This window comes from Delphinapterus leucas, chromosome 14 (assembly GCF_059928025.1).
Source record: "Delphinapterus leucas isolate spDelLeu-1000000601 "Yukka" chromosome 14, BTC_Dleu_Yukka2, whole genome shotgun sequence".
In the NCBI taxonomy this organism is placed as follows: Eukaryota; Metazoa; Chordata; class Mammalia; order Artiodactyla; family Monodontidae; genus Delphinapterus; species Delphinapterus leucas.
Genome location: NC_143142.1, coordinates 66,798,581 through 66,920,476, shown reverse-complemented (window position 1 = coordinate 66,920,476; position 121,896 = coordinate 66,798,581). Strand labels below are relative to the sequence as shown.

Genomic DNA, 121,896 nt, shown 5'->3' with positions numbered 1-121,896 from the left:
GGGAGGGGAAGTGTGTGCATCAGAATCACCTGGGGACCTACTGAAAGTACACCTGCCACAGCCCTGCTCCAGGTGGTCCAGGGGGCCTTAAAGGAGGGGGCAGAGGTATCTGCATTTTAAAGCTTCACAGTGACTTGGTGGCAACTTCCTGGTTAAGAATCCATCCCTTAAGAAGGTTTTAACCAAAATATTTAACACTTTTCCCATTATAGTCAATAAACCTTACCCTCATTAGTTATCCAATTTATTTCACAGTACAGGTGGGTGGTCTCAGATTAGAAAAATATGTATTCTCACTTTTCCCACTAAATAATATGACAGACTAATCTACAGAATTTCTTCTTTTTTCAAAAGAATAAAAATGACTGTCCATTGCTATTTTTCAAAATAATTACCTTTTCGCTGGGTAAAAGTTTCCATAGAGGGTCCATTTCTTTTCCAATTTGCTGCCATTATGCCACCTCCCTTCCCACCATGCTGTTAGCTCCTGCCTGTATTCTTAGCTTATATACTAAAACATTTTAATTTGTATCCAAAAAACTGTTACTTCTTAAAATACTGGTTGGTAAATAACATATAATAAGTAGCTTCTAAATAAATATGATTTCTGTCTTATTTAAGCAAGCAGGCTATATGCCATTTGGCCTTGTTTTTTCCTTAAAATATTTTTAATTTCCATGTATACTGTATTAGGCATATTTAATAAGCAAACATCTTAGTAAAATTATTTAATTCTACATTTTCCCGTCTTCAATAAGCATTAGGTGAAAAACAGGTCTGTAAATTATTTTACTTGTAATGTTAAACTAAAATCAAGATTTCACAGAAAATATTTTTGTGGATGACTTTGTTTTGACAAAGGTAATATGAAAAACATAAACCTTTCATCCTTAATTGAAAAAAACAAATTGTGAGCTGATTGCTTTTTTTACAAAACAGATTGATGATATAACATACCTCTGACTTTATTCATCTGTTAAGTGGATTTAACCAACTGCATTTTCCCATACTCCAAATGGCAATGCTATTTTGAGCATTCTTAAAAACACTGAATTATATTCAAAATTATTGTGAATCAACCTCTACCTATAGGTAAAAGGAGGCAGGAACATAAAAATGAAGCCTTTTTATCTCCCTGCAGAATATCACATCTAACATATCAAGGACTGTGGAGGGAAATATCAAATAATGTGCACACCGATATGTAGCTATGAATAACTTTTCGTAGTTAATATTCTAGAATGGGCATTTAAGCTTTGTTTGTTCCCCCAAAGCAAACTATGTTAGGCTCATATATAGCAATACTACTTCTCAAAATGTTTGGGATTGTTCTGTAGGAACTCTCCAATGTGTAAGCCACATAAGAAAACTGGTCTCACTAGCCAGTTATTCCCCGTTTTACTGGGATTAAAAATGACATTTACTGGTCTGAACACCTACTTTATTCATTCCCACTTAGCTCTAAATTAATGTTGGTGGTTTCAAACAATTAAATCCACCTTCAATGGAGAAAGAGTTGTCACTACTAATGATAGTTAAAGGAATGTATCATATGAACATTCCAAAATTATATCAAGTAATAAAGAGCATCACTACTGGAATAAGGGTATAGACTCATAGATGAGTCTAAATATGACTCATTTAGATGTGAAACATATGGCTAATCTGTTAGGTCACACGCTGTCAAAAATCATAATTTATGCATCAGGTATCCTATACCCCCTTCTTTAGAATCATCTAGAAGAAAATGAAAATATGTGTTTTTCATAATAAGCAAACCTGAATTTCTCGTTGGGCAATAAAATAGCAAAATTGAAGCAATTTAAGATATTTATTTTAAAAAGTTACACTGAGATTTTTATACACTGTTGAAAACAATGACTAGTTTATTTGTATAAAGGCGGCAGTACTTCACATTTCTCCCACGTTATAGTTAAGCCTCAGTTTAGTCCCAGAAAATACATAATAGAGTACATTTTTCCTGATCTATCTACTGAAAAGGAATTTCAGAGCATGAAGGTAAAATGAAGCGGAAATAAAAGGACATTTTTAGATACTGACAATTTGTCCTTAGAATTTGGTTAAATTTGGCTTCTTCCCAAAATTCTGTACTCACATCCACAGAAGTAAATTTCTATTTTAGTAGCCCTAAAAGAACTGGGTGAGAGAAGATGATTAGCTATAACAGTAAATAGCAAATACTTCGGCAAGAGTGAACAGGAGCACAAGTGAAGACATTCGCAAGTACCTTTTTAATATCTCTGATGTGGTATGAGCTACAAATCAGAATGAAAGCGTTATGGTCATCTGATTTCAGGGAGCAGGTGGGCATTAACAATGTAGTCAACAGGTCCATCCTGTACAGAAAGAAGTGGAGATTCATGGGAAAAAATAAGCAAAGTGGTAGGGGAGAATAAAACACAGAAAACCCCATAAATTTGAGAACGCCCTCTCTTTTTGTCTGAAGAAAGGAGTCCCTGAAGCCTGGAAAGTGTTTATCAGTGGTGTGCTTCTATTCCGTTGTTGGTGGAGGGCGTGACGCAGGCTCTGGCCAATCGTACACATCCGGCAGCAGGGAATCGTATTCACTTCGCCATATTCTTTCTCGAATGTATCTGGTCTTGTCCTCAGGTTCCGGGTATCGGAAAGCCATTTTATTAGCATATAGATATTCTGTAACCTGAAAAATAAAAAAGATTACTGTGTAGACTCTGAGTATTAACCCATTTAAGAGAAAAAGTATTATTAAAACACAAAGTAATGAATTTGGAAGAATGGCGTTTTTTTATAATAAAAAATAACATTACTTTGACTCACTTCAAGACATTCACATACTATTAAAAGGTAAAAAACATCTGCAGTCTCACCATAAGTTCAATGTGTTTTAAAGTGACTTTAAAGATCCCCCCCCGAATTATTATCAGCATTTCCTTAATACTTCAATAATTTTAAGCTCTACCGTGTGTTGGTCCAGCAGACCTACTTGGTAGCCTGCCCCACCTGTGTCCCTCCCCACCGCTCTGCTGAGACTGTGTGTAGGAGACTCTACTTCCTAGTCATAGGTGACTGGACTAGGGTGAAAATCTAACCCAAAGTGAGCCAGATGTTTTTCCTCTAGAATTTGAATTAAAAGACATAGAAATTATTATAAATCAGGTGTTGGACACTAGAACTATAAGGTCAAGTAAAGTCAGGGCTAGAACCTATACATGGCAACTCACCACCACCATCACTGAGTGCCAGGCATGTTCTATGTGCTTTACGTGGGTATCTCATTTAATCCCCCCAAGAACCCTAGGACACAAGTACTATTATTATTCTCATTTTATACATGAGAACACCAAAGTTTGAGGAGTTTAAGTAACTTGCCCAAGCTATTTAAAGTGAGAACTGTTGTTTCAAACCCAAAGCATTCTGATTCTAGGTCCCAGATCCTAAACAGTTAAGCTAGGTTACTTCCCACCTAAACTGGCTTGAATGAATTTCTGATCTTTGTGGCAAGCCACACACAATGACTGGTGGTGAAGATAAAGCCTGTGACTCTCTGTTTTGATGTAAGATGGGGTAGTATGAAGAGCTTCCTCACAGGGTAGCATGGTACCTGTCATCTAGTTAAGTTCTCAAGTTATGGTTTAATTTTAACTTTAAAACAATGCAGTGATACGTGGTAAAAAAAAAAAATCAAACAATTATGTCTTTCTCCTCCTCTAATTCCCATTCCAAGGGAATTAGATAGTTCCCTTGGAACTAATTCCAAGGGAATTAGATAGACCAAGATAGTCCTTGGTCTTAGGAGTTCAACCTCACTCTATTTTGAGACAGAATTCCCTTGAACAACACGGGTTTGAACTGTGCAGGTCCACTTATATGTGAATTTCTTTCACTAAGTATGTACTACGTGATCCCCAGTTGGTTGAATCTGTGGATGCAGAACCTTGGAAAACTGAGGGCCAACAGTAAAGCTATATGTAGATTTTCGACTGCGCAGAGGGTTGGCCATTAACTTCTGCATTGTTCAAGGGTCAACTGTATTGCCCAGTCTGTTGTAGGAAACATATCTGTACCCACAGAGAAGGCTGGGGGCAAGGCCTGAGATGGGAGGGAGTCCTCCTTGATCAAGCAGGCATGTGGCAGGTGACCGGTGACTATATGGGGCTGCCCAGTGGCTGTGGGTGGTGCTGGGCGACAGATACACAGCACTGTCTGCTCACCTGATCCCGTGGCTCCTAAAAAGGAAAGCCTCAGGACACCGGAGAGGGAGGGGGAAGAGAGACGATCCTGGGGGCTCTGCTCCTATACCAACCCCAGCACAGATCTCCGTCTATTTCCCCATGTACTACCTTTCATGTGGACACACCAGTAATCTAACCAACTGATACATCCCAAAATCTGTCCCACCTGTAATATCCTGTAATTCTCAAGTTGAACTCTATTCATCCTAATTCTGGGCTCTAAATTCTTCAGCTGTTTTACAATAGTAAGGTATTCTGGGGCTTCCCCGGTGGCGCAGTGGTTGAGAGTCCGCCTGCTGATGCAGGGGACGCAGGTTTGTGCCCCGGTCTGGGAAGATCCCACATGCCGCGGAGCGGCTAGGCCTGTGAGCCAAGGCTGCTGAGCCTGTGCGTCCGGAGCCTGTGCTCCGCAACGGGAGAGGCCACAACGGTGAAAGGCCCGCGTACCGCAAAAAAAAAATCATTTGGCAATGTATATCAGAGGCCTTAGCATGTTAATCCTTTTGTTCTTAGGATTAGAAATTATTTTAAGAAAAAAAGATCACAAATGCACATAAAGACTTATCTAAGGATGTTCACTACAATGTTATTTCTAACAAAACGAAAGATGCTTAAATGTCCCCCAAAATAGAGAAATGGTTAAGCAAACTATGATATAACAAAGAGAATTCCATGAAGCATTAGTGATCATGAGAATTATTATTGATTTACCTGGGGGAAGGCTTACAATATATTAAGTGGAAAAAACCGCAGTGAGAAACCAATTTTAAAAACAGGCACAGGTGACTGCATGTGTGTGCGTTTTTATTATGTGTTTGGGAAGAAAAAACAATAGAAGGCAACAAATGTGAGTTATATTCTGTAGTAAGAATATGAGCAACCTAAAATTTCTTTGCACCCTCTAAATGTTTCTGATTTTTCTCTAATGAACTTGTGTTACTTGCATGAAGAAAACACCATTAAAATTTATGTGAAGAGGTATAAATTATTACTTACTTTAATAGCAATGTTAATAGAAACTTCCTGAATATTAGCAAGTGGCGGGTAAAGTCTCCCCTGAGCTAGCTCTTTATCCATCAATTGATTTGTCAGAGCCTGAAGAGAAAAAAAGAGAACTTTACTTTTGTTTGCTTAAATAACAGAATAATAAGGACTAATAAAATGGGGAAAGGGTTGGGGGAGCAGAGAATAATACAGGTAACATGTTTTCCTTATTTCTAGCAGGAATGCACTTAAACCACTGCAGAAGTTAAAACCGTTTACCACTAAACAGCAAAGAAATAACCGGATTTAAAGACTTTTAAAAAAATCAGATTTAAAGACATTTTATCTATGCTGTCACAATTATTTTACTTTCAGATATGTGTAATACTGGTACAGTATTTATGAAAGGATTCATAGCTTACAATCCAACACTGGAAAAATGATAAATTAATTTTATGCAAAAGTAGAAGGTAAATCAAAAAAGCAACGGATGAGTAACTTCCTTTCCACTCATAAGGCAGATTTAACCCATTCTCTCTCTGTTTTTAAGATCCATTCAGCTTTATAATTCATCCTTTATAAAATAACCAAACAATATTTAAAACATTTACCTTTGCAGCCTCTAGGAAAACATGGTCACTAATATGCCGGGTGTTACAGAGAATAACAGCTAAAGCCACACCTGGAATACATTTTAAATAGTTTACTTAGTAAGGTCACTTCCAATTATGAAAGTAGCCAAATAAATTCTTAGATTTAAAGCAAATTAATGGTAACCCACCCCTACCCCAAACAGCCCCTTCAAACAATGAAGCAGGCAAGATAAAAGAGAAATCTGAGCACTAAAATTAAGTGATCTTTAACTGTTATAATTCTTACTTATTAGAAGAAACAATTTTAGAAATATCAAATGGCTTTTCTCAATTTAGTTTTCACATTTATCAAAATTACAAATGCATACAATTCATCAACAGTTGTTACAAAAACATAAACTCCCGGGACTTCACTGGTGGTCCAGTGGTTAAGAATCCGCCTTACAATGCAGGGGATGGGGGTTTGATCCCTGGTTGGGGAACTAAGATCCCACAATCTGCGGGGCAACTAGGCCCATGCACCGCAACTACTAAGCCCACGCGCCACAACTAGAGAAAGCCATTCGCCACAAGGAAGAGCCCGTGCGCTGCAACTAAGACCCAACGCAGCCCAAAATACATAAATATTAAAAAAAAAATGTTGATACTGACTTAAAAAAAATCAATTCCCAGTCCATCTCTAATCCTCCACTTCTTGCTCTACAGAAGTAACTACTTTTAATTCTTTTAGCTGATTATTTTAGTAATTCTCTCTCTCACAGCTTGCTTCTATTTCTTCTGATTGACTTTGAGTTTTGGAGATCACCGACTCCTTCCTGTTGGAAATAAGTATTTAGCTTTCTTGCACATTTCCAGCCCTCTTACCAATATAGTTAGAGCATAATTTTGGTTGAATCAGTGTTTATATTATTATGACTTCATAAGTGCTCTTCACAGCTGAGCCATATATTAACATTATATCCTAACTTTTCCTCTTCTGCCTTTTTGTTTTCCCTAAGGTTATTGTCCTGCTTTTTCCTTTGATTTTTCGGTACTCAAAATTATTTCATGCTGAGACGCTTATTCATTTAGTTGTCTAAATCATCTAGTAATTTCAGCTATTTCACATTTCTCTAATTTCATCCTCGAGAATAAATCTCTGCTGAAACTCCAATCTGGCTTGGTTGCTCTCCATTCCAGATATGGAGCTATCATCCTAGAAACTCTCTTCATCTTCATGGGGATTCCCTTTGCTTCTAAGTTGAGTCCATTTCCTAAAGCTCACTTCTTCCTAGTATTTTTGTTACTCCCTTTTTTGGGTAGGATATATTCTCCAGTAGTTTTCTGAAAAACAGTGCATAGGAGATACATTTCTGGAAATCTTGCATTTTTGAAGAGCCCCCGCCAGCACCCCAACACACACACACACACTCACGTTTTTACTACCTTCCACTTTATTTGATAGTTTGTCTGGGTTTAAAATTCTAATTTGGAAATAATTTTCCTTCAGAATTGTAAGGCATTATTTCAATACCTCACAGCTTCCAGCATTGTTGGTGAGAAGTCTGGTGCCAATTTGACTCCAGATCCTTTTTCAACGATTATCTTTTTGTTGCATCTCTGGAAGTATGTAGGATCTTTTTTTGTACCTAATGTTCTGTAATTTCACAATGTGTGCCTTGAGGTGCATTACTTTCGCCCACCATATTTGGCACTTGGTAGGTGGGCCCTTCCTATCTGGAAACTGGGTCTTGCAATTTGGGGAAATGTTCATGAAGTCGTCGATAATTTCCTTCCCTCCACTTTTCTGTTCTCTCTCCCTGAAATTTCTACTTTCTGATATTGCACCTCCTGGACTAGTCCTCTAATTTTCTTTTCTTTATTTTCCATCCTCTGATCTTTGCTCTATTTCCAGATGACTTCTTCAACTTTTTCTTATAATCCTCCTACCAAACTTTTCATTTTCCAGAGCTCATTTTTGTTTTCGAATTTTTTTTAAAATAAAATTCTGTCTTGTGTCTGGAATATTTGTCTCCATGAGGATACTGATAGTTTGTTTTTTTTTTTAACATTCCATTTCCCCACATAATCTGTTTTTTCCTAAACTGCTTTTTTCTGTTTGTCTATTTAGTTTTTTTTATGAAATAAACTGTTCATATAAGGGATTTTCCTTAAAATCCCTTCCTTTGAGTGTTTCTCATATGTAAGAGTTAGGAACTTAAAAAATTGATTGCTATGAGCACGAATACGGCAAACCCTATTCGGGGTTTCACACTATTCAAAGAGTATCCCAGCAGTCTTTGGCCAGAGTGGGGAAGTATGGTAACTCAGTTACTCAGGGATGGGAAGAGGATCACGGTGGTTAATAGCTTCATTATTTTAACCTAGCCTCTAGATAATTTTTTTTTAAGTTGAATATTCGTCCCATCTACGTTTAATGTAGTTAATTAAATGTTTGGGGCAAAATCTATTGTCTTCTTACGTTTGTCTATTCCATATTCCCTTTCCTATTCTTTCTTGCCTTTTGGATTAAAAAAAAAAATCATTTCATTTCCTCCCCTAATATTCTCTTATCATAGTTTGGAAGTTCTTCTAGTCTTCTAGTGGTTATCTTAAAATTTATAACATGCATTCTGATCAAAGTTTCATGTTAATTTTTAGTTTGCCCTCCTGCCAGACAATGGATCTCCTAACAGTTTAACTCTATGTAACCGATAAGCTATTATTATTGCGCCTTTTAATTTTGTCTCTATATCTTTCAAAATCCCACGTCATTATTGTTTTGCCCTACACATAAAACGTTCCTTTTGTTTAACTCAAATATTCACAACTTCCTTTGCTCTTCATTCTTTCCTACATCTCTGAGCTTCTAGCTGGGATTACTTGTCTTTTGCCTAAGGAATACTCTTTAGAATTTACTTTCCTTTCTTACATGTCCGCAGATGGTGAATCCTCTTTTTTTCCTCTTCTGAAAATATCTTCATTTTGTTTTAATCCTTGAAGGGGCTTTTCACTGTGTAATGAGCTCTAGCTTCACAAGTATTTTGTAGAAGCCACTCACACAGGTCACTCCATTGTCTTTTGGCCTCTTGTTGCTGTTGAGAAGTCAGTTGGCCTGACAATTATTCCTTTGAAGGAAATCTGTTTGCTCTGGCTGAATTCACAGTCTTTGTTGTTGTTTTCTGAAGCCTCACAAGGATGTTACTGGATGTAGATTTCTTTTTACTTATCCCGTGTGGATTTCACTGAGCTTCCTGAATATTGTGTAGTGATGTCATCTGTCAGTTCTCAGCCATGAGGCCTGTAAATATTGCCTCTGCTTTACTTACTCTCATCTTTCTCTGGGACCTCAATTAAATGTATATCAATTAACGGTATATATCTGTTTTTCTATATATATTTCCCCCCTTTTTTGGTCTCTGGATCGTTTCTTCTGGCCTATCTTCCAGTTTATTAATCTCCTTTGGTCTAATCTGTTGTAAGCCTCATTCACTGAGTTCTTAGTTTATTGTATTTTTCAATTGTAGAATTTAGTGTTACTTGGCTGAATTTTTCAAGCTTGGCTTTTATCCCATACACATAATAAGCGTATTTGTTTCACAGCACTTGTCTGATACTTAGAGTTCCAGAGTTTTCTTTTTGTTGTATCTGCTACTTTTGGCTTGTGTTGGCTTGTCTCTTTATGTGCTTCATTATCTTATTTCTTAACTAGGGTTGTATTTGAAAATTTATTTGTAAAAGTAACTTGAGGAATAGGATAGTGTTATCTTGGACCAGAGAAGACTTCTGCTTGCTTCTGCCAGGCACTTGTGGGCACTGGTAGGCCAAAACAAAGGCTTGAGGTTTTCCAGATCACCTCAAGTGCAAACTATACCCACACTCCAAGGTACAGTCCTTTAAGGTTTCAGCCCAAAGTGGGAGGTGGCTCACTAGCATCCCATCCTTTACAGGCACCAGACTCCCAACTCTTGACCTCTCTCCATGAAAAGCACAGCTTTACCTCTAAGTCACTTCTTCCTGATTAGGAAGGCTCTGGCCCTTTTAGGTTTTAATTGTGTTGTTCATCCAGGTATAATTGCTGGAGTAGGTAATTCAAACATTTCCAAAGCCTTGAGTTTTTAACTGCTTTTTGATCGTTCTTTTGGCCAATCCTGTTTTTAAGCCCATTTTGACCTCTGCTACCAAGTCATTCTTTTGTCTATATTTATAGTCCTAATAACTGTTATTAATAAAGTTAGAACATTGAAACGTTATATAAAAGTAATCAACTGCCAAATTCTCCGTTAGTCAAATACGATATTAAAAGTGGCTTTGTTAAAATCAGCAGAGAAGTATTATTTTCACGGTCTTTATGCCAGAGAAATACTGTCGGATGGAACAGACTGATTTTGAACATTATCAAGTTCTACAAGGGGATCATCAGTGATGGCAGAGTTTCTGTTACAGATGCTAGATTTCAAGAGACAAGCAGAGCAGAACTCTACACAACCACTCTGCTGGGGGGAAAAGGAGGAAAGTGCACTAGAAAAAGGACGAAAGTGCACTAGGATATTCACAGGCCCCAAATCTTTATTTTAACAACAGTTATAATAACGTGCTTCCTTGATGCCAGCCTATGTGTGCTATAAATATGTCCTAAAATCTTAGAGCCTGTGGTCAGTTATTCAGGGAGAGGCCCACAAGGAGAAAGACACAAGTACAAAGGAAATTCATGCCAAATCACTATTTTACTCAACATAATTCTTTCATTAAAATGAATAAACTAAGGATTACCAGAAACTTCTGGAAAATAAACAGCACAAAGGAAAAAATATTTAAAAGAATCTTAATAACTCTCAGGAGAGATCCGAAAGGATGCTGCAAGCTTAAAAAAAGTGGCTATTAAAAAGTTATTCTATGACAAGAAAAGGTATTGACAGTAAAAAATAATATTTGAACCTACTGAGTTGATGATATGATATTAAGCAATTATTATTTATTTCCTTTGGTGTGATACCACTATTATGGTTATGTGTAATTTTTTAAAAATTATTTTTTTTAGTGACACATACTGAAGCACTTATTAATGAAATTATATGATGTCTCTGATTTGCTTTAAAATAACCCAGTGAAGGTGGAGTGGGTGGGAGTATAGATTAAATAACACTGGTTACAAATTGATAACTGCCAAAAAGTGGGAGAATGGAACGTGGGATTTCATTCTTCCCTCTACTTTTGTATATGTTTGAAATTTTCAATAAAAAAAGACTGTTGAAACAAAACATACACTAGAAGTGCTAAAAAAAAAAAGGAAAAAGGAAACCAAAACAGATACAGATAAATTAACAAACACCACAGAAATCCCCCATATTAAAGAACAAAAAAGGTAAGAGGCGAAAATATGAATAAAAGTTACAAGTCAGGGCAACAGAGGGATTTGACCATGGTCTAACACAAGTTCCATAAGGGAAAAACAGAAATAATGAAAGGAAAGAAATAAGGGGGGGAAAAGACAGAACAAAAAATCCTTTGGAAAAGAAAATATAGTGAATTGGCCCACCTGCAGACATGCATGATGGAAATAAAGCCCAAACCTGGATGCATCCCACTAATATTTCAGAGATCTAAAGATAAAGAAAACACTGAAACATTTTTAGGGAGACAAAGCTAGTAGGTATAAAGGAATGAGAATCTCATTGACACCAGATTTCTCATCAGCAACCCTGGCCACTGAAAGTGATGGAGAAATGTTTCCAAAGGTCTGACAAAATGACTTTGAATCTACAAATCTCTACCCAACCAAACCATCAAGCGAGAGAACAAAATAAAGACATTTTCAGATACATAAAAACTCAGTTTTCATCCATGCTTCATAAAAAAACTTATTCAAAGATGTATTCCAGAAAAATGAGACCAACACAAAGAGGAAGAGTGTACATGGGCAAGAGAGAAGCACCACAGAAATGATTTGCTGTGGGGCAGGATCAGGATGAAATGAAGGAAGCTGGCAAGAAATTAGAGGAGGATTCATTATACTTGACACTTAAAAGACTTTGAGTGTCAAAAATTTTGTTGATCTAGAATTGCAGGTTCTACTGTATTTATCAAACCACACTCTTGTTTAGACATGAGTAACATATAATCATGAAATTTCAGAATCAATCCAGAGACAAAACATGGAAAACAACAGAACACAATGTAAGTTTCAAAAATTTCTCTGCAATGTAGAAATACCAACCATAGTTGAGAGATAAAATAAGAAGAGATAAGAAAGCTAAATACCAGATTTTTTTTTTCATTTTTACTGTGGCAAGCTAATAAAAACTGTCTTAAATTGCTTACAAAAGCTCTTTATTATATAGATAAAGGTAACGACCAGGAAAACTAAAAGTAGTAATAGAAATTGACAGGTAGAGAGAGAAAGCAAGGTATTAGGAGGTATCAGGTATTACGTGTGGACTATTACTTAGATTTCACAGTTGGAAGTTCACACATACAGTCTAGAGTTGGAAGAATGAAGATAAGGGAGAAGTGTGCCAGTCATGATGGTAACCATCAGAAAAACTCAAAGGAAGCCACAGTGATTATAGCTGATAAGTATGATAAGGAGGTACCAAGGGGAGATAGAGAGGTTAAATAATTTTTTAACATTCTGCTCCTTTTGCATTTTTATGAACCATGTACTACTTTATTTCTATAATAAAAACAAATTTAATGAACGGTATGAATAAATAAATTTTTAGGGGAAATAGAGCAAGTTGGATTTGCTGAATTCCTTGAGTTTTCCTGTACATTCATAGCAAAATCCTGTAAATACCATTGTTTTTTAAATCTTAAATTCTAAAGAATTTCATAAGGAATTTTAATGTAATTATTAATGATTACTCTATAACATAAATAATGGTGGCATTTACCTGGAAAAATATATACATTGTTTCCTTGACCTGGTATAAAGACTTGCCCATCACTGAGTTTCACTGGCTCAAATGGACTGCCACTGGCAAACAAACACCTTCCCTGTTGAGAAATGAAATAACCTCAATTTTGTTACTTTATGTGGACTAGAAAATTGAGGTGAATTAAAACAAAATTAAACCCTGTAGTAGACCAATATACTACTTGCAAAACAGGCATAATTTACTATAAAACATAATCCTCTCATTCAAATCCTTATTAGAATAAGGTTTCTTTTATGCATAGCAAGCATTCAAAGTTGAAAAAGTCCATTAATAAATTCTTTAAAACCTGACACTTCTATTTCCTTTAAAACTTAACAAATGTAGACGGCAAAAAAATATCATCCCTAATAATAAAGACTGCTATAAACATCTGTGAATGAGGGGAAAACATCAAAAATTAAACTGCTACCATTTACTGTGCATCTGCTGTTTTCTGGCTCTGTACCAGGTGCTTTATACGTGTTAACTCAGTTAATTTAGCCCACATAGAAGGCTTATGAGATTATCATCTCCATTTCACTAATATATATTTTTTAAAAATCTCAGAAAGCAAAGGCTTAACTATTTCCAAGTACTTTGTAAAAAGTCACACATCACAACTGTAGCAGTTAAACTTAAATCCAGATTTGTATAACTCTAAAACCCATGGTTTTCTATTATGCTACAATGTCCCCCAGATAGGCAGTTTATAGAACAGGCATATGGTATAACCACAGTCACTCCAGAAAAACATGGCATGTTGTCTTGTTAAAGAAAAGGAAGTCTCCAAATTTGTTGTATCCACCAATTTTAGTACTGTGCTCTATAATAGCATATAATACAATTTACTAGCACCTTCAGTATTTCTAAGAGAATTTGGTGCCCATGGAATTGAAAAGTACCTGAAGGTTAATTTATAAATCTTTTATATACAATTTTCCCCCACAAGTTCCATCTGTCGCACCCCTACCTGACCAAAAAAAGAAAGGCAAGAAAACAATAGTTTTCAAACAGGATAACTTATCTTGGAATACTTGAGGTATAACTAAAGGAAGTCATGTTTAAACAGCTACTTAGATGAAGTTAAAAGGTGATTCACAGAAAGCTGAACTATCTCCACACAGTAGGATGCACAAAATGACATGACACCTAAACATTTGACAGAGTTATTTTAAGTGTTTAGATAATGCTTTATCTTTTCCCTACATCTACAGATGTGTATTATAGCAAGAGTGATTATTCTTTGAAATATAGTAGACCCTTGGCATTAGTGGATTTAGCACTCAAGAATTTCACCCTTTGGACAACCTGAAGATCTACCATGTGTAGTAATTATTACTTTTACAAGACATACTTTCAATTTCAAAATGATCTCAGGTTTATGTGTAGAAGCAAGTCAACTGTGCCAGTGGTGGGCCCAGGTGAGTATCTTGGACCTACAACTCCAGAAAGCTATAGAATTTTCTACAGATAGCTATTACCATTCTCTACCTGTTCTCAGCCTAGCTTTATTTGTGACAAAAATTTTGTTTCTTTGAAGATCATGGTTAATGCCATACGAGTTACCACAATGTATATAATAATATAGATTATTTTTGTGCCACCATTAATTTTAATAGATTTATAAAGTGGATTATACAATATAGCTCTTTATGGGGAAAATGTTATATCCTCATGATATCAGTAAATTTGGAGATTTAGAAAGATCTTGGGCATCTTCTCTAGAATGGCAAGATTCAACAGCAGTTCATCTTCTCCAGCCCATTTTTTTTTTAACATCTTTATTGGAGTATAATTGCTTTACAATGTTGTATTAGTTTCTGCTGTATAACAAAGTGAATCATCTATATGTATGTATACATATATCCCCATATCCTCCCCCTCTTGTGTCCCCCTCCCTAATCCACCCCTCTAGGTGGTCACAACAGGCCATCTTTTTTTTTTTTTAATTCTTCCTCTTTCATAATCAACCTATAGCTTAAATGTGGCAAGACCTTAATGATAACAGTATTCTCATTCTGAAGTCCAGGTTAGCCTATTCTTTGTTCTGTGAGCAGCTGGCCATTAAAATATAAAAACACTTTTTTTTAAACGCATTTTTCTCCCTAAGCAGCAGAGGGTGTTAGACTAGCACTGAGACATCCCTCCACCAAAAACAACAAAAGGACACTTAAAATTTTAGCAGTAACTACAAATACATACATTTATGCTATTATTTTATGTAACACTAAGAAAAAAATTACGTAAAATTAAACTATGACAATGCTTTTTTACCATTTTTAAGAGATAACACAATTTCAAAGTTATAAAAATTGTGAGAAAATTTGCATCTCAGAACTGATACAGTGTGTCAAACTGGTTTCCTTGAGGAATTTTTATTCATTCAAACGGTGTACATCTATTACAATAACATTTATTCAAAAAATAAAATTCTTAAATGTTTGAAGTCTTCTACTGATATACTACTACTGCCCAAAACATTTCAATTTTTTATATTTTGGAAATGCCAAGACCCATAATACATGGAGTATATTTATCAACTAGTCTTTGTGTAAGACTAAAATTTAATTTGGGGGGCAATAACCATTAGTTTTAAGTAGTAAAGACAGGTGAAGAGGATGAGCAATCAAGCTAATAGTAATACAACTCTTTGGTAAAGAAGTAAGATAGTATACTAAAGAGACTGATTTTTTTTTTTTAATATATCTGTATGCTGACTTTGTGGATGAGTTCAAAAGAAAAGATTTCAATAATTATTAGAAGTTTCAGTAATTATTATAACTGTTGGAAGCCACTAGTCAAGCAAATTTATTTTGACTAACACAAAGTGGCAATATAGAAACAAAAGGAATTTTGAGAGAATATATGTGTCAAAATAAAATTTGTAACAATGAGAAAAAAACAATGCTAAATATATCAAGAGCGTGAATATTAAGTTCAGAAAGTTCTGAGAGTTCTACTTTGGCAATAGTCTTCTAGGTTGTTTCACACCAATTCTCCCTCTGGTAACAATGAGAAAAACTGGATAAAATATATTAAAAATATGTTTTAAGGAAGTGGGAGTGCTACCAAGATAGGGAGAGCATGGAGGTGGAGACAGTCAATATCCAAAAAAAGAGGAAAGCAAGGTATTTGGGCCCAGCATTTGAAGCTTTCCTCCTTCAGGTGAGTGATTTCAAAAGGGAAATCTGTGGCTGAGTGCCTGAGCACTGAAGTTATCAGGAGTCTCGTGATGACAGAGAGAGAAAAAGTATACTTCAGAGACCACTACGGGTGAGGGGTGCTGATAAATACCCCAGGGTTGGGCTTCCCTGATGGCGCAGTGGTTGAGAGTCCGCCTGCCAATGCAGGGGACACGGGTTCATGCCCCGGCCCGGGAAGATCCCACATGCCGCGGAGCGGCTGGCCCGTGAGCCACGGCCGCTGAGCCTGCGCGTCCAGAGCCTGTGCTCCGCAACGGGAGAGGCCACAACAGTGAGAGGCCCATGTACCGCAGAAAAAAAAAAAAAAAAAAAATACCCCAAGGTTTTTGATTCATACCCAAGAGAAAACGTAAACTGTGGAAACAGATGAGGCCTCCCATGGACCACATCCTGCTGAATTACATGGAGCTGCCCCAGACTAACAGCCTCCAAAAGGAAAGGCAAAGCTTCTATGGAGGAAGGTAACTTCATTCCGAGCCTCAAATTATTGCTACTATCCTTCATCCACACTACCTAGCACTCAATAAGGAAGTGAAAGAAGTAAAACTAGGTTTACAAAAAGACAAGAACTGGATAACCAAGAAGAAAGACAGATAATAGAAGTGGACTCACAGAGAGTGAGATATTTGTTACTATCAGACATTAACCTTAATTATGATTCATATGTTCAAGAAATTAAATGACAAGACAAAATTTTAGCAGAGAACTGAAAGCTATACAAAAGAATCAAATAAGTAATTAAAAAATACTGTTAAAATTGTGAGGTGTGATAATACTGTGATTGTATTTTTAAAAGAATCCTTAACTTTTGAGAGATACACTGTAACATTTATAATAAAATGATATGTCTGAGACTGGCTTCAAAATCTAAGGTGAGTAGGATGTAGAAGAAACAAGATTGGCAATAAGTTGATCACTTTTGAAGCAGGGTATTGGTACATGGGAGTTAATTATACTGTTCTTTCTACTTTTGTATATGCTTGAAATTTTCCATAATAAAATATTTTTAATAGAGACAAAAACATTTATAAAATTTATTAATTTTTCTCAAGGGTATGACCTAACAATTACTACTCCTATATATCACTGTAAACAAGGCTTTAAAAATCACTTCCTAAACAGCAAAGATTTACTGTATAGCACAGGGAACTATATTCTACATCTTGTAATAACCTATAATGGAAACAAATACAAAAAAATGAAAAAGTATATAACCGAATCACTTTGCTATATACCTGAAACTTAACACAACATTGTAACCAACTTAAAAGAAAAAATCACTTCCTAGAGTCACTTAAAGATCACTTGCAAGAACAATACAGGAATTGATTACATTGTGGAGATTACAAATATATCTCTATAGAACAGTAAGGGAAAAAGAACTGTCCTAACGGTATACAAGCAGATACTTTTACCTGGGATATAACCCAGTGGCAGTGTCAAAGAATTCAAAAGAGCTAAATTTTAAACAATTTAGATGAAAGTAAAAATTTGTTCTGGAGAGCTGTCACATGACTCAAAAGAATGGCCCTATGATGGTGAAGATACATGTGAAGAGGGTAAAAACAATTATTTCATGACATGTGAGGGCAAGAAAGTAGTATTTATAAATTGATTATTTCTATAATACGTGATTTTAAGTCTGTGACGCTAAATTAATGAATTATGGAAAGAATGAAATAAAATTCCACAAGTGAAAAGTACAATAAAATTAAGAACCTAACAACAGATTTAGCACAGCTGAAAAGAGAATATGCAAACTGGAAGATAAGTCCAAAGAAAATCACAGGATTGAAACACAGAGAACAAACAGGATGGTATACATAGAAAATAGTGTAAGAGACATATTAGATATGGTGAAAAAGTCTTGACATTCACATAACTGGAGTCCTACAAGAGAAGAGACAGAATGTGTCCAAAAAGACATTAAGCCACAGATTCAGGAGCTCTACAGTCCTCAGGTGGAATAAATACAAAGAAAACCACACCTAAGTCCATAGTAGAAAAACTGCTTAAAACCGAAGACAAAATGGTCTATCAAAAAAAAAACAGAAGTCAGAAAACAAAAGAACGATACATTCAAAGTTCTGAAATAAAGTATCTACCAACTCTGACTTACATGCAGAGTGAAACAATATCCTTCAAAATGAAGGCAAAATAAAGAAATTATCAAGAGAATTCATCAGACCCACACTTAAAGTAAGTTCTTCTGGTAGAAGAAATAATCCTAGATAGAAGCACAGGTATGCATGAAGGACACAATGGCAATAGAAAATATTAAAATGTAGGTAAATCTAAATGAATAATTTTTGTTTAAAACAAAAAGAATGTCTTTGGGGATTTAAAATATGGAGAGAATTAAAATGCACAACAATAGCACAAAAGGCCTGAGGGTGTTAAAATGGATATATAAAGTAACTGCTTTCCAGAATTGATACAAGCAATAATTTACATCAGAATTTGATGATCCATGGATACATGCTGTAATCTCTAGAGCAACCATAAAAAGAATTATTCAGGAATGTATAACTAATAGGCTAATAGAGGGAAAATAATAGACATAACCAATTCATACTATTATTAATACCTCTGTAAGTGTATATGCTTCTTCAGCTGTGCACTCAGCTTGTGCTGTAGGATTACTTAATGCAAATATTATAGGCCTCTCATTGATATCAGCCATGGCTTTGATTACACCAGGAGTGAAAAGTCGGCCAGCTCCTGCAACTCCTGTAATAAAATAAGGGGGGGAAAAAAAGGAACTTCATTACAAGTAAAACATAGCCTTCTCATCAATAGCATTTCTATAATAACACAACAAAAGCACAGGTAAAGATAAGACCTGTGCTTATCCCATTACAAAGATAAGATTTCGCATTGCTGAGATAATTCCAATCTTAAATCTGAAAAGAGAAACAATAAAATGTTAAAAATTTTCACTTAAATATTTATTGTCTACCCCAGATATAGTAAATTGTGGGCAATAAAAAGAGTATAAGACTACCTCCATCATGTAGTTGTTGTCTAACACAGGGGTCCCCAACCCCGGGGCCACGGACTGGTACCAGTCTGTGGCCTGTTAGGAACCGGGCCGCACATCAGGAGGTGAGCGGCGGGTGAGGGAGCAAAGCTTCATCTGCATTTACAGCCGTTCCCCACTGCTCGCATTACCACCTGAGCTTTGCCTCCTGTCAGCATTACGGTGAGCTGTATAATTATTTCATTATATATTACAATGTAATATAATAGAAATAAAGTGCACAATAAATGTAATACGCTTGAATCATCCCAAAACCATCCCCCTCCCTGGTCTGTGGAAAAATTATCTTCCATGACACCGGTTCCTAGTGCTAAAAAGGTTGGGGACCACTGGTCTAACAGGCATAGGGCTTCAGCTTTTTTTTTTCCCTTTAACTTTTTATTTTATATTGGAGTAGAGCTGATTAGCAATGTTGCGATAGTTTCAGGTGCACAGAGAGCTTCAGTTTTACAAGGTAAAAAGAGTTCTGGAGATTGGTTGCACAACAATGTGAATGCACTTAACACTACCTCACTGTACACTTAGAAATGGTTATGGCAAATTTTATGTTATGTGTATTTTACCACAATTTAAAAAATTGTTTTAATTAAAAACTTGCACCTCAAATGTTAACTTGTTAAACTCTGTGGTATTCATTATAAAATAACAGGAGTTCAGAAGTGATAAAAGATCTTCTTGACTAAAGCAATCCACTTTTTTTTTTTTTTTTTTTGTGGTACGCGGGCCTCTCACTGTTGTGGCCTCTCCCGTTGCGGAGCACAGGCTCCGGACGCGCAGGCTCAGCGGCCATGGCTCACGGGCCCAGCCGCTCCACGGCGTGTGGGATCTTCCCGGACCGGGGCACGAACCCGTGTCCCCTGCATCAGCAGGCGGACTCTCAACTACTGCGCCACCAGGGAAGCCCCACAATCCACTTTCTTGATAGAGTTCAGTTTAATGACCTTTTAATAAGCCCCTACAATGTCTGAGACACTGTATTAGGCCATTAGGATATAAAAATGAACATAATGCAGGCAGCTTATAGTTGAGAGAAAAAACAACAGAGTGAACAGAAAATCAGAAAACCTGTAACAGGTGCTAAGCATGCAGTGCATAGAAGCACAGCATGAAGGAAGAATACTTAGCCCATGGTGGGAATCCGGGGATGACCAAGCAATGCCTCGGCTGAGTGCTTACACAGTTCATCCAATAAGACTTACATTCAACAGTCAAAGAAATTTAAAATTCCATTTTATAAACTGATATGTAATAGAGAAAAATACTGATCTGGAGACCAAAGTTTTAGCGCTTGCTCGGTCACTACTGGCTATATGAAATATTCACAAATCTTGGGCAAGTTGCCTAACATCTCTGTGCTTGTTTTTCTCATGTAAAAAAGGAACTTCCACTCAGTGTTTCCCCATGTGGAGGTATGTGGACATAGTCTTAGGAATCCATGAGTTCTAAAAGAATTAAACATTTTTTTCTTTTTGTTTCCTTGACCCTCCAGGGACTGAGTCAATGGACAGATTCTTAGGTTTCCATACTGAGTTTTGAGAGAGACACACTTGCAATCTTTAAGATTACTTCTCACTCTAAAAAATTATGAGTTCTAATCAGTGAAGAAGCTAATACAGGCATACTTTTCCTAACCATAAAGACTGTTTGAGACTTAAAACAGTAAGTTTACTATTTAACATTTCACAGAGCTCCTCCAAGAAATTGGCAAAATTACAAGAAAAATTATAGCTTCAAGTCTTACAGCTATATAGGAAATGAAATAGTCCCTCTTTTAAAGACTTTTACATTTTCTGCTCTGAACTTAATGCCATGTTGCATAGTCTGATGTCAGCTATGCAACGCCTGACTCTTAAAACATACCAAAGGCTTACAGCTTTGTTGCCAGTGAAAATCTTTAACTCTGCATAGGATTTTCTTGGTCTGTCAAATAACCTTGGTCTTTTTCAGGTTTTGAGCCCACCAGTCATACCAACTCTAAAAGCAAAGCATGATCAATCACACAGCTTCTGGAAGTTAGAAGTACAAGCAACATCCATTAACAAAACTTTACACACTGTATCTAAAAGCTACCACCTACAACACAGGGAACATAGCCAATATTTTATAATAACCATAAACAGAGTATAACCTTTAAAAATTGTGAATCACTACATTTACACCTGTCACTTATATGATATTGCACATCAGATATACTTCAATTTAAAAAAGCTATCATAGAAAACATTATATATGCTGAAAGCTAGGTAAAATCTGTCATTTCACTTTGAGTAATCCTGCATGGAAGTTATGACTGGCATTACACAGGTAAGTAACAGAATGACTTGACAACAACTTTACTTACCAATTATAGCTGAAGGCTTAAGTATATTTACTGCATCTTCAAAAGTATCAGGTACACTCTCTGGGGCTAAGTGAGCAAATGGTTCCTGATGACTGTCTATTGTAGCTTTCCGCCCCTGAATTTTTAGATAAAATACAGTTTTTTAGTAATTGCTTATTAAGGATTAATTGAAAAGACATCATTATAAGTCACATATTGTTTCTACAATAAGAATATCTTTTCATTTTCATGTACCTTTCTTTTTTTTTTTTGCGGGCCTCTCACTGCTGTGGCCTCTCCCGTTGCGGAGCGCAAGCTCCGAACGCGCAGGCTCAGCGGCCATGGCTCACAGGCCCAGCCGCTCCGCGGCATGTGGGACATGAACCCGTGTCCCCTGCATCGGCAGGTGGACTCTCAACCACTGCACCACCAGGGAAGTCCAATGTACCTTTCTTTTTAACCCATATCTTCCAATTCTATCTTCATATTGCTCATAAACCCAAATATAAAACACAAATCAAATTCCATTATAACCAGAAACTTACTAATCCCTCTCAGAAACTCATTTACTCTGTGAAGTCCTCCTAAATCCAATAGGGCACAAAGGCCCACAATCCCTTATCTGGGCTAGCTGTGTTTTAAAATTCGGAATTTCATATTTTAGAACTGTCTTATGATAATATATCACAAATACCCTCGCAATGGGCACTCCACAACTGAACAGAACTTATGAATAGTCACACCAGGTACAAAAGGTGAAGATTAGAAATACCCTCTTTGGTCTTGCTACCAAAGTTAGTAGGTAAGTTCAGGTCTGTCAGATTTATAACCAAATGAATTTGAAGAAAAACTCAGGGATTTCAGAGTTCTTAGGATTTCAGAATTTCAGATAGACATCATGGACTTACACTACCAAAAGTTCAGAAACAAGAGGAAAGGGGAATTTTGGTTCAAGATAGCTGAATGAAGGAACATACTTTCCTCACCAAATCCCAGGTCAAAAACTGTAAAAATTAACTCCTTAGTAGTGTCACAAGGGCAGGAGATATACCACACTAGAACAATGAAGAATTTCTCAACAATGTAAAGCAGACAAAAACATGTGGAATGCAAAAACCAACCAGGCTGAGAAATCCTTATTTTGTTAAGAGAGAAGACCTCCCATGCAACGGTGACTTTTTCCATCAGAACTTCAGAATAACCCCAGGTAAGGACCAGCAGGGGCTGGGAAAAGTAGCACACCGTCATCACTTGGTTGGGAAGTAATTAAATGAGTGAAATACAGCCTCAACAGATCCAAGTTCTCAGAACAGTGGTTTCACATGCCTGCTCCCAGGAAGACCACAGCTCTTCCATGAGGGCTTCAACAGGAAACTCTCAAAGTCTCAGAAAGGAGGGCAGTGTTTTGGGTCCTCAGGAGAGATATGAAGCCTAAAGCTCATCTTAAAAGAAAAATATACCCTGAACTTGCAGATGCACAGGGTTTCTTCTCACTTGTATTCATTCTAAACTCGACTCATTACAAATATGATAAAGAATCACAAAACATTTATAAAAACCAACATCACAAAAAGAAACACCAACATAACTGCGTACTAGTAAAAACAGATACACCTCCCAATAGCCTTCCAAGTACAATGTCTTGTAATCCTTGTATCTTACATACAAGCAAATATGGCAGTTACAGCTTTGGGAGGCGGCACAGTTGAATGATTAAGAGCATAGGATTCACAGTCAGGCTACCTGGGTGTGAATCCTACCTCCATCACTTATAAGGTGATGATCTTGGAAAAGTGAGCTGACCTTTTTAAACCTCTTTCCCTCATTTGTAAAATTTCACTGAATTTTTGATAAGATCAAATGAGACTTTTTTAAAAAACTTTAAATGAGATAATACCTGTAAAGTCTTATCACAATGTCTGGTACATTTTTAAACACTTAAAAAAATTAGTTATAATTTAAGCATTCAAGATTTTTCATTCACATACTTTAATTTTTCATTTCATTTTTTGTACTAATAGAATACTGGTACTAATTAAGAAAAGATTTCAGAACTGGAGCAAAGTACACTAACATAAGCTTGCCCAAAGATGTAGATGACAAGTAACCGCTATATCAATATATATGGCAAAAATACAACAGCATTGTGTACTGGATAAGTTCAACTATGAGACATTTTACCTACATTTCAATGTGTTACACAGTGTAAGATATAAGGCATTTCTTAAGCTACTAAAAATGGCAATCAATGATAGGAAGGCAGGTAGGTCCAAAGGATACGAAGTTGATCTGGGATAAAACTCTTTATTATCCATCATTTGACCTTAGGAATATGTGCCTTTTTCTGGGGAAAAGGTCCTTAGATTTCCATGAGATTGCTACAAGAGATTATGATCTCCAAAGGGTTAAAGAATTTCTGCTCAAATATCAGATGTCCTGCTAATGATTTAATTAGAAACTTCTGAATTCCTATGAAAAACCACTAGGTTTTAGACGGGTCAAGAGTCACAGAATAAAGCAAGAAAGAATAAGTCTGGTGCCAACACAGAGATTATGATTTGAATATGAAAAAAACCTAAACATATCACTATAACAACATTCTTTTGCTTCTCCAAATTTTAAATACCTTACCTTAAATAATAAACCGAATTTGTCAACCATCCAAATTTTCTTTTGCGCCTCTTCTTCTGAGAGGCCATTTTCCACCATAGCCATAACTATAAGATTTGCAATTCCAAGAGCAGCCTGTGCAACAAAACATAAATTTTAAAAAACAAGGACTAGAGTATGACGCAATACTAAATTACTTTATTTATGAGAATTATATGTTATGAGGAATACTGGGTCTATTCTTCCCTTACAAAGCACACAAAGCTTGATTCTTTGTGATATTCTTTCCAAACATTTAAAATTACCTATTCACAACACTGATCTTGAATTCACACCCTCTATCTCAACAAAATTGTAAGTTCATTATACCCCATTTTCCAATTCTAAAGGAGAGTGTTGGTTTTCAATCCTAAAAGCTTATAGGAACTTTACCTCTCCTGCTCCAAGAAATAAGATTCTGTGTTCTGAGATCGGTTTACCAATGACTTTTTGGGCTGCAAGCAGACCAGCTAGAGCAACTGCAGCCGTCCCTGTAAGACAAGTAAAACATTGTGATGTAAAAAGTAGGCACATTAAAAAAAATTTTAAGTAGGAATCAAAAACCTAAGGTTTTCTTTTGCTTTACCTTGAATATCATCATTGAAGGTACAGTATTTTTCTCGATATTTTCTCAAGAACCTGAATGCATTATGATTTCCAAAGTCTTCAAACTGAATAAGTGTGTTCTGTCCATATCTAAAAACAGCAAAGCCCATAATAGTTGTGTTGAAAATACCACTTTTAAACAGCTTTCCTGTCTAATAGTCCTTATGATCACATTTTAAAGTAATGTACCAAGTTAGTTCATTTAAGGCCATCTGGCAATTTTCAGAGTCTGTGAAAGACTAGAACTCAAAATGTAGAAAAATCTATTACTCATTCAGAAAAATGTATGAGGTTCTTAAAATGAATGTAGCACTATGATGGACCTATGGGATATTAATCTGCATAAACTATTACCAAGTGCCTAGGAGGGTGTCCAGCACATGTAAGCACAAGTAACTTCCTGAAAAGCAAGAGATTTTGTCTCTGAGTCTCAAAAAGTATATATTTGATATGTGAATTTTCATTACGTTCACAGTTAAACAGCAACACAGGCAAGTATATATTAAATAAGAGGTTAAAGAATAATTGCTGTATGAGTTGACTGGCATTCAGAAAAAGATATCAATCATCTTGGTGGGGTGGAGTAAGGGAAGGCTTGAAAAGGAGGTGGGACTTTATCTGGGTCCTGAAAGAACAACAAAAAGTAAAGCGGTAGAAAGAAAAACAAGGTGTATTTTGCTGACCCTGAATTTTCAACAGTCTGGCTATATATTTCAGGGTCTATATGAAAGTATAAGGGAGAAGTTGGTTAAGGTAGGTTGGAGCCAGATAACGGAGAACGTTGAATGCAAAATTAGGGATTGGGGACTTTATTCCGTATCTGATCTAGAATCACTGAAGGCTAGAGAAGGGAAGAATTCATCTGAGACTCCCTTTAGGAAGGATAAACCTGCCAGTGATACACAGCATATAACAACCTGGGGAGAGATGAGAAAGAAGGAAAAATAGCTAGACAGCTAGTATGAGAGGACGACAAGAAGATCTGAAGCAGAAGCCACAGGAAGTGAAAGGGACAATTAGGAGACATCAGAATGAACAAAAAGAAGTTGACAATGAGGACCACCTGAGAAGTGAGAGAGATGCTGGATGACTAAGAGGTACTATCTGATTGTCCAAGGTAAGGAAATGAGGGGAAGGGGAGGAGATGGCAATTTTGGGGAAGATAAAAAGTTTAGTTTTAGATATGTCAACTTTGATTCTGAAAAGAAGTTAATTTTTGCGGTACACGGGCCTCTCACTGTTGTGGCCTCTCCCGTTGCGGAGCACAGGCTCCGGACGCGCAGGCTCAGCGGCCATGGCTCACGGGCCCAGCCGCTTGGTGGCATGTGGGATCTTCCCAGACCGGGGCATGAATCCGTGTCCCCTGCATCGGCAGGTGGACTCTCAACCACTGCGCCACCAGGGAAGCCCAGGAGTTAATTTTTTACTATCTTCCATGTACCAATAATCTACAAGGTAGGGCAGGGCTAGATCATAAAGAGTTTGGACTTTACCCTATGGCAACATGAAACCACTGATAGATTTCAAACAAAAGAATGATATAACAAAGTGCATGTTTTTAAAAGACTAATCTGGTGGTAAGGTGGAGAGGAAATGGAGAGAAGTTGGAGGAAGGTTCTAAAGAATCCAAAAGAGAGATGAAGATCTGAAGAAAGGCTGTGGCAATGGAAAAGAGGAGATATATTTCTGAGGCATTTAAGGGATAGTACCAACTGGATGTGAGGATTGAGTGACACTATACGGGGTTGATGGAGGAGGAGAAAGAGTCAAAGATTAGACCAAGATCAAAGGTCTGGCGACAACGCTGTCAACCATGTTAATGCCATTATTAGAGGCTGGATTTACAGAAGACAGGCAATTTAGAAAGGGAAGGAGTTGTTCTGGACATGAATATGAAGGAGCAACAAAATGTCTGGATGGAGGATTCCAACTGTTGGGAACTCAAGCCTCAGAGGGATGTGGGAGTACAGAGATGGGTATTCATGGACTTAGGAGTCACGTGCATAAAGGTCATAGCTTACAAGACTACGACAAGAGAAGAGAACTATGTATTCACACACATTTAATAAGAGAGGAAGAAAAACCAGTGGAGATGACAAAGGAAAGAAAAAAGGTGGGAGAAAGACCAAGTTAGGAAAGTCTTTTAGTGGTCAAGAGAAAACAATTCCAAGGATGTAGGAGTGGAAAACCTGGTCAGATGCTGCAAGGAGGAGGAGAGAGAAGAAGACCAAATGGTCAGAATTTAAAACACGAAAGCTGCACAAGGGTTTCACTGGAATGGTGGAGTCAGCCTGGATGCCAAGGGCTGGAAGAACCGCACAGTGAGGGGATTTTAGGAGCAGTGAGTGCAGACTTCAAGATTTCAGTGTGCTCAAGATGTCAGATAACTCAGGAAGGCAAGGCAGAGGGTATCACCACACATCAGCACATCGAATCAGGCAGGAAAGAACCTAATTTCTCCAAAATTTAATCTCCTTCTACCTATCTTCACAAAAGATAAAGGAAAACAAAACTGTGGTTCCTTTTTTTTTTTTTTTAAGAGATGCTTTCATATACTCAAACTTTTAAAAAATACCTGTCAGTAATGGCCTTCATAAACTCATCAATCAGATCATCGTAACGTTGTGATCGATCTCTTTTCTGATATAAACCCATGTAAAATGGATCTTTTAAGAGTGCCTATAAAAGAGAACAAACGTAAAAATAAAAGCATTCTGTTATATAACCAGTTTAAACACATTCTATAAAACGAAAATTGTAAAATAAAGAAGTTAATAATTTTTAAAACTTTATTGCCCTTCTTCAAAAAACTTAATAGTATTAATTTACTATTATTTGCATAAATATTAAAAGGCGTTTAAGACAAAGGCTAATATCTAATCACAGAATTTTCTCTTCTTATATTTCTTCAAAAGAGGAATGTAATAAAGCAGTTTTTTTTTTTTAATATGGGAGAAGGGTCAAAGGGGGAAAATGATTTTACTCACTGGATTATCAGTTCCTACATCAATACACACAGGCAGGCATCTATCAGGCCGTATTCCAGCACAAGCTGTATACAAACAAAGTTTTCCTACTGGGATTCCCATTCCATAGACACCCAGATCTCCAAGACCCAGAATTCTCTCTCCATCAGTCACCACAACAGCCTTAATTACAAATAAGATAAAGTAAAATAAATTATAAGTTGTCCAAAATGGAGCACTTAAGAAACACATTCACAAAAAGATTCTCTTCATCACAAAATAGCACGTATTAGATTATTCCATTCACATGAACATGTAAAGCTACAGAGAGAGAAGTGCATTAGTGGTTGTCTAGGGCTGAGTGGGGAGTGACACTAATGGGTACAGGGCTTTTCTGGCAGGGTGGGGATGAGGGAGCTGTGATGAAAATGTTCTCAATGACGATGGCTGCACAACTCCGTGAATATACTACAAATTACTGAATTTACATTTTAAGCCAGTGAATTGCATTGTATGTGAATTTTATCTCAGAAAAGCTACTGTTAAAAACAAAACAGAAAACCTCAAAAAAAGATTCTCTTTACATAGTTTCACTCTCACTTTTAAAAAGAAAATTGTTTCTTAACTAACTTTCAAAGTTCACCAACCAAGAATACTTAAAATTCTAGGGTTTCTAGAATATAGATGTAAAGAGGAGAATTAACTAGATTTGATTTCCCTGTGTCTTTGGTTTAGGAGTAGAATGCTTCTGACTAGAGGATCAACTTGAATACGTTCACAATGACTAAAAAGGGGAGAGGGGAACTTCTGATAAAGATTAACCCTAAGAGAAAAAAAGAGTTTAGAAATAACATGTTACTCCAAATAATAACTGAAGCCAAACAAGAAAAACCTTAGCAATGGAGAAAAAAATCTAGAATAAAAAATACACCTACAAGGTTTTAAGAGGATACTATGAATTTAATTATCTGACCAAATTTTTTTTAGGTTATTAGAACAAATGATAATTCATCAAAGATTATTTTGGTGAGGAAAACACACAATAAAGGCAACTAAGATTACTGCCTTAATAAACACTAAAGCCTACCAAAAGATCTTAAATAAGTCATTAGTTTTTGTTTTATGAAAGACAGCCAGATTGACAGCTGTTTATATTTGCTAAATTTGAAATGCTAAGAGTGTTATATTTGCTTAAGGATCTAAATCTATCTTAGAATTAGAAGAAAAAAGACATAATGAATCCTCCCCATTGCCCACCAGAATAAAAGTTTTTATGGCATTTTAATGTATTTTCTTTACCTAGAATAATATTAACTGAAAAAGTAAAGGAATATAGAGAAGGCAAGAGATACCAGTGGTACTGAAGTGAACAGGCTCACCTTACTAGGCCCAGTTGCTTTCCCAGGGCAAACTCTATACCAGTAACCCATTTTATAATTACTATCATGATTTCCTCAGAGCACTAAATCTACATGTATGCAAGTACAAAATAAATCAGAGCAACAATGAAAAAAAACTGTTCTTGAAAATTTTGCCTTGTAAGAGGTAACTTACATAGAAAGAAAAAACATTGTGAAAGGAAGGTTGTGCTATTAGTACCTTAACATGATTTTCTGGCCAGTTATCCACAATTGATCTAACATGACCTCTGTCTGAGATTGAAATAAATAATCCCCTGCAACAGAACAAAAACACTTTTGCATTTCACAACAGTTTTTGGTTTTTTCTAAGTTTTTGTTCATAATTGGAATATTTAGATATTTTAGTAAAACATCAAGACACTGTCATTTCCAAGCAGATTTACCTAAGTCACACAGGTTTATTTTCAACCACTTCAAACTGTAATTGCATTGTTCACATAGTAGCTGCAACAAAGGTTATTATTAAATGATGTGATCATTTTTACCCAAGAAGAAATGTATCCACATCTCCTATTCAAATAAACTCAATATACCTCCAGTAAAAAGCAATATAAAGACAACCCACCAATGCAGGAAAGCACGATAAAGCTAAGTAAAGTACTGTCAAAAGTCACTGAGACTGAAAATTTGAAATCTGAAGGAGCAGGAAGGGAGAGAAGAAAACTATAGTAATTTCACATAAAAAATCCATCCTTGAAGCATTAGGAAAAAGTAAAAAGTTATTTTAAACACTGTATATTGTTATCCAATTGAGATAATCCAGATTTCAATAAAGGAAGAGAGGAAGGCAGGAAGAGAGACAGAAAAAAGAAACATAGGTTCTAGAAAACAGGCCAAGTAAAGACGAGGGCCAATGGGCTCCCAGTGCCTTCAGACTGATTCTTAACTTTCTCACTGATATCCTTTTTAAAAAATTTATTTTACTGAAGTATAGTTGATGTACAATGTTGTGTTAATTTCTACTGTACGGCACAGTGATACAGTTATACATACATATACACATTCTTTATCATATTCTTTTCCATTACGGTTTGTCAAAGGCTATTGAATACAGTGCCCTGTGCTATACAGTAGGAACTTGATGCTTATCCATTCTTCTCATCGACATCTTAACTTTGGCATTACTATCCCAGCTTAAATCAGTTTAAACGGTGTCTCAACCAGAGCTTCATAGTAGAATCATCTGAAGAGCTTTTTATTTTATTTATTTATTGATTCTTTTTGCAGTACGCGGGCCTCTCACTGTTGTGGCCTCTCCCGTTGCGGAGCACAGGCTCCGGACGCGCAGGCTCAGCGGCCATGGCTCACGGGCCCAGCTGCTCCGCGGCATGTGGGATCTTCCCGGACCGGGGAACGAACCTGTGTCCCCTGCATCGGCAGGCGGACTCTCAACCACTGCGCCACCAGGGAAGCCCATCTGATGAGCTTTTTAAAATGCCAGGGTTCTACCCCCAGAGATTCTGATTTAACTAGCTTGGACTTAAACAACCAAGACCTACTGACCATCTTCTATGTAAAAAACAAAACAAACAAAAAACCACTGCCGCTGCACAAATGATACACAGTATCTGCCCTCACCCAAAAGCTCTTTATGTTTCATGTGAGTTCTCAACTCTCGGTGCACATCAAAATCACACCAGGAGATTTTATGAAACAGCAACACCTGGGCCCAACTCTAGACAAACTGAATCAGAATCTCTGTGGTTGGGGCCCAGGCATCAGTATCTTTTTGTTTTCCTTTGTCCTTTAATCTGGATTGGGAAGTACTATTATAAGTGAAAATGAAACTATAAAAGAGCTCAACAGCTGGGTTATACCACAGAAATGCTTAGACATATTAATTGATGGCAGCACATAGGACAGAACAGACAGTGTTCTCAAAGTGTCTTCCGGGGAATACCTGCAACACCATCACCGACGGTGTTCATTACAATCCGGACCTCCAGACCTTTCTCTTTTTCATCAGAATCTTGGGAATAGGAAGGAGAGGAAAGTTGGCAAGGATGAACATTTTAAGTAAGCCCCACAGATGTTTCATACGCACATTAAAGTTTGAAAGCCACTAGAGTACATGAGAGGAGACTAAAGATAAATGCTATCACACAGTGTTTGCATTTCTACATTTGTATCAATATGTAAGCAGGACATGGGAAAAACATAAGGATTGTGGAAAATGATTACACGTTAGAGGAACAGAGAAGAAAACTCAAATTAAGTAAAAATAGCATTTATACAACGCTTATAAGTTTACAGAACACTGTCACATCAGTTCCCTCATCTGACCTTCTCAGCAGCTCTTTGAAAGATACTCTGGCACTCCTACCTTATGATAAACAGATTCGGAGGAATAAGGTAACTTATTCAAAGACTTGAGCCAATGCTCATTCCAGTACCCTTTCCACTTAAAATATTTGGAGGTACTTGAACTATCTGAAAGTAAAATTTGTGTAAATTCATAAAAAAGGACAAACAATAGAAATAAAGCTGATAAAAAAATGAGAATCTCTCTCTTAAGTGGCCAGATTGTCAAAAACTTTTATGATTATTCTGCAGAATACGCCACCAAAATTAAGAATACTGTGGGTTTTTTTTTTTTTTGGTACAAAAATGCACATTTCCTCTAACAATCATAAATACTTAAAGAAGGTTAGGAATAAATGATGGTATTTCCACAAAATAAAAGATATGACATGTTAGATTTTTATTAATCCCTTTTGGTCCAAATTAAGCTTTTGTGAGGTGGGAAATGTGGTTGGATAAGACTGCAATACATAAAATAGAAATGTAATAGGGGCTATGAAGTGATGTTTTTTCTACGCAATAGTCATTTGCAAATATATTTTTAAAAATAAGCCTTACCTAGGTCTTCTAAAGATGTGTCCATACTGGGAGCAGGCAAGACCAACTGTTGGTGTATATACAATTGGCATTAGACTTTCGATATCATCTTGGAGTATTCTGTAAAACAACTTCTCATTTCTTTCTTGTATTCCCATTATATAGATGTATCTGAAATTAAGCACAGCAAATAATGTCTACATCAGCCAGCATTAGGCTAAAGACTTTGGCCTTTGAAGTCAAATCTAAACATCTAAAATTGAGGACTCCCTCCCCCTGGAAAACAAAACCCTATATTATCATTACATAATACCCAGGACTAAAAATCAACAAAAATAAAAATGTGCTTAAATGGTAGATGGTGATGATGAAAAGAGTAATAACAGAACCAACAGGTAACATTTATTGAGCTCTAACTGTGAGTCAGGCTCTGTATCAGGCACTGGAAACACAAAAATTACCATGAGGCCCCACCTTCAAGGACCTAATCTTCAAGGTGACTGACACGTAAATAAGGAAATAAAGTGGCATTCATTCAAATATTTACAAAATACTATGTGCCAGGTACTATTCTGAACTCCAGGGATGTAAGAAGTGCCCCTGTCCTCGTGGAGTGAGTTTGTTTGTTTATTTATTTACCCATCCATCCATCCATCCATCCATCCATCCATCTGTCCGCAGCACATGGCATGCAGGATCTTAGTTCCCTGGCCAGGGATCAAACCCTTGCTGCCCTGCAGTAGAAGCAAGGAATCCTAACCACTGGACCACCAGGGAATTTCCCTCATGGAGCTTATAATCCAGGAGGCTTATAGGCATTTTAAGTTCTATACAGGGCACACAGGTAGCACAAAAGGAGGCAATGGTCAATTCACATAAATATATAAATAACAGCTTTTAAAGAATAAAGGTTAGAAAACAGGGAGATGTTGGCCTGAAAAACCAGTAATCACACTGAATTAAATATGTCTAAAACAGACTCATTGTCTTTTCCCCACATTTGTTTCTCCTCTTGTTATCATCTGATCAAATGGGAATCCATCCAGAGTCCATTCTTGATTTCTTCCTCTCCCACCCTCCCCCACCCCAACCTAATAAATCAGTATGTCCCACAGAGACTACCTGTGAAATATCTTTCAAATATTTATTTCCTCCCTCCATCCCCACCCAGCCCAAGCCACCGTCACTTCTCCCCTGGGCTACCTCAAGAACCTTTTTTTTTCAAACCTTATTAACACCACAGATATCAAAGCAACAGCCTTTATTTTATTTTTTTATTTTAGGATTAAAGCTTCTATGTTTGTTTAGTAAACAAACCATTAAGCTAAAAACTAGAGAATAAGTAACCAAAGATTAAAAGAGCACAGAGGTATTGTTGAAAAAAATTAAAAATAAATATAGTAAAGTTAGTTTTTTTTTTAATTGGAGTATAGATGTTTTACAGTGTTGTAGTCTCTATTCTCACAATTTTGTTCCCCTGCTCCAATCCTATTCTTCTCTTAAAAACATACCTCTGATCATTTCTATTCTCCCTGAATGGCTTCCAAATGCCAGTTTAATAGGCTTAAGCTCCTAAAATAGTTAACTAGACCTCAATGACTACTTTCCAGCCTCATCTTCATACTGAATTACTTCACCTCCTCAAATGCACCACAATTCTGACCTTGGAGTTGCAGCACACGCCGACACACCCTTTGCCTGGAACACCCTCTGACCAGGCACAGTCCTCTACTCATGCTCTCCAAATGCAGCTCAGTTGGCACACTCTCTGGGGTCCTTTTCTGTCATTCCCTGCCCCCCACCACACATATATACACTTCAGATTTTCCTGTCTTCAGGTCCCGTTAACACTCTCCTCCCTCTTCTTTAACTCTCATGCCACTTCTTGACTTTGTCTTCCCTCCATGGTACCATGAGTTCGAGACTATATATATTTTCATGTATATATATATGCCCCATAATGTAAAGAAACCACTCTCACTAGTCACCAATATCCAATAATCCCCTATATTTTATAAACCCAATAAATATTTTTAGTTCTACAGTCAGACTGATCCCTCTACCAGAATACCCTGCCCTTCTTTCTCATTTTGCCTGCTCCCTGTAACATATTGTTTCAAATTCAGCTCAGGCATCACTTCCTCCAGGAAGTGACTCCCCAAGCTCGGCTGGCACCCCTCTTCACATTTTCAGAATGTACTCTACAGGTCCCTTTTTCTCACTGTGCTATACAATGACAGTCATAGTATAGCCATCTATTGATGAGCTCCTAGAAGGCAGGCTAGGCTGTGAGTTACTGCGGTAGCCATACATTCTAATTTGCCCGGGACAGTTTCAGTTACTTCTTTTTTACTCCCCAAAGTGTCTGGGATTGGACGATATATTACATGGCCACCCTACCTATCACCCAGTTTATATCCTCAGTGGCTAGCAATGGCACACACAAAGTAGGTGATCAATAAAAGTTATTGAATAGAATGGGTGCAAATTAGGTGATAGCCTCTGCTTCTAACATTCCATTCAAACCTGAAATGCTCTGTGATTTTAACCATAAAATATTGATTTCTGCTAAATTTTACAATAGTGAAAATAAGTGAAGGAAACAATCATTATAAACCAACTGACTAAAACAAAAGTTTCATTGAGACTGTATATTTCTCATGCGATAATAATCATAATACTCCCAATTTTTCTGATCAGAACACCAATAAAAAAACTAAACATCTAATCAACTCTTACTTTTCCAAAGGGCCATTCAACTTTTTCACATTTCTGTGGAATCGTAAGGCTTGAATATCTTGTGTCTCTATTTTGGGAGGTAGAAGTCCTTGAAGACCAAGCATTTGTCGTTCCTGTAATGTAAATGCCATCCCCTAAAAAGGAAAAAACAAAAGGATTAAAAATTATTACTTACAGGGGTAGCAATGGTGCGTCCTACCAAACATAATTTAAACATAAACTTAAAAAGATCAACAAGATATCATTTTTGCCCGGACTTTCATAAATTTATAAGACTGATCATATCTAGTACTGGGGAGGGTATGGTAAAAGAATTACTCTCACATACCATTGCTGGAATATAAACTGGTTTAGGCTTTTTGAAAGCCAATTTCAAAGTACTCTTAGATTTTTTTAAAATGCGCATACTTTATTATTTTTTTAACTGAAGTATAGTTGACTTACAATATTAGTTTCAGGTGTACAACATAGTGATTCAATGTTTTTATAGATTAAACTCCATTTAAAATTATTATAAAATAATGACTATATTTCCCTGTGCCGTACAATATATCCTTGTAGCTTATTTATTTTATACAAAGTAGTTTGTACCTCTTAATCCTCTACCCCTATCTTGCCCCTCTCCCCTTGCCTCTCCTCTCCTCCTAACCACTAGTTTGTTCTCTATATCTGTGAGTCTGTTTCTGTTTTGTTATATCCATTCACTTGTTTTGTTTTTTAGATTCCACATACAAGTGACATCACACAGTATTTGCCTTTGTCTGACTTATTTCATTGAGCATAATACTCCAGGTCCACCCATATTGTTGCAAATGGCAGAATTTCATTCTTCTTTATGGCTGAATGATATTCCATTGTGTGTACATATATCTTCTTTACCCATTCATCTTTTGATGGACACTTAGGTCGCTTCCATATCTTGAATGCACACAAAGCAATTCTACTTCTAGTTAGTTATCCTAGAGATATATTCATATATAGAGACGCGTATATGAAGAGATTAGTTGTAGCACTGTTTCCAGTTCTCTTGCCTACTACAAACTAACTAAAAGTCCATCAATTATGGAAGAGTTAGCAACCTATGGTATTTCCATAAAAACACTTAAACATGTATCTCTAAGTGTGCAGTAGAAAGATCTCCCAGATACACAGTTAGGAGAAAAAGTCAAGTTGAAAATCAAAACAAATTCACTGTTAATTATTATGTTTAGAAAACCCCCATAAAGTACATATTATATACAGATGCATGCATACGTTAAAAATGAAATCAACAGAATACAGTTTGAAAGAACACAAACCAAATTAAGAGGCTACCGTGACTGGAAAGGAGTGAGGCTGAACAGAGGGAGGGGGAAGGAAGAATGCTACTTAAGAAAAATTAACCTATGTAATAAATTCTTTTTCAGTTTCTGGTATTCAGCTATGGGTTAAATTTTTTTTTTTTTAATCAATGATGTCAGTAAAAATGCCAGAGAAAGGACTTCTAAAAATCTTTTCCTCCATAAAAGCAACAAGAACCCTGGCCAAATGATCAGAATTCTGGAAATTAACCAAAGCTTTCAGCAGTTGGAGAGCATTTATTCAAGAAAAACTGCTGAATATCAGTGAGAACAGCAAGCTTCATGGCATTTTAACTTGCCTTGTTCCTATCTCCCCTCCCCAGCTCCACAGTAACCTTGAAAACGCAATCACTGTGAAACAATCGCTTTGAAAATCAGAGCCTGGAAGTCACTGGAGAAGGCAGGAGGGTTTGGAGATTCTTCTAAAGCCCCATGTCCAGGAAACTGTTATTATCTGACCTGGAAGACCCTATCTGCAAGGCTGTCTTTATTTGACCTGACTTGGAGCTCAGGCAGTGTGAACAGCCTTTCCCGCCAGAAGGGTCTGTTGAAAACAATCAGAGGCAATTATTTAACATAGCAGCTCCCCAAGGCAGTAGGTAACAGTTGGGGCAAAGAACAGGCTAACCAAAAAGCTGAAAAGGAAAAGCTGAGAAATGAGATGTCCATGGGGAACTTTGAAATGCTGAGACATATTCCTGAGAACCTAGAAGGTCATATGCACAGCTGTACGCATGTCCAGGAAAGACCTGAGAAAGCCCTGAGAAAGCCCTAAGCTCCCACCTCTGGCTAACCTTGAGGCTCTGTGTAAACAGGAAGTGAAGGCTGATGCGTAGCTGTAAACTGCCTGGCTGAGTCCTGAAGGCACACCCCAGCAGGTACACAAAGCCCCCTGGCAAAGAATGGGAGATTTAATGGTTCTAGGTATTTCAGTTACTGTTTAATCATTGGCTGATCACTAAGTTAACAAAGCAGAGACTTCAGTAGGCATACATAACAAGAAGAAGGAATTAGTTCAGAAACGACTGGGAGGAATGAATATCTGGTTTCCAGGGCAGCCACATTATTTTAAAAGCCCAGTTTTCAACCAAAAATCATAAGGCAAGCAAAAAACAAACAAACAAACAACAACAGCAACAAAACACATAAAGTCTGACTCATATACAGGAAATAAGGGCAGTTAATTGAAATTGCCCCTGGGGAAGCCCAAACATTGTACTTACTAGACAAAGACTTTAGTTATTCTAGGGGAGGGATAAATTGGGAATTTGGGATTAACACACTACTATATAAAAAACAGATAAACAATAAGGACCTACTGTACAGCACAGGGAACTATATTCAATATCTTGTAATAATCTATAATGGAAAAGAATCTGAAAAAGAATATACTTTGCTGTATACCTGAAACATTGTAAATCAACTATACTTCAATTTAAAAAAAGAAAAAAGTTAGTTATTTTAAATATATCAAAAAAACTAAAAAAAAAACCATTGTCTAATGAACTAAAAAGAAGTATGAGAATGACATCCTACTAAATAGAGAATACTGATAAACAGAGAAGATAAAAAAGGAACTAAATAGAAATTCTGGAATTGAAACTACAACAACTGAAATAAAAAATTCACTAAAGGGGCTCAACAAGCAGACTTGAGTGGTGGAAGGAAAAAACCATCAGATTTAAAGATTGGTCAGCTGAGATAATCCAGTCTGAGAAATAGAAAGGAAAAATTAAAAAAAACAAAAAACAAAAAAAACAAACAAAAAGAAAAATAAGGAATAAATGTGAACAGACCTGAGAGACCAGCAAGAGTACCAACACATACATAACAGGAGGCCCAGAGGTGAGGAGAGAAAAGGCTAAAGAATATTTGAAAACATAATGGCTAAAAACCTCCCAAATTTGATGAGAAGCATTAATCCACACATCCAAGAAGCTCAACAGCTCCAATCAAGAAAAACTCAAAGAACTCTACCCCGAGACACATCATATTCAAACTGTCAAAAGCCAAAGACAGCAGAAATCTGAGAGCAAAGTGACTCATCACGTGCAGGGGATCCTCAAAAAGCGTAACAGCTGATTTCTTATCAGAAACCACGGAGGCCATAGACAGTGCTGAAAGAAAAATAACCTGTCAACCACGAATTTCTAAATCCTACAAATCCATCCTTCAAAAATGGAGAAATTGGGCTTCCCTGGTGGAGCAGTGGTTGGGAATCTGCCTGCCAATGCAGGGGACACGGGTTTGAGCCCTGGTCTGGGAAGATCCCACATGCCGCGGAGCAACTAGCCCCGTGAGCCACAATTACTGAGCCTGTGCATCTGGAGCCTGTGCTCCGCAACAGGAGGGGCTGCGATAGTGAGAGGCCCGCGCACCGCGATGAAGAGTGGCCCTCACTCGCCGCAACTACAGAAAGCCCTCGCACAAAAACGAAGACCCAACACAGCCATAAATAAATAAATAAATAAATGGAGAAATTAAGACATTCCAGATAAACAAAAACAGAGAATTCATTGCTAACAGACTCGTCTCACAAGAAATACTAAAGGGAGTCCTTCAGGCCTAAATTAAAGACATTAGACAATAATTCAAATCCACACAAAGAAATAAAGAACACGGATAAAATGACTACATAATATAAAAGACAGTATAAATGTACTTTTTGTTTGTAGATCTTTTTCTCTCCTACCCAATTTAAAAGACAATTACATAAAGCAGTAATTATAAATCTGTGTTGACCGTCATGCAACGTATAAAATGTAATTTGTACTTTGTATGACGAAGCAGCACAAAAGAAGGAGATGGACCTCTACAGGAGCAAAATTTTGCTGTACTGTTTAAATTAAATTGGTATCAAACTGAACTAGACTGTATTAAAGATGGTAATTGTAATCCTCAGGGCAAACCACTAAGAAAATAACTCAGAAATAGGCAGGAAAAGAAAAGACAAGGGAATTTAAATGGCATCATAGAAAATTTAATACAAATGAAGGGAACAATGGAGTAAAGAGGAACAAAAGGCACATAAGACATTTAAAACAAATAGCAAAATAGCAGACATAAATCATACCTTATTAGTTATTACACTAACATAGATGGATTAAACTCTATAATTAAAAGGATTGGCAGAATGGATAAAAAAACATGATCCAATCATATGCTGACTACAACACACACACTTTGATTCAAAGATACAAATAGGTGGAAAGTAAAAGAATGGAAAAAGATACACCATGTCAATAGTAACCAAAAGAGAGTTGGAGTAGCTATGTTAGTAACAGACAAAATAGACTTTGAAACAAACATGTTACTAGAGGAGGGCATTTTGCTGAAAGCATCAATCCATTAAGAAGATACAACAATTATAAACATATTTTGTTAGATAACAAAATACATGAAGCAAAAACTGACAGAATTCGGGAGTAAGACAATTCAACAAGCTGAAAATTTCAATATCTCATTTTCAATAATGGAAAAAACAACTAGACAGAAAATCAACATGGAAAAAGAAGACTTGAACAACACCATAAAGCAACTAGACCTAGCAGACACTCCCCTCAAAAGAAGCAGGATACACATTCTTTTCAAGTGCACAAGGAATATTCCCCAGGACAGACCATTCATCAGGCCATAAAACGAGTCTCAATAAATCTGAAAGGATTTAAGTCACCCAAAGTATGATCTTCAACCACAATGCAATGAGATTAGAAATTAACAATGGGGGACTTCCCTGGTGGCACAGTGGTTAAGAATCTGCCTGCCAACACAGGGGACACTGGTTCGAGCCCTAGTCCAGGAAGATCCCACATGCCACGGAGCAACTAAGCCTGTGAGCCACAACTACTGAGCCTGCGCTCTAGAGCCTGCGAGCCACAACTACTGAGCCTGTGTGCCACAACTACTGAAGCCCGTGCACCTAGAGCCCGTGCTCCACAACAAGAGAAGCCACCGCATTGAGAAGCCCGCACACCATGACAAAGAGTAGCCCTCACTCACCGCAACTAGAGAAAGCCCGCGCATGGCAACGAAGACCCAACGCAGCCATAAGTAAATAAGTTAATTAAATAAGTTTTAAAAATAAAAGAAATTAATAATGGACATTTGGGAAATTCACAAATACTTTGATCTTAAACAACACACTCCTAAAAACCAATTGGTCAGAGAAGAAAGCACAGGGAAATTAGAAGATACTTCCAGATGAATTAAAACACACATACCAAAACTTATAGGATACAGTGAAAATAATGCTAAGGGAAATTTGTAGCTGTAAATGTAACTTAAAAAGGCAGAATGATTTCAAATCAATTGCCTAACCTTCCATCTTAAGAAACTAGGGGGAAAAAGGAACAAACTAAACCTGAAGCAAGAAGGAAGGAAATAATAAAGATTACAGTGAAAATAAATAAATAAAATAGAAAAAAACAATTGGAAAAATTAAAAGATTAAACCAAAAGTTGGTTCTTTGTAAAGACCTACAAAATTGATGAACTTTTATAATGAAAAAAGGGGGAGAAGACTCAAATCACTAAATCCTTTGTGCCTCATGTCGCTCCTTACAAGATTTTATCTAAGGTTGGAAAATATAAAGGGGTTAAAACCCCTGTATTTTTATATAGTTTTAAATGAACTGTGTTCATTTAAAAGTGCTTTACCTATCCTATTGCCAAAGATAAATGAGTAGCTACACATGGTTTCACTGCCTATCTCCCATTTAGATTTAAGAAACACTCAAAAGTGTTTTATTTATAATGTACAGTAGAAATTAAAATGATTATTAAAGAAATAATTTTATGTATTAAGTATTTATGTTAATAGTTGATCAAATTCTTAAATTTGCTGGCCTGGTGTAAGTGAAGACAACATAGTTTAAAATAGATGTCTTGATTAGCTCTTTAACAGTCAGCAGAAACAACCTTCCTCTCACCTGCCCTTCTCCTACTCTTTTCTGTCTTCCAATGCCACTTGTTCCACCAAACCTCTTTTGCTCATCTACACAACCGCAATGCCCTCCCAATTTACACAGAAGTGTACCTCCCTCTGCAACAGAGCAGGACCCTATGGTCTTTGCCCACCCCCATGTCCTCAGTCAAAGGAGACCACATAATAATTGTTTAGTCGTTAAGCATAGTCAAGGCCCTTTAGTCCCTCCTTAAGGGCTACAGATAACATTCTGAGCTGTATCCTGGGAGCTGTCTTATAGATACTGAAACACTCACCAGGTGGAAGAAGTTAACTATGTGATGACCAGGCTGTAGCCATGACATAAGCTGCCACAATTGCGAGAACTGGCCTCAAAGAAATGAGAACCAACCCTGGAACTGAAGATTAACTGTACCTAAAACAATCAAGGTGACACTGGTCGGACCACCAATGACCAATGTCAAGATGACTGTCAGAGCTGACTGTGCTGCTTCTGCACGTAGGCGCCTCCCTCAACCTATGAAAGCTCTTGCCCACTGGCTGTGGGGGGCATGTATGCCTCTGGACGGGCATCTGCCCTCCCCCCTCGTTGCTGGCATCCAAAATAAAGCAAACTTAACTTTCCATCAATCTTGCCTCTTTAATGGCTTTTGAGCAGTGAGCAGCTGGACCCTACTTTCAGTTACACTTTGGCTGATCTTGAGCTATTTTCCTTTAGATACATGCCATTTCTCCACATGAGTCAATATTGATAAAAATCCCTTAACTAGACTCTTCAGTGTGCAGGTAAGCATACTAGGGGGGGAAATAAAAGGCCCCTTCTATTTCTTTCCCTCCAAGGGCAGTTAGAATAATCCATCAGGGATTAGGAAATTACCAAACATTTATAAAAATGACAATATGACTAAACGGGATAAATCTAAATATACTGCATCTGGCCAACAGTTCTGGCCAATATGCTACTCTTGGGTTTTTGTTTTGTTTTGCTTTTGAGCTAGAACTAGGAAATAAACTCAATCCTTCTTGGGTGGTAGAAACTGTGAGGGTGAAATTTGGGAGGTATAAAGCAGCCATAATTGTCACAATGCGGAGAAAAGAGAAAATTCATGCACACTTCCGAACAGTTTTAGTATAAAGCTACAGAATACAAAAATTTCATACTTTATCAGTCTAAAATATATCAAACCTTTACCAGGAAGAGAGAAAATGTGTGTTAGAATTAATGTTACTAACCTTGTTTGTTCTTGGGTTCAACATAAGTGGCTTGCCTTTCTCTTTTATGTGCAAATGACGACATGCCAGAGTACAAGAAGTGGCAACTATTTTAAACCTGGACAACATCGTTTCTCTCACCTGGGAAAAACAAAGCAAATAAAGATGATGAGAAACATATTATAGAACTGCATGAATATCAGGGATCAGTTTTCAAAAGCAGATTTAGAAAGCTTCACTTCCCACAAGTGAAAAAATTTTTTCAAAATACATTTATGTTGGCAGAACCTTCAAGTTAGCAGAGGAGTAAGACGTGGAAATCACCTTCCTCCCCACAAATACATCAAAAATACATCTACATGTGGAACAACTCCTACAGAACACCTACTGAACGCTGGCAGAAGACCTCAGACTTCCCCAAAGGCAAGAAACTCCCCACTTACCTGGGTAGGGCAAAAGAAAAAAGGAAACACCGAGACAAAAGAATAGGGACGGGACCTGCACCTCTGGGAGGCAGCTGTGGAGGAGGAAAAGTTTCTACACACTAGGAAGCCCCTTCACTGGTGGAGACGGGCAGTGGGTTGGGGGGAAGCTTGGGAGCCAGGGAGGAGAGTGCAGCAACAGGGGTGCAGAGGGCAAAGTGGAGAGATTCCTGCACAGAGGATTGGTGCCGACCGGCACTCACCAGCCCGAGAGGCTCCTTTGCTCTCCCGCCGGGGCGGACGGTGGCTGGGAGCCTCATGGGAGCTGAGGCTCGGGCTTCAGAGATCAGATCCCAGGGAGAGGACTGGGGTTGGCTGCGTGAACACAGCCTGAAGGGGGCTAGTGAGCCACAGCTAGCAGGGAGGGAGTCCGGGAAAAGTCTGGAACTGCCTAAGAGGCAAGAGACCATTGTTTCCGGGTGCGTGAGGAGAGGGGATACAGAGCACTGCCTAAATGAGCTCCAAAAGAGGGCACGAGCCGCAGCTATCAGCGCAGACCCCAGAGACGGGCATGAAACGCTAAGGCTGCTACTGCAGCCACCAAGGAAGTCTGTGTGCAAGCATAGGTCCACACCTCCCCTCCCGGGAACCTGTGCAGCCTACCACAACCAGGGTCCCGTGATCCAGGGACATCTTCCCTGGGAGAACACACAGCATGCCTCAGGCTGTTGCAATGTCACTCTGGCCTCTGCCGTTGCAGGCTCGCCCCGCATTCCGTACCCCTCCCTCCGCCCAGCCTGAGTGAGCCAGAGCCCCCGAATCAGCGGCTCCTTTAACCCCGTCCAGTCTGGGCGGGGAACAGACGCCCTCAGGCGACCTACACCCAAAGCTGAACCCCAGGAGCTGTGTGAACAAAGAAGAGAAAGGGAAATTTCTCCCAGCAGCCTCAGGAGCAGCGGACCAAATCTCCACCATCAACTTGATGTGCGTTGCATCTGTGGAATACCTGAATAGACAACAAACCATCCCAAAATTGAGGCAGTGGACTTTGGGATCAACTGTAGACTTGCGTTTGCTTTCTGCATCTAATTTGTTACTGGTTTTATGTTTATCTTAGTTTAGTATTTAGAGCGTATTATCAGTGGTAGATTTGTTAACTGATTTGATTGCTCTCTTCCTTTTTTCTTAAATATATATATATATTTTCCTTTTTCTCGTTTTGTGAGTGTGTATGTGTATGCTTTTTTGTGTGATTTTGTCTGTATAGCTTTGCTTTTACCATCTGTCTTAGGGTTCTGTCTGTCCTTTTTTTTTTTTTGTATAGTTTTTAGCGCTTGTTACCATTGGTGGATTAGTTTTTCAGTTTGGTTGTTCTTTCTTTCTTTTTTTTTTTGCGGTACGCGGGCCTCTCACTGTTGTGGCCTCTCCCGTTGTGGAGCACAGGCTCCGGACGCGCAGGCTCAGCGGCCATGGCTCACGGGCCCAGCCGCTCTGCGGCATGTGGGATCCTCCCAGACCGGGGCATGAACCTGTGTCCCCTGCATTGGCAGGCGGACTCTCAACCACTGTGCCACCAGGGAAGCCCTCTTTCTTGTTTTTATTACTTTTTAATTTTAAGATTTTTTTTATTTTTTATTTTAATAATGTTATTTTACTTTATCCTTTCTTTTTTTTTTCTCCCTTTTCTTCTGAGCTGAGTGGCTGACAGGCTCTTGGTGCTCCAGCAGGGTGTCAGGCCTGAGACTCTGACGTGGGAGAGCCGAGTTCAGGACACTATGCCACCAGAGACTTCCCAGCTCCACATAATATCAAACGGCAAAAGCTATTCCAGAGATCTCCATCTCAACGCTAAGACCCAGCTTCACTCAACAACCATCAAGCTACAGTGCTGGACATCCTATGCCAAACAGCTAGCAAGACAGGAACACAACCCCACCCACTGGTAGACAGGCTGCCTAAAATCATAATAAGTCCACAGACACCCCAAAACACACCACCAGACGTGGTCCTGGCCACCAGAAAGACTAGATCCAGTCTCATCCACCAGAACATAGGCACCAGCTCCCTCCACCAGGAAGCCTACATAACCCACTGAACCAACCTTACCCACTGGGGGCAGACACCAAAAACAATGGGAACTACAAACCTGCAGCCTGAGAAAAGGAGACCCCAAACACAGTAAGTTAAGCAAAATGAGAAGAGAGAGAAAGACACAGATGAAGGAGCAAGGGAAAAACCCACTAGACCAAACAAATGAAGAGGAAATAGACAGCCTACCTGAAAAGGTATTCAGAGTAATGTTAGTAAAGATGATCCACAATCTTGGAAATAGAATGGAGAAAATAAAAGACAGGTTTAACAAGGACCTAGAAGAACTAAAGAGCAAACAAACAATGATGAACAACACAATAAATGAAATTAAAAATTCCCTAGAAGGAATCAATAGCAGAATAACTGAGGCAGAAGAACAGATAAGTGACCTGGAAGATAAAATAGTGGAAATAACTACTGCAGAGCAGAATAAAGAAAAAAGAATGAAAAGAACTGAGGACAGTCTCAGAGACCTCTGGGACAACATTAAACACACCAACATTCGAATTATAGGGGTCCCAGAAAAAGAAGAGAAAAAGAAAGGGACTGAGAAAATATTTGAAGAGATTACAGTTGTAAACTTCCCTAATACGGGAAAGGAAATAGTCAATCAAGTCCAGGAAGCACAGAGAGTTCCATACAGTACAAATCCAAGGAGAAACATGCCAAGACACATATTAATCATACTATCAAAAATTAAATACAAAGGAAAAATATTAAAAGCAGCAAAGGAAAAGCAACAAATAACATACAAGGGAATGCCCATAAGGTTAATAGCTGATCTTTCAGCAGAAACTCTGCAAGCCAGAGGGGAGTGGCAGGACATATTTAAAGTGATGAAAGGGAAAAACCTACAACCAAGATTACTGTAGCCAGCAAGGATCTCATTTACATTCGATGGAGAAATTAAAACCTTTACAGACAAGCGAAAGCTAAGAGAATTCAGCACCACCAAACCAGCTTCACAACAAATGCTAAAGGAACTTCTCTAGGCAGGAAACACGAGAGAAGGTTAAAGACCTACAATAACAAACCCAAAACAATTAAGAAAATGGTAACAGTAACATACATATCGATAACTACCTTAAATGTAAGTGGATTAAATGCTCCAACCAAAAGACAGAGACTGGCTGAATGGATACAAAAACAAGACCTGTGTATATACGCTGCCTATAAGAGACCCACATCGGACCTAGGGACACATACAGACTGAAAGAGAGGGGATGGAAAAAGAGGCTAAACAATACATTACTAAATAACCAAGAGATCACTGAAGAAATCAAAGAGGAAATAAAAAAATACCTAGAAACAAATGACAGTCAAAACATGATGACCCAAAACCTATGGGATGCAGCAAAAGCAGTTCTCAGAGGGAAGTTTATAGCAATACAATCCTACCTCAAGACACAAGAAACATCTCAAATAAACAACCTAACATTATACCTAAAGCAATTAGAGAAAGAAGAACAAAAAAACCCCTAAAGTTAGCAAAAGGAAAGAAATCATAAAGATCAGATCAGAAATAAATAAAAAAGAAATGAAGGGAACAATAGCAAAGATCAATAAAACTAAAAGCTGGTTCTTTAAGAAGATAAACAAAATTGTTAAACCATTAGCCAGTAGCACCAAGAAAAAAAGGGAGAAGACTCAAATCAGTAGAATTAGAAATGAAAAAGGAGAAGTAAAAACTGACACTGCATAAATACAAATGATCATGAGAGATTACTACAAGCAAATCTGTGCCAATAAAGTGGACAACCTGGAAGAAGTTGACAAATTCTTAAAAAAGCAAAACCTTCCGGGACTGAACTAGGAAGAAATAGAAAATATAGACAGACCAATCACAAGCACTGAAATTGAAACTGTGATTAAAAATCTTCCAACAAACAAAAGCTCAGGACCAGATGGCTTCACAGGCGAATCCTATTAAACATTTAGAGAAGAGCTAACACCGATTCTTCTCAAACTCTTCCAAAATATAGCAGAGGGAGGAACACTCCCAAACTCATTCTATGAGGCCACCATCACACTGATACCAAAACCAGAAAAAGATGTCACAAAAAAAGAAAACTACAGGCCAATATCCCTGATGAACATAGATGCAAAAATCCTCAACAAAATACTAGCAAACAGAATCCAACAACACGTTAAAGGGATCATACACCGTGATCAAGTGGGGTTTATCCCAGGAATGCAAGGATTCTTCAATATACACAAATCAATCAATGTGATACACCATATTAACAAACTGAAGGATAAAACCCATATGATCTTCTCAATAGATGCAGAAAAAGCTATTGACAAAATTCAACACCCACTTATGATATAAAACCTCCAGAAAGTAGGCATAGAGGGAACTTACCTCAACATAATAAAGGCCATATATGACAAACCTACAGCCAGCATTGTTCTCAATGGTGAAAAACTGAAACCACTTCCACTAAGATAAGGAACAAGACAAGGTTGCCCACTCTCACCACTATTATTCAACATACTTTCGGAATTTTTAGCCAAAGCAATCAGAGAACAAAAAGAAATAAAAGGAACCCAAATCGTAAAAGAAGTAAAACTGTCACTGTTTGCAGATGACCTGATACCATACACAGAGAATCCTAAAGATGCCACCAGAAAACTACTAGAGCTAATCAATGAATTTGGTAAAGTAGCAGGATACAAAATTAATGCACAGAAATCTCTTGCATTCCTATACACTAATGATGAAAAATCTGAAAGAGGAATTAAGGAAACACTCTCATTTACCATTGCAACAAAAAGAATAAAATACCTAGGAATAAACCTACCTAAGGAGACAAAAGACCTATATACAGAAAACTATAAGACACTGATGAAAGAAATTAAAGGTGATACAAACAGATGGAGAGATACACCATGTTCTTGTATTGGAAGAATCAACACTGTGAAATGACTACACTACCCAAAGCAATCTACAGATTCAATGTAATTGCTGTCAAACTGCCAATGGCATTTTTCACAGAACTAGAACAAAAAATTTCACAATTTGTATGGAAACACAAAAGACCCTGAACAGCCAAAGCAATCATAAGAAAAATGGAGCTGGAGGAATCAAACTCCCTGACTTCATACTATACTACAAAGCTACAGTACTGGCACAAAAACATAAATATAGATCAGTGGAACAGGATAGAAAGCCCCAAGATAAACCCACGCACATATGGTCACCTTATCTTTGATAAATGAGGTACGAATATACAATGGAGAAAAGACAGCCTCTTCAATAAGTGGTGCTGGGAAAACTGGACAGCTACACGTAAAAGAATGAAATTAGAACACTTCCTAACACCATACACAAAAATAAACTTAAAATGGATTAAAGACCTAAATGTAAGGCCAGACACTATCAAACTCTTAGAGGAAAACATAGGCAGGACACTCTATGGCATAAATCACACCGTGATCCTTTTTGACCCACCTCCTAGAGAAATGGAAATAAAAACAAAAATAAACAAATAGGACCTAATGAAACTTAGAAGCTTTTGCACAGCAAAGGAAACTATAAACAAGACGAAAAGACAACCCTTAGAATAGGAGAAAATATTTGCAAACGAAGTAACTGGCAAAGGATTAATCTCCAAAATATACAAGCAGCTCATGCAGCTCAATATCAAAAAAACAAACACCCCAATCCAAAAAAGCGCAGAAGACCTAAATAGACATTTCTCCATAGAAGATATAGAGATTGCCAACAAACACATGAAAGGATGGTCAACATCGCTAGTCATTAGAGAAATGCAAATCAAAACTACAGTGAGGTATCACCTCACACCAGTCAGAACGGCCATCATCAAAAAATCTACAATAAGTGCTGTAGAGGGTGCGGTGAAAAGGGAACCCTCCTACACTGTTGGTGGAAATGTAAATTGATACAGCCACTGTGGAGAACAGTATGGAGGTTCCTTAAAAAACTAAAAATAGAACTACCATATGACCCAGCAATCCAACTACTGGGCACATACCCTGAGAAAACCATAATTCAAAAAGAGTCATGTACCACAATGTTCATTGCAGCACTATTTACAATAGCCAGGACATGGAAGCAACCTAAGTGTCCACTGACAGATTAATGGATAAAGATGTGGCACATATGTAATGGAATATTATTCAGCCACAAAAAGAAATGAAATTGAGTTATTTGTAGTAAGGTGGATGGACCTAGAATCTGTCATACAGAGTGCAGTAAGTCAGAAAGAGAAAAACAAATACCTATGCTAACACATATATATGGAATTAAAAAAAAAAAAGGTTCTGAAGAACCTAGGGGCAGGACAGGAATAAAGACTCAGATGTAGAGAATGGACTTGAGGACATGGGGAGGGAGAAGGGTAAGCTGGGACGAAGTGAGAGAGTGGCATTGACATATATACACTATCAAATGTAAAACAGATAGCTAGTGGGAAGCAGCCGCATAGCACAGGGAGATCAGCTGGGTGCTTTGTGACCACCTAGAGGGGTGGGATAGGGAGGGTGGGAGGGAGGTTCAAGAGGGAGGGTATATGGGGATATATGTATATGTATAGCTGATTCACTTTGTTATACAGCAGCAACTAACACAACAATGTAAAGCAATTATACTCCAGTAAAGATGTTTTAAAAATACATTTATGTTTCTACAGGTTGTAAGGGATTATAAAATACATAAGGTGAAGGCAAAGATTCACTTTTCCTGACAACAGTCTAAGTCCTTGATAATAATCATTGCTACTCTTTATGCATTACCTACTACAGTTTGCCAAATATTTACCCTTTTTCTAATCCACACAAGTGTGGCAAGGTATGAAACATCTAGTAAACAGTAAGTGTTTTCATGGAAGTGATTTCAATGTAAACAGGTGTGGGAGAGTTTAGGTTGAAGGTGGAAATGTAAATAATAGAAAAGCCTGGAGCACACACTTTCAGAGGAAGTGAAGCCATCCAGATTCTTAACCTAGATGTCAAATTTTAAGGTATTAGTAATATTCAATATTTAAATTCAGTGTACTAAAATTTTTTTGTTTTTAGAAAACCTGTTATGTAATATTTAAAAATCAGGCAAATTGTATTGAAAACATGTTTTTGTCCTTTCACATCCATAGCAAACATGAGAATTTTTCAAAATGGAAAACTACATAATACATTAAATCTTAAATATTTACTGATGGGAATATAATAGATTCTTCTGCATATCAATTTTTCTACTAAATATCAATTTGCAACGCTCATTTATTTCTTTAATCATCATAAACCATTATAATTATCATGCAATAGTTTTTAAATGGAATTTCTATTTGTTGAGAAATCCATGGGTTGTGTATGGGGGTGCAGCAAAATCATCTACGTTAGGATTTTAAGTTAATTTTTATGGAGCTGAAATTCACATAACAAAATTAACTGTTTTAAAATAAACAATTCAGAGGGATTTAGAAAGTCCATAATGTTGTACAACCACCTCTATCTAGTTCCAAAACATTTTCATCATCCCAGAAGGAAATACCACACCCATTAAGCAGTTTTCCCCACTCCCCCAGTGACTGCAACCACCAGTCTGCTTTCTGTATTTTTGTATTTACCTATTCTGGATATTTCATATAAATGTGGTACCTAAATATGGGCACAAAACAAGAAATCTAAATGATCATAAGCACATCAAGAATCATGAGAGACGGGAATTGGGGAAAGGGATAGGACAGATGTTGTTTAAAGGTACAAAGTTTCATCAAGAGGCCTAAGAGATAAGTCCTAGAGATCTAATGCATAGTGAACACAGACAACAATATTGTATTATAATCATCTAACTTGCAAAGAGACTAGAACTTAATTATTCCAACCACTAAAAAGAAATTATAATTAGGTAATTATACCTATAGGTATATACCTATACCAATATATTGCAGAGGTGCTAATTATCAGTACAATGGCAATATTACAATGTATCAAATTAACCTGTTGTACACCTTAAATTTACACAATGTTTCATGTCAAATGTATTTCAATAATGATAATAAAAAAGAATCACGAGAGACACCATAAGATAACTGATTGGTTTTCTTCAAAAATGTAAATGCCATGAAAAACACTAAAGAACCAATGCAACTTAAAGAAGACCGAACAGATAGGACAACTAAATGCAAAACCTGATCCCCCAAAATGCCATCAAGGATATTACTGGGATAACTGGCAAAATTGGGAGATATACTGTAACTTACATAAAAGTCTTGTATAATTTAAAATTTTCTGAGTTCGATAACCATATGTAAGAGGTATCCTTTTCTGAAAATACACAGTGAAGTATTAAGGGGCCAAGAAGTATGATGTATACAACCACGTCTTTCAAATTATTTCAAAATAAATTTTGAAAAGACAGAAATTGAAGGTGCAGCCCTGATCATGTTTGTGTGGTTCTTCCAGGAGAGAAAGCATTATTTATCACAATTAAAACTTTGGTACCAAAAGACTGGATTAGTATTGCAGCATATTGGCGAGGTAGGAAAATCTAAAACAGTATGGAATACCTTTTACTTTATTTAAAATCAAAGACTATCTGAGAAAAATACACTTTGCAATTAGTACTTGTGGTGTAGTAAGAAATATTATTTGGTCTTGGTCCCCAGTTCTTGTACAGAGTTCCTAAAAACTGCTGGAATTTCTTGAGTGACAGGAGTATCTTTTGCTATTCATAAGCAGCCCCTTTTGATCAGACCTGAGTTTATGCTAATGAGGTGACTTAGGGTGAGGCTACTACAGAACCTCGGTCACCAGAAAGACCAAGTGATTATTAGAGAGTGGGAACTTTCAGTACCAGTCCAGTTCCCCTGGGAAAGGGGGTGGGGACGATGGCGATTAAGATCCATAAAAACTTTTGAACAAGGAGAGTTGATGAACTTTCAGGTTGGTGAACACATCTAGGTGCTGGGGGGTGGCAAGAGCAGAGGGCAAGGATGCACCGTGCCCTGCCCGACCCCACCCCCAATACCTAGTCCTATGTGTCTTTTCCATCTGTTCCTGAGTTGTATCCTTTTATAAGAAACTGGTAAATATAAGTAAAGTGTCTCCCTGAGTTCTGTGAGCTATTATAGCAAATAATCTAACCTGAGTAAGGGGTTGTGGGAAGCCCTGATTTACAGCTGGTTGGTAAGAAGGATAGGTCAAAACCTGGGGCTTGCGCTTGGCATCTGAAGTGGGGGCAGTCTTTCCGGGCTGAGTCCCTAACTTGTGGGATCCGAAGTTACCACCAGGTAGACAGTGTTAGAATTAAGTTGTAGCACACCCCGTCAGTGTCTGCCTAGAGCTGGAGAACTCCTGGATGTGGGGAGAAAACACATCTGGTGGCCAGAAGAGTTGAGTCTGTGAGTAGGAAGAAAGTTTTTCTCTTCAGTAGTTAACTTAAGATCAGCATTCTGACATATAAAATCTTCTATTTTCAGCCCCTGGCTAAAATTTTGCTTCTATCAAATACTGAATTTAGTCTGTAAAATAAAGATTACCTGTTAAATCTACCTCATAGGTAACTGTAATGATCAAATGAGAGAATAGATGCAGAAAAGTATTAAAGACTGACTTAAAGAGTAAAGTGTTACAGCACTCAAATGATTACTTTATGACTAAGTGATAGAGAGTAAAATAAAATATAAAAGTAATTTTAATAGTGTCTTTAAAACAAGTAGGCATAAGTTAAAAAACTTAAGGAGAAAAACCAACCTCTGCCAAAAACAGAACCAAGGACTAAGGAGAGAGACAGACAGACAGACAGCAGGCTTAATAGCAGCTGGAGGCAACAGGACAAAATGCGGAAAACCCACACCTAACTCCTCATGTTATACAGACAGGATGGAGGAACTGTAAAAATGAGTGAAGCAAAAACAGGAAACAAAATAAGGTGGGGCTTCCCATTGAACAAATATGAAAACTCAAGCTGCTTACTTGAGCTTCCTGGCTATTGAGGTATGCCTGTGGTTTCTCCCTCTGGTGTGTCATTCATCCTGCCTTGCCCTGGGGGTTAGTGAATTTACTCTCTGGGTGGTGTTTATAAACTGGACTGGGACTGAAACTGCTAGGCCACTGACTGCTGGAGAATACTCTCCCTGGCCCCCTAGCTGGGGGGTAGAAAGCAGAAGTTCAACGTAACAGAGACCAAAATTAGAGAGAGGTCATGACTAGGTACAGTGAGCACAAGCTCTGCAGTCAGTCTGAATCTGGACGCAGCTAATTACCAGCTTGGAATCAGTTATGTCACCCAATCATTCCCAAGTGGTCTCTGAATTGGTGTCTGTCTGAGACACGTTTTTCACTAGTCTATAACCAAATGAGAAAAACTAGCACAACATAGTATTGAAATAGGAGGGAAGGGGGCAGGGCACAACCTTTGAAAGAATGACACAGCCCAAGGACGTGACATAAACAGATTAGAACCAAATGGGTCCAAGATGGCAGACAGGTCGACTTCCACTAGACCTTGAGCCCCAGTAAAAGCTCATTGTAACGCATCAGCAAGCTAAATGACAAACCCACAGGTGCCATGACAGTTCCAAGGCTACCATAAGGATCAAAAAGTGGGCGGTGGCCCAATTCCTGGAAATCCCCACCCCTTCCTGAAACAGCTGGAATACTCCTCCCACTCATTAGCCTATGAAATTACCCACCACTATAAAAAACTGACAACCCCATACCCTTGTGCCTTTCTCACCTTCTGAGATGGCCCATGCTCTGTTTGTTGAGTGCATTTCTCCCAAGGCATCTCGCCTTCTGAGACGGCCCACACTCCCTCTGCGAAGTGTGTTTCTCTCTAAATAAATCCACTTCTTACCTATCACTTTGTCTCTCACTGAATTCTTTCTGCGATGAGACATCAGGAACCTGAGCTTCATTAAGTCCTGAAACCAGGTGTGTGATCTCAGTTGGAAGACTGTGGGTTTTCCCTGGGTTCGAGTCCTGGCCTCGTGGGTTCAAGTCCCAATCTGGGTTTTGGCCAGGTTTGAGTCCCGGACATGTGGGTTCAAGTTCCAATCTGAGGTGCATGGTTTCAGTATAGTTTTTTTTTTTTTTAAATAACTATATGACTTTTGCAATGAAATATTCAAGTAACGCATGCAGTTATTTTTATTTTATTTTATTTTATTTTTTTGCGGTACGCGGGCGTCTCACCGTTGTGGCCTCTCCCGTTGTGGGGCACTCTCAACCACTGCACCACCAGGGAAGCCCCAGTATAGTTTTTCATAATACTAAATTTATTGTCTTCGTTTTCATGTTGTAATTATCTTCCTCCCTTTTTGGTGGTAAAAAAATTTTTTTTTTTGTTTTGAAAGGATGGGGATGGTAGATTGTAGTAGGTTTTTTGTTGTTGTTGTTTGTTTGTTTGTTTGCGGTACGCGGGCCTCTCACTGCTGTGGCCTCTCCCGTTGCGGAGCACAGGCTCCGGACGCGCAGGCTCAGCGGCCATGGCTCACGGGCCCAGCGGCTCCGCGGCATGTGGGATCTTCCTAGACTGGGGCACGAACCCGTGTCCCCTGCATCGGCAGGCGGACTCTCAACCCCTGCGCCACCAGGGAAGCCCTATGCCTAACTTTTAATTAAGTCTTTATAGCTACCATAAAAGAATCAGATAACAGATTATAAATCATTGCTCACAGTTGACTAGTTAAAGGTCCACTATTAGAAGATAACGCTAAACATTTTTCCTTTATTTCTGCAAGCCATGTAACATAACTCAAATAGTTATAGTAGTTACACAATATATATTTACCTATCATTTGTGTAACTACTATAGTGTGTGTATATATATGTGTATACACACACGCGCACACACGCAGCTGTGTATGTGGGGGGGTTGTAACGTAATGACTGTTTCTTCTCTAATTTCCAGAATGCTTGGCAACTAAAAATCAAAACTTAGGAGCACAACACTGCACTTAGCTTTACAGCATGAACAGTGCTTAAGGAGCATACAAGCTTAAGAGGAGGCTGGAGCTATTAAGTTAGATTGCCTGAGTTCGACTCCAGGCTTTGCCACGCAAAACCTGTGATCTTGGGTAAGTTACTTAGCCTTTCTAATTTTCATTTGTAACCTGGAGATAATAAAGAGTACCAACTTCAGGGCATTACTTTGAGATAATTCTTGCAGGAAACAGCACTCAGCTCCTGATTAACAATTAATACATGCTTCCATGTTATCAGTTGCAACACTAAAAGAAATAACAGTGCTATCAACTGTTTTGTTTTGAAGTGACTGCCACAAACATTAAGAAGGTAAATCAAACAGATATGCGATAACACGTTTTGTAAGGAAGCACTTCTGTTGAGATCTGTTAGTTTGATTAAGCTTCTTCTCACCAAACGGCAACGGAAATTTTCTAGAATTATCTTCGGAACCAAGAAAGTCAAATCCGGGACCTCAGTGTAACACCACACAAGCAGAAATGGATATCACCAGCGTGAAAGAAACACCTGCCAATCCTGGTCCACAGATGTCATTTCACATGAATGGACAGAACCGTTCCAATTTAGAACTTTCTAGCCTGCAACAAACGTCCTTTAAAGCAAGGAACAATCACAACACACAAACAAAATGCCTAAGTCCTGCCATTAATTCACCCCTGCAGAAAAAGAGAACTATTAGATAAAAGGATTTGGAGCGACAAAATCGGTCTTTAAGGGGCGCGGGAGTAAAGGGTATACGAGATGCTCCTGTTAAGGAAGCCGCAGGGCCTTACTCCAGGTTGGGAAGGGGGGGCGCCCTGGGACGAGCGAGTCTCGACCGGGAAGTCGCGTCCCCAAACCGTGCGCCAGGGAAGAGCCGCCCACGGGCAAACAGGGGGTGGCGAGACCCCACCGTTCCCCACGGTCTCAGCCGGGACTCGACGAACCACTTCCCTTCACCCTGCCCTCCCATCCGCCAAGCTGGGACCTTGAGGGCCGCACGCGCGGAGGCCGGCGGCGGGTCCGCGCTCGGCTCCCCGGGCCGGGGTGAGGAGGCCGGCGCCCGGTCCCATCCCGGAACTCCCGCCCGGGCCCCGCCGCGGCAGGCCGCCCGCAGCTGCGAGCCGTGCGGAGCCTTACCCGACGTCTAGCCAGGCGACAGGTGGTGCTGCCGGCGGAAAGGCCGCGGCCCCGCAGCCCACCCGGACGATGCTCAGCTCCGGCCGAGTTCGGCCCTCCCCTTCTCGAGGCTTTCCGGAGCCGGCTCCAGGTCAGGATCGGAATGGCTTGGTCGGATGGATAATAGCCGAGGCAGCCAGTAAATCCGCGTACTGGGAAGAGGGAACAGGGAGTACAGCCGGCGCGGCCCCATGGGGGGAGACTGACGGGCGCGCAGGCCAATACGGAGGCAGGAACCCAGCCTTGAGGGGCGGGGCTCCGCTTTGAGGTTTCGCGACCGGCGCACCCGCGTTCCAGCCTCGCAGTACCTTCCTCTGTTTGGTGGCTAGAGGTTATCATTTAGGGCCAGGTGCATGCCCTTAAGGGCCCGACCCCAAGTAGTGAGAGAGGGGTCGTGTAGGGTGGGGGGAGTCCGGATATAAAGACGAATACCGCCGCCCCACGAAAAGACCTGGGGCTGGCTACCGCAGACTTCGCCTTCCCGCGGCTGGCGGTATGGTTTGGGGTGATGGCTGCGTTTTCGCGCGAGAAGAGGCTCTGCGCAGGCGCGGGCGAGGCCGGGAATCGGGTGGGATGGGGCGTGTCGACGGGTACCAGTCTCCGACCCCGAGAAGAGAGGAAGGCTGGGACTTTAGGTCGGTTCTGGACAGCCAGTGGAGGCAGGGAGAGGATTACAGAGATTTAAGAGCGGGATACACGCCAGGAGAATGGAGAAGCAGAAGAGGGAGGACCCAGGAAATGCGAAGCCTCCGCAGTTGAGGAACGCTTTATGTTTCTGAGCAATTTTTGTCTAAGAGTTGCTCTTCTGCCGAATTCTTTGCTACTCCCCACGGTTGCTTACACACTTTGGCCTGCAGGGAATTTACTAATGATCCCTACAATCACAGTCACCATAAATAGATATTCAATGTTCCCTCTCAGAAAAGCACTGGAACCCTAAATTGTCATCTTGAAAGCTGCAGGACCATACCTTAATACATCTATACTCACCCACGGTTATGATATTGGAGGATATTTCTTCATTCTTATTTCAGAAAATGTTATCACCCAAAATTCTTTACTGTAATCGGGTTCGTGTGATTTTAAAGTATAATAATAATAGTTTTTAACTAAAGATGTAAAGGATAAAAAAGAGGTAAGGCAGGGCTTCCCTGGTGGCGCAGTGGTTGAGAGTCTGCCTGCCAATGCAGGAGACACGGGTTCGTGCAGCGGTCCGGGAAGATTCCACATGCCGCGGAGCGGCTGGGCTCGTGAGCCATGGCCGCTGAGCCTACGCGTCCGGAGCCTGTGCTCCGCCACAAGAGAGGCCGCGATAGTGAGAGGCCCGCGCGCCGCGATAGTGAGAGGCCCGCGCACCGCGATGAAGAGTGGCCCCCACTTGCCGCAGCTAGATAAAGCCCTCGCACAGTAAACGAAGACCCAACACAGCCAAAAAATAAATTAATTAATTTTTAAAAAAGTTAAAAAAAATCAAAATGGGGTAACTGTGGTTCAGGCATTCAAAATGGAGACTAGTGGCCATTGTGGATATGGTTTCAGACACATGCCTGCATTACTGAGAACTTGAATTTTCTTTTTTTTTTTTTGCGGTTCGCGGGCCTCTCACTGTTGTGGCCTCTCCCGTTGCGGAGCACAGGCTCCGGACGCGCAAGCTCAGCGGCCATGGCTCACGGGCCCAGCCGCTTCACGGCATGTGGGATCTTCCCGGACCGGGGCACGAACCCATGTCCCCTGCATCGACAAGCGGACTCCCAACCACTGTATCACCAGGGAAGCCCTTGAATTTTCTGAACTATAATCAGACTCAAGGACACCACCAGCCCTTCTCAAAACGATGTCTGCTAGCAGCTGCCAGCTGCAACATTATGGTCTCAACGTCTCTCCTGTAACTCTGCCACCATTTCAAACCCCAACCAATCCTTGCTTAATAAGCCCCCTAACTTCTTGCCAGCTCCAATCCTAATTATTGACAAACAACTTATCAAGTTTGTGGGTTTTGCCTTTATAAGCCTCCCCCATTTTGTAGTCTGGCAGAACACAATTCAAGTCCTTCTCGAATCTGTGGCTCCGGGCTATAGTCCTCAGCTTGGCGCAAATAAAACTCTCTTCTATTCCTATTATGGATTGTTTATTGATTATTTTCATTGCCGTTACCATTATATCACCTGAAATAGACTAGATTTGAATTTTGTAATAGAGCTCTAGAGCAGGCATGAGATCTCCTCTTGCATGTCTATTCCATCCCGTGTCCATGTGATTGGACAGAGGTCATGGGTGCAGGGCTAACTTTGTGTGATGGTGGGAGAGATAGGCAGGTTGCTAGGGTGAGAAGCTTATGAGGATAACCATTGCACCCCTGCACTCAGCCTCTCTCCCCAACTGCTGACCGGTTTCCTCTATACCAGGAAATAAGTTTTCATTCAACAACCTTCAGAAATGATGAGAAAGAAAGACAATGAATTCAAAGAGTTCTTGGGTGCCATACCTGTGTTTCTCATTGTCCCCAAATGTCGGAAATTCACTTTGGAGCCCATCACTGTCTCCAATCTGTTAAAAACAAAATTTAACTGAGTAAATTTGAAGATTTAATTGGCTTTATTCATGAATCAGGCAGCATCTCATCTGGCAAATAGAGACATACTCCCAGAAGCGATTACCTCTTAAACTTGGGTTACCTAGAAAGCTCTGTGGAAGAGCACAAGAGCAAATCTTGACTTAAGTAGAAAAGTTCCTTAAATAATGTATTACCTACAAGTTCACTAACTCTTATCCATAATTCCGGAATCCAGAAGGGTTTTTTTCCCCATGATTTTGTAATTTTGGTGGAGCCAGAATTTATTTGGTGACAAATAAGAATTTGTCACAAGGCTGTCTATAGTCTTCATTTCTCCAACATAATGTAAATATTTACATGTTTCTCTTCAGTAACAAGAATGTTTTGTGGCACTACCCCAGATCCCACTGAGGATATTATAAAACATACAGTATATGCTCCTTATAATGTTTTCCCAAATCCCAAAGTTTCTAAATTCTGAAGCCCAACTGGCTCCAAGAACTTCTTCCATTTTTATGAGCCAATCCTTCTTATGGCAAAATAAATTAGGGAAAAACTACGTATAGTTCTTAATTTCAGTTTTGCTGGGATTAAGCAGAAAATTTTTTACGTAAATACTGTTTATTACAACACTTAAAAAGCTAAATTTATTGTGAGTGAGAAATGATCATGACATTTTACTTGGTGCTGTGAGCACAGAAATGACTGATCGGATGAGTTATGAGAACTTAGCTTTTAAGGAGAAATTTTTGATGACAGAAGTCAGTAAAGGTTAGCTTTAAGGGGGTTGGCTGAAAAGAGACACAAGGGAACATTCTATATCTCAGTCTGGACACTAGCTATACAAGTGTATTCATGTGTAAGAAATCATCAAGTTTGAGTGATGTAATGTACACACGTTACTGCATGAATTTTATATCCACCCCAGTAAATATATAAAATAAACCATTTGTATTGTGCACTGCTGTTTCTTTTGGAGCAAATGTTCTCCATGGAAACTGTTATGGATCTAATACCTTTCTTCTAGGCTTTCCTCTTTGGTGTCCTCCACTGGACCCTCTAAGAAAAAGGTGGGGACCATTCTTGGCTGCTCAGAATGTAGCTCACCAGGCCTTCTGGAGTTGTCAAAATAGCCATGCAGAAAATACAAAAAAGTGCTGAGCCTGGAAATAAGGCACAGGCGTTTCCTGGAAGGATGATTACAAGGCCGGTGATCTGGTAAAACAAGGTGCCAAGGCCCAAATCAACAGGAAACTAGGAGGAAGAAATACGTATTGGGGTAGGTCACTGAACAAACAGAAGCATGTGGGTGTGGAGCAGCCTGTGTGAGTCCTGTGCTGTTGGGAGTTGAGGCCACCCACCATCTCTGGGTTTGCCTTTGGTTGGGCTGGTTCACCTGTGAAGTGAGAGGAGCTATAAAGGGGCAGGCTGATGCTGCACACTTGGCTACATGACTTCCCTGTAAAACTTCATTAGGCAAAGTTTAAAGAGGTGTGTAGCCAGTTGTCTCGAGATGGGTACACATTTGCCCACTTTCTCAAAATCAAAGAAGGATGCTTGGAAAAACTTTTGTATCAATTGCCATGAAAATAGAGCAGCTTGATTTCTTTCTTTTTTTGTTTGTTTGTTTTTTTGCTTGCGGGATCTTAGTTCCCCAAACCAGGGATTGAACCCGGGCCCCGGCAGTGAAAGCACCAAGTCCTAACCACTGGACCGCCAGGTAATTCCCTAGAGCAGCTTGATTTAATCCAAACACTACAATGTATTTTCTTAAGGGAAAACCATATTATTGATGTTTCAGAGAATTATGGAAGGTCATTCTCTTTGTAATGAGAATATACGTGAGCAGGATCATTGGTTTTAGGTTGGCACATTATCTATCGCTAAAGCAGACTGTGCTAACCACATTTTTTTTTTAAGTTAATTTATTTTTGGCTGCATCGAATCTTCGTTGCTGTGCGCGGGCTTTAGTTGCAGCGAGCGGGGGCTACTCTTCGTTGCGGTGCGCGAGCTTCTCATTGCAGGGGCTTCTCTTGTTGCGGAGCACGGGCTCTAGGTAAACAGGCTTCAGTAATTGTGGCACGCGGGCTCAGTAGTTGTGGCTCACTGTCTCTAGAGTGCAGGCTCAGTAGTTGTGGCTCACGGGCTTAGTTGCTCCGCGTCATGTGGGATCTTCCCAGACCAGGGCTCGAACACCTGTCCCCTGCATTGGCAGGCTGATTCTTAGCCACTGCACCACCAGGGAAGTCATAATCACATGTTTAGATTTACACAACTCCATCTGCCTTAGAATAGGAAATATGAATAATGAATGCTGACTGCGCTGCTGGGAATTATCCCTCAGTAAATTAGGGTTATTAAAAATGTAAACTCTTTAAAAATACAAGAGAAAGTAAACAGTATATCTAAAGGCATTTGTGCTAGACACTCTGCAAAAACAAACTTGTCAGCCTAGTCTGGGGGTGAGACATAAAAACATTTGGTGAAGGTAAGTACTATCATTAAGAAACAACAATGTTTTCATTATTCCCAAAATACAATAATGTGCTAATGATGATAATTACCTCCATAAAAGTGCTAACAATTCTTTATATAATTAAAATAAATATAACTTTGCAGGCTGTCTGAAAGAGTAAACTAATAGCATAATAAACAGTGTCTTCATTAAAAAAATATTTTAAGGAAAGTTCTGGAAATTTTTGTGAAGAACAAAGAGGTTAATATCATAGGCTTGTTAATAATCAAAGAACCTTTACTCCTCAAGGAAAAATAGCATTTTGATGTTTATGGATAATATTGTATCACACTTGATTTTTCTCTAAGACTTTCAAGTATACTGGAGAGAGTAAGGCAAAAATTTACTATGTCATGTCATTGTGGAAATAACCTCTTTCTTTTAGTGATCCAAAGTGATTTGGTCTTGCTAAGGCTGCCCCTAAGATCTTCCTGAGTCAGAGGCTTCTTGGTGTTACTTATTCTAAATCCTAGTCCGGGCTCCATCATTATCTGTAAGCTCTTAAGGGAGGACTCCAGGATCAGCAACATTGGTATCACCTGTGAACTTGTTAGAAAAATGAAATCAGGATCCCCACTCCAGACCTACAGCGTCAGAATCCAACAGGTTTAGGCGGTTCCACACAAATTAGCACTTGAGAAGCACGGAGGACTCCTGAAGTCCTAGATTCCGTGAATTCATGTTGCTGTGAATGGATTTTTATTTCTAGATACAGAATAAGAAGAAGCCCATGATACTTTCTATACCTTCAAAAGGTTCCTATGCCAGGGCAAACAGTTATTCTTTCCTTCTCACACTAAGAGTATGTAATGCTTAAATCTTGAGCAGTACAATTTTATTGTTAATTCACCAGATGTGTAATCACGAACTAGGCACCAGGTGGAATGTTTGCACCGAATAGGATGCATGTAAAGTCTCTGAATAATGTCTAGGAACAAAATCTCAGGAATGTTTGCCTTGACCATCCAAGTAGTGTTCCTGGTATCTTGAGCATAATATTATATACAGGTCCTTAATAGACCCAGCAGGCTTCATGGCTCTCTGACTATGTGGGATGAAAAGCTACCTGAGATTCTATCTCTTGGGGGCAATACAGGGACATTTTTCTATAAAGTGTTCAAGATTTCTCTGGCCAAGAGAGTAGCTACAGAAGAACCTGAATTGATAACTTGAGTTTGATTATCCAATATAGTTTCCTACTGAGCAATAAATGGTGGGTTCTTGGTGCATGGAATATCAGAACCCTAGAACAGCTCTGACACTAAGTTGACTATTTCGTATTTTTTACATCAACAAGATGTGGTCTAACTACAAAGGAAACCTGGTGTGCCTCTCCACCCAGTGCTCTTTGACCTTAGATTGACTAGCACTCTGAAATGCTTCCCAAAATGAATCACCTCCTACACCAATCTGCATTCCTGGGCTGGGAATTCTAGATGTTATTTCCATGGCCATTGGTTATCTTAGGAATGTCTGGGGGACCCCGGGACCTCCCTGGAGGTTTGATTCAATTCTGATGGTTCATGTTGGGGTCTGCACCAGCTCCAGCAATTAATAGGGAGCATTCTGTTTTAACAGGCATCCAAAGGGAAGTAGAATATCTTTCCTTTCTTACACTTGAACCAAAATTAAGTTGCATAGAACAACATGGAATAAATGATTAGTCCTAAACAATGCAACCTTGAAAAAATTATATCTGGATTCTAACTTACTAAGGGCACCAAATGGTGCAAACAGAATCTGTTGTTCATATCTTTGTGCCTGCAATTAGAAATGATGAACCATAAGCTTTATTCATAAAATACCAGATTGGGGTATTTAATCTTTTGTGTGCTATGGACACCATTGACAGTCTGTTGAAGCCTACAGACTCCTCAGGATGTTTTCTTAAATGCATAAAATAAAATAATCCAATTATAATGAAATAAAGTTATCAAAATATTTTAAACCTCAAATTTCGGGTATAATAATACATATGCTACTTTATATTGCATTAAATAAAAATCTAACGATGGTTCTAATAACTAGTAAAGATGAGTATAAATGATATTACACAGTACCTGCAACAACTGGAAGGTGATACGAAAATTCATGGTTTCTATAATCGTAGCAGTTTGTTACCTACATCCATAATTGAAGAAAATGCTAAATTCCAGGTAGAGATTAGTGAGAATAAATACATTTTCCTTAGTCCAAGTTCAGATACTACCTATGGTTAAGAACTCCCCTGTACTAGGCTGTTTTGGTTCAAGTTCAGCTAAGAACCTCGTTCTACCTGTTGGCAATTTACGAGTTCAACTTTCAATACTGGAAAATAGCTTCCTGTAGCAATTTCTTTTGTCAGAGCTCCAATTTCAAGGTTATGTGGAAACATTCTCTGTCAAAAGGTCTTTTGTGACTTTCAGTAAATTTTACTCCATTTTAATTTGTTGAGCGTTGCTTGGGACAATATTACCTGGGCTTTCCTGTAGTCTGGTGACTCAGAATTATGACACAAATGCAGATTTACCTGGCTAGCATTGCAGAGGTTGCTTTCAAGTTGAAAGCTGGCCAAAGTTCCCAGTCTCCAAGGTCTGTAATTTAGGACACTTCTGCTGGTCATCATCTGTTCTTTGTTAAGACGAATTTGTTCATGTCTCTCCCTGTGCCAGAGGCACGTATTGTTTGACGTATTAAGAAAGTAATTTATTCCTGACATTCTTACTCTTGGAGTAATTGCTCTGGAATATATTTTCGAAAGCTTCCATGAAGATTTTTTTAAAAAGCATTTTCAATTCTTTTTTCTTGGTAGAAAAATATATTTTAGCACCTTTTGTGAAGAAAAATGATTTTTACTTTTTTAGATTTCATTCACATTTTCTTAATAGACATGAAAAGCAGCAGTAGTCCTTATGTAAGTTTGGGGAAGGGATAGAATGTTATTTCATGCCAACTGTGAAAATAACATTCAATAAGCATTATTTGCCAACAGTGAGAAAATGGAAATTGAACTCTCTGTCATGAATTCAGCCCATTCTGTACTTATTAGGGGAGAAAGGAGAAGTTAGAAGAAAATGTGACAAGGAACATTCTGGAGCTCACTTTTTTGTTTTTTTAACATCTTTATTGGAGTATAATTGCTTTACAATGGTGTGTTAGTTTCTGATTTATAACAAAGTGAATCAGTTATACATATACATATGTTCCCATATCTCTTCCCTCTTGCGTCTCCCTCCCTCCCACCCTCCCTATCCCACCCTTCTAGGTGGTCACAAACCACCGAGCTGATTTCCCTGTGCTATGCGGCTGCTTCCCAATAGCTATCTATTTTACATTTGGTAGTGTATATATGTCCATGCCACTTTCTCGCTTTGTCACAGCTTACCCTTCCCCCTCCCCATATCCTCAAGTCCATTCTCTAGTAGGTCTGTGTCTTTATTCCTGTCTTACTCCTAGGTTCTTCATGACATTTTTTTTTCTTAAATTCCATATATATGTGTTAGCATACGGTATTTGTCTTTCTCTTTCTGACTTACTTCACTCTGTATGACAGACTCTAGGTCTATCCACCTCACTACAAATAACTCAATTTCGTTTCTTTTTATGGCTGAGTAATATTCCATTGTATATATGTGTCACATCTTCTTTATCCATTCATCCGATGATGGACACTTAGGTTGTTTCCATCTCCTGGCTATTGTAAATAGAGCTGCAATGAACATTTTGGTACATGACTCTTTTTGGATTATGGTTTTCTCAGGGTATATGCCCAGTAGTGGGATTGCTGGGTCATATGGTAGTTCTATTTGTAGTTTTTTTAAGGAACCTCCATACTGTTCTCCACAGTGGCTGTACCAATTCACATTCCCACCAGCAGTGCAAGAGTGTTCCCTTTTCTCCACACCCTCTCCAGCATTTATTGTTTGTAGATTTTTTGATGATGGCCATTCTGACTGGTGTGAGATGATATCTCATTGTAGTTTTGATTTGCATTTCCCTAATGATTAATGATGTTGAGCATTCTTTCATGTGTTTGTTGGCAGTCTGTATATCTTGGAGCTCATTTTACTCTGTCCAAATAGGGGAGCTGGACTCGCCTCCATGCTGCCAAGCCCTTTCAACAAACAGCCTACGTCTCTGCTCTCTCCTGTGAAAACGTTCCCTTCTTCATTTCATACAATCTGGCTTCCATCTCCACAAATCTTTTTTAAAACTGTGCAAAACTTCCTTTTTTTAAGTAGAATTCAACCATATATTTTTAGTCCTCATCTTCCTTATTCTTTTTGTTTGTTTGTTCTGCGGTACACGGGCCTCTCACTGTTGTGGCCTCTCCCGCTGCGGAGCACAGGCTCCGGACGCGCAGGCTCAGCGGCCATGGCTCACGGGTGCAGCCGCTCTGTGGCATGTGGGATCTTCCTGGACTGGGGCACGAACCCGTGTCCCCTGCATCGGCAGGCGGACCCTCAACCACTGCGCCACCAGGGAAGCCCACTTCCTTATTCTTTCAGCAAAATTTGTCCCAATGGACTTGTCCTTCCTTCTTGAAACTCTCTTTGTTGTCCCTGGCACAATACTCCTCTGGATCTCTGGCCTCACCTTTGCCATCTCCTCTTCCTCCTGCTCTATAATGAAGGGTGACCCCCAAGGTTCAATCCTAAATGTAACCCATTGAGATGACCCACAAATCTGGGTCTTATGCTGAGTTTTCACCTTTGATCCTGTTCTTTTTCCCCCAAAAGGCTCCATTCATTCAGTAAACATTTTTTGAGTGCCTACTTGGTTTCAAACAAACATTTGGTTGTCCCCACCCTCAAGGAGGGTTCAGGTGACGGAGGTGTCAGGGCAGGTGAAGGACTGCAGAGTGAAGAGAGGTGGGAAGCAGACACATCTGCAGGTAATTATGTCAGTACAGTAATAGAAGGAGCATTACAATGTATAATGGGGACACAGAGAAGACACACCTAACCCATCTGGGATAGGGGTGAGTAAACTCATTAATTTAATTTAATTGTATCATATTTTTTTCTTCCAGTTTTATTGAGATATAATTGACATACAGTACTGTACAAGTTTAAGGTATTCATCATAATGTCTGGACTTACATATATCATGAAATGATTACCACAATAAGTTTAATGAACATCCATCATCTCATATAGAGACAAAAGTAAAGGAAAGCTCATTAATTTTAATTCAAACATTAATTAACATTCATTCAACAAACTGTAGCAAGGACAAATCTGTAAGTTATCAAGCCAGGCACTAAGGCTGCAAGATAAGCCTAGTTCTTGCCTTCATGGAGCTTACAATCTACTAAGTGGGAGAAACAGACATGAAATGAGTCATACAATTTTATAATTGAGATAAGTTCTCCAAAGAGATAAGCACAAGGTGCCAGAGAGTGTTTAATAGGGGGAGGTAATCTGGCTTAGGAGTCAGTGAAGGCTTTCCTGGGGAAATGACATTAAAGCTGAGGCCTGAAGCTGAGCAGAAAACGGGCAAAGTGAAGAAAGAGTATTCAGGGTGTATGATGACTCCAAAGAAGGAGACTTTAACAGAGGACTGTTTGATTGATACCAAGATGACAAGGTGAGAGGGACAGGCACAAGATGATTTGCAGGACCTTGAAGTTAAATAATTTAGCCTTTAACTTATTTAACAAAAACAAATTATTATTTAAAAAACAAAGACGAGGGCTTCACTGGTGGCGCAGTGGTTAAGAATCCACCTGCCAATGCACGGGACACGGGTTTGAGCTCTGGTCCGGGAAGATCCCACATGCTGCGGAGAAACTAAACCCGTGCACCACAACTACTGAGCCTGCACGCTGGAGCCCGTGAGCCACAACTACTGAGCCCGCGCGCCTAGAGCCCGTGCTCCGCAACAAGAGAAGCCACCGCAATGAGAAGCCCGTGCACCGCAATGAAGGGTAGCCCCCGCTAGCACAACTAGAGAAAAGCCCATGCACAACAACGAAGACACAATGCAGCCAAAAATAAATTAAAAAAAAAGGGCTTCCCTGGTGGCGCAGTGGTTGAGAGTCCGCCTGACGATGCAGGGGACACGGGTTCGTGCCCCGGTCCGGGAGGATCCCACATGCCGTGGAGCGGCTGGGCCCGTGAACCATGGCCACTGAGCATGCGTGTCCGGAGCCTGTGCTCCGCAACAGGAGAGGCCACAACAGTGAGAGGCCCGCATACCGCAAAAAAAAAAAAAAAAAAAAAAAAAGCGTCGTTGGTTAAAAAAAAATGTAAGGAAATGGAAAGTGATCATTCTTTGGTCAGATCTCAGGAACAGGAGAATGTTAGAAATGCAAACCAACTACTTGATAGCGGGCAGCTCAACTGTTCTGTGAGCATTTCCCACTCTTGGGGTGAAGGTCCGGCCAGAGCAGGTGGAGTAGTGAGCTTCGATAGGCTTTGCCTCTGGAAACAGAGTCTGGAAGCCGCCTAAGGCTGTGACCTTTTGAACACTGTAAACTATGCACTGTGTATTTATAGAGAACTACTGTTTCCTGTGCCATGGGAGTGGCTATAAAACCCTTCCTAGGAAAAGTGATTAAGTTTGGTTTTTGTTTTTTTTTTTGTGGTGTGACTAGTCCTCATTATCTTTTTTTAAAATTTTTATTGTAATATAGTTCACTTATAATGTGTTAGTTTCAGATGTACAGTAAAGTGATTCAATTATATCTATCTATCTATATTCTTTTTTCAGATTCTTTTCCATTGTAAGTTATTACAAGATACTGAGTATAGCTCCCTGTGCTATACAATAGGTTTGATTAGGGGTTTTTTGACTTAATTTTGGCTTTGGTGGCCACTTTTGGATAAGGAGGGGAACTCTGGCTTCATCCCTGGACTTTGTAGCAAAGATGGATGGAGATCCTGGCATTTAATTAGGCTAAGAGAGAAAGAGTTAAGGGTTTTGTTTTTTTTTTTTTAAATTCAAACTATTTTATGAGATACAGTCTAATGACAGTATGAAAAAAATCAGCCCACAGCAGTCTCAGTTAACAAGGAAACATTGTGATTTAGATGCTACACATAAACTCCTCCGAATAGGAGGGTATTGTACTCTCAGTGGACCACAGTATCTACATATAAAAATCTAAGGAGTTTCTCAGAGTCCAAAGCACTGTGGTCAGGGTGACGATCCATACCTGTCCATAATAAGGATCTGTTTAGTTGAGTAAATGGGAAGCATTATTCAGTCATCCAAAATGTCTTCCTCCAGGTTGATATCTGTTGTGTCAATATCTTCTAATTCCAAATTATCCAAATCTACTTCCAGTTCAAGTAAACTCTTTTCTTCTTTGTTGGCCATGGGGGGACCCACAATAACAGGAGTAAGAGAAGCACCTTTCCCATCAAGTTCCTGCTGAGCTGCAGATCTTGAGGGCTGAAAGCCTTTTGCCTCTTCCATAACATTTCTTTCCTCATTTGGCATGACGAGTGGGTATTGTTTGGCCGGCGCAGGTCAGCCTAAGCCTAAGCAACCCCAAGGGCTGCTTAGTAGAAAGGTCTGGAGGCTTCCTGACCTGGGAGAGAGATGTTTATCAAGGGTTGAGGAATCAGAAAGAAAAGCAAGCTTGATGTGTGGAAAGGCAAAGTGTTCTATTTTGAACCCTCGAGTCTGACGTGCTGGCTCTATGAAGATAGTCTAGTCGTGGGGAGCCAGACCTGGACTGACGGGGCTCAATGGTTGGAACAAAGCTAGCATCAAATGAAAATAAGCTCTGAGTTGGGAAGGATGGTCAGACAGGCAGTATATGGGTGATATGCCTCTCATCTAAGACAGAGGGTTCTGCCCCATGACCCTGCTGACTCAGGCTAATTTGCTTTATCAAGGCAATGTCCTGGGTGAGGGAGGAGCCGCCTGGCACTGTGAGAGCTGGCATAGCTTTGCCGAAGAAGAAATGATTTGGCTGAATAAGATGTTCCAGTGACTTCGCTGTAGGAACGAATCTGCTCATTTGCAGTGGAGAAAAGTTCCTGACTAAGTCAGTCAGCTGACTGCCTTCAGAGGGATAGAGCTTATATCCTAGAGAAGGAATTAACGTGCCTTCTTAGAGTGCAAGCCTGTCTGCAATTATTACATATGCACGGCTAGCTCTGACTTCTTTCCGGTAGCAGGTAAACACATTCAACAAGTGGACTTGAAATGCAACAGGAGAGAGAAGAAGGAAAGGCTATGAAGCAAAGCATCTTCCATAAAGAAAACGTTCTCATATGCATCCCTCTCCCTCCTCTATCTGCCCCTTGTTTGTTTAGACATAATCTCTTTCATTCATCAGCTGGCTTTTTAACCCAGCTCTCTTTTCTTTTCTGCTTCTTCACTTTCTCCTGAATACTCCCTTAAAGGACTTCTCCTCTAAGTCCTCTCCTTTAAGTAACACACGTCTTTTTTTTTTTTTTTTTCCTTCCCTTGCTTCATTCTTCCCTCAATTTACTGAGAATCCATCTCCTGTAGGATCCTCTGCTAAATGTGCCTGGCTACACATGAAGTCCAAAGACTTCATTCTTGACACCAAGGACTTTACAACTGAGTAGAGAAATAAGATTTTTTACATCCTTTACCATAATATTGGTGCTGGAAGGTGGAAGAAACTGGAAAGTGCAATAAAATAGGGTGAAACAAAACTGAGGAAGTTCGAAAGAGGGCAGATTGCTTCTGGCTGGAAGGGGTGGGGAAGACTTCCTGGAGGGGGGGACATTTGCATTAAGCCTTGAAAACTGGAGACAATTTAAACATGTAGAAATGGGACATTCTATCTGTATTATACCAAATGCATACACTTAACCACGTTCATGTACACTGGCCTGTGTACTCTTAAAACTAAATGCTCAAACTAATAAACTTGCTAATTTAAGAAGCAGAGGATGGTTTTCTAGAATACGGAATAAAATAATATCAGAATTTGAAGGGAACACAGAGATCATCTGGTTTGTGCAACCTCCTCATTTTACAGATAAGGAATCTGAGGTCCAGAAATGTCAAGTGACTGCCCCAGTTATGTGTCCTTTTATTTTTATATTTTCAAGTGGCTCTATTTATAGTGTATCTGCCTTGCGTGTGAGTGTATGTGATCAAACAAAACAATGTGCCTTTGTCATACAGGGTATTTATCATAACCTCAAATTATGTACAGTAAATGAAAAGGGTTCCTGGACCCAATTCCAACCTGTGTCCATGGAAGCTTCCCCACGTCCAATTCTCGGTTGCCAGCTGGGTGTCCTACAATTCAACTCAGTCTGACACTCTCTACCTGGAGATAGAATCAGATTCCACAGGTTAAGTGCTCAGTCCCACAAGACCACCCTCCAATTCAGAGGCCAAGAGCAAGTCCAGGTTGTTACCTGTGCTTCTGACTGACCCCCTCCTTGGGTTCAATTAATTTGCTAGAATGGCTTTCAAAACTCAGAGAAACATTTTACTTGCTAGATTACCAGTTTATTATAAAAGGATATTAAAGGGCATGAATCAACAGCCAGATGAGGAAATACATAGGGAGAGGTTCCCCACAAAGGAGCTTCTGTCCTTGATGCGCTTGGGGCCTGACTCAAGGGCACACAGAAGCCTTCTTCTTCCCCAACATGAAAGCTCTCCAAAAAGGACCAAGAAGCTGTCCTTTTTGGGTGCTTATGGAGGCTTCATTACATAGTCATGATTGACTAAATCATTGGCTAAAGGCAATGGATTCAACCTCAAGCCCCTCCATGCTCCCCAGAAATGAGGAATGTGAGGTGGGGGGTAGGACTGAAAGTTCCAACCCTCTAAACATGGGGCCAGTTCTCCTGGCAACCAGCCCCACCCTTGGGTGGGATCCAAAGGTCACCTTCCCTGAAGTATTTTCAGGAACAGAGGACAAGAAGCCACATCCCATTGCTCTTATCGTTCAGGAAATTCCGAGGGTTTTGGGAGCTGTGAGCCAGGAACTGTGGATAAAGACCAAATATAGATTTTTCCTATAAATCACAATATTGCAGTCAATTTTAAGAAATGTTTGACGTCAATTCCTCTGAGTCTATACTACTGTTTATAAGTAGTCATGAAATAATTGTGTTTTATTGTTCTGCACTCAAGAAGGATCTCAGGAGCTTACATGACCAGGCAAAACACTGACCTGTCAAAATGCCCTTCCTGTGCTTCCTCACCTGTACAAAAGCAAAACATCCACACCACTCATTAACTTCTCTGTTCCAGTAAATGTAATCAAATGAGTGACATGACCTGCTCCGTGGGCTTCAGGGGTTGTTGTTGGTTCATTTGGTGAATTTACTCCCTGCCTACTCTGTGTTACAATGGGGGATCATCAAGACCAGCCTTGCCATCTAGGAGTTGAAAGTCTAGTGGAGGAATCTCATTTACAAAGGACTTCAAAAACCTGGTAGGGGATTACAGACTGATGTTGGAGGTGCCAGGGGGCTGCCATTCGATGTGTTTGTGCTGAGGAATGACTCAATGAAGATGGCATTTCAGGGATATCCGGCACGGATGTATCAAGCAGATGGGATGGAGAGGAGCTTAGAGTCAGATGTGATGATCGGCGTGTGGTTACTGAGGACCTGCCCTGGCTGAGGACAGAAGAAGTGAGGATGTGAGACTTTTCAAGGAAATAATGCCTAGAAATGTAAAAAAGAAGAGTGAGTCAAAGGTGCTTCTTTTGGAATTTTAAGTGATTGAGAAATTGCTGATGTCATTAGACAAAGCTAGGGAAGTTGGGAAAGAAGACTTTTCCCTAAACTGAGAGGGAGAAACCATGGGCCCTAGTACTTCTTGCTTCTCCTTGTTGACCTGAATCTGTCTGTATTTTCAGGATTCCCATTTCAATGAGTTCATCTGAAAGCCAATTAATTCTGTTGATGGTAGCTTCCTATTTTATTCTTAATAGATAATTACATCATAGAGAATCAAGAACATAATCTGTATGTAAATTCTGGATTATCCTTTTTTGACTACCTCTCAAAAATGGACAATCTCTGTCTTTGTTTCGGCTGAGAGAGAGGTATCCAACTGGGCAGAGGTGTGTACATTTGCAGCATCCCTGTCTTTTTCTCCGTTGAGGATGGTGGACATTTCTGGTTTTATTCTTGGACCTGAAGAGCTGGAAATATGGGTGTGGACTGGCTTGTCAAGCCAGAAGGGGCATGAACTGAAACAGGAGTATAATAGCAACTTTGACCATGCTCTGACTTTTGATTCTCAAGAAGTGCTGCTGGGCCAGTTCCCGGATTTTAGGACTGGAATATCTTTGCACTGCAAAGCAAAGTCCAAGCAAGTGGCTATAAGCCTCTCTCACTGATAGGAATTTGACCCTAGCAGGAGGCTGTAGTCAGCCATTAAACCATAGGTGATTCTAGGTTTATTACGCTATTTTGCAACCCAGTATCTACCCCCACCCCACCATGCTGTGGATAGTGTTTTTGAACCCTTGTAACTTGTCTCCTACCATGCTTTCTTTTATAGAGACCCCAGCACCCCAGAATAATTTTACTTATTTGTTTTATAAAACAGTAGTGTACTGGGTGGGCATCTTCAAACTGCACAGTGATAATGTTTGAAATTTATGGTGGCTGCTAAGTGCTGTGCTTAAAGTCACTTTAGTCAGTAAAAGTAACAAAAAGTCTAAAGAAACCAGCATCCTAGGGACGTATATAATTAGAAGGGAAATTGCCCCCCTTGTGCTTTATTTTTCAACCAGAAAACTGTATAACCCATGACATAACTTATCGTGGCATTTTCCAACGTCCTTTCTAAAGAATGTAAATAAAACTAAGTGGTTTGTCTTTTCTAAGTGGGGATACTGTGGAAGCACTTCTGAACAATAAATATCATGTTGTTTTGCTGACATTCATGTTATGAGCTAAACCCTTGGTGTGTGTGGGAAAGCAAGTGCTTTTGACTTGGATAGCCCTTCACTCCCTAAGAAGGGCACTTTGTACCTACTTCCAAGGGGGAATAAACAGGATGCATAAGCAGAAGGCTGTAGCGTGCTGATGAACCAGAGTACAGGAAGCAGACATCTAGCAGCGCAGTCATACAGTTCGGATAGCCATAGGATTTATTGACAGATGGAAAAATTCTTGGGATATTAATTCTTATTTTGACACAAAAAAATTAGTATAACTGAACACGTTATACTGTCTATCAGTATCTCAAATTCCTCCCTGGAGGAAGCCCTGTGGTTTTTCTCAGCTGGATTCTGGCCCTGGACTAATCTCCAGACCTCAGTTTCCTCAAACTGGGGGTGGCAAATGCAAAGTGACTGGTAATGGGTGTGGGAAATCTTTTGGGGGTGATAAAAATGTTCTATATCTCATTGTGGTGTTGGTTGTGAAGCCAAGCAAGACCCTGCGGGGCCTTCCCAGGTACAAAAGCCCGTCTGTTTCTTGTTTGTAGCAAAAAGGCTTTAGTCTCCTAGGCCTTCCCCCTAGTTCCAAAGACACATCAGTTACTAATTAGGAAAGTGAGGGAATGCAGAAACAAAGGAAAAGCAGTTAAGCAAAAAAAGTATTTTTTAACATTTATTTATTTATTTACTTTTGGCTGCCTTGGGTCTTAGTTGCGGCATGCAGGCTTCAGTGTAGTTGTGGCTCGTGGGCTCCAGAGCACGTGGGCTCTGTAGTTGTGACACACAGCCTCTCTAGTTGTGGCATGCGGGCTCAGTAGTCGTGGCGCACAGGCTTAGTTGCCCCATGACATGTGGGATCTTAGTTCCCCGACCAGGGATTAAACCCACGTCCTCTGCATTGGAAGGCAGATTCTTAACCACTGGATCAACAGGGAAATCCCCAAGAAAGCTATTTCTGCACAGCTGTTAAAATTTTCTACTATGTTTCTGGGTACGATTATTGTCTTTTTAATTTTCTTCTGTTTTTTGAATATTATATAACGAGCATTTATTGCTAACTAAAACTATTTAATAAAAAAAAAGAAACAGGGGACACAGAAGGCTTTTGTACTGGGAGGACCCTACTCCTGCTCGGTTTCAGAATGGTACTGTTATGCACTGAATTATGTTCCCCTCAAAATCCATTTGTTGAGGTCTTAACCTCCAGTACTTCAGTATGTGACTATATTTGGAGAGAGGGTCTTTAAAGAGGCAATTCAGTTAAAATGAAGGTCATTAGGATGAACCCTAGTCGAATATGACTGGTGTCTTTTTAAGAAGAGGAGATTAAGACACAGACACACAGAGGAAAGACCATGTGGAGACACAGGGAGAAGATGGTCATCTATAAGCCAAGGAGAGAGGCCTCAGAAGAAACCAACCCTGCCAACACCTTGATCTTGGACTTGTACCTTCCAGAATTGTGAGAAAGTAATTCCTATTGTTTAAGCCACCCACTCTGTTGTATTTTGTCATGGCCACCTGCAATCGTTACTTTTAAGTGTCAACTTGGCTGGACAACCAGTGCCCGTATATTTGGTCAAACATTATTTTGGACTTTCTGAGAAAGTGTTTTTGAATGAGATTAATATTTCAGTCATGGACTTTGAGTAAAGCTGTTTACCCTGCCTAATGTGGGTGAGTCTCATCCAATCAATCAAGGCCTTAATAGAACAAAGACTGACCTCCCCTGAGCAAGAAGGAATTCTGCCGGAATCCTGCATTTGGGCTGCAATTCTTCCCTGGGTTTCCAGCCTGCTGGCCTACCCTGCAGATTTCAGACTTGCATCTCCACAATCGTGTGAGACAATTCCTTAAAATTAATCAATAAATCTCTCTCTCTCTGTCTCTTTTTTTTTCTCTCTCTCTCACATACACACACATGCACACACACACATCCCATTCTGTTTCTCTGGAGAACCCTGACTCATATCTTGTTCTAGCAAACTAATACAATATGAGAATTATAATTCAAGAAAGCTGTGTAAAAAAAATTTCAGAAGGCTCTATCCAGAATGTTAAGAATAATTATTTGGTGGTAGAATTTGGAGTGTTTTAGGTTTCTTTTTAGTTTAGCTTATCCAGACTTGCGATTTTTTTTGTGACCATGTGTTATTTGCGTAATGAAATTTAAGAAAAGATTTCCATTCGGAGGAATGTTTAGAAGCAAGGTCAGATAACAAAGAACCCAGAGGACACAGGGATATGGTGGCATGCATTATAATACCACTTGACACAGGGATATGGTGGCATGCCTTATAATACCACTTATCATGAAGATTTGGATGAAACATAGATCAAAGTACATCTACTACAGTGAGAAAATCTCAGCATACAACACAGTTAGCTTATGATATGGCTACTAAGGTTGTTCCTGGAATATGGGTAATAAACATGGGTCATTTTTCCTATCAACTCTATTTTTCTGCCATTTTCAGTAATTCATTCAGTCAGCTGGCAAGCTTTTGCTGGGCACCATCTATGTCCAAGGACCTCACTAAATACCAGAGATTGAGAGACAAACAAAATAGACTCACTCCAATCGAGACATTTACATTATAGTGGGGGAGATAATATGGTACAATGTGATACGGGCTCCCACAGGGTAAGAATTGTTTGTGCCCATGGGAGGGGCTGCCAGCCTGGGAGAGCTGGGGATGAGAGGAGGCTTTTTAAATCATCAGCATAATCCTGCAAGTTAATTATTATTACTCCATTTTGTAGATGAGTAAACTGAGACTTAGCTAGGTTAGATAATTTGCCTAAATCTCTCAGGTGGTAGAAGAAAGGGATGTGAGCACAGCCTGACTCCGAAGTCCATGTTCTTTCCACTATACTATGTGCTGTGTCTCTAATGCATTGTCATGTGGACAAGCAAACAAGTAGGTTACACTGAAATATAATCAATTTAATTTCTACCTTGACGTAAGGAGCCTGGTCTATAAACTCTCTATCATTTGTCTTAGTCTTAATTACCTTATCCTACTCTTTTACCAGTTCTCTTAATTGCTAATAATTGTAACAACAATAATTAACATTTATTGTTTCCTATGTGCCAGATACTATACTCTATACTTAAGATAGTTTCTCTCGGGTATTCCCTGGCAGGCCAGTGGTTAGAACTCTGTGCTTCCACTGCAGGGGGCACAGGTTCGATTCCTGGTCCAGGAACTAAGATCCCGTGTGCTGTGAGGCCAAAAAAAAAAGACAGGTTCTCTCAATCAATCCTCATAACAACCTAATGTGGTAAGCTGTAGAATTATCCTCATTTTATAGACAGAGAAACTGAGACTTAGAGGGTTAAGTGATTTTAAGTGTCAAAGCTGGGATTTGATCCCAGATCTAGATTTTTTTTTTAAAGTAGTATAGTATTTATTATTTTTTAATTTTTGAAAAACTTTTATTGGGGTATAATTGATTCAGATCTAGATTTAGCCATTTTGCTGCAGTGCCAAAAACTAGACAACTGACAGCCTAAAAAGTCTTTGCTGGTTGCTGGCTTTTTTTTTTTTTTTTGCAGTACGCGTGCCCTCACTGCTGTGGCCTCTCCCGTTGCGGAGCACGGGCTCCAGACGCGCAGGCTCAGCGGCCATGGCTCACGGGCCCAGCCACTCTGCAGCACGTGGGATCTTCCCGGACTGGGGCACGAATCCGCGTCTCCTGCATCCTCAGGCGGACTCTCAACCACTGTGCCAACAGGGAAGCCCACTGGCTTTTTTTAATTAGAAGAAGATTCTGGAATGTAATTGATCTTCCAGATCACACAGGAATGATAGTGAATTTCTCTTCAGTTTCTGAGGAGAAGCTCCTTAAGGGAGTTTCAGAGAGTCTATTTCATTTTTTGTGTTGCTCTATTCATTAGTTGTCCTCCTTGGGATGCTGGGACTCTGGGTTGTACTAAGAGACAGACAAGGCTGCTGGGACGTTTGGATTTGGGACCAAGGGCACAGAAATGGACCCCACTGCAGATTCTGTCTGGGTAGCGAGCTTTGGTGTTCCGTCCCCCTGGAGCCACATATGTGCTCCCCACAGAAATCTAGAGGGCTCTGGACTCTCTGCACAGAACAAACTAGGGAGTGTCCACAATGACGAGACACTGGGAGAATTTGTAAGACAAGACAGTTCAGCCCTGGCTGCCTGTTGACCGGGATGCTCTTTTCCTGACTCAGGATAGGAATGGCCTCACATGAGAGGCAGGCAACAGAGGCAACAGATGTCCCTGGCGTCCCAGGGCCTGGGGAAGTCTTGGCAGAGAGGAAGGGGAACCAGCCCACAGCCAAGGGTTTGATTGGGAACAAGGCTGAGACACACCTGCAAACCCACTCACCTTCAGCATAAGGTACATCTGGTTCAGGTCAGAGGCAAAGAGGACTCTCAGAATGTTGATTGCTTACTGTGAAAACATTCACACTTTGCCTGTTTGCCAGGGAGTTTCAGAAAGCTCAGAAAAGCAGCAAAGGTTGTTCAGAGCCTAACTGACCCAGGGTGGACTTTCATAAGTGTTGCCCAAGCTTTGGAGCTTAGTTGATAGGAACGTGCCTGACCTTCAGGGGTGGGGCCTGGGGAGGTGATAAGCCCCTGCTCCAGGAAGCACTCGCACACATGTCGTGGCGGCAGCTGTGAAACCTTAGAGCCCTGGTCCCTGCTACTGGGGCACAGGTGGTACGCTCTACTTTGGAGTAGGGAGGGTGAGGGAGGAGGGGATCTCTGAGAGTCTTGCCCAATACCCTGGTTGCTCAGGTTATCTGTGGACCATCATGGTACCCTGCCCTCCACCAGGCTGCAAGCGGTCGGAGGCTGAGTCTTAGTCACCAACTGCATTCTTCACCGGATGCCTCTGCCACGACTCCTCACCCCGCAGCCCGCTCCCAGCACTCCCTCCACCCACTGTGCACCCGCAGGCAGAGAACTTGAGAATTCGTAGGACAATCTACCCAACGCAGGCAGGGAGATGGAAGAACAGAAGAGTCGTTGGGATGGTGCAGGCGCCTTTTAGCTTGGCCCAGATCTGGCAAGCTGGGTACAGCACGTGACCCTCATGGGTGCTGAGAATCGTGATAGTCCTGGACAGTGAGAATGTGGCTTCCAGGAAGAGCCCAACCTCTGGTGGCAGTGCCGGTGGGGTGGGGTCCGCCATAGCCAGGAAAGATCAGCACTCAGCATCCAAGGCCTGATAAAGGAACACTAGGGACAGGCACCTGTGACAACCTCTATGCTGGGGGCAAGGACACTTGTGCCCACCTGCTCGGGTTGACTGTGAGGGAGGGGTTTGGACCAGCAGTAGACAGATAAGGATCTGAAGGCTCTGTTTACTAAGGACCCATGGGCTTCACACTTTCATAAGATCTGTTTCTGAACATCGTTTAGAGACCTTAGGGTCTGTTTTATACAGCAGGTGGGGGGTTAAGCCAGATTAAAGGTTATAAAGCAGTCCTGGTAAATGGATTGATTTTTCCGTAAAAAAGGAGCATTTACTGAATCTGATTAACCTTTGAAAACCTGCTCTTGTCCTTCATTTTTACAAAATTTAAATAAAGGGTTGCAATGGTCAGTATCATACTGACACATGCAGACTTAATATTTGTTGAGTAAATCTACAAACACACATACAAATTCGGTCAATTCGACAAATATTTGCTAGATGGCTAATAAGTGCCTTTATGAGGATTAGAATCTAGTTCAGTGGCTTAACTTTCTCCCTGTGACACGGTAAGAAATACATTTTACGTTGTGACTACACACACGCAAAACCGGAAAAAAAGTTTCACCGAATGATTTTTATCTTACTGGGTGAAATGAATTCTGATTTTTCTATTCTGTTTTCTTTTTCTATTCTACTTCTTGTTTAAAAAGCTGATAAAGACCCACTGAATTGATTTCATAACCTATTAATGAGTCACAGTCTGCAGTTCGGAAACACTAGTTGATATAAGAAGTCACTGAATTTTAAATTTCATCCATATTTAGCTAAAAGTTGAGGGAGTGAATTCAGAAGCTGGTGATCACGAGTAGATGCCTGCTTACCTGCTAGTGTTGTGTACAAAAGTGTGTCAGGGGAGCCACGTGGCCAAAAGGCAGAAAAGTGAGTGATCTCCCATTGACCCTGAAGGAAACTGGGAAATTAAATTTCCTCTTTGGCTATCTTCCCATAAACCAGAGATCATCATGATAGGCAATGACTAACATATCTGTCATCACTGAAAACACAGAGACTCTCCCCAGCTAACAAATCTTTAACTGAAGAGTTTATGACATATGCAGTTAACTAAGGGCAGACACATCTGAATGAGTCCCTCAAAGATACACTCAAACCAGAAATTGCTAGTTCTGGAGAAGCTGTCTGATGTTAACGACTCAGATTCTTAGAATTCTGACTCTTATCTGCTCAAGAAGTGACCACTCCTGCCTTTCTCTCCCCTTCACCTTTATAATTCTCTGGTAGCGCCCATGACACCCTATTTCTTATACGTTATTGACTTATAAATCTGTCTCTCTCCTAGATTATAAACTGCTTGTAGACAAAAAAATGGTTTCTTCTCCATCTTTATATTCCCAGAATGAGGCACACAATAAGAGCTTTGTCAGTGTTTGTAAAACAATTGAATGATATTGGTTCAAATAGGTGGGAAAGGTATTAATAGGAAAAGTAAAGACAGTTAACTTATTGAGGAAAAATAAGTTGCAAAAAAGAAAACTGGACTTTATGAAAAAGATTTTATTTATTTATTTATTTAAAATTTTATTGAAGTATAGTTGATTTACAATGTGTTAATCTCTGTGAAGCAAAATTTCTTCTACAGCAAAGTGATTCAGTTATACATATATATATTCTTTTTCATATTCTTTTCCATTATGGTTTATCACACGATACTGAATATAGTTCCCTGTGCTATACAGTAGGATCTTGTTTATCCATCCTATATATAACAGTTTGCATCTACTAATCCCAAACTCCCAATCCATCCCTCCTTCACCCCGCCTCCCCCTTGACAACCACAAGTCTGTTCTCTGAGTCTGTTTCTGCTTCATAGATAGGTTTGGCAGATATATTTTTAATTTTTTGAGGAAGCTCCATACTTTTAGGAAGCCCTAAAGTCAAAACTTGTAAGCAGATAAAATCGATGATTCTTCATTCCTATCTCCTTTCAAACAACCAACTTCCAATTAACTAATTTAAAAATCTCATTGATCTTACATAAGTTCAGAAGCATATATACTGAACAGCGTGAATTTCCCTTTATTTACCCTCTGGTAATAATGTTGCTACATTTCAAGGCACATCTCCTGAATGTGCTCTGGGACTTCCAAATTTGGAACCATTCAGGGTTGACAAGACCTATTTTGATTGCAGTTGTAAAGTCATCATGGACTAGAAAAACGCTGTTCTGTCCTACATTCAGCATGTGGTGCTTATTTTGATTTTTACACATTTTAGGTAGAAGAGGAGTGATGCCTGTATGTGCAGGGAGGAGGGAGGAAAAACAAAGAGCTTTATTTAAGACCTTCCAAAAAAGATACAGGGTTTCCATTCAGTATTTTGAATTTGCTTGCCTAAACTATTTTGGCAAAATTACTCTGCATCATCAAGTCACACCATGAAGACAAACATCTCATCCAGCACGTCCTTATTGTAAGGAAACAGCAAGAAGAGGGAAGGGTGACTCCTGAGTTCCAATGATTGGGCAGATTCAAGCTTTGGCCATTAAGTTAATTCCAGGATGGATTGCACAAAAGCTCAGGTGGGATCAATACCAAAATAATTGTGATAGATCAAATGTCATTGTATAGAGCAAATGCCATTAGTAGAGCTATGCTAAGGGTCCCAGGCCACTAACTCCTCCAGAACACCAGCTCGAGAAGTACTGTAACTGTACACTTAGATGGCCATTTGTGGTGCATGTGTGGTGTTTCCAACAATGAGGGAGTGGTGTGTGTTAGTAATACATAGGGAACGCTGCTTATGAAATTGGCTGCATCCAATTCTATTCCATTCAACATGATCAGCACCAGTAAAGAGAAGATCTTGCTGTTGCTTCCCAATCTGAGGAGGGTCACCAGTGTGATTCCTTATTAGGAGCCATTCAATAGTGGTGTTATCCCCGCCAGCCCCAAAGTAGCCATGGAGACCTTCACCCAGTGGCCATTTTTATACAAAAAAGAGAGAGCCTAGCTGGTCATGAACAATTTACTCTCCCCCCCAACACTGCCCATGCAAATGAAATTAGTGGTCAGCAAAAGATCCATTTACTTTATCTCTTATTGCATTTAATTAGCTGCTGGGAAATAAGAAAACACATTTTCTTTTAGCAAGCTAACTTATTACAGTTCTACCTCGCTTCTGTAGAATTAAACTCAAGTGTTGCAAATGCCTCAAACCAATGTTTGCTTTTGTTAAAGCAAAAAGAAACACTAAATATGTGCTGAAGGTTGTAAAGATTCAGATAAATGAAGGAATCATTTGCTGAAAGTCTGCTCTAATGGACCGAATATTTGCATCCTTTCCCAAATCCATATGCTGAAACTTAGTTCCCAACGTGATGGTGTTTGGAGGGTGATTGGGTCACGAGAGTGGAGCCCTCAGGAAAGGGATTAGTGCCCTTACAAAGAAGAGCTGAGAGAGAGCTTGCTTCTCTCTCTGCTGTCCGCCATGCGAGGACACAGCAAGAAGACAGCTGTCTGCAAACCAGGAAGCTAGCCCTCACAAGACACCACATCTGCTGGCTCCTTGATCTTGGATTTTACTGCCTCCAGAATTGTGAGAAATAAATGTTTGTTGTTGAGCCACCCAGTCTGCGGTAATTTGTTATAGCAGCCTGAATGGACAAAGACACACACATGTGTAAAGCACTGTGCTGAGTCCCACAGGTTTGGAGTGAGGTCTGCAAAGACTGGAACACAGGCCTTGCTTTCCGCAGCCTCCCAACTCTGGATCGGGGGATAGGTTCCGATGTAATAATTTGAATACAGGGCTTCCCTGGTCGTGCAGTGGTTGAGAGTCCGCCTGCCGATGCAGGGGACACGGGTTCGTGCCCCGGTCTGGGAAGATCCCACATGCTGCGGAGCGGCGGGGCCTGTGAGCCGTGGCCGCTGAGCCTGCGCGTCCGGAGCCTGTGCTCCACAACGGGAGAGGCCACAACAGTGAGAGGCCTGCGTACTGCAAAAAAATAAAAATAAAAATAATAATTTGAATACAAGTTAGCTAGTGATAATCTTGTAATCACCTATAAAGGAAAAGAATCTGAAAAGGAATATTTTATACACACACACACACATACATACATACAACTGAATCACTTTGCTATACACCTGAAACATTGTAAATCAGCTATACTTCAATTAGGGAATTCTCTGGTGGTTCAGTAGTTAGGACTCCATGCTTTCACTGCCATGGCCCAGGTTCAGTCCCTGGTCAGGGAACCTAGATCATGCAAGCTGCGGCGTGGCCCAAGAAAACCCAAAAAACCAAACAACAAAACAAACAAACAAATAAACAAATGATATTTCGGGACTTCCCTTGTGGTCCAGTGGTAAAGAATCTGCCTTATGATGCAGGGGACGTGGGTTCAATCCCTGGTCAGGGAACTAAGATCCCACGTGTCGCAGGCAAATATATAAATAAATAAATAATAAACCTTAAAAAAAAAAAAGGATACTTCAATTTTAAAAATTAAAAAAAAATTTTTTTCGGGAGAAGGAAGGATTTATTACTTATAGCAAGTAAGGAGAACACCAAGGATCTCTCCCAAAGTAGTGTCTCCAAAGAAATCAAAATTATTTTTCAAAAATTGGCTAGTGATAAAGGCCATTGCAGGAGTGCAAGTGCATGGGGAGAAACTGACCAGGCTGTTAGGCCTGGGGAGGACTTTCAGGGTGGGGTTTGAACAAGACCTGGAAGAAGTGGTTAAACAAGCGGTGGTTACAGGGAGGGTAACCTGGGCATGAAAAATAGACACCGAGTGTAGACATTTTGGGGGGAAGTGACTGAGATAACAGTGAGTGTGTCAGTGAATTGGGAGAAGGGCAGCAGAAAGGAAGAGGAAGCCATGTGGGGAGGTCAGGCAGCCAGGTGGCCAGGTAATGCCGTCTGCATTTTGCACACCCTGGAGAGCGGGCGTCTCCTAGAATTCTGTCCTAGGTGTCTCACTTGCCTTACATTAGTCCTGGCCCTGATTGTACAGAACAAACAACCAGAAGAGCCCTTAGCCTCCCAGCCTGTGACCTCTCAGAGGGCAGGGATCATGTATTGATATTTTTATTTGTATATTTATCTTTATATTCCCTATGCCCTCGTGTTGGGCAGAGAGCATGGCACCAAGGAGACTCTTAATAAATGTTTATTGAATGAATAAATATTTGTTTAACGGCACAGTCAGGGCAACCAAGGCAAATACTGTCAGCAAATAAATACTGGCCTCTAAATAATCGGTCTCCAAACAGAAATTCAGCAAGGTAGAAAGAGTATTTGTTACATTAATGTGTGGAGGGAAGACCTTGCCCTGGAATGAGTTCAGTATTTAAAACTTATTTTCCAATGTGTAGAGTATGTATAACTTGGTCTGATACTCTTGACACTGGATCTGATACCCTTAACACTGGTCTGATACCCTTAACACTGGAACAAATACATGATTCACAATACAAAACTCCGAAGTAGAAAAAATGTTCTGTAAAATTTATCACATTCAGTGTGCTCTCCTCCTACATCCGTTCCTGGAGGGAATATTTTTTGAAAGAAATACAAATAGTTCTTTTTTTAAAAAAAGAAAAATGTCACTCTATTGTTAGATTTGGGGTTGCTATGTTACTTCATTATATTAAATGTCACTTCTGCTCATCCAAGAACAATCTTTCATTTCCTTCTCTCTTTTTTTTTTTTTTTGAGGAATAACGTATCTGTGGCCTAAATAAACATTCATTTGGGAAAGTGAATTCTTAGCACAAAATTTGTAATAATGAATTCAGCTTTACTTTTATTCTAATAGAGTTTTAAATTCAGGAACAAATAGAAAGGAACAATTAGAACTCTCTTTTCTCTAGGGATCAAAATCAAAGGGAGAAAGACAGCTAATGTCCTTCTTCTACACCCACTTCGTACTGTAAAGTGAAGTAACACACAATTAGTAGCTTTCTACCAGGTCTCTGGGTTTTAAATAATGGGCAACTCTGGAAGCACTGAATTTACACCCAACTAGAACTGAATTAATAGAAAAAGGTGAGTTAATGATACTCTTCATCTATGATTAAATATATTCATTGTCTAACAGATAAATGACTTCAGTATTTGTTTTCAGAAGCACGAATTGAGAGGTGAAAATGCCCTAAGATGTACAGAGGGCTCTGCCTTCCTGCTTCTCCACCAGCCTTCTCCCTCCTTCCCCTCCTCAGCCCCACTGCTACAAAAAACAAAACAAAACACTGCAGCTTATTTTTTAATGTGTTCTCTTGGGGGGATGTGCACAGTAATTAAGAAATATGTCTTAGACTTTTTTTATGCTTAAAAGTGCATGAAATAAAAAACACCTGTAACTTTCTATTCTGATAATCCATGTTGATGTTTTAAATTGAAAGCAATAAATATGTTTGGTAAGAAAAATTCAAACTACACAAAAAGGTATACATTTGAACTAAAAGCTTCCTTCTTCACCCAATTACTCTCCTCCTAGGAGACTCCTGTTAATGATTTCTTGAGTGCCCTTTTAGGAAAAAAAAATGGCTATAGCAGCACATATTTCTTTTTAAAAATTTACGTACGTTGATTTATAATATATTCTCCTCTGAACCTTGATTTTTTTACTTAATAATATACCTTGAACATCTCTTTATATCAGCACATATAGATCTACTCTATTTGTTTTATAATGCTCCCTAGTATTCCATTGTATAAAGGTACCCTAATTTATTTAAACTGTCCCCTGCTGATGGACATTGCAATAATTTATTTGATGTTACAAATAATATTTCAATGAACACCTTTTAACATATATCCTGATGTCATTCTTCATATGTATTTACAAGGTAACCAGGGTTAACGTATACAGTTGCATAGGTTGTACACTGCACAAAGTGCCTCATCTGTGTGGGCACCAATCACTTTGTAGACATCATAACTTTATTTTTAAAATATTATATATATATATATTTTAAAAATTTTTATTGGAGTAGAGTTGATTTACAATGTTGTGTCAGTTTCAGGTGGATGTCATAACTTTAAATACTTATTATGATACTTTCCTGGCAGATAGACATAAAATGTCTTGAGGAAGGGGTTCCTTTTTCTAATTTGCACAAATTCATCACTGCCCTGGGTGAACCACTATCAACAGAACTGCTGAGTCAAAGGGCATGTGCACATGGACTTTTGATAGATATTGTCAAGTTTCCTCCCAAACTTAAGAGCTACAAAAAAAAAATTCCTAGTGGGTAAAATTAGGTGATTTGCTTGTTACCTACTTTCCCTTCCTTTCAGGGGACGATCTAACGTATACTCTCTTGAAGGAACAGAGACCAGTAGGAGAGAGAAGCAGCTGTTCTAGGCCCAGAGCACCTAAAGTCTGCAGACTTGATTCCTGAACAAATATATGTTGATAAAATTGACTTCTTTTTCTCTTTTCTTTTCTTTTTCTTTTTTTTCTTTTTTGGCTGCACCGCATATGCGGCATGCAGAATCTCAGTGGAAGAGCGTAGTTTTAACGATTGGACCACCAGGGAAGCCCCTTTTTGTTCTTTTCTGGAGCAATTAAATGAACAATATTGGGAAAGGTGCAGGAACGCTGTGATGGAGCTATGGTGGGAGGTCGGTATTGTGGGATAAAGATGGAATTGTTGAAATACATCTGTTGTGGGCTATATGAAAGAGTGCTCTATTACTGTAGTTTTCTCCAATCCCTCAAGGAAGAGTCAGCTGTCCCAATCATAGCCTGGATTTCTAATCCAGTACGCATTATAGGGCACTTTTGGACATGGACGTACTGTTCTGTTGGTCAAATAGTGCCTGACGTCGTTCTTATTGTCATAAAATGCCTATACACTTGTCAGTCACTGAAATTCTATTGGATTCTAGTGTAAATGCAAAATTGAAGGAAAAGTAAGTGCAATCCTGAGACCGATTCACTGCGGAGGAAGGAACGTGTGAAGCAGTGTCCACAGCAAACTGAAAATGGAGACAAGGAAGGTGAGGGATGGGGGGAAGAAACCAAGGTGGGGAAAGGTCAAGGTTGAGAGAAAGGAAGACCATAGAGAGAGTAAGAATGGCCTGTAGAGGTGAGTGGCCGAACCCTCCAATGACTCTGGTTGGTCAAAGCAGGAGAGGAAGCCCAGCCCCATCAACCAGGTTTGAGACTTTGGGCAAGTCCCCTGCTCACTCTTCCTGTCCCTCAGTTTCCCTATTTGTCAAAGAGGCCTGAGAATGACCCCCTTCCTAGGATTGTGGGGTACAACGTGACAAAGAGCATGAGAATGCTTGGGGATGTTAAAAGCAGGGACAAGACGACACGTGGTCATGTCTGTGGTCTTGATCTGCCTCTCACGGTGCTGTCTATTGATCCAATTCTCTTCCAGGATGAAACGCGCGTAGCTTTCTCCCTGGGCCCTTGCAGAAACAGGAAACTAACATGAGAATCTTCAAAGTTTGCAAAACAGCATGGCCTGTAATGAATCTTTAGCAACTATCAGGGGCAGATAGCCTAAAAAGGTGTTATTATGTATTTCCCTCTCGTGATAAAACTCTAATCTGTTTAATGTTTCATCTTCAAGGACAAAATGCAGCTTACAGCCGGCCCCGAGCCTGTTTAAAGGACAGTGGCATTCCTGGGGGTAGTCACTTTGCCTTTCATCAGGATGAGTTCTGAGGCAGAAGCCTCAGCACCCAGCTCAGGTAAGACAGCACAGAACATTTTCTGGATTCAACCGATTCTACTAAACCTTGCAGTTCAACACAGTTCATCGATTGCTACAGATTTAACCAGATGGGCTGGAAAATGTTTATATACGTTTATGGTTAATTTTTGGAAGTAGGGGTGTTGGTGGTGGTGTGAATTAATGTCTCAGATAGGAAAGGTGTTTAAACTTGAACTTCTTCTTCTTTTTTTTACTTTTATTTGCATTTGTTTAATGCTGAATTTATTCTTGCACCATAAGTTTTTGCTTCTTCAGTTTCTTCTGGGATATCTTTTTTTCTGTGCAACAATCTGCCCTTTTTCAGTAAGGCTCACTGGATGGTGGCAGAGGGGGTTCACGCAGGGGTGAATCGGACCATGAGCTCTGTAAATCCAGAGGCACACCTTGGGGCTTTGTTCACCTGGATGAGCTCAATGCGCAGAGAGAATTAACATCAGAGCACTTAAGTTCAGCATTACTCTCTGCATGTTAAAGCATTTGCAGAAAACACTCAGCACTCTTTAGGGGCCACCAATGCTGTGCCAGCCCCAACGCCATCGTGACGATGGAGGGGCACACATTGCTTCTGCAAAGTGACATCTTTCAGAGACTTGGCGGTTTTTTTAGATATGCACACTTTGGTGGTCTGGGCAGTGAACATGGAGATTTGAACCTCTTGATTTGCATGATTCTGTCAGCTTCCTGGGTCAAGTGAGTAGCGAAGCATTTTCAGAGATCATTGCAGGCTATTTACAGAAGAGTTTGAAATATATTCTCGCATCCCGGTACTAATAACGACTGCCAAGCAATATAGTCAGGAAAACAGAAGGCAAGACAGCTGGACGGTGGGCTGGATAAGGAAACGGCTGAGAGCGGCTTTCTGTTCATAGTTTGTAGAACTGGAGAGACTTCACAGGCTCCTGCTTCTCTGTGCCTGAGGGTATTTGAAGAAGAGGGATAAAGCCAGTGCTTCTCCCTGTGGCATCTACTATACTCAAAGATTTGAAACAAAAGACTGTTGCTTTTATATTAAAATAAACCAGATATGTAGTAGAGTGGGAAGCAAACAGGGGGCGGGGTGGCGGGTGACGTTTGAGAAGAGCTTCCCAAGGGGTGTCCGCCTGCCATGGGCAGCTCTGGGCTCCCATCAGTGCTGGGGGCTCGTGGAAGAGTCTGGGGAGCACGAGGTCCCCTGGCTCATCCAGGGTCCTCCATCTGGGGCCCCGCACCCGCGCTCCTCCTGTCTCCCGGAATGCCTTTGCCTTTCCTCTCTGCCTCTCCCTGCTAAACCAGTAAGCCCAGGTGCTGATGCACCTTCTTTTACGAAGGATATCCCGAGGGACTGCTCTTCGTCACCTCCTCTCTATGGCCCTTACTGAGACCATATCTCACCTGCGTTCCCAGTGGTCTCCAGAGGGCACAGTGCCACCTGATGCACGCTCTGCCTTGTTGAAAGTAGGATCTCCATAAGCATTTGGAGAACAAGGAATGAATGAATGAGAAGTTGGCCTTCCCAATTAGTGGCTCAGCAGACAGCCAATTTGATTTCTTTTTAGAAGTGAAAATCAAGACAGACTTTGGCCTGACCTGGGGGTAGCTTCTGAAAGAAGATGAGAGGGAAGAAATTAAAACCCATTCCTTTTAACAGAGTTTACTGGTGAGACTATGCACAAGGAGGGGCTTCTGAAAATCCTGACACTAGAGATCAAGCCATGTTGATTGCTGCTGTCATTTGTCTTCACTTCCCAAGTCTAAATCAAAAGTGAATTGCTGATTGATTCATTCTGCCTGTTGCCCTTTTCATCAGTAATGCAGACTCAATAATTACTCTTTTGATTTTTTCCGGTGGCATCAGCCCCTGCACTTCTGACGATAAGGAAATATTAATTGAGAGTGAAAACCGAGTTGTTAAACAATAAAATTAAATAATTATGGTATGTGAAGGACATCATATCATCAGCCCATCAATTTGTTGCAATCGAATTATCAGAGAGACTTCCCTTCTCATTCCCAGAAGAACTGTGCTGTGTCCTAAGGCCATGTTAGGAGAACCTTTGCTCTTTTGGCATCTTGTCCTGGTCTGGATGCTTCCCAAGTCTGTGCTGTGTCTGGGACTCTTTGGGGCTGTTAGCTGTGTCCTTCGTGGGAAGTGTTTAATAGAGCTGAATTTGGATCAGTAAGTCTCCTGGGTACCAATTCTGGTTGTGCCCTGATTTTCTCTGTGACCTTAAGCCAACCAGGAAAACTTGTCTGCCCTTTTGTTTTCCCATTTGGCAAGTGAGGAAGACATTATTTCTCTGCAAAATGTCTCAACACCTGAACACAAAGAAACTTTAGACGCGAGGGCTTATTAAGAGTCTATCTCTGTGACAAAGTGAGAGAGTGGCATGGACATATAGACACTACCAAACGTAAAATAGATAGCTGGTGGGAAGCAGCCGCATAGCACGGGGAGATCAGCTCGGTGCTTTGTGACCACCTAGAGGGGTGGGATAGGGAGGGTGGGAGGAAGATGCAAGAGGGAAGAGATATGGGGATATATGTATATGTATAGCTGATTCACTTTGTTATAAAGCAGAAACTAACACACCATTGTAAAGCAATGATACTCCAATAAAGATGTTAAAACAAAAAAAAAAAGAGTCTATCTGTTGTATTTCTGTCCATGGTGTGTGTGGGGGGATTTCAGTCCTGAGTCACCAGTGAGACTTGGCAGAGAATCCTTATACTTGCAGCACAGATTTTATTTCTCCAGCTGCTTCTGTGGCCTGGTTTAATTTTATCTGCTTTTTGGTCATCCTAAGCACTGCACGGATTAGTTCAATGCCAGGATACGACCTCCTCGATCTTATTCTCACTCTTGGCAGATAACCCAACTCTGGTCTTACTGAGAAGACGGAGGCTGATTTGGATGAATTGAACTTGCTCATCCTCATTTTCACGCTGATGGATCTCCATCTCTGCGGTTGTCTCCCAGTCTCAGATAAAAAGAGGAGGCATCTCTCTCCCTCCTCCCCAGAGCTAACCCTGTCCCCTGTCCCCTTGATCCCTCCCTTCAGCTCTTCCTATTTTGCTTTTCACTGCTTGCATTACCCACCTCTTAGGCCTCCCTTGCAACTGTTTTCAAACATGCCCAAGCTTTATTCTATTTTAAAATCACACAACAAAACCGGAATGCCTTTCTTGACCTTGCTGTCTCTTCTAGTCTATTTATTGCCTTCCTTTTGCAGCAAGATGCCTCCATTTCCTCTTTCCACATAGCCCCTGAGCTCTGCAGTCTAGCTTCTTTGTTGAAATTGCATTCTCAATAGTCACTTGGGTGCCCTTGTGCACCCAAAGAGGGCTTTGTTTTAGCCTCATTCTTATTTTCTCAGGGCATTGTTTTTCTGTCCCTCTGCTTTTTTCTTCCAACCTTCCACTCTGATGTACTTCTCTGGTTTATGCCCATCTGACTCCTAGTTAGATTTCCCAAACTTGCCTAGCATTGTGGCTAAGGGTCTAGGCTCTGACATAAGCCTGCCTGTGGGTGAATTCTAACTCTGACACTAATTAACTGTGTGACCTTGGGCAAGGTTATCTCTGTGCCTCAATTTCCCCATTATGAAAATGAGGATCATAAGAGTCCTAACATAAGAATCAAACAAGATAGTCTATGCAGTATTCACCCCAATGTTTGGCACATAGAAATAGTCAATGAACATTGCTTATTAGCATAACAATAAGCTCCTAGAGCTTTGAAAATATAACTTTTTCCTTTTAGGACACATTGCCCACGTCACCCAACACAGAGCCAGACAATAAATAATTATTGGTAAATAGATTCTCGCACTTGGATGGAGAGTCCAGGGAAGGATGGGGGAAAGGAAGCTCCCCAAATCTGCAAGTACCCAGGTTTTTTTGGTTTGGTTTTCCCAATAAATCATTTAAATTGTTGAGAGTTTAAATCAGTCGTTTCAGGTCCTGTGGTGTTTGTTGGGCTGGAAGGGGCATCAACGGTAAAGCTTTGGCTGGTGGTACACCAATCAGTCACAATGAAGCTACTTGGCCTGGAGCACAGTGTCCTGTCCTGAGATTAAAAGCCGCTCCAACAGGGATTAGGGAGGGAAGCGCTGCAGCGGCTGCTGGGTACGGAGGCTGCCTGGAACCGGTCCATTGAGTGATGCCGCCATCTAGTGGTCTCACGGGGAACGGTGCTGGACAGAGCCCTTTCATTCGGTGCAGGGGAAGGACCCTAGAATTGCAGTCTTTTCTTTAGAAACTGTGGGTGGGACTCGGAATGAGGGACGAATAAGGGGCAAACACAGCATAGGAAAGGAGGAAAAACACCTCAGCACAGTTTGGCGAAGTAAAGGGCCCAAGGGATGCTTATTCCCACCTAGAACAACCTTGTGGGTATCAGAGGACAGTTCCCTCCCCCAGTTCAATTCCATCTAAACTTTGATTTTTTTTTTTTCCTCATATAAGTCTCTCTTTCCAACACTCTGCGTTGACCCGTTATCCTGAACAGACCCTGCTTCACCTTCTCATTTCCCTTCTTCTATGTTAGGAGCTCAGGGCTGGGAAAACTGACCCGACTCATCCCATCTGGCTGCTTCCCCGGGAACAGCCGCTCTCCGCGCCGCCCAGGACCTGAGCTTCGGCCAAACCGCGCTTCTTCACCACGTGGCCGCCGCAGGTAAGGGCCGGCTGCTGGCTGGAGCGGCCCGGGCGGCGGGAAGAGGCTAAGGTCCACTTGGGTTCCCCAGTCCCTTCTGGAATGTCACTCAGGTCGTTGTATCAGAGAGCTGACGTTCTCTTTGTAAAAATGTACTAGGCAATGTTGATGAAGCCGTTTTTTCTTTTCACAAACTATTTCAATCCATCTATGATCAATAGATGGGGTTATAGATCGTTATATTAAGATCACTGTATTAAGAGCTTTAGATGGGAGGGGACTGAAGGGAAGGTATGGATGCTTCAAACTGAAGTGTCTCTGCCGTGTGTCCTTACCTGGTCAGCGCGCAAGACACCGTCTAGGAGCTGGATATAGGCTTAGAACATAGTGATGGAAAGTATAGATTTTGGAGTCTGGAGCTCTGCTCTGCCACTACTAGCTATTTTTCTTTGGGTGAGTTGTTTGTATTACTCTAAGCCCCAGTTTCTCCTCTAAAATGGGCGTAAGTAAACCTGCCTCTCAAGATTGTAAAGGTTAAGTGAAGTACAGAAAAGACCTCATATTTGAGATATTGGGACTGGATTTTAGAGAGCTTATGGAAGAAGTTGGTTAAAGCAGTGAATTATAAAAAATGATACGTAATCAAATATTTTACCTTAAAATATAGAATTTCCCAATCTTTAATGTAGGGCCATGGCCTTTTCTTTGAACATGGATCCTCTAGTGGGCATTTTTTGATATGTCTCTCTTGCACAAGCCACACGCATAATACTTCATCTATGAGTTCTAGTTTTGGTTTCTGTCAATGTAGTGAGACTTTAAAGGCTTCTGGGAAGATGCGTGTAAAATCACTTTCTGTAAGATCATCCCAATTCCAGTAAATCATTCCAGATTATTAAGACTATTTCCAAACTTCTGTCCACATGAATCCTAATTGGACAGCAGTTATTTTTAGCAGCTTCCCATTGTTGAATCCTTCCAAAATATTCAATTTTGCTTTCACAGAAACAACTTCCTTTCTTTGTATACTCCTATTTCATCAGTTTCTATAATATTTAAATTTCACAATTACAGTAACAAGTACAGCAGTCATAAACTGATTCTTGGTAAGCCTATGAGGACTAGTGGAGCAGAAGTTAGCAGTGGGTACTGTCAGCCACAAGCGTTGGTTGGTACCGTTCGTGGAGGGCCTGCAGAATACGGTTAACCAGTAGAGGTCAGCTAAACAGGCTCTCCTGCAGTGTATACAAAATGCTAAGTATAGTGCCTAGTATATACGTGTCCAGTAATAGTAGCTACTAATATTGTTATCATTAATACCTTCAGTGTTGGAAGGATTGTTACAAATCTAACAGTTTCTTCCCCTCATTTTACAGATAAGATCAAAGTATTATGTAATTTTAGCCTTCATAATATAGATTTTGGCTTTAATAAGTTAAAGGATTATTGACGATAAACGTAATATTTTGAGTCAGAAGGATTTAAATTTGCAAAGGCAGCTGGGAGTCAGCATAAAGCACAAAACTCATCTAAGTCACCCCAAATCCATGTCTGTTCAGGAAGACCAGGTAGGACCACAACATGGCAATGAAGACAAGCTGCAGGGTCACGGTGACGGTGAAACTGTCCCCATCGGGGACAGGGCATTAGCACAGAGGGAAGGACTTCCTAGAGGGGGCAGAATTCGTTGAAGAACGTACACAGGGATGAATGAAACTACAAGCAGAGCCTTGCCTTAGGTGTCCAGGTGTCCTCCCGGACTCAGTCACACTAGATGAGGCACCTGGGAAACCCAGAGCAACATGCCAGAAGGAGGACCCAACACTCCCAGCAAAGAACAACTGTTCAGGGGCAAGTGGGTTTGTAGGTGGAGTTATGAACACCTAAGAATTCTTTGAATCCATATACTCTGTTTCTTCATAGTTTATTTACAACATTCCTCTGAGAGCTCCTGTATTGCAACAGGTTTGTTTGATTGGGTTGGGTCAAAAGGACTTAATTTGCCAGAGAGGAGGAGGGAAGCCGGCAGCAGGGCACTTGGGTGGAGGGAGGCCTTTAAGAAGCTGCAAGCTCAGGAGACACAAAGCTCAGGTAAGGGGCTCTGCAGCCCCGAATGAACTTTTCTTCTGTGTTATTCTTTTTTTTTTTGCGGTACGCGGGCCTCTCACTGTTGTGGCCTCTCCCATTGCGGAGCATAGTCTCCAGACGCGCAGGCTCAGCGGCCATGGCTCACGGGCCCAGCCGCTCCGCGGCATGTGGGATCTTCCCGGACCGGGGCACGAACCTGTGTCCCCTGCATCGGCAGGTGGGCTCTCAACCACTGCGCCACCAGGGAAGCCTTGTGTTATTATTTAAGCAAACTTTTAATTTAAGAATAGAATCCAACAGGTGTGTACAAATCATAGCCTGTGCAGCTCGATGTGATTTTAATTTTATTTCGAAAGTGAAGTTCAATGTGCTTCACACACGTGTGCCCTCCCTCCCCAGTTCTCTGCAAAGACACTGACCTCTCCCCTCTTGTGCCCTCTGGCCCCAGCTCTTCCTCCCACTTCCGGGATCTCTTGTGCCAGTGGCCTCAGGTGAGTGGAGTATGCCACTTCTGGAGGTAGTTAATTTCCTCTGGAGTATTCCGGGGGTTCTTCTACACCAGTGTGTGTGTACCGTCACAAGGCACCTTGTAAAAACGGGCAGCGCTCAGGCCCTCCACTCCCTGAGACTGATCCTGTAATTATGGAGCAGGCCTGGGGCTTATAACAAGCACCCTGGGGGATTCTGATGTAGGAGGCCCAGCCAAAGAATTCTTTGCTTTCTCTGCGCCAAACATGGAGATGAGCCCTGACGACCCGAGACTGACCTAGATCACAGTTTTTATCTTGTGCTGGGGAGGCAGGAGGTGGGAGGTGGTGAGCCCTGTGTTTTTCTTTCTTTTTTTTATTAAAACTATTCTTATTTATTTATTTATTTGGCTGCGCCGGGTCTTAGTTGTGGCATGCGTATGGGATCTAGTTCCCTGACCAGGAATCGCGAACCCCAGCCCCCGGCATTGGGAGTGTGGAGTCTCAAACACTGCGCCACCAGGGAAGTCCCACCCTGTGTTTTTCTGACCACACGCTGAATCTCCCAAGCAGGGCGCTCAACCCTCGTGCACTTTGCTCTGCTTGAGAGCCTTCCATGACCTTAAATTCTAGACGTGTCTTTTAAGAAGTGACAAGGCAGGATGCTTGGCTTCTGAGGCCTGGGGAAGTGGCCTTGGGTGGCTAAAGCCCTCAGCTGCTGTGCTAATGCTGCAAGAGAAGGCCAGTGTGAGGAACAGGAAACCACGTTTGCTTTCCTTCCCAATGGAGAGAAGCTTCAGGCATGATTTTCTTATGCCTCAGAACAGGGCCACCAGCTGTTTTTTAATGAGGCCTGTGCCCCCCTTGGTGAGTGACTATCACCTTGAGAGAACTTTGCTTCTTCTAAGCTCCCCATACCCACTGTCTGGCGCCCATCGGCTCTGATCCAGAGCATTCAACCTGAGGAGTGGCAGGTTCCATTGATACAGAAGGTCGTGTCCAGAAATTCCCCAGAAAGAAACAACCAAGCATGTTTTTTGCCTGTGTGAATTTTTAAATCCTCTTGTTCTGGAGAGGAATCACATAGTAATACTGGTTTCTTTCTGTTAATGCACTGGTTCTCAAAGTGTGGTCCCCAGACCAGGAGCATCCCAGCATCACCTGGGAGCTTGTTACAAATGCAAATTATTGGGTCCTGCTTCAGATGTACAGAATCAGAAACTCTGGGGACTGGGTGTGGGAATCTGTGTTTTAACGAGTCCTCCAGGTGATTCTGATGCGGACTCAGGTGTGTGAACCACTGGCTTAATGTAAAGTGTATGGGAACACCTTTTCACTCAAAGAAAATCTTGCTAGTTAGTGGGAGTGCAACTTTCTGGAGGGTGGGTGGGTTGGGCTCCCTCATTTCCATGGTGAGGGGAGGTCTGCTGGCCAGAGATGGAGAAGAAATAGAGAATGCGGCTCTGGGGTAAAGAGGTGTATTCATGGTCTCTTGAGTGTCTTCTGACCAAGAGAGCATGACCTAAACCTGCTGGCAGGGGAGGTGCACAGAGATGATGGAAAAACCAAATCCCCATGTATCTCCAGGTCAAACAGAATCAAATGTTCTAAAGCATAGCTGTTTAACGGGACTGGGCTCTATCCGTAACTTGCATTAAATAAGTTCTAAACTCCAGTAAAATCAGCGTGGCCAGCTTACCCTTGTTTGCCCAGGACTTTCCTGGTCTTAGCACTGAAAGTCCCATGTCCCAGGAAAGCCTTCAGGGCCAAGCTCCAATGTGTGTTTTTTGCACACCACCAATCAGTTCTCTAGTTCTCGGTGGATACCGACTGGGTGTCCTACCTTTCAGTTCAATTCACTTCAATTCAACTCAGACACTATCTACTTGAAAATAGCGTCAGATCCCACAGGTTAAGGGCTCAGTCCCCATACTTTAGAGGCCAATCACAAGTCCATGTTGTCACCTGTGCTTGTGACCAACATGCTAAAGATTGAAGGTTCCCACAACCCTGTCCCTGGGTTCGATTAATTTGCTAGAGCAGCTCATAAAACTCAGAGGAACATTTTACTTCCGGAATCACTGGTTTATTATAAAAGGATGTAACTCAGCAACAGCTAGGTGGAAGAGATGCATAGGGCAAGACATGGGGAAAGGGCAAGGAGCCTCCATGCCCTCTCCAAGTGCACAACTCTCCCTAAATCTCTTATTATAAATCACAATATCACAGGGACAAAACAAGATGATTGGTCACTGGTCACCCTATTCAGTGACTGCCCATTGGAATTACCTGGTGAGTTTTAAAAATTACTGATGCTCATGCCCACCTCCAGATATGATGGTAGACTTGGTCTGGGGTATAGACAGGGCATTAAAATGTTTAAAAGTTCCTTAGGGGATTCTAATGCAGCTAGGGTTGAGAACCACTGTTATTTCTCCTACTAAAAAAAAATTTAAAAACCAAAACAAATAAAGGTCAATGGTTCTGATGAAGTTGAACCCCTACTGCACACCATACACAAAAATTGACTCAAAATGGATCAACAGCCTAAGAGATAAAACTATAAAAATTTTAGAAAACGTAAGGGTAAATCTTCATGACTGGAGTTGGCAGTGAATTCTTTTTTTTTTTTTTTTAAAGATAGGTACTTTAATTAATTAATTAATTTATTTATTTTTGGCTGTGTTGGGTCTTCGTTTTTGTGCGAGGGCTTTCTCTAGTTGCGGCAAGCGGGGGCCACTCTTCATTGCGGTGCGCGGGCCTCTCACTATGGCGGCCTCTCTTGTTGCGGAGCACAGAATCCAGACGTGCAGGCTCAGTAGTTGTGGCTCACGGGCCTAGTTGCTCCGCGGCATGTGGGATCTTCCCAGACCAGGGCTCGAATCCGTGTCCCCTGCATTAGCAGGCAGATTCTCAACCACTGCGCCACCAGGGAAGGCCGGCAGTGAATTCTTAGATATAGCATGAAAAGCCTAAGCAACAATGACAACAACGAAGATAGATAAATTAGACTTTGTCAAAATGAAAAACTATTGTGCATAAAAAACATTATCAAGAAAATGAAAAACTTTTGTGCATAAAAAACATTATCAAGAAAATGAAAAGCCAACATACAGAATAGGAAAATATATTTGTGAATCATATATCTGATAAGGGTCTAGTATCCAGAATATATAAAGAACTCTACAACTAAAAAAACCCAAAATGATAGACAACCTAATTAAAAATGGGCAAAGGATTTGAATAGACATTTCTCTGAAAAAGGTACACAAATCACAAACAAACATACAAAAAGACACCAGTAGTCATTAAAAAAGTGCTAATCAAACCCATAATGGCATACCACTGTACACCCACTAGGCTGAATGTAATAATAATAATTTAAAAAACTGGAAAATAACAACAGTTGGTGATGTGGGGAAACTGGAACCCTTGCACGTTGCAGCCACTGTGGAAAAGTTTGGCGGTTCCTCAAAAAGTTAAACGTAGAATCACCATATGTCTCAGCAATTCCATTCCTGGGTATGTACCCAAAGAATTGAAAGCAGATACCAAACACTTGCACACCATTGTTCATAGAAGCTCTATTCACAATACCCAGAAGGTGAAAACGACCCAGGTGTCTAACAACAGATGAATGGATAAACATATGTGGCCTATCCATATGATGAAATATTGTCCAGACCTGAAAAGGAATGAAGTACCCGTACATGCTACAACAGGGATGAACCTCAAAAACGTCATGCCAAGAGAAACAAGCCAGACACAAAAGTCATAATATTATTTGATTTCCATTTATATTAAATATTCAGAATAGGTAATCCATAGAGACAGAGAGCCAGTTAATGGGACTGGGGAGAGGGCAGAATGGGGAGTGATTTCTTAATGGGTATGGGGTGTTCTTTTGGGGTAATGAAAAAGTTTTAGGACCAGATAAACGTGGTGGTTGCACCATGTTGTTAAATTAGCTAATTGTATGTTACATGGATTTCATCTCAAAAAAAAAAATAATCAGTGGTTCACTCTTGTCTACAAAATACAATTAAAACTAAACTCTTTAGCAGTCAGTCCTTCACAGCTGGCCTTTAATTACTTCCTGTAGCCTTATCTTTTACCACTCTCCTATTTTAACTGTTATTACTACCACTACCATGATACTACATAGAATCCCAATGTGTGAAATACGCCCTGCCTCTCCATTAAAGCTCACCCACGTGCAGTGGAACATCTCTACCAGTTCTTCCAGCCCACAGTCCTCTCTTATCTCTTGGAGCTCCTAACTTTTCATCCTTCAAAGCATGGTACTTGGGACCCGGCAGCATTGGTGTCACCTGGGAGCTTATAAGAATGGAAAAATCTGGAGCCCCCGCCTGAAACCCACTGAGTCCAAACCTGCATTTTAACAAGTTCCTCTGATGATTCAAGTGCACATTAAAGTCTGAGACGCACTGGTTTACTTTAGTGGGTCTCAAGTCAGGCTGTAGATCAGAATCACTTTGCAAGCTGTATTTATTTATAATGTATATTTTAAATAATATATACACATGGAAAAATTACAAATTCTATATCTCGTAAACAAAGAACAAACAGCATTGCTCTGGCCATTCGGGTTTTGTGTTTCCATACGAATTGTAAAGTTTTTTGTTCTAATTCTGTGAAGAATGTCATTGGTAGTTTGATAGGGATTGCATTGTATCTGTAGATTGCTTTGGGTAGTATAGTCATTTTCACAATATTGATTCTTCCAATCCAAGAACATGGTATATTTCTCCCTCTGTTTATGTCATCTTTGATTTCTTTCACTGGTATTTTATAGTTTTCTGAGTACAAGTCTTTTGCCTCCTTAGGCAGATTTATTCCTAGGTATTTTATTCTTTTTGTTGCAGTGGTAAATGGGAATGTTTCCTTAATTTCTCCTTCTGATTTTTCATTGTTGGTGTATAGGAATGCCGGAGATATCTGTGCATTAATTTTGTATCCTGCAACCTTACCAAATTCATTGATTAGTTCTAGTAGTTTTCTGGTGGCATCTTTAGGATTTTCTAGGTATAGTATCATGTCATCGGCAAACAGTGACAGTTTTATTTCTTCTTTTCCAATTTGGATTCCTTTTACTTCTTTTTCTTCTCTGATTGCTGTGGCTAGGACTTCCAAAACTATGTTGAATAAGAGTGGACATCCTTGTCTTGTTCCTGATCTTAATGGAAATGCTTTCAGTTTTTCACCATCGAGTATGATGCTTGCTGTGGGTTTGTCATATATGGCCTTTATTATGTTGAGGTAGGTTCCCTCTATGCCCATTTTCTGGAGAGTTTTTTTTTTTTATCATAAATATGTGTTGAATTTTGTCAAAAGCCTTTTCTGCATCTATTGAGATGATCATATAGTATTTATCCCTTAATTTGTTAATATGGTGTATCACATTGATTGATTTGCATATATTGAAGAATCCTTGCATCCCTGGGATAAATCCCACTTCATCATGGTGTATGATCCTTTTAATGTGTTGTTGGATTCTGTTTGCTAGTATTTTGTTCAGGAGTTTTGCATCTATGTTCATCAGTGATATTGGTCTATAATTTTCTTTTTTTGTGATATCTTTTTCTGGTTTTGGTATCAGGGTGATGGTGGCTTTGTAGAATGAATTTGGGAGTGTTTCTCCCTCTGCAATTTTTTGGAAGAGTTTGAGAGGGATATGTGTTAGCTCTTCTCTAAATGTTTGATAGAATTTGCCTGTGAAGCCATCTGGTCCTGGACTTTTGTTTGTTGGAAGATTTTTAATTACAGTTTCAATTTCATTACTTGTGATAGGTCTGTTTATATATTCTAATTCTTCCTGGTTCAGTCTTAGAAAATTGTACCTTTCCAAGAATTTGTCCATTTCTTTGTGGCTGTCCATTTTATTGGCTTACAGTTGTTTGTAGTAGTTTCTTATAATCCTTTGTATTTCTGCAGTGTCAGTTGTGATTTCCCCTTTTTCATTTCTAATTCTATTGATTTGTGTCCTCTCCCTTTTTTTCTTGATGAATCGGGCTAAGGGTTTATCAATTTTGTTTATCTTCTCCAAGAACCAACTTTTAGTTTTATTGATTTTTGCTATTGTTTTCTTCCTTTCTATTTCATTTACTTCTGCTCTGATCTTTATAATTTCTTTCCTTCTACATAGTTTGGGTTTTCTTTGTTCTTCTTTCTCTAGTTGTTTTAAGGGTAGGGTTAGATTGTTTATTTGAGATTTTTCTTGTTTCTTGAGGTGAGATTGTATTGCTATAAACTTCCTTCTTAGAACTGCTTTTGCTTCGTCCCATAGGTTTTGGGTTGTCATGTTTTCGTTGTCATTTGTTTCTATGTTTTTTGGGTTTTTTTTTTGTTGTTGTTGTTTTGTTTGTTTTTTGCGGTACGCGGGCCTCTCACTGTTGTGGCCTCTCCCGTTGCGGAGCACAGGCTCCGAACGCGCAGGCTCAGTGGCCATGGCTCACGGGCCCAGCCGCTCCGCGGCATGTGGGATCTTCCCAGACCGGGGCACGAACCTGTGTCCCCTGTATCGGCAGGCGGACTCTCAACCACTGCGCCACCAGGGAAGCCCCTGTTTCTATGTTTTTAAAAATTTCTTCTTTGATTTCTTCAGTGATCTCTTGGTTTTTTAGTTGCACACTGTTTAGCCTCCATGTATTTGTGTTTTTTACAGGTTTTTTCCTGTAACTGGTTTCCAATCTCATAGCATTGTGGTCAGAAAAGATGCTTGATATGATTTCAATTTTCTTAAATTTTCTGAGGCTTGATTTGTGACCCAAGATGTGATCTATCCTGGAGAATGTTCCATGTGCACTTGAAAGAAAGTGTAATCTGCCACTTTTGGGTGGGATGTTCTATAAATACCAATTAGCTCTAACTGGTCTATTGTGTCATTTAAAGCTTGTGTTTCCTTATTTATTTTCCGTTTGGATGAACTGTCCATGGGTGTAAATGGGGTGTTAAAGCCCCTACTATTATTGTGTTACTGTCGATTTCTCCTTTCATGGTTGTAAGCATTTGCCTTATGTATTGAGGTGCTCCTATGTTGGGTGCATAAACATTTATAATTGTTATACCTTCTTCTTGGATTGATCCTTTGATCATTATGTAGTATCTCTCCTTATTTCTTGTAACAGTCTTTATTTTAAAGTCTATTTTATCTGATACAAGTATTGCTACTCCAGCTTTCTTTTGATTTCCAGGTGCATGGAATATCTTTTTTAATCCCTTCACTTTCAGTCTGTATGTGTCCGTAGGTCTGAAATGGATCTCTTGTAGACAGCATATATATGGGTCTTATTTTTTGTTTTTTTTTGCGATACGCGGGCCTCTCACTGTTGCGGCCTCTCCCATTGCAGAGCACAGTCTCCGGACGCGCAGGCTCAGCGGTCATGGCTCACGGGCCCAGCTGCTCCACGGCATGTGGAATCTTCCCAGACGGGGGCACGAACCCGTGTCCCCTACATTGGCAGGCGGACTCTCAACCATTGCACCACCAGGGAAGCCCATGGGTCTTGTTTTTGTATCCATTCAGCCAGTCTGTTTTGTTTGGGGCATTTAATCCATTTACATTCAAGGTTATTATTGGTATGTGTGTTTCTATTACCATTTTCTTAATTGTTTTGGGTTTGTTTTTGTGGGTCTCTTGAGAAAGAAAAACAGAGCTGGAGGAATCAGACTCCTGGACTTCAAACTATACTACAAAGCTACAGTAATCAAGACAGTATGGTACTGGCACAAAAACAGAAATATAGATCAATGGTACAGGATAGAATGCCCAGAGATAAACCCACGCACATATGGGCACCTAATTTATGACAAAGGAGGCAAGAACATGCAATGGAGAAAAGACAGCCTCTTCAATAAGTGGTGCTGGGAAAACTGGACAGCTACATGTAAAAGAATGAAATTAAAACACTACCTAACACCATGCACAAATGTAAACTCCAAATGGATTAAAGACTTAAATGTAAGACCAGACACTATAAAACTCTTAGAAGAAAACATAGGAAGAAATACTCTTTGACATAAACCACAGCAAGATCTTTTTTGACCCACCTCCTAGAGTAACAGAAATAAAAACAAAAATAAATAAATGGGACTTAATTAAATGTAAAAGCTTTTGCACAGCAAAGAAAAACATAAGCAAGACAAAAAGACAACCCTCAGAATGGGGGAAAATATTTGCAAATGAAACAACAGACAAAGAATTAATCTCCAAAATATACAAACAGCTCATGGAGCTCAATAGCAAAAAAACAAACAAACAATACAGTTAAAAAATGAGTGGAAGACCTAAATAGACATTTTACCAGGGAAGACATACAGATGGCCAAGAGGCACATGAAAAGATGCTCAACATCACTAATTATTAGAGAAATGCAAATCAAAGCTACAATGAGGTATCACCTCATGCCAGTCAGAATGGCCATTATCAAAAAATCTAGAAACAATAAATGCTGGAAAGGGTGTGATGAAAAGGGAACCCTCCTGCACTGTTGGTGGGAATGTAAATTGATACAACCACTATGGAGAACAGTATGGAGGTTCCTTAAAAAACTAAAAATAGAACTACCACATGACCCAGCAATCCCACTACTGGGCATATACCCTGAGAAAACCATAATTCAAAAAGAGGCATGTACCACAATGTCCATTGCAGCACTATTTACAATAGCCAGGACATGGAAGCAACCTAAGTGTCCATCAACAGACGAATGGATAAAGAATATGTGGCACATATATATAATGGAATATTACTCAGCCATATAAAGAAACAAAATTGAGTTACTTGTAGTGAGGTGATGGACCTAGAGTCTGTCATACAGAGTGAAGTAAGTCAGAAAGAGAAAAACAAATACCATATGCTAACGCATACAGATATGGAATCTAAAAAAAAAAAAAATACTGATGAACCTAGTTGCAGGGCAGGAATAAAGAGGTAGACATAGAAAATGGACTTGAGGACATGGGGTGGGAGGGCAAAGCTGGGGCGAAGTGAGAGTAGCATCGACATATATACACTACCGAATGTAAAATAGTTGGCTGGTGGGAAGCAGCCGCATAGCACAGGGAGATCAGCTCGGTGCTTTGTGACCACCTAGAGGGGTGGAATAAGGAGGGTGGGAGGGAGGTTCAAGAGGGAGGGTATATGGGGATATATGTATACATATAGCTGATTCACTTTGTTATACAGCAGCGACTAATACAACACTGTAAAGCAATTATACTCCAATAAAGATCTATATATAAAAAAAAGAGCATTGCTCACCACCCAGTTCCTCAAGAAATAAGTCCTAACCCACTGCAGTCTTTGACCGACAGTGCACTCTGAGAGGTGTGAGGTGATCCCTCATTGTGGTTTTGGTTTGCGTTTCCCTGATGATCAGTGATGTTGGTGTTGCTCTTTATCTTTTGATGCGACTGTTCCATCTGCTCACCAAGGTGACATCCTGAGGAGGCCTCAGGGATGCGGCTTCTTTACATTCTTACCCTGGCACAGGGCTTTGTGTGACGATGCTTGTTAATGATGAGGCTTCCAAGAGTGTTTGTGGCTCATATGATGATTTGTTCTTTTTTTAGTTCCATGGACCAGACACAGAAAAGAATGCTGGACCAGCCCCTTTGCATCCCCACTGCCTAGCCCAAGAAGAAAAGGACATCAGTGATATCTTTCTTTTCCAAGGTCTGAGACAAATTATTAGGAACAAATGTCCCTGCTCAGCAGCCACTATGTGTACTTGCTCTTCTGCCTTCGTTTGGTTCCTTCCATTCCTTCTACTGAGGTTCCTTCTCCTGGAAAAAAGTTTGATGACAGCTCTTTAAACACAAATAGGATGTTTATATGATAACAAGAAGATGAGTTGGGAAGAATTTAGCTTGCTGCGAACTTAATGATAAAAATATAGAATGAACTGCAGTGAATATTCAGAAATACTGATGAGACTTGGTAATCACCTGAATACCAAATAGGGCTGTGGGTCTCCTCTCCAGCCCCCACCCACTAATAAGGATGGTGAGGAAGTGGTTTGTTCTTGGATCTTGTCTGGATCTTGGTTCTGACTCCAGGACATGTTGGTATGTCCTGTGATGTGCAGAACACCAGGACCTTCCTAGCATCAGGGGTTAAATGCTCTAAAAACCTATCTCTTGCCTTGCAGTTAATTAGAGTTTAGTCCTTGAAGTACAGATTTCTGCATCAACCACACAGTGCTTCCAATTTGCATTATTTATGCATTTCTTTTCCTAATCTTAATTGCTCAGATGCTCGCATTCTGAGGTAGGACATCCGTCAGGTGCCCTGAAATGCCTGTAGATGTGCTTTGCTAATTGTGTCAAATGCTGTTGAGAGGCTGAGTGAGGTGAGCTCTGAGAATTGACCCTGGGATTTAGCTACACTGGGGGAGAGGGGGTGGGGAGGGGGTATGGATGCCATCAACCTGATTGCAGAAGGTTCAAGGGAGGATGGAGGAGAGCAGCTGAAGAAAGCAAGTATAGACACGTCTTTCAAGCTTTAGCTATGAAGTAGAGCAGAAAAATGGGGAAGGGCTGGGGGAGGGAGAAGGGTCAAGGAATCTCTGCGACAGGAGGAACACAGCTTACCTTGTCCTCTTAAAGGGACCCCTATTCTCAGATCACATCAACACTTCTAAAGCCCCCTTTTCTCAGCTCTGTCACACCCACAACTGCCTAGACACCTCTCTCCGTAATGCCCCCAAACGTACCTCAACATTAGCTCTGCATTATTTTTCTCCACCCCTTTCCTCTTCCTCCATTCATTTCTTCATTATGTAGATCAAACTAATATATTCCCAGCAAAAACCAGATGTCTTTAGGTGGAGAAGTAAGGATTCAAATTGAGCGGGCAACACAGTATTTTCTTTAGAGGGAGGGATTAGGGTTGGCGATGGGTAGGGTGTGACTCTGAACACTCCCAAATCAATACATTTTTGACTCGCCACCCAGGTCTCTTGGAAACTGAGGCTCCAGAAGCAGGAGCCTCTGAAGAATGTGTCTTTCAACTTGGCAGAGAGATCCTGGGACCCCAGTTTTAAAAAGCGTTATATGGCAATGAGAAGCCTAGGAACTATGGCCTGTGAGACCCCGGACAAGGTAGGAAGGGCAGGGGGCACTTGGCCAGCCCTCACGGCCTGGAGTCCTCAGCACTGGGATGGGGGGCTTCATGTACTAGTTGTCTACTGCTGTGTAACAGTCCATCAGGGGCCTGGTGTTTATTATCTTACAGTTTCCTTGGGTCAGGAGTCCAGGTACCACTTAGCTGCATCCCCTACTCAAGGTCTTGCAAGGCTGCCGTCAAGGTGTGGGCCAGACTGCATTCCTTTCTGAAGTTCAGGGTCATCTTCCAAGCTCATGTGGCTGTTGGAATTCATTTCCTTCTAGATGTAGGACTAAGGTTCCTATTTCCTTGCTGAGTGGCCGCCCTCAGCTCCTTGAGGCCACCCTCTCACAACATGGCAGCTCACTTCTTCACGGCCAGTGGGAGAGTGTCTCCCACTCCTGTCTGCTAGATGGAGTCTCATATAATGTAAGGGAACCATGGGAATGATGTCCGTCACCACTGTCATGTTTGAGAGGCCACAAGCAAGTCACTGGCTCCTTACACTCTCAAGGGAAGGAGATTGTACAAAGGCACACATGACTCATTTGGGGTCGTCTTAGGGTCATCACACCTCAGGATCATCAGCCTTGGGAAACAGAGCTGCAGGTAGGATTAACACACAGCTGCAGGTAGGATTAACACCCTCCAGTGAATTTAATTTTTCTAATAATCAGTGCTTGTTTAGTAAAAGATGTTTCCCCCACCTCTTCCTTCAACATCTGTAAACTTAAGTGACCGTTTCGCCTTATCCCCTGTAAAGGTACCCAATACACCCAGATCGCTAGATCGTCCAGGTCCACCCCCCTCCTTGGCGTGCCCTCCCCAGCCTCACCCACCCATAGGCCATGCTGCAGACCGCTCTCCTTCCAAGGCCGAATTGGGCTCTTGGGTCGGGTTGACGGAAGCATTTGTACTTTGCTGCGAGTTGTGGCAGCAGGTGCTGAAGAAAGCCACGGCCTCTTAGTCCAAGTCCCGGGTTATCGGAAGATTCGGAGCGGAGATACTTTGCAACTCATGGGGAGCAACTCCCGTGCTGCTAATGCTTTCCAAACCTTGGTAACAGGTGAGAAAGTATAAAATGATTGTCCTGGACCTGCTGGTGCATGGACTGTATGACCCCATGAGTTCTGAAGTCATCCACGAGAGCCTGAAGACCCTGACCATCATGCTGGGCAAGATCCAGGGGAAAGGCTTGGGCTCCTTCTTCACAGACATCGCCCTTCGGACCAGGACTTTGTTAGATGATGTAAGTGAGACAACGCAGGAAGATTCCAGGTTCTTAAAGTCAAATGTGAGCCCTGGTTGGTGTGTTGCTCAGGAAACAAGGCCTCTATTGTTCACTATTTACTGCGAAGTCTCGTAGAGAGATTGGTACTGTGCTGGGGGTTATGGAAGACATATAAAGACATGTAGGATTTCATCACCACTCTGCAAGGAGTTTTCACTGTAATGGAGCAGTGAGCACATGTACACTGATGATGGTGATGCTCATGTGTACTCAATGCTCTCTTATAAATGTAACAGCAAGAGTAGTTTGCACTTAGTGAACCCTTACTGTGTACCAGGCACAGTGCCGGGCAATCTACATGGATTGTCTCATCTAATCTTCCCAATAACCCTGTGAGGCAGGCACTGTTATCTTCACTTTATAGAGGAGGAAACCAAGGCCTAGAAAGGTTAGGTAACTTGCCCACGGTTCACAGAGCCAGTAAGTGGATATGAAGCCAGGCCCTTTGCCCAGGGCCTGCACTCTTAACTGCCGGGTGACAAGGCAGGAAGAGCAAAAAGTGCACAGATACAGAAAACGCAAGGACTGAGAAGCTAATCAGTTAGCTTACCCCAGTTACACACACACACACACACACACATGCACGCACATGCACACGCACGCACATGCACACACACACACACATGCACGCACATGCACACGCACGCACATGCACACACACACACATACACACACGCACACACACACACACACACAGAAAGATAAGACCTTTAGAACGGGGAACAGAGTGACAGGGAACTTGCATTTACTCACAGAGCGTCTTGCGTGAGTTCCCAACACCTAATTCCCCAGGAGTAAGTAACCCAGCGAAAGCGAGGTGCCTGCACCTCACGGGAGGAAGAGAAACCTCGAAATTATAAAACTTGGAGCATATAGAGGAGCTGCTGGGACATTTGCCTCTCCTTCCGCTCAGAGAGGCAGAGAGGCCTTTGCTCTGGGATGTAAACCGGCCCTCTCTGGGGCTGGGAGAGGAAGGTCTCTACTCCACCTCCCTGGAATATAAGCAGGTATCTCCGGGCAAGTGTCTCTAAATCTCTCTGGAGGTGCCATCTTAATGGCCAGGGCTTGTTTGCCATGCAAGTATTTTTTAAACCCAGGTCGACTGTAGTTTTTGATCAGAAACTCCTTGTCATGGTGAAACCTGGGAATACTCATGGGGAGCTGTTTCTGACAGTTTGTATCCCTGTCATAGAGTTCTTCACTACCTGCCTGGGCTGTGCCCCACCAGATGATTGTCAGACTCCCAGGGGGATAGGCAACCCCTTACACATCTCTGTACATCTCACAGCATTAGGGTCATGCTTCAGGTAGAGTTAGGTCTCAATAAGTGCTAGTTGAATTGAATTAAACACATACAATTAAACACATACACACACACACGTAGAACAGTGAAGAGAGTGCAACACGAAAGCAGTTTCTATGTGTGTCATGTGTGCTAAAAAATTGTTTTAAATACTTCAGGAGATGATCAGTGGTCTCCACTCTTGCTGAGTGTCTGTGACCCCCATTTTTAGGTGAGGAGGCCTGTCCCAGACCAGTCCCTTCTGGTTCACTTGGAGCTGGGCAAGATCAAGAAACACTGATATAAAAATCCCTTCACCATGTGTCAGGAGGCTGAGTTGCTACCCTGGTTCGCCGTTCCCTGATGGTGTGACTCTAGGTGAACCACTGAAATGCCCTGAGCCTCCGTCTCCTTACCTGGGCAGGGAGATACTCGGACCAGACAGCTCCCCTGGGAGAGGGAGGAAGGGCTGAAGCCACTGACTTGCAGTCAGGGACAAACCAGCGAATCAGACCCAAAGCAGGGAGAGCTGGCAGGGCATCAGGGAAGAAACAGAATTGTTATTTCTGCTGCAGGTGGGAGGAACCCAGACCAGGGTAAAGAGAGATGGCCTGGCAAACATGCTGGAAGTAGTAAGCAGGGGATGGGTTGAATGAATTAGGGTACAGCCAAAAAAAATCCCTTTACATATTGACATAGAAAGAGCTCCCAGAGAGAATGGTGAAAAATCAAGGTGTATAACAGTGGGATGGTCCACATCCATTTGTTTAAAAATGTGGGAAAGGGCTATGTAATATATACTTCATTTTTTTCTTCTTTATATTTTGGAGGAATCACACAAAATTTATGACTTTGTGGGGAGGGAAATTTGGTGGCGGGTGGAGAGGTGTAGGAAGGGAGACTTACTGTTTTATAAACCTTTTTGGTTATTTTGAATTTCGAACCAAGTAAATATAATCAATCTCCAAAATGTTAAGTAATGAAGAAAAAAGCTGGGAAGCTGGGAGTAGCACCAGTGAGCCCCCAGTCTAACCCTCTCGTCTGCTGAAGAAGAGGTTCCCTGAAGACTCAGCCCGTCTCTGCTCTGTCCCGGAGCCTGGCTGGCTGAGTGCCGTAGACTGGGTCTGATGTCCCACATGTAACATGCAGCGAGGGACCAGGGTTGTGCTGCTCTCTGATGCGGCTGCCTTTTGGTACTGACCCGAGGTTTCTTGTTTTGTTCACGGGGGACCCACAGGAGAATGACAGCCTGAGATACTCGGCCTTTGTCTTGTTTGGGCAACTGGCTGCCTTTGCGGGGCGGAAATGGAAGAGATTTTTCACCCGTCAGGCGAAGCAGACTCAGGATTCTCTTCTGACCCATTTACAGGATAGGAATCCCCAGGTTGCCAAGGTGAGTCCGTGACTCTAGCCAACAGCATGAAACCTCAATGCCATTCCTCAAGGGAGTTGGAATGCAGCCCTGCCGAGTCGAGATGCCAGGCCCTCAGTTCCTGCCAGTTCAGTTACGGACACTCAGCCCTGTATCCATGTGAATCCTGGAGAAAGTGCCTCCTCGATGGCTAATCTCTCTCTGAGCAGGAATGTTGTTTTCCATTTGCTCTTACCCCACTTGCCCGGTCCCAGCACCTGTCAAATGCCAGATACACTCAAGTTAATGGGGGTCGGGGGGTGGGGGCAGGTAGGTGCTACTTGCTCTGTGGGGCAGCACCTCCTATCAGAGGAGATTTATTCATACCCAGTTAGCTTTTGTCACTGCACCTGGTACAGATTTCCCACCCTTGGCTTCTTAGTTTCCTATGAAGCTTTTGTGTTATTCTTGGAGAAAATGTGTCCTAACCGGGTTGGATCAACCTCAGGGCTGCTTTGGAGCAGGTGAGTGTTTCAAAACCACCAGGAGCAAAGGTTCCACCAAATCACCTGCCTTCTTTAAGGTCACGCATGAGGGAGGGCGAGAGAGAGAGGGAGAGAAAGGTTGCGATTGAATTTAGGAATCCAGCAGTACTTTTGATGAGACAATAAGGGCTGTGATAAAGTGTAAAGCTTTGCCCTCCCCACCAGCCCCGAAGTATAGACATGGTCGTTTTATAAGCATAAATCCTTTAAGATTCAAGTTTTCAAACTTCCTGGAAGTTACTTCCACTCTTCGTGGCCCCCAGACCACAGATTGGGTGCAACACTTTTCCTTGCTTGGGATTATAAAACTCTTTAATATTTTTGACAATAAGATGGTGATATTATTTCTCTCAGGCTTGCAAAACAACTTTTCGAGCCTGTTCTCGAAAAGACAAAGGAAGGACTACAGCTTCCAGAGTGAAGAGGATCAAAGGAACCCTAAACTCTGCTGGCAGCTGGTGAGTGAGCAAGGGCAGGAGAAGTTCTCCCAGGTTCCCTGCCCTTCCAGTGTTAATGCAGAAGGTGGTTGGGCACACCAGGGAGTTACCCCCCTAAAACGACTCAGGCCAAGTATGTTTCAACTGTAATTGACACATAATGCGATATGAATGGCAAAACACCCAGAGGATTATGCATAAAATATATTGGCAGTTCCAGCTTAGATCGTTGGGTGAAATATATTGACAGCTCCAGCTTAGATCGTTGGGTGAAATATATTGACAGTTCCAGCTTAGATCATTGGGTGAAATATATTGGCAGTTCCAGCTTAGATCGTTGGGTGAAATATATTGACAGCTCCAGCTTAGATCGTTGGGTGAAATATATTGACAGTTCCAGCTTAGATCATTGGGTGAAATATATTGACAGCTCCAGCTTAGATCGTTGGGTGAAATATATTGGCAGTTTAGATCATCATTTGGGTAATGATGCCTCCTCTGCTGAGAATCTGAAGATTGTTTATCCTCATGCTCTGCCTTTGACAACTGTCTGCTCGTTCTAGAGTCGAGGAGGTTTACTGACTCCCTTCCTCACGTGTCCCTTTGCCAATTTCTTTCAGAGCCACTATCATCCAGAGCTCCTGCAGTACTTCTATGCAGGTAAAATCCTGTAAACACAGAGCAGCAGGGAAATGGTTCCAGTGAACACATTGCCGGGGGCTGATATTCCCCCTTTAAACTCTGGATACTTCTGCTGCTTCTTGTGATTATGATAGAAAAGGGGATGTTGGGAGAGCAATTGATGGCAAAAAATAATACTGTGGAATTGTATAATTACACCCAAAGTACATTCCAAATAACTTTTATATGTCTCATTTTCTCCCCACACAAATTTGATGAGAGGGTGCATACTTTAAAACATTTAAAGTATATGTAGCTTCAGTGCTTATTTCTCAGCTATTTTCTTCTTAAGGATATCTCTGTCACCAATTTTTATTTATTTTATTTTTTATTTTTTTGCGGTCCGCGGGCCTCTCACTGTTGTGGCCTCTCCCGTTGCGGAGCACAGGCTCCGGACCCACAGGCTCAGCGGCCATGGCTCACGGGCCCAGCCGCTCCGCGGCATGTGGGAACTTCCCGGACCGGGGCACGAACCCGCGTTCCCTGCATTGGCAGGTGGACTCTCAACCACTGCGCCACCAGGGAAGCCCACCAATTTTTATTTTTAATTTTACTTTTAATTTCTAAGGCTTAGGAGAATAACTACTACCTGAAGTGTTTTTTCTTTGTTTTTTTTATTATCTGCTATTGATACTTTGCCATTTGTTATTAACACCTTTTTTTTTTTTTTTTCTTGCGGTACGCGGGCCTCTCACTGTTGTGACCTCTCCTGTTGCGGAGCACAGGCTCCGGATGCGCAGGCTCAGCAGCCATGGCTCAGGGGCACAGCCACTCCGCGGCATGTGGGATCTTCCTGGACCGGGGCACGAACCCGTGTCCCCTGCATCGGCAGGCGGACTCTCAACCACTGCGCCACCAGGGAAGCCCAACAGCTTTTCTCGGCGAGACCTATTTAAAGTTGGCCAAGGTACCAAGACGTTGGTGTGGAGGGGGATCATTAGCTTCTCATCATCTTCAACAGTCAGTGCCTCCAAGATCATTCCAAACAAGAATTAATAAAGAGAAAAAAAATCGATGAACATGTGTTGAAAAACCTCAAGTTAATGATAATGTGTGGAATAATAATAATGAATAACATATATTAAGAATGTTTGTAGTTTACTGGGCACTCTCTAAGCGCTTTGCAAGTATTACTTAATACTCACAGCAAGCTGTGAGAAAGGTACTATTACTACCCTCATTGTGTAGATGAGAAAACTAAGGCACAGGGAAATTGACCAAGATGACCAGTAATTGATGGAGCTGGAATTCAAACCCTGATTTCTGGAGCCTACGTTCAATCATCGTGTGATACTGCCTTGTTATGGAATAATTGACGGATGGTTAAAAATGTAAAAAAATAAAAGAAATTTAAAACACCTGCCACTTCTGCTCTTCTGTTTGACTCAGTTAACTTTCGCTTTTGTATGTACTAAGTACACATTTTTATTTAATTTGTGAGCTAAGTGTATATTTTCATTAATCATGTCTCGGCTCTTATGTCAATTTTGGGGTGATCAATCCTAGTTATAAGTAGGGTCACATTACTCTTATAAAAAGTTTCAAGAAATCTCTCATAGTCCCTCTCACCTTCCCTCCAACCAGATTGCTACCCAAGCTTCTCCCGGAAATCCTGTTACTACCACTGAACTTGGCGTTTGGGTCATACCTGGAACAACTATGTCCAGTATTGAAAATGGAAAACACAAGAAGGTCACACATGCTACAGAGGGATCTTAATGTCAGTCTGAGAACCAGGAGCTCAGTGTTTCTGCCCTAGCTCTCCAGAGACAGGACCATGTAACACAGATGAGGGGCGAGGTGTCTCCTAGAAGAGATGGGATGTGGGAGGTGGCCGAAGGGGCACTTGGAGCCAGACATGAATGGGGTTTCTTTCTTCCTGTTTTGAAGCTTGGGTACTTGACCAGGAGCTCTTGGGAGTGACCCAGGCTCAGGAATGAGCTGGTGAGATGCTTCTGAGCTAACAGCCCTCTTCCTTCCTAGATGTTGGCCTGTTTGAAACTATGTTGCAAGGTTGGTTTGTTCTAGAATCTGATGCAGTTCTAGTAAGTGATCAGTAAGTGGTGTGAGAAATGTCTGCATTCTGCCAGCATTCAAAGAGGTAGGGGTAGAGTGGGGCAGGCAGGTTACATGCCCTAGAGTACCAACATCTGTGCACTGAATGCCACTCAGTTGATTAAAATTGTGGAAGACGCTGTTGAATTATTTGACTTTAAGACGTGTGGTAGACTGTTGCTTTGGTGGCCTCCAATGAATCATGCCTCCTGATACTCATGTCCTTGTGTAAATCTCTCCCCTCAGATCTGGGCTGGCTTTGGGACCTGCTTTAACCATTAGCATGTTCTGGAAGTGCCATGTGCTAGTTCTAGGCTATGCTTTAAGAGCCCAACAGCTTCCTCTTTTGCAGTCTGGGTTAAGCCAGCTGCCATGTAAGAAGCCAGACTACCAGAAATGAAGAAGAATGTCTGAAGTCTCCATTTTGGAAGGAAGACCAAGCTAACCACTCAGAGATGCCACGTGGAGGAGAACTGAGGAACCCAACTATACGGTTCAGCCACTCAGGATGGCTCTTCTCTTGCTCTCTGTACATGCCCTGCTCGTCCAGACCCTGCTTCACTCACATGACTATCCAATCCTCTTAATTATAGGGCTTAATTAGCCCCTGGTAACCAATGAGCCCACCTGATGTCAATTCCGCCTATAAATAGTAGCCTCCTTCTCCCCCGAGTAGCAAGACTGCTGGCATGTCCTGCCTGGAGTCTGCCGCACACGGTGGGGTGTTGCTCCAGGACACTTTGTGTAAGATCCCCCTGTCCAATAAACGTCCCCGCCGCCATCTCCAGGCTCTTTCTTTGGCCTCAAGGCTGGGCAACTACAAGGCTTGCAGGCCTGCGGGGTGCAGCCCAACACCAACCCATGGTGAGGTCTGAGACCCAGACATATGACACAAGTTGGCCGTTCCAGCCAGACCCCAGTCGTTCAAGCTACTCCAGCTGTCATCATGTGGAAAAGAGACCAGCTGTCTCCATCAAGCCCATCCCAAATTGCAGAATCGTAAGTAATCAAGTGAGTGTTATTTTAAGTCACTAACTTTTGGGATAGTTTGTCACTCAGCAATAAGTAACCAAAAAAAAAAAAAATTCCTTGTCACTAGTGTTGTCTTTTGGCCAGTTTTGTTTTGCTCTTAATAAGTCCTCTTTGAGTTTATACTTCTAGAAAGTTATGTCGTCATGGAATGTCAACATGGAGAGCAAGGGCCCATGCCTTGTTTTTCTTTCCGTATCTCGCTGTGTCTATCCCAGCACCCAGCACATAACAGATGATAAGGAAACATTTGCTAAATGACTGAATAGTTCCAAACTAGTGGGAATAGAGTCCAAACATTAGTTTGCCATTCTGGGCTCTCGGCCATGGGCTCACACGCTTCCTTTCCAGCTTTTTCTTCTGTTACTCTCTTTGCTTCAGTGAAGTTTGGCCCATCTCTTCCCTAAACACTGCTGGGTCTCTTAGGTTCCCTGCCTTTGCTCAGTCTGTACTTTCTGCTTCGAATCCCTTCACTTCCACACCCAGGCACACTTGCACGTACACACACGCACATCTCGCGTGTATTTCTTGTCCCTACTCCAAGACCTGGGTCAAATGCCTGATCCCCTCAATCAGGGAAGAACTCACATCTCGGAATGCTCAGAATATTCTAGCAGTCTTCTGCCACTTAACATGTTTTACCTCATTTGGAAGTTTTTTAACCTACAGGTCTTTTCCCCTCTGTTAGACTGAAGCTGCTAAAGGTTGTGCCCCATCTTGTATATTTTTGTATCTCCTATATGACCTCAAAGGTGCTCAGTAGGTGCTTAGTAAATGAATGTTGATTGGGGGGAAAAGCCAGAAAGTCATCTGAAGCTATTGCCCCTTGGGAGGAGCCCGTTTTGACAAGTGAGGGTGATCATTTCTCTCCTTATAACCAATTTACAGGTTACTTTTATGCTTATGTATTTAAAGTTTTTCTTCCCCCATGAGATGCCTTTTAATTTGAATGCCAACCTAAAGACAATGCTTTGACATTTCTTACTTTGAAACACTAGACATAGGACAGTTGAATGAATGAAAGAGAAAGGAAAGTTCAAGTGCTACCATGCTAAGTGGTCAGGGAGGGGTGTGCATAAAACTTGGTCCCTGCTTTCAGGTCGCTCATGAAATCGGTCTTTTTAAAGGGAAAGGAGAAGGGAGAGAAAAAGACACAGAAGGAAGTTGAGGACCTAACAAGTGTGATCAGTACTGGTCATCAGTGTGAACAGAATCCTGGGGAGTAATTGAGGGAATGCCTTACATGTTATAAGAACACTGGAGTGTGGTTTGTAAAGAGGAATGGGCAGCTGAGTAGGGGAGCCAGCAGGTAGTGTTGGTAAATAAGGCAGACACATATTTCTGCTCTTCTATATTTTCCAAGTTTTCTGCAATAAGCATGTATTACTTTTACAATTGTAAAACACATGCCAAAATGCTCTTTTAAAATTAAAGGTCAAAATTAAATGCTTATTGGTGTGTAAAGTGATATATTTTGGAAAGCTTGGGATGGTTATTGTTCACTCTCAAGTAGTATGTGTTTGCCTTTGTCCTTTTGTGGCATTTTTTTTCTTTATTTTTTGGCTGCATCGGGTCTTAGTTGCTGCACACGGGATCTTTGGTTGCGGCGTGCAGCCTCTTCATTGTGGTGCTCAGGCTTCTCTCTAGTTGTGGCATGCGGGTTTTCTCTCTCTAGTTGTGGTGCAGGGGCTCCAGAGCGCATGGGCTCTGTAGTTTGAGGCATGCGGGCTCTAGTTGAGGTGCGCGAGCTCAGTAGTTGTGGAGCAGGGACTTAGTTGCCCCGCGGCATGTGAGATCTTTGTTCTCCGACCAGGGATCAAACCTGCATCCCCTGTATTAGAAGGCAGATTCTTTTACTGCTGGACCACCAGGGAAGTCCCCTTTCATGGCATTTTTGTTTTAACTTGTTGATGACATAACTTGTTGACAAGTGAAAGGGCTTATGGGTAATTATCAGGGTATTGATGATACTGAATTTACATTCTTCCAGTCTGACCATAGGAGAATAAGTCTCTTGTTTCTATATTTATTTATGTGTTAAATGTTCTTAGAAAATCCTTGGGTTCTAGATAAACCCAATACATACCAATTTACTGAGGAGAGATGGCTTGATATTCAAAGGCCCCTGTTATTTACCAAGTTAAGCACAGACTTCCAAGCCTGACATATAAGGCTCTTCAGAGACAGCAACCTCTAATTTCCCTTGGCTCTTCTTAAACTCCTACTTCCTGAATACTTCACCCTCCATGTCCTTGTTTCCACCCACCATTCCCTGGGCTGATTCCAAATGCCCTTCTTCTTCCGAGGGAGAACAAGGCAGTTGGGAGGATGGGGCCTGGAATTAGCCACCCTCCTGCCCCCCCTCCCCGTGTGAATCTGGCTCTGCCACTTACCCATGTGACTCTGGGTAAGCCAGGGCAACAAGCCTCAGTTTGCTGATCTCTGAAATGGACACAATAACCCAACTCAAAGTGTTGCTGTGCTACAAATATTCAATTAAATAACACTGAGCACTTCACACAGTGCTTGTGTAACAGGGAAGAACAAAATCTGACTCCATGCTGGATCTGTTTCTTTTACATTAAACCTTTGCTCTCTGTTACTTTTTGTTACTATAATCACTAAAATGATGTTGTCTATAGCTGTTGGCATAAATAATGTCATGACTAGGGGAACCCTGCCCGTCTTCCTGAATGTTAAACTAAAGTGCCTTTGTTCAGCTCACAGGGAGACTTTCTGACAGTGCCCACCTGTGAATGGCTGCAGAAAAGAAGAAATTAACACATCCCCTCCCTGATGCTGGCCAAGCCAAGAGATATTTTGCAAGACTAATGGCCTTTTCACTTCATTTCCTCACCTCCTCCCCCTCTCTGTTCTGTAAAGGAAACTGGCATCCATACCTCGATAAGATGGTACTCTAGGATATTAGTCTGCCATCTTCTCAGATGCCTAGCTTTCCGAATAGAGTCGCTATTCCTGGCCTCAGCACCTCGTCTTCCGGTTTATTGGCCTGTCGTGCAGCAAGGAGAACGAGCTTGGACTCGGTAACAAATCTGGCTTATAGAAGGTGCTCTGGAAACTCTAGTTAATTTTGCTCCTCACCTGCAACCAGCTCTCCAGATACTTACTGTTCCTTCTCTTTCTGAAGGCACCCAGGTCTTCGGCAAGGCCCACTCTGGCCTGCAGTATGGGGGTGTGAGTCTCATCCCAATTCTCCCCAATGGATGACTGGAGCCCCAGGGGTAGCTGTGCATCCTGCTGCTCACGAGGCCCCCAAGACTGTAGCTTTGAGCCTGGCCCACCAGCCATATTCAGTGAAGATGGTTGAGCTTATTGAATTGCAAATGCTGGTGCCTCAACCAAGCCTGAATCTGTCACCTTGTAGGTGTTGATATGGCTTAATGCATCTTAATAAGAAAGAATCGTAACTGAATAAGAATAGCAAGTTGTTCTTTTCCACTGGGCTCTTGCTGGGGTGCTGTGACTGCTCAGAGCAGGAGGGGGGCCTTTTCTTGTGTCTTTTCTTCCTCCAGAGATAGCTTCAAGGGCTCTCTTCATTCCGTCCTAACAGCTCTGTTAATCATTCTGGGTTGTATCTTGGGAGTGATCGCTTGTTAATAATTAACGCCTTACCTTCTGTTTCCAAATGTGACTGCTGTAATCATGTTCCTTTCAAGCTAATGAGTTTCCTGCAGCACTTTGCAAATGTTAACCAGGAAATGGCCCCAATGTCTCCCTGCAAGAAGAAGTGTTTTTCAGAAATGTAGATCAGAGAGTTAAAATGTCATTTCTTAACCCATGCTACTAGAGGCACCGGCCTCTGCCAGAGCAAAAATGTGACCAGAAGTCCAAAGCTTTCCACGTGCTTATATTGACTGCATCAGCAGATATAGCCTCCCTGGAGAAAGAGAGAAACTTGATTCCCAAATGTGACATCATGTGCACTGGAAGGACACAGGACTTGACAACAGAAGACCTGCACCCTGACTTTGTCACCTACTGGCTTATTGCCTTCAGCAAGTCACATAATCTCTCAGAGCCTCCGTTCCTTCATCTGTGAAGTGGGAGGAAAACTCACCACACAAGATATTCTGATGATCAAATGAGATAGTCTGTGTAAACTGTAAAATGTTACCCCAAGATGAGGTGTTATTTACACGGTAGCCACTCATTATTGTAGCCTATTTATACAAGGAAAAGCGGTGGAAAGAATGAAATACAATATTAACACAGGTTTCTGTTTAAAAATAACAAACAATCGGGACTTCCGTGGTGGTCCAGTGGTTAAGAATCCGCCTTCCAATACAGGGGAAGCAGGTTCGATCTCTGGTCGGGGAACTAAGATCCCACATGCCATGGGGCAACTAAGCCCGCGTGCTGCAACTACTGAGCCCACGTGTTCTGGAGCCCGCGAGCCACAACTAGAGAGCCTGTGTGCTGCAACTAGAGAGCCTGTGAGCTCTGGAGCCCACACACGACAACTAGAGAGACGCCCACGAGCTGCAACTAAGACCTGACGCAGCCCCCCCCCAAAAAAATCCATATATAAAAATCTTAAAAATATAAAAACAGTAAAATTAGGTACACTACATGGCTTTACATCAACATGCTTTGCCAGGTAACAAGTACCCCTGTTACTCTGTGAAATAGCATTCCATTTACAAGTTCAACACGGATCTATTTTGTACAATTTAGTTACACCCAAACCTTTTCTATATGATAGGAAGAGTAATGTTCAGAAATCATGGCGATTTTCTTTTGGATCACTCGAATATTGGGATCAAATTTAACTCGAAACATTTATGACTCTGTTAAGGAAAAATAAAAGTTTCAATCTGTTTAGATTTAAAGCTGCTAGAGTGACAGTTTATTTATTAGACCGTTATAAGCCTGAGAAAAACGAACCCAGGAGTTGGGGATTTTCTGACCAGCAATAAAATCCATACCATGTGCAGAACGCTGGGTTAAATTAATTCACTAGTGAGCTCATCTTACAACCTTAGCAAACGAATTCAATTCCCTAAACAAAAATTTTATGACATAAGGGAGCAAATCTAATTTCCTGTATTAAACATAGTTTACTTGTTTAGATGGTTAACCTATTTTATTTATGTGTTGCTTCTTATTAGCTACCAGTAAACAAAGAAAGGATATTATCTTGATAATGGAATACACACAGTTAAGTCTGTTTTCAGGCGTACCTCATTTTATTGTGCTTCGTTTTATTGCCTTTCCCAGATATTGCATTTTTTACAAATTGAAGGTTTGTGGCAACCCTGCGTTGAGCAAGCCCACGAGTGCCATTTTTCCAATAGCATTTGCTCACTGCATGTCTCTGTGTCACATCTCTGTGTCACATTAATTCTCTCAATATTTTAAACTTTTTCATGTTTATATTTGTTATGGTGATCTGTGATCAGTGATCTATGTTGTTACTATTTAACTGATTTGGAGGGGTCACAAACAACCCCATCCATATAAGATGACGAACTTAATAAATGTTGTGTGTGTTCTGACTGCTCTACCATCCGGCTGTTCCCTTATCTCTCCTCTTCTCATTGGGCCTCCCTATTCTCTGAGATACAACAATATTGAAATTAGGCCAATTAATAATCATACAGTGGCCTCTCAGTGTTCAAGTGAAAGGAAGAGTCACGTATCTCTCACTTTAAATCAAAAGCTAGAAATGACTAGGCTTAGTGAGAAGGCACATTGAGAGCACAGAGAAGCCGAAAGTTAGGCCTCTCAGGCCAGTTAGCCACACTGTGAATGCAAAGAAAAAGTTCTTGAAGGAAGTGAAGAGAGCTACTCCAGTGAACACATGAATAATAAGAAAGTGAAACAGCCTGTCGCTGATGTGGAGAAAGTTTTCGTGGTCTCAACAGAAGATCAAACCAGTCCCAACATTCCTTTAATCCAAGGCCTAATCCAGAGCAAGGCCCTAACTTTCTGCAATTCTGTGAAGGCTGAGGGAGGCGAGGAAGCAGCAGAAGAAAAGTTTGAAGCTAGCAGAGGTTTGCTCATGGAGTTTAAGGAAAGAAGCTGTCTCCATAATTTCGAAGTGCAAGGTGAAGCAGCAAGTGCTGACGTAGAAGCTGCAGCAAGTTATCCAGAAGATCTAGGTAAGATAACCAGGGTGGGTGGCTATACTAAACAACAGGTTTTCAATGTAGATGAAACAGCCCTCCCTATATTGGAAGAAGATGCCATCTAGGACTTCATAGCTAAAGAGATGCCTGGCCTCAAAGTTTCAGATGACAGGCTGACCCTTTTGTTAGGGGCTAATGGCAGCCAGTGACTTTAAGTTGAAGCCAATGCTTATTTATCATTCTGAAAATCCTAAGGCTCTTAAGAATTATGCGAAATTTCCTCTACCTGTGCTCTATAAATGGAAGAACAAAGCCTGGATGGTAGCACATCTGTTTACAACATGGTGTACTGGATATTTTAAGCTGACTGTTGAGACCTATTGCTCAGAAAATAAAGATTCCTTTCAAAGTTTTACTGCTCATGGACAATGCAACTGGTCACCCAAGAGCTCTGATGCTCCATGTACAATGAAATTAATGTTGTTTTCATGCCTGGTAACAAAACACCCATTCTGCAGCCCGTGGATCAAGGAGTGATTTTGACTTTCAAGTCTTATTCTTTAAGAAACACATTTCAGGGGCTTCCCTGGTGGCGCAGTGGTTGAGAGTCCTCCTGCCGATGCAGGGGACACGGGTTCATGCCCCGGTCTGGGGGGATCCCACATGCAGCGGAGCGGCTGGGCCCGTGAGCCATGGCCGCTGAGCCTGTGCATCCAGAGCCTGTGCTCCGCAACGGGAGGGGCCACAACAGTGAGAGGCCCGCGTACCGCAAAAAAAAAAAAAAAAAAAAAAAAAAAAGAAACACATTTCATAAGGCTATAGCTACCACAGGTAGTGATTCCTCTGATGGATCAGGGCAGAGTGAATTGAAAACTTTCTGGAAAGGATTCACCATTCTAGATGCCACTAAGAACATTAATAAGAGTTTGGAAGAAATTGATTCCAACCCTCACAGATGACTTCGAGGGTTTTAAGACTTCAGTGGAGGAAGTAACTGCAGATGTGGTAGAAACAGCAAGAGAGCTAGAATTAGAAGTGGAGCCTGAAGATGTGACTGAATGGCTGCCATCTTATGATAAAACTTTAGTGGAGGTGGAGTTGCTTCTTCTGGATGAGCAAATAGAGAGGTTTCTTGAGATGGAAGCTACTCCTGGTGAAGATGCTGTGAAGATTGTCGAAATGGCAACAAAGGATTTAGAATATTCCATGAACTTAGTTGATAAAGCAGTGGCAAAGGTTGAGAGGATTGACTCTAATTTTAAAGACGTTCCACTGTGGGTAAAATGCTTTTAAGCAGCATTGCATGCTAAGAGAAATAGTTCATGGCAGGAAGAGTCAGTCGGTGTGGCAAACTCAATACGTCTTATTTTAAGGAATTGCCACAGCTTCCCCAACCTTTAGCAACCACCACCTCCATCAGTCAGCTGTCATCAACGTCAAGGCCAGACTTTCCACCAGCAAAAAGGTTATGACCCACTGAAGGTTCAGGTGATGGTTAGCATTTTTCAGCAGGAACGTATTTTAAAATTAAGGTATGTGCGTTGCTTTTTCTGACACAATGCTATTACACACTTAATAGACTACAGTATAGTGGAAACATTCATAGGTACTGGGAAACCAGAAAATTCATGTGACTCACTTTATTGCAATAGTTGCTTTATTGCAATGGTCTGGACCTGCAATAACTCTGAGGTATGTCTATAAACTTAAAAGACCTTTGCCCTACTTGGTTTATTTCTGGACCTAACTATTGATTAACCTCCTCTCTCTACCTTTCCCAAGAAAAGTAATGGCTGGCCTCGCATTTTGGATTTCACAAGGCTTTTTATTAAATATGATTTAAACTTACATGTCAATAAATGAAGTCTGCCTGAGAAATCAAAGCCTGTAACTTCTGGTTTCCCCAACATTAAGGTAAGGCTGTCCCCAGCTGGCTCCTGGGAAGGCACTTCTCAGACTGTAGCATGGGGAGGTGTCAGAAGGGGGGACGTGGGGTTATACCTTTTCTAAGGGGGCATCCAAATCTTACCCTTCACGCTTCTAGGTGTTTCTAGAGCTGGAGCCCGTGGTGTGGCAAATGACCCACAGTCCACGGCAGGGGACTGAACTTTGGGGCTTTTTTCATTTATAACGTTCTTTAATAAGAGCAGTGAATGGTGATCTCTCAAACAATTAAAGGCACCCGGCAATTTTTTCCCGTGCGTGGGCGTGAAACAACCATTCAAAATAAAAAAACAAACTGGCATCCCCCTTTGCCTCTTCTTTGGTTCATCCCTCCAGTCTCCTCTTTCTGGCCCTCCCCTGGCTCCCCTGGGCTGAATAAAGGCAGTTTCTGTGCTATGTGATGTCCTTGCATGAAGGGGTGGTGGACAAGACAACATAGGGGGCTCACCGGAAGTGGGGGT

The 121,896-nt window shown here is 40.8% G+C and overlaps 2 protein-coding genes across 3 annotated transcripts; one reads left to right on the top strand and one right to left on the bottom strand.

Annotated features, from left to right (window-relative positions):
• Window positions 1–1,812: 1,812 nt before the first annotated feature.
• On the bottom strand, window positions 1,813–55,810 carry ME2 (malic enzyme 2). Of its 2 annotated transcripts, XM_089895199.1 has the most exons (17): window positions 55,543–55,655; window positions 41,984–42,103; window positions 36,622–36,719; window positions 34,488–34,621; window positions 31,770–31,919; window positions 29,089–29,164; window positions 27,511–27,672; window positions 27,099–27,202; window positions 24,504–24,613; window positions 24,311–24,408; window positions 23,900–24,013; window positions 21,290–21,404; window positions 18,496–18,638; window positions 12,682–12,784; window positions 5,828–5,898; window positions 5,229–5,327; window positions 1,813–2,680 (listed from the first exon to the last, which is right to left on the bottom strand). In XM_089895199.1, exons 2-17 carry the CDS (start codon window positions 42,045–42,047, stop codon window positions 2,513–2,515), a joined length of 1,809 nt encoding a protein of 602 aa, XP_089751325.1. In that variant the 5' UTR covers window positions 42,048–42,103; window positions 55,543–55,655; the 3' UTR covers window positions 1,813–2,512. The 2 variants fall into 2 exon arrangements, with proteins under 2 accessions (XP_089751325.1, XP_022440177.1); XM_022584469.3 differs by lacking the exon at window positions 36,622–36,719 and having other exon boundaries at window positions 55,543–55,810.
• Window positions 55,811–100,193: 44,383 nt separating this feature from the next.
• MRO (maestro) lies at window positions 100,194–112,720 on the top strand. Its single transcript, XM_022584470.2, is given in 7 exon segments — window positions 100,194–103,300; window positions 104,581–104,727; window positions 105,798–105,980; window positions 108,542–108,697; window positions 109,555–109,582; window positions 109,585–109,658; window positions 110,258–112,720. Coding segments are annotated over 7 exon segments (801 nt in total). The 5' UTR covers window positions 100,194–103,141; the 3' UTR covers window positions 110,312–112,720.
• Window positions 112,721–121,896: the final 9,176 nt, after the last annotated feature.

Coding starts and splice junctions, on each gene's coding strand:
- ME2 (XM_089895199.1), bottom strand. CDS start 42,047: ATGTCGTCATTTGCACATAAAAGAGAAAGGCAAGCCACTTATGTTGAA. Junction 27,203..27,510: donor ATGTAGGAACTGATAATCCA/GTGAGTAAAATC, acceptor TCTCTTTTATAG/GCACTCTTAAAAGATCCATT. Junction 18,639..21,289: donor TAAGCCTTCAGCTATAATTG/GTAAGTAAAGTT, acceptor ATTTTATTACAG/GAGTTGCAGGAGCTGGCCGA.